Raw genomic sequence first — 144,179 nt, 5'->3', positions numbered from 1 at the left:
AGTTGATAATGCAAGATGAGAGGTGGAATGACGCACTGTAAAACTTATCTCTTTCTCTTGGAACTCTCAACTGAAGTATGAGAAGTAATTGACAAAAATCCCAGACTCCTTTTTTAATGAAAATCTAGGAAAACAGTTTGGTGATAGCCCAAATCTGTGCCGTGTAGCTGTATATGGTTATTTGAATTACAATTTAAATAAATTAAATAAAATTCAAATTTGGTTCATTAATCACACTAGCCACATTTCAAGTGCTCAGTAGCTACATATGGCTGCCATACTGAACAGTGCAAATATAGAACATTTCTATCATCACAGAAAGTTCTATTGGACAGTCTGACCCAAAGCATGTGGTAGCTGTTCAATGCATATATGCACACTGGTGACCTCAGTTACATTTTCAGGTAAAGTGATTCTTGCTTTTTACAGAATTTTACTTACCTGAGTTCACTAGGGATTGGTACTATCAAATGGGCTAATAAATGAGTTGGAAGAGACAGCCCAGTGAAATCTTCCAGTGCGCAGATGAAACTAAGCTCTTCTGGGAGTGAAAATGCCAAATTGAAAAACTATGCCTGAAGGCTTTATGAGGGGGCAGACATGCATCAGATGAGCTTCTCTCTAAGCAAATTTAATGTAATAAAGTTAGGTGGAAATGATTCCATCATTACAGAATAATGGGTTTTGTTTTCCTGGTTAACCACTAACAGAACAATGTTGGCTTCATTATGTAGCATTCTCTAAAATGACAAAATTTTATTGTAACTCAAAATAGTAAAAATAAATTTGGGCAAATAAATGATGAAGAAAATATTTCCATTGTGTGTACAATATTTAATGCTATGGATCTGTGGGGAAAAAACTGCACAGAGGTGACGTTTTAACTTGTTTTAACAGATTAGTCACAATTTTCCAACTAGAAATCAAGGAAAAGGCAATCCTTGTAGAGGGATCAACATAAGCAAAAACACAAAAGCATAAAAGAGTGGAGTGTGTTGTTTGAAAGACAAATAGTTCTTTGTGGTTGCACCAAAAGTGCATGATGTAGTGAGGTGATTTTAGAAATGAGTACTGTAGGGGAGGAAGACATTTCCTCTTCCCAAATGGGGGTTCGTCTGGCCGGAGAACGAATTAAATTCACATGAGACAGAATAGCAAGAGAAAATTAAACAAAGCTTTATGAGGAACCATGGCCTGGGGCCTTTCTTCCCGAAGGAAGAAAGGGCACCGAAGAAGTGGGGTGCACATAGTGGTTATATACCCCCAAACAGGGTGTTTCACATATGGTTGAAATGTCCCTCCCACAATAGTCACAAGACTGCCCTGTCAGCACAGCACTTGATGGACACAGCAGGTAGTGGTCTGCTGTCTCTGAGGGCGTAGCCGGAGGCAAGTCTATTGTCTTGAGCTGGGTGGTCACAGGTGAGTGCAGCAATCAGTTCCTAGCCTAAGGAAAGATGCTTAATCCTTAAAGAAATGCCAATGTTGGGAGGGGGAGGGAAGTCAGTTACAGGAGGTTACCAGACAAGCACAATAAAATGCAGATTTAAGTCCTTGCCTTTGGTATTGATTAAGAGTTTCTAGAGAGAAGGTCATCTCCTTTCTTCTTCCTGGTACAGAGAGGGAGGCACCTTTTACAGATAGAGATTTACCTTACAAATGTAAACTTGTCCTAACAAAGGGCAAGTTCCATTCCTCAGAGCCTCCTTCCCTGTCCCAGGTTATCAAAAGCAATCAGCCTCAAATAATCCTGATGCCAAAGAGGCATATCTTGGGGTGGCCAATTCCAGGTCCCCACAGTACCAAGACTTAGTACAAAAGTCCTGGGTAATATGCTTGTCTTAAAGGTGAAGAAGAATAACCATTAAAAGGAATTATTTAAACAGAATAATTAATAATCTGAGTATTCTTAGAAAGATAGCTCTAGGAGTAATGTAGATCAGTAGTTCTCAATGGGGGTGATTTTACCTCCCAGGGGACAATTGGCAATGTCTAGAGCCAGTTTTGGTTGTCATGATGGGCTGGGAAGTGGCTACTGTCATCTGGTGGGTAAGGAGTAGTGTTGCTTCTAAATATCTTATAATGTTCAGGGCAGCTCCCATCACAAAGAAATATCCAGCCCCATTAGTGTTGATAGTGCCAAGGTTGAGAAATACTGATGTAGATGATGAACTGGAGGGATACTTGAAACAATAAAATCATTCAGGATGCGGATACAGTAGTGCATTTAAGGAATGATAAGAGGAATGAAAGTTACACTAATATGTTTGCTATTCTTAAGTTTGGAAAGACAAGATGATTATGGAATTAATTGAATGTTCTAAATAAAAATAAAAGGAGCCCATTGTCTCTTTTATATGTTTTGTATAACTTATAGAATGATTTACTTGCAAATGTAATATGAACTGAAAATAAAATTTATAAAGGATATATGCCGCCTTGCAAGTAAAATTAATGGAAAAAGACATACTGAGACATTTGGATTTTTTTTAATTATAGGGAAAAATTTCATACTTTTCTAGAGAGAATATAGTTACCTAAAAGTGCAAAGGGAGTTCAGCATCAGGATTCTCCTCTATAGCATTAAATTTCATTAGAATTTGAAGGGAAATGGTATACAAAATTTCATGCCCAAACAAAGTGTCTTTTATGGGCAAAGGCAATGGAAATACATTCAAATTTTACAAGTATGGGGACCTGGAAATGGCCACCCTAAGATATGTCTCTTTGGCATGAGGATTATTTGAAGCTGGTTTCTTGGCAGACAGGAAAGCAACTGAAAAGTAGAATTTACTTACCCTTTGTAAGAGACATTTACATTGTAAAGGAACTCTCCATCTGTAAAGATATCTCCCTCCCTGTACCAGGAAGAAGGGGAGATGACCTTGTCTCTAGAAACTCTTAATCTATCAATGGGGAAGGCAAGGACTTAAACCTGCATTTGTTTATTGTGCTTGTCTGGTAACCTCCTGTAACTGACTTCCCTTCCCCTCCCAACATTGGCATTTCTTTAAGGATTAAGCATCTTTCCTTAGGCTAGGAACTGATTGCTGCACTCACCTGTGACCACCCAGCTCAAGACAATAGACTTTCTTCCTGCTACGCCCACTGAGATAGCAGACCCACTATCTGCTGTGTCCATCAAGTGCTGTGCTGACAGGGCAGTCTTGTGACTATTGTGGGAGGGACATTTCAATCATATGTGAAACACCCTGTTTGGGGGTATATAACCACTATGTGCACCCCACTTCTTCGGTGCCCTTTCTTCCTTCGGGAAGAAAGGCCCCAGGCCATGGTTCCTCATAAAGCTTTGTTTAATTTTCTCTTGCTATTCTGTCTCACGTGAATTTAATTCATTCTCTGGCCAGATGAACCCACATTAGCTAGAGGAAAAGTCTTCCTCCCCTACACAAGGCTCAAAATATATACGAACAACATACCCTTCTTGAAAAGATTACTTTAAAATGATAAACATTGTAAACAATAAAACTTTAAGAACTTAATATACAAAGGATTTGTGGCTCTTTTCCTATTTGGTAAACTCAAGAATTAAATTAGAGTTTTTAATTTTAGCCATGTAAAATGTAAATCCAGTACACAGCTTGATCCTGCTATTCTTACCTCATCTATATGTCTTTGCTTTTTGTGTGTTTTTTTTTTTTTACTATCCAGGGATCAGCACATTCTGCACTTTATGTAGGATCCTTTTTTTGGTTTGATCACTTAGAATGATAATGGTTCCCATTCTGCTGGAGTACTTGCTAAAATGGCTAAGAAATTGACTACTTGGGTCATTGCCTGCTATAATTGCCTTGCAAAGTTTTTTTTTTTATATTTTGTTTCTATATTCTTATCCCTATGAATGAGGAGTCTCATAAAGAAATATGGTATCAATTGTAATTGTACTTAGGTGATGTGCCTCTGTATGTTTAAAAAAATTCCATTAAGTAGTCTTGAGTCCCTGGATTTTATTTAATAATGAAAGTCAAATAAAACAAATTATCTCTATTCAAGTTCTACTTATTTAATAACTCCTTTTCCTTGTCTGGAAGCAGAAAAATTTTATTCTTGTGCAAGACTCGAGAGATTTCATAAAAATAATGGTAATGAATGAAAGTGTTTAAATATGATCTGGAAGGGACAGTGAGGTGTTTAAAATATATTTGAAAATGACTCTGGTGTTTGTTATATATTTTTAAAGCCTGAGATTTCTTATCAATTTGGGAATACTTCATGGGATTTTGGCAAAATTTTTAATGTGTGTGTTCTGGAATTTTTAGTTATTTTACATAAATTATTAAAGTCATTTTGAAATGGTACATAAGAATTCCATATATTAGCTTTGAAAGCAAATAAAACTACATCTCTATGCATTAATTCAAGAAGACAGAACTCACTCTAGGTTTTTCACACAGAGTTAATTTTTTAAAAAATTTTGAGGAAGCTTTATTAATGCTTGCTTGTTGTTGTAATGGCCAAAAGAAATGCTGAGTACTTGCTTTTAAGTTTTCTAGGCTAATATTACCCCAGCCATGCAGTGACAAAGTCACTAGTATATCCTGGTCTGAAGTAGACCAAGAACTTTAAAAAAATTTTGTATTGAAGTACAATATGTGTACAGAAAATTCAATGAATTTTCACCAAGTGAACATCCCTATGTCACCAGCACCCAGATAGAGAAACAGATCATTCCTAGCACCCCAATAGACCCTTTTCTGCTTCCTCCAAAAGTAATCCATTATTGTAACTTCTTACAGCAGAGAATGCTTTCATTTTTTAAAAATTTTATATAAAAGGGATGATACAGTATGTGCCCTTTTATGTCTGACTTCATTTCAATATTATGTTTGTCTCATTCATTCATACTGTTGCATGTAGTGTAGACAGTTATATCAATTCTGTGTAGTGTCCCATTATGTGAACATACTTCAATTTATCCTTCTACTGTTAATGAAGATTTGAGTAATATCCAGGTTTCAGCTATAACAAGCAATATGCTATGAACATTCTATTACATGTCTTTGGGTAAACATTTGTACATTTTTATGATGAATATATACCTAGAAATGGCATTTCTGGGTCACAGAGATTGCATATGTTCACTTTCAGTAGAAACAGCCAAATAGGTTCCCAGAGAGGTTGCACCAGGTTTACCTTTCCACCACTGTGTTTGAGAATTCTGCTTGCTCTATATCCTCCTCAACACTTGGTGTCTTCTTTCTTTGATTTCTGTATTTTCTGGGTGTCTCCTCGAGGGGTTATTGAGTAGTATTTCCTTTGGTTATAATTTGTATTTCCCTGATGGCTTTTCATATGTTTATTGGCCATTTGTGTCTCCTCCAAGAGAGAGGTTTTCAATGCAGAGAATCATTTACAAAAGTTCTAGATGGGCAGGGAAGGCAAAGAGTGGGTTTTACCTCAAATCAGGGAGCTGCTTCTGCCTCTGTCCGGGGGAGCACTCACAGCTGAGCTATGGCACTGCTTCTGGAATGGGACTGCCTCAGCTGCCGCTGGAGGTACTGAGAATGCTGGAGTCTACACTTCTCTAGCAGTGGCCTTTCTGCTGCTTTGAGAGTTGCAAACAGAATGATTTTTGTGTTACTTCTGCTTTCTAAATTCCTACCAGTGCCTCCCATTCATAGAATCAATCAGAAACCTAGGCAAGAGAATCTAGAAGTGTCATTTTCAGGCCTTCAGCACACTACCCTTCCTTCCCAGTGAAGAGAAAAGCTTGGAAGGTCAGGAAGCAAGCTGCATACTAAATGACTCTATCTGGCCCCGTGGCATTTACCTTAGCCCTCTAAATATCAAGGAGCAGGGAGGTTCATAAGGGCTATTGCCGTAGAAATCTGTATGTAAATGTGTATGAACATTTTCAGGCAGCTGGTTAATCAATAGTTTTCATGTATGAAAACAGTTTACATAGTGCTCTAGAAAAGCAGAAAAGAAAGCACTTACCCTCACAATTCTTATAACTTCTTAGTGAGTGAAGAAAAGCACACATGGAGTGTCAGTGAATAACACAGAAAAATGGGAGGCTGAATTATGATAATAGCTATGAGTTTTAAATGATTTATCTGAAAGCAGGAGAGAAGAAATGACAGCTAATGTAGTTGGGCATGCAGTGTGGTTGAGCTTTATCTCAAAGTGTAAATCACGTTTGAAGAGGTAAAGGGAAGAAGAAAAAACTTTCTGGGCAACAGGAGCAATATGAGTGGAATAAAGAACACAGAATTGAGCTATGGCATCTTTACAAAATATTGAGATTCTATCTTACCTTGACTTGAAGTACGCTTTAGAAGAATATACCAGAATCAATAAACTAAAATTTTATAACAAGATTGCTGTCAACTGGGGAATCTGGAAACCACACTGCAGTAGAAATCAGGGAAGTAAGATGTTTAGCTCAGAGAGGAGAAACCTAAGAGGAATGCCTTTGACGTGTTATGGAGAAGAAAGTATAACCTTCTATTTGGTTGTTCGAAAACAAAGAGCTCCTATCAGTGTACTAAAATTAGAGACACTCAGCTGTAAGTTCAATGAAAAAGAATTTTTTAAACAATTGTTATCTAATAATGAAACATACTGCCTCATGTAGATATGATGTCTCCAGCCCTAAGCTTGTCTCACAGGAGTTGAATGACCGAATATACCAGAGAAAGAATTCCTGCAATCGGAGTAAAGAAGATGATCACAAATTCCCTTTAATCTAAAAAAAATAGTTTGGGGTAGGTAGGGTGGTGTTTACCAAGAAAACTGAAAGCCAGTTAGTTTACAGTTTAGTAATTGGTATAAATTAGTTTTTCTTACATGCCTACTTTGTGCCAGATACTATCCAGGGAACTGATGAATAAAATAATTCAGTGTTCTCTGAGTGAGAAGGAACCCTAGTCTTATAAGATGCACCATGACAAAAAATGAGTCTGAGGCAAACTAATGTTAAGAAATTCTGCATCCATTTACCCTCTTAAAAATAAAAATAATTCACAGAATATAAAACACTTCCATGGCTCTGTGATATCCTTCAGTAAACAAATTTGCTTAACTTCGGTCTCATCCAATATTTTCCAAATTTATCTCAAAAAATGATCTTCTTTTAAAGTATCATATCAACATTCTGGAAGTGTTGTCCTCACAGGACTAATTTTTCTGGATACCATTTTAATTGTAATCACAACTACTGCCTATGGGAGTCTATGGTCTAGTGTCTAGTAAGGGAAATAGACAGTTATTACATAACATGAAAGCAGTGCTATAGGGTGGATGCACATTCTATGGAAATGCATAGAAGGGCTCCTAATGCAGTCTCTATGGCAGGGAAGAATTCTTGCAGCAGGTGATACATACCTAGGACCTATCAGATACTCAGGAGTTATTGAGGGAAAGGGGGGGAAAGATTGTTTGAGACCTAGGAAACTCCAAATGTAAGGGCCTACAAAGAAGTGATTTTGATACATTCGTGAAAAGCATGGCAAGTTTTTAAAGAAATGCTTCATAGGGACTTGATATTTAAAATATTAACATAGATTTGTTTTGCATCTCAGATTTTCTTGCAAGGTCGCTATAAAGGTTATTGAAGCACAGAATTATACTACTATAAGTGTGGGAAAGAAGCGTTGCGACCCTCTAGTCAGAAGTCTTTTCTAGGATGGTCTAATATGAAACTATCCTTTGCTTAAATGTTTTTAGTCTCTGAGAACACTCTATCTCATAATGCATTTTCCCCCTTATATTAAGATGAAATCAACCGTCATGTAACTTTCACCTGCTCCAGGTCTGCATTCTTGAGCTGCGTAGAAGGACCTCTGGGCTTTATTACTTTAGAAGTGCAGGAGTCATTTTCTGCTGGTGATGGAATTTAAAATCAGATCTGTTTAACAGAGTTTTCAGTTGCTCTGCCCATTCATTTTAATATTAGACATTTCACCACTTTTAACATGTGAGATATAGCTGTATGTCTTCACGTTTTCTTAGGACCACAATATAAATATTGGGTTTTATATAACCTTTTATTTATCAAGGGAGCATTTTGGGGATTTGGTTTCGGCATCTTTTTGTAAAAATGTTAGATCTTAGGAACATTTTCATAATTCAGCAGGGTCTGCAATGTTAATGGACCTGAGCAGCAGGATACTTGGACCACATACTATAATTACTCCTCAGAGTGCTTGTAATTTGAATTCCAGAGCCTAATGCTGGCTGGAATTCATTTGTTTTTCTTCTCTTATTGAAAGTGATTCACAGCGGCCTTCTGATTTTGGAAAACTATTGCTTTTGCTCAATTCTAAGTTGCTACTCCAAATTTAAATTAAAGTATATTAGTGGAAAAAAGATGATAGGGATTGAAAAAAGTAATGGTGCAGAAATAAATATCTTCTATGAACCAAAGATTCTTTTAAAAGCATTTAAATCACTCAGGGACAAATTAGAGTTTTCTTTCTTCTCCTTCATCTCAGGCTTCCAGTATTTGTCTAAGGAATATATGTTCCTCTCTTGATTGAAATTAAATAGTTGAAAATTACTGAATAACTTCAAATTCCAATTTAAACATGAGATACATGAAATATAACTTGATACTTTGTGTATAAGTTGTGTGTGTGTAATTAGCATCTCAAAATTAACATGTATAAACCTTTTCTTTAAACTAGTTAAAATTACTTTGGATTAGCTTTGAACAGAATTAGAATTTTAGATATGCTGTAGTTCAGTTGAAGCAAATTCCATGATGTTATAACTGAGGAAACTGAGGCCAATAAAAGTTATATGATTAATATTACAGTTAGAAGTGGAAAATCTCTGAGGATTTTTACCTTGTATGGTTGGTGTGCTTTTTTACTTGGTGATAGGCCAATAATGTCAAAATAAATGTAAAAATATTTTGACTGTTCAAATAGTGATAATAGTTTTATTTGAATAAGTATGGGTGTGTTCAAAAAAAAAGGAGAAATCTAAATTTTAAAATGAAACCTAAATATTAAATGATGTAATTCTCATTATTTCTAATTTTAGTGGTTTATTTTTTCCCCATCAGGAAAATCATCTTTTGGGATCTTACCTTAAGAAGAACTTCTAATGGTAAGGACATTTAATTAATGAAAATTTTCTAAAAAACAATAACATGTTTATTGCGTGACATTATTTATATTTCCTAATAGAATGTCCAATATACAAAGAGCAGAGAGAAAGTAGATTGCTCCTTTTCTAAAGGCACTTTTTTCCCCATTAACCTGTTTTATTATTTTATAGTACTTATCACCACCTGATTTTTATTTATTTTTTATATCTGTGTTGCCCATCTTTGCCTCTAGAAGGTACCTTCTGGGAGAGCCAGAATGCTTGCTTGTGGATGAGTGTCTGGCATGTAGCAGATATTTGTTGAATGCATGCATTAATGATCAATAAAATGATCACCTATCATGTGCCAGCCACTGAAATGGATTGCTTCAATGAAACGTTCCCATTTATCCTCGTAGTAAACCTAAGAGTTAGGTAGCAGCTCCATTTTATAGCTAAGGAAACAGTCTCAGAGCAGGAAAATTATTTGCACTAGATTATGTTACTATTAAGAAGATATTGGAACTTGAACTCTTGTTTGGCAATTTCAAATACCAAATACTTTCTTCGTTGAAGCAGTTATCCTGAAATCCAAAAGGTTAAAATGCAATGGGGAAAAAATGAACAGGAAGCTTATGCAAAGGCCAGAAACAACATTTAAACACAAAATTTCCCTTTCAGAAGACACCACTGATCCTGAGCTATCTGAATATGATGCTGGATAATCGATGCCCTAGTTTCAACTTAGCTGTGTATTTGATGCATCTCTAGCAAAAGGAATACAATTTTGGAAATGAAGTATGACCGGGTCATAGTTATTTAGGTACTTATTAATAGTTTTGAATCAATATTTGTCTTATTAATTATATAGTCAGAACATTGGTTTGACAGGACAAAGTTAAAGAAAAATATAAATTTTAATTCCAAAAAGAGCCAGTTAATTTCCAGATTTTTATATTCCAATTAGAGATCATATTTATCTCAGCAATTGTCTCATTATTTTTTAATTCAACTTTTTATTTTGAGATATTATAGAATTGCTCACAGTTGTAAAAGCTAATATAGAGAAACCCCATGTGTTCTTTACCTAGTTTCCCCCAGAGGAACATCTTGCAAAATTATACTGCAAATCACAGGTTATTGACATGGATATGTTTAATATATAATACATTTGCATTGCCACAAGAATCCCTCCTGTTGACCTTTTCCAACCGTACTCACCCTTTGATCCTCCCTAACTTCTAGTAACCACTAATCTCTTCTCCATTTCTAAAATATTGTCATTTCAAGAATGCTATGTAAGTGGAATCATGCAATATCTACCCTGACAGTTTTGGCTTTTTTTCAATCAGCATAATTCCCTGGAGATCCATACACATAGTGTATCAATAGTTCATTTCTCTTTATTGCTGAATAGTATTGTATGGTATGGTTGTACTAGAGTTTATTTAACCATTTACCCATTAAAGGACATTTGGTTGTTTTCAGTCTTTGCATATTATGAAGAAAGCTGCTGTGAATATTTGTGTGTGGGTTTTTTTTGTGAATATAGGCTTTCCTTTCTCTGGGATGTCTCATTATATTTTTTAAGTCTAAACAAACAAAAAGTAATTTTAAAAATTATCATTCACATGGGGCTCCCATATCACAAGAATTAACTAAATCAGGATAAGAGGGAGATGTAGAGTAAGCTAAAAGGAAATTAAATAACCGTTTTTTATTGATGTATGTAACCATCCTTACAGTTACTGTTGTTATTATATGAAAGCTGGTGTTTCTCTGAAATTAATAATCTTGACTTGTTTATTGAAGAAACATGCAGTTTCCTCATCATGTTCTCTTCCTTTGAATTTTTATATGCTGAGCATTAACCTTTGTTTATCTTGCCGCTTGTATACAATGAAGTGAGTGCCAGGTTTATATTCATAGATCAATTTGAAAAGGATTGGAGCTGTAGCATTTCTCTTAAGAACTAAGGTCCCCTTCTAATTTGCTGGGGCACAGCATGCCAAAATGTCAGGGTGTGTTTTATAGCATTTATTAATAATCTACATTTCTCTCATGAGGTATATTTGCTGGTCTGGCAGCTTGTCTCTACTCATCTAACCTTGAACTATAAGAAAACAAACAATATCTTGGCAAATAACAGTATGGGAAGGAGACTATTCTAAGTAATTCAAAAGTATAATTAAATGTGTGTGTTCATATAGATAGATAGATAGGTGTAAAGAGAGAGATATTTGTGTGTGTGCATGTATTTGTGTGTGTATATACATATATATATATACGTATATGTATTTGTGTATGTATGCTACAAACAGCAAAAGACTTCTCTATTTTAGAAAAGAGAGAACTTTTCTAAACTAAAATTGTTTTAAGAGAGAACTAAAATTTTACATGTCTTATTTATATTCTATTAAGGTAAGTTGGGAATAGACCCTCGTATACATATACTAATTGTAAGAGAGAATGGGTATTTCTCTACCAAATTTTTAAAACCACACAAAATTCAGAAATTGCCATACAGATTGCTGTTTTTTCACCCATTAGAATCAAGAAAGACAAAAATACTGATTTATTCATGGATTTAAAAAAAATATTTATTGATCCTTTTCCTCGTGAAGGTTCTAATCTAGGTGGTGGGAAATCAAAGTGAAAAAGTTCTTGCTAATGGAGCTCATATTCTAGTTGGGGGAGGTATTCAATGTGCATGTAAATAAATGAAATTTTCAAATACTTCATTGTGAAAAAATAAAATAGGGTGATGGGATTGAGTGGTTAGACAGAGACTGATGATGCCTATGTCAGCTTGAGTGGTCAAAGAAACTTCCCTGTGGAGGTAGCATATGGGCAGAGACATGAATGTTAAGCAGAAGCCAGCAATGCAGAAACACAGAAGTAGAACATTCCAGGTAGAGGCAATGGCAATGCGAAGACCTTAAGATGGGAAAGAGCTGGGGAACTTTGAAAGATCCATGGATTTAGCTCTCTCAGTCTTAGAAATTAATTATCTGGAGCCTGACTTTTTGAAGCCAGAGTCTTGATGGGCAGTACGGGTCAAATGCCACCCCAACACCTAGATGTCACTTACTAAATGGACAAAGAGAATAATTTTCATGGTTGAAAAGATGTGACATATACTAGAGAATCATGCAGAAATCAGAAACTGGAAGAACAGAACACTGAAGTGATGAATGGACATGTAAACAAAGAAGCAAGGAAAATTTGAGGGAACTTTAAGCATTTCAGTTTGATTGACTAGTTCAAGGAATAGCAATGGGGCTAGGTGGCTGAAGGAGTAAGCAAAGGGAAGAATAGTAGGGGAAGAGGTCTACAGACCCAGATGTGTGTAGGCTTTAAGCTCTTGTTGGTTTTTAAAACTATTTTTGTCAGTAAATCATAATGGCTAAAAAAATATGGATTCTGAAACCAGGACTCATAAGATTGAATCCTAGTACAATCACCTGTCAGCTTAGAAACTTGAGCAAGTTACTATTGTTGTTTGAGCCTCACTTCCTGGTCTCTAAAATGGTACTAATATTTGAAGTTACCTCATATGGATTTTGAAGTACTAAATGAATTAGTTTGAATGAAATGTAGAAATATTGAAGGATTTTATCTATGGAAGTTACAAGACATTGCTTGAATTTTAATGAGATCATTCTGGCTATTATGTTGAGATACAATGAGGAGTGAGAGCAAAGTTTGAAGTAGGAAAACCAGTGAGGAGGCAATTTAAATAATCCAGTTTGGAACAAGTTAGTGGCAGTGGGAAAGATGAAAAGTGGTCAGACTGACTTGTGAATCAGATGAGAGATATGAGATAAAATAAGAAGGCAAGAATGACTACAAGTTTTCTGGTATAAATAACCAAAAAGAGAGACTAGTTTTCACTGAAGTTTGGAAGACCCAAGATGAAGCATGTTTAGTAGGAAAATCAAAATTCTGCTTTGCACTTGTTAATTTTGCAATGCCAATTAAACATCAAAGTGGATATGTTAAGTAAGCAGTTGAATATTTAACTTAGGATTCAAAGTCGTGAGACGGGATGAAGTCACCAAGGGAATTAATGGATCAGAAAAAAAATGAAGAAATCCAGGAACCAAAGATTGGGATACCTCAATCTTGATCAACGAGATAGGAAAATAACCTGAACATTAGATGAAGAAAGTGCTTCCAGGTGGAGGGAATGGTCAACCATGTCACTTACTGCTCTTGTGTTAAGTATGTAAGGCTGGAGAACTTATCATTGGTGGGGGTGAAAGCCCCATGAAAGTAGGAGAAAAATTGAAAACTGAGCAAAAAAATTGAAAATGAAGTTTTGAGAAAATTGTCTCAGTGTTTTTCTGTAAAGGAGAGCAAATAAAAGGAGTGATAGCTATAGGAGAGATGGGAATGGGAACAATCTTGTGGAGAAAGTATAGCTGATGATAAAAATGAGTGATATTCTTGAATAGGTAAGAAACCATTGGATCTGGCTCATATGCAGAGAGCATTAGATGGGAGTGTTGACATATCATCTATTTCATTAAGATCAAAGACAGAATAAAGGGATACAGAAGTTGATAGGAAGGTGGGAGTTTTGGGGAGCTCCTTTCTAGTTGCTTTGATTTGCTGAGTGAAATGAGAGACAAGATTGTTAACTCAGAATGTAATTGAGGGAGAGATGTTGGAGGTTTAAAGAGAAAAGGCATGATATAGTTATCTATGAGGGTAGGAAACTTAATACAAGCACCAAGCAGTATTAAGGAGTCACTTAAAATTCATGTTCAGCTGAGTGGGTACACGTTCAGAGTTGACAGAGAGATGAATTTCATTAGGGTTGTGGTTTTGTCAAGTGTATATAATAAATCAAGAGATGAACAAGAGAGTTAAGGGAGTATGCTAGTGTGTAATTATAATGATTAATCATGGAAGTTAAATTACATAAGTATAAAATGAGGATGAGAGAACGAAAAGTCGAAGGATCAGTAGATTGTATGGGTAGAAAGAATCATTGGAGTTAAGGTACTGAAGGGAGAGAGCAATAAAGAGAGTTAGCAGTGATCAGAAAGTAAATGTTTGAACTTGTGAATATGGAAATGTTACTGTTATATGTACATCCATGAGAGAACTTGGGTGAGGTAGGGTGGAGACAAGATCATTAGAGGAGAAGATTTCAAAGTACTATAAAGTTAGAATGTTGAAAGAATAATCTCCTATAAGTTGTTATCACTTAGATTTAAGACTGGAGAGGTTTTTGAGAGAGTGACTCAGAAACTAAAATCTTCAATAAATGAGGTGAAATAACATGAGGGCCAAGAACTGACTGTAAGAAGGAGTTGTATGTAGTAGTTAGTATCTGATCAGTAATGCTCTGTTCATTTCACAGTAAAGGAAGAGGGAGTAATCTGGAACTGGAGATGAGATATAAAGAGGACACTTAGCCCAACACCAGGCCCCCAGGGGTATGAGGAAAGGGAGAAAACACACAGTGATCTACTGGGAAAGCATTATTCTTAGAGAAGATCTGCGTTCCTTTGAGTGAGATGATGAAGGGAACATTGAGAGTCAAGTGGAGGATACTGGGCATTTGGAAGATAATGCACTATGAATTCCACAGAGCACAGTGGGCAAGTTTTAGGAACTGTGGAAAGCTGGGAGAGGGGGTCTAAACAGGAGATATTCAGAGCCTAAAGAGGTGAAAATGTGGGGAATGAAAGGTGAAGTTGGGGGCTTCTTACGGTGATCTGAAATAAACAAGAACAAAGGGTATAGAGGTGGTGGTCTCATAGAAGGTACAAGTGATGAGAACCTGTGGGTATCTTGGGGGATCCCCTGTACTACTTCTGAAGGTAGTGAGAGGCAGGGAAAGTTCAGTATTGTACCAACAAATCTCTCTCTTTGACCACAGTTGCTGAAGCTTTCTACACCTGATGAAAGGTGGTCTTAATTTGAGTGCAAAAAGTTAGAAGTTTTTAGTGAATTTCTGGTTTATATATTATTCATTTTTAAAGTTAAATAATAAAAATATTACTTGTGTTCTGATCCAGACCAATTCTAATCACTTAGACATCACATTGGGATGGTAGTCCCTATCCCAGAATTTCCCATAAAGTTTCACATGTTAAATAGGAATCTTGTTTAGATAAATCTCAAATTATTTTCCCATATTTGCTTTAAACAATGGGTGGTTATGCTCTGAAGCCATCGCTTTTGTATTTAATTTCTCCATTGACTTGATTAAGCGCAATAGTTGTTCACTCCGAGATTTCGCTCACCAGGAGGTTTCTCACAACTCTCCTCGTTATCCTTTCTCTCCTCTTGGTCGTCTGGCAATAAAATCATAATCCTATCTTTTACAACATCATAGGCTGCTAACAGCATGAACACACTCAGAGGATTCTTGCTCTCATTAAGCTTTTAATTTCTTTATTGACTTTAATTAAATTTTAGAGGCTTTTTGATAACAAGAAAGACACATGTTTGTATATTGGATTAATAGCATTGTATTAGTCAAATTCTAGATGATATTTTGAGAGAAAGCATAAGCTTTTCTCTTATCCTAGAATCACAAATGTGAACTTTTCCATCTCTGAATTTCTCGCTTTTAAAGGGGAGGGACGTTCTGTTATATGAACACCATAAACATTGCACTGCTTCCTTGACAGAGCCTAAGAAGCAGTGACTCTCAAGTGAAGCTTTCTAAACAACATTTCAGCTGATTTGCTTAGTGTAAATTGTATTGAAGAGTGCCTATGCTTTTAAAATGCAATGAGGATATTTACTAATTCAATGAACAAATATTTATTGAGCACCTCCAGCATGCTGTGCACTCTTCCAGGCAATGAACAGTGTTGGTGCTTGAGGGAAGAAATGTACCTGCTCTCACAGAGCCTATATTATAGTAGCTGAGATAAACAATAAACAGGTGAACTCATTTAAATAAATAATACATTTTAAAATAGTTATAGGAATCATGAAAAAAATTAAGCAAGAATACATGATGGAGTGACTGGTGGGATGGGGGTGGAGATAAGAGAAGGTGGTCAGAGAAAGTTTCCCCGCGTAGCTGATAATTAAGACAAAAGAATCATTAATTTATTACATTTAGTCTTTCTCTCTTTAGTTTTGGTAAGCTTTAATTAAATCTGCATATTGAGTTAAAGTAGCATATAGACATTTAAAATTAAAGCAAATGGGAAGAAATAAAGGTTTATTTCAAATGATAAATCATTTCCTTTATTTTTAAAAAACACCCAAAATCAAATCTTTTAAATTATTATTTGAAGTATTTGAAAGAATTAGAGTATTGCCATAAAAGGGGAAATAAAATAGATTGAAAAGCATAGAACTTGAAATTTTCTCCATGGTAGATAATATTCAGTAGCTGCACTACCCAACATGGTGGATGCTAGTCACATATGGCTATTAAACACTTGAAATAAGGCTAGTTCACATTGAGATATGCTGTAAGTGTAAAGTAAACACTATTTCAAAGGCTTAGTGCAAAAAAGGTAAAATATTATTTTTTTATTGATAACTGGTTGAAATGACAATATTTTGTATAGATGAGGTTAAATAATACATATTTTAAAATTAATTTCACCAGTTTCTTTTGACTTTTTTAAATGTGGCTACTACAAAATTTAAAATTCTATATGCAGCTCTTTTTCGTGTTTCATTGTATTTCTGTTGGTCAGTACTGCTGTATAGAATAGCCAAGGTTTGATTAAGCATATTGAACAGAATTTACACCCTAGTCATTTAAATGAATTAAATGCTCATGAAAAATGACATGTTTTCAAATTTAGATGATGAAATCCAAATATAAATTTATTTAAGCCAAGATAATACTGAGGTTATATTATGTTAAAACCAATATCTATTAACATTGGTAATATTAACATAAAATAATCTTTGAAATCTAGTAATTTTTTAATTCTGTTAGGAAAAAGAACCTTCTGATTTGTTGGGAGACTTGAAATGTCATGTAGAATAAGTAAGTACATTGATTAAGTTGAACAGATAATTTTTCATTCTTCATGACCTGCAGGAACCAGCACTAAAATATACCTATCTTTTCCAGGGATCACCTTTGGGTAAAAATAACTGTTAACTTTCATAAATGAAATTATTATAACTGGAAATTGCAGTGATATTTTTAGTCTGATCCAAATGCCTTTGCACACAGACTTTGGTCTAAGTGATTTAACTAGCCACACAAATTGTCAGAAAAATACTCTCCCTGGGTTGAAACAGTCCTGATGAGAAAGGGATATCTTCTGTTGTTGTTTCCAGTTTTTGTTTGCTTGCTTGTTGCTTGTTTTAAACAGCTATTTCAAACACTTGTGAGGCATGTTTTAAAGGCAGAAATACTTAGATGTAAAATATTAAATGGGTGACCGAGATACTAGTTCAATATTATCAGTTTAGTTCAAGTTGAAAAGACAAATCCAGTTTTAATTAAAATCCTGATGGACATCAGCATCATGATGGAGTGAGTTGCTCCCTTTGTCTCTTCCCTCTGAGTTACAACTAAATGGACATCCATTAATCAATAAAGGATTCCCTACACAGTACAACAGGATGTCTGCAAGATCCACTTAGCCAAACATCTGAAGGCTGGTGGACTGGATCCCTGGGAAGCAGTGGAACTGGGTGAATGGACCTATCCCCCTCCCTGGGGGCAGTGATCAAGGTCATGGTTCCTGATACAGTATCTGGCATGACTGTAAGAGGAGGTGGTGGCAGTGGGGCCAGCATGGAAATGTTTTTGGAGTGGTGCCCCTGCATGCAAGAGTGCCCACTGTACTTGAGTGGCCCTGCCTGTGCCAATGCTCTCCACCCAGTGGTGCCAGCTCAGCTCACCCAGAACTGGGCCCTGCCCACCAAGTTCAGTGACTCAACTGAGCTGCCAGCAAGTGCAGAGCAAGCCTGCATATGAAAGAAAGTGCCCCCCTCCACCTAGCCCAGCAGCTCAGTTGGTCCCCTGTCAAGCACAACAGTTCTGCTCAGATGAGAGTGACCCAGCAGTGGAGTACAGAGGCCCCAATTGTGTGTGCATGAGTGACCCACCAAACAGCTGTGACAAGGCCATTCAAATGCAGAGCAGCCCTATTGATACAACTTCCAGCAGATGGGGTAGGATCAGAAAGAAAAGCTCCTGCTCCCCAACAGTGGAGGCAGGTAGAATCTGCAACCTGATACTACTACAAATGTGCTGGCAAAGGATCAATGCATCAAACAGCATGATGAACTACAGTAACACTTCAGAGCAGAAGGAAAATTACAAGTCTCCAGAAACCAATCCTTAATTCACAGTAATTTGCAATCTGAATGACAGAGAATTCAAAATACTTGTCATAAAGAAACTCAATGAGTTACTAGGAAACTCAGAAAGACAGTTCAGTGAGCACAGGTATAAAATTAATGAGCAGAATGAGTACTTCACCAAAGAGATTGAAGCTCCAAAAAAAACCCAAACAAACAGAAACTTTGGATATGAAAAACACAATTACTGAGATAAAAATAATGCAGAAACCATAAAAAATAGAGCTGACATTATGGAGGGCAGAATTAGTGATTTTGAGGATAGAAATATAGAAATGCTTCAGGTGGAGGAAGAGATAGAACTAAGATTTTTTTGAAAATGTAGAAATTCTTTAGAAATATCTGACTTAATTAAGAAAAGCAACATAAGGATTGTAGGTAATACAGGGGGAGAAGAGAGGGAGAAATGAGCAGAGAGCTCGTTCAAAGAAATAATAGCTGAGAACTTCCCAAACCTGAGGAAGGTACTGAATTTACAAATACATGAAGCCAATAGAACTCCTACTTACATCAATGCAAAAAGACCTTCTCCAAGGCATATAATATTAAAACTGGCAAAAGCCAATGACAAAGAATACATAATAAGGAAAGCAAGGCAGAAGAAAATCTACAAAGGAACCTCTATCTGGCTTTTAGTGGATTTACCAGCAGAAAACTTACAGTCTAGAAGAGAAGGGAATGACGTATTCAAAATACTGAAAGACAAAAACTTTCAGCCACCAATCCTCTATCAAGTGAAACTATCCTTCAGAAACAACGGAGAAATAAAAACTTTGCCAGATAAACAAAAGCTAGGGGAGTTCATTGCCACTAGACCTCCCCTACAAGCAATGATCAAGGATGCACTGATACCTGAAATAAAAAGGCAAAGGTCTACAAAACTTTGAGCAAGGAGATAAATAGACAGAATCAGAAAACTGCAGCTCTGTTTCAGAAGAGGATAGCAAATATATAATTATAACTTAAAAGATAAAGGGAAGGAAAGCATCAAAAGTAACTATAAACACTTCAACTCAGTCACAAAATCACAACACAAAACAGAATAACTTGTGACAACAACTCAGAAGGGGAAGAGGAAAGGGATGGAACCTAATGGAGATAAGAGGCTATCAGAAAATGGGCTATCGCATCTATGATCTTTCATACAAACCTCACAGTAACCACTAAAGAAAAAATCAGAGCAGAGCCACATATCATAAATAATGAGAAAACTGAGAAAACTGTCAACCTGAAATGGCAGTCAGAAAGAGAAGGGAAAAGAAACAATGGAAATATGGAACAACTGGAAAACAAGAGACAAAATGGCAGTATTAATCCCTCATATATCAATAATGACTCTAAATGTAAAAGGACTGAATTCTCCAATCAAAAGACAGAGAGTGGATGGATGGATTAAAAAACAAGACCCAATAATATGCTTCCTCCAGGAAACACATTTCAGCTCTAAAGACAAACATAAACTTAGAGTAAAGGGATGGAAGATGATACGCCAAGAAAAAGGCAAGCAAAAGAATGCAAATGTTGCCATACATATATCAGACAAAGCAGACTTCAGGATTAAAAAGACGATGAGAGCCAAAGAGGGGCAGGATGTAATGATAAAAGGGACATTCCACCAGGAGAACGTAATACTTATAAATGTATATGCACCTAACACAGGAGCACTAAGGTATATGCAGCAACTATTAACAGACCTGAAGGAGGAAATTAACAGAAACACAATAATAAAAGGGGACCTCAAAACCCCAGTTACATTAATGGACAGATCATCCAGACAGAAAGTCAACAAGGAAACAGTGGCCTTAAATGAAATACTAGACCAGATGGACTTAATAGATATATAGAGAGCACCCCATCCCAAAACAGCAGAATGCACATTCTTCTCTAGTGCACATGGAACATTCTCAAAGATAGCATATATTTTGTGAAACAAAGCAAGCCTCAGTAAATAAGGAGCTTGAAATTATATCAGGCATCTTTTCTGACTACAAGGCTGTGAAACTAGAAATCAATTATAAGAAAAAGACTGGGAAAGTGACAAATACGTGGAGACTAAACAATGTGCTACTGAACAACCATTTGATCAATGAAGAAATGAAGGAGAAATAAAAAATACCTGAGACAAATGAAAATGTAAACACAACATACCAACTCTTACAGGATGCAGCAATGGCATTACTAAGAGGAAAATTTATAGCAATACAGGCCTACTTCAACAAACAAGAAAAATCTCAAACAAGTAATCTTAAACTACATCTAACAGAACTAGAAAAAGAACAGCAAACAAAGCCCCCAGTCAGCTGAAGCAGGGAAATAACAAAAATTAAAGCAGAAATAAGTGAAATAGGCACTAAGAAAACAATAGAAAGGATCAATGAAACTAAGAACTAGTTCTTGAGAAGATAAACAAAATTGACAACCCTTAGTCAGACTTACTAAGAAAAAAAAAGGGAAGAATCAAATAAATAAAATTAAAAATTAAAGAGAAATTACAACAAATACCACAAAAATACAAATTATTTTAAAAGAATACTATGAAAAAACTATATGCCAAGCAATTGCATAACATAGAAGAAACAGATAAATTCTTAGACTCATACAACCTCCCTAAACTGAATCAAGAAGAAACAGAGAACCTGATAGATCAATCACAAGAAAAGATATTGAAACAGTAAACAAAACCTCTCACAAACCAAAAGTCCAGGACCAGATGGCTTCCCTGGAGAATTCTACCAAACATTTGAAAGAAGATTTGACACCTATCCTTCTCAAACTATTCCAAAACATTGAAGATGGAAGCCTTCCTAACTCATTCTATGAGGCCAACACCACGCTGATACCACAACTAGACAAGGACAACATGAATAAGGAAAATTACAGGCCATTATCACTGGTGAGCATAAATATAAAAATGCTCAACAAAATATTGGCAAACTGAATACAGCCATATGTTAAAATGATCGTTCACCATGATCAAGGGGGATTTATACCAGTGACAGAGGCATTGTTCAGCATCCATAAATCAATCAATGTGACACATCACATTAACAACATGAAGAGTAAAATTCACACGATCATCTCAATAGATGCAGAGAAAACATTTGGCAAGATCCCAAATCCATTTGTGATAAAAATTCTCAATAAAATGTGTATAGGAGGAAAGTACCTCAGTGTAATAGAGGCCACATATGACAATCTCATAGCCAACATCATACTTAGTGGTGTAAATCTGAAAGCCATCTCTCTGAGAATTCGAACAAGACAAGTGTGCCCACTCTTGCCACTCCTATTCAACACAGTACTGGAGGTTTGGGCCAGAGAAATTAGGCAAGAAAAAGAAATAAAAGTGGTCTAAATTGGAAAAGAGGAAGTAAAACTCTCACTGTTTGTGGGGGCCATGATTTTATATATAGAAAACCCTAAAGAATCCACCAGGAAACTATTTGAAACCATTCGAAATTATCAACAACCACAGCAAAATTGCAGGGTACAAAATTAACAAAGAAAAATCAGTTGCATTTCTATACACTAATAATGAACTAGCACAAAGAGAACTCAAGAATACCATCTCTTTTACAATCACACAAAAAGAATAACATATCTAGGAATAAATTTAACCAAGGAGGTGGAAGACCTATACACTGAAAACTATATGACATCATTGAAAGAAATTAAAGAAGACATAAAGAAATGAAAAGATATTCCATACTCATGGATTGGAAGAATGAATGTAATTAAAATATCCATATTACCTATAACCATCTACAGTTCAATGCAATCCCAATCAGAATCCCAATTACATTCTTCACAGAGACAGAACAAAGAATTGTAAAATGTATATAGAACAAAAGATCCTGACTAGCCAAAGCAATCCCGAGAAAAAGGAACAAAGCTGGAGGCATCACATGCCTGACTTTGAAATTATTGTAATCAAGATAACATGGTACTGGCACAAAAACAGACACACAGATCAATGGAACAGGATTAAAAGCCCAGAAATAAAACCACACATCTATGGACAGCTAATCTTCAACAAAGGAGCCAAGAACATTCAAGGAGAAAGGAAAGTCTCTTCAATAAATGGTGCTGGAAAAACTAGACAGCCACATGCAAAAGAATGAAAGTAGAGCATTATCTTACACTATACACAAAAAGTAACTCAGAATGGATTAAAAACCTGAAGGTAAGGCCTGAAACCATAACACTCCTAGAAGAAAATGCAGGCAGTACACTCTTTGGCATCGGTCATGGAAGCATCTTTTAGCATACCATGTCTACTCAGACAAGGGAAAGAAAAGAAAAAATAAACAAAGGGGACCACATCGGACTAAAGAGCTTATGCAAGAAGAAAGAAAGCATGAACAAAACAAAAATACAACCCACCAACTGGGAGAAAATATTTGCAAATCAGATATCTGACAAGAAGTTAATTTCCAAAATAAAGAACTCATTCAACTCAACAAGAAAATAAACAACCCAGTCACAAAATGGGCAGAGGATATGAACAGACATTTTTCCCAAGAGGATATACAGATTGAAAACAGGTACATGAAAAGATGTTCAATATCACTAATTATTAGGGAAATGCAAAACAAAACTGCAATGAGATATGACCTTACACCTGTCAGAATGGCTATAATTAACAAGACAAAAAATAACATGTTGGAGAGGATGGGGAGAAGAAGGAACCCTCATACACTGCTGGTGGGAATGCAAACTGGTGCAGCCACTATGGAAACCAGTATGGAAATTTCTCAAAAAATTAAAAATAGAACTACAATATAATGCCACTATCCCACTACTGGGTATTTATCCAAAAAACATGAAATCAATAATACAAAGAGATTTATACACCCCTCTGTTCATTGCAGCGTTATTCATAGTAGCCAAAACATGAAAGCAACCCAAGTGCCCATCAACTGATGAATGGATAAAGAAGATGTGATATATACATACAACAGAATACAACTCAGCCATTAAAAAAAGACAAAATTGTTCCATTCGCAGCAACATAGATAGACCTTGAGGGAATTATGTTAAGCAAAATAAGCCAGACAGAGAAAAGCAAACACCGTGTGATTTCACTCATATGTGGAAGATAAACACATGGATAAAGAAAACAGATTAGTGGTTACCAGAGGGGAAGGGCATGTGTAGGGGTGGGCAAAAGGTGTAAAGGGGCATGTATGTGTGGTGGATAAAACTAGACTATTGGTGGTGAAAAAAAATAAAATAAAATAAAGCCCTTAATCATATAAAGTTTCTAACGAGTTCTTTTCTTGATAGAGCACTATAATACCCACTCTGGTAAACATTGTTTAGAATTTCCAAATGATAGGGTTCTTCCAGGCTAAATGTGGTTCTCTTTATCAATGAGTAACTGGTTGTTTGAGTATGGGTTCTTGTGATAGAAATCTCTCTTGAAGGATTATCTATTTTCCACTCTATGCTTATGTCAATCTTTTGTTCATGCTGATAAAACTTATTTATAATCTTGCATAGTGATTACTATTACTGCATAACAATTACTGCAGTACTCAGTGTCTTAAAACAGTTTCATTATCCATTGGTTAAGAATTTAGGAAATTCATAGCAGAAATAGATTTTTTTTTGGTTTAGCGATGTCTGGGGCCTCAACTGGACTTAACATTTGAGGGTGAGTGACTGTATCACCTGGAGGAGTGTTCATTTATAAATATGGTGTTTCATTTTAAGCTGTCAGTTTGGACTTTAAGTTGGACGCTTGAATGGTGCATCTACATGAGGTGTCTTCACATGTCTTGGGCTTCCTCACAGCATGAGCTTCTCAGAATGGTTAGATCCTTACGTGGCAATTCAGAGTTCCACAAGTGAGTGATCCAGTGAGAAAGACAGAAGATGCCTTGGTTTTTATGACCTAGCCTCAGAAATCATACAGTGTCACTTCTGCCTCGTTTTATTAGTTGCAAGCAAATCACAAGCCCACTCAGATTCAAGGGAAGGGGGGAACATAGACTGTCATCACACACTGAGGAACAAATCTCTCTCCAGAATGAGTCCTGAAAGAAAATTCTAGAATTGTAAATGTAGATACTAATGGAACAGCTCCTCTTCTGGTAGTCTAATATTGATAACTACGATTTTTATTACTGGATATTGGGAGTGGTAAGGGAAATGTTCTTTGATCCATTAAGAAATTAATAAGTATCTAATTGTGTTGAAACTTGAAAAGAGGATTTGAAATCTAAGCTTTCAGCATCAAATCATTTTTGCTTTCACTCTAACAACTATCATTTTCCTCAAGCTTTATCTTTTTGATTAATTCTGAAAAAGTGCATTAGTATTCCATTTTTTGAATAAATACCTAGATGTAATATTTTTATATATAAAATTAACCCATACTGAACGAGACTGTGATTTTTATGGAATCATTTCTTTTATTATTTAAGATTTTGATATTGATTTAGGATTATTTGCTTCCTTATTTTTAAAAGAGTCACTCTCCTAAATGATGACTGAAATTTTGTGTGCTCATCTGTAGCTTTCATGTAAATATAAGACACATCTCCAGGTTAGTCCCTCAGAATAGTCCAGCGACTACAAGGATATGAGCTCTGCTCTTATGGAATTTCTATTCTTAGTGGAAAGATACATACAGTATATAAATACATCCGTAACAAAAACCACTGGGAAGTCATTATGTTTTACAGTTTCGAAAAATAGACTGAAAATAAAATAAGGTGATGTGATAGGAATGGAGAGGAGCTGTGATTTTGCTTTTAATTAGAGCATCAGGGAAGATCTCAATGGAATTATAATATCTAAACTGGAACCTAAATGACAAGACAGCAGTAGTTTTGTGAAAATTCTGGGGGTGACGGAGACAATGATGGTTAATTTTGTGTGTTACCTTAACTGAGCCAAGGGATGCCCAGGTAGCTGTTAAAACGTTATTTCTGGGTGTGTCTGTGAGAGTTTCTGAAAGAGATTAGCATTTGATTCAGTAGACTGAGCAAAGAAGTCTGCTCTCATCAATGTGGGTGGAACTCATCCAGTCTGTTGAGGGCCGAAATGGAACAAAAAGACAAAGGAAGGGCAAATTCCCTCTCTATCTTGTTTAGCTGGGATGTCCACCTCTTCCTGCCCTTGGACATCGTAGTTCTTGGTTCTTGGGCCCTTGGACTCAGACTGAATTTTACCACTGGCTTTCCTGGTTCTCCAGTTTGCAGAGGGCAGATTGTGGACTTCTAGGTCTTTATAACCACATGAGATGATTCCTATATTGAATCTCCTCTTACATAAGTCTATATATATCCTATTGGTTCTGTTTTTCTGGAGAATCCTGACTAATGCAGAGACCATTTCAAGTAGAGCAGCCTTACTAATCACCACCATTTTTGGTCTTAAAACTCCAACCTCATCGAACATCTTGGTGTTACTAGGACATGAAGTGGTTTCACCATACCCTAGCGCTTGCTCTTTTTGCCTCTCTTGCACTTCCCTTTTTAAGCAAGAAGAAAAACAAACAAAAAATAAATAAACAAAGAAAAATGAAAACTTCTCTTAAAATCCAACTCAATTAGCAACTTGACTTTTTCTCACCTTGCAAAATAGTCACCTTCCCCCTATCTTTTCAGAATGTTTAAAACACTTATCATATTGTATCGTTAGTGTTTCTTTTGTTATTTCCTATTTATTTTTATCACTAAATGTTGAACTTGACTGGGGAAAATCTGCTTTTTTTGTGTGTGTTTCTGTCTACCTCAGTGTTTGGTACATAATAAACTCTAAAAAATGTTTCTTTAATGTAGTTTTGACTCCAAAATCAATTTTCTTATGTTAAAAGATTTCTGTTTGATATTAAACATTTCCAAGAGACTTTAGTTCCTTCAGTTATACTTGACCATGTGTTTTTGTGTCTCTGCTAATCCACTGTAGGTGGCATTATGAAAACACACCTGATAACTCCCCTGGAACAATTTTTAAACTTGAAAGAGGTTTTAATGAATTGACTGTATTTTTCAGTCAGTGATGAAAAATATCCCTTGAATGAGAAGATTGATATTTGTTAAATGGGATTTGCAGCTTTTCTAACACATTCTACCAACTAATCACCTCCTGTTAAGTGTAAATGTGTTTTCAGTGTCCTGCTATACGAAGAACTACTCAATTCATTCTTTGGTAATTATAGGTTAGCTGGTCTATTAAGAACTGTGAAATAAAAATAATAATGATGATAAAGCCATACATTTGCATTCTCATGAAAGAAAAATCTAAAGGAGGAAACATACTGCGCCCCCTTTATTTTCACGAAAATCTTTCATCCTAGTATCTCTCCTGTTTCTTGATCTGCTCCTTTATTGCCCACCTTGGGTTCTCTTCCTATTTAACTATGGTTCTTATCTAAACTTCAAACATTTTTTTGCTTATTTTCTCTCTAAATTCTTACTAGTTAAGAATGCAGACCCTAGAATAGGAGTGATGATAGTAACAGCCGATAACTAGACTAGACTTTGGAGTTTTTAAAGAAATTTCCTCATATATAATATTTGATGCAGCTTTTATTCCTGTGAATCTATTGCCTGAAAAATAATGTTTTTAAACTATCTATCTGGATTTTAATTTTCTATATCATCCACCTCACTGATATGCTAAGGTTGGTTTCCTGACTGCTCTGCAATGATGCTGTATTGATACCTTCATCCTTGTGATCGCATTTTTTATTTGTTCTCATTCCACTCCCCTTACAAAATGCTCCTTATCAGTCTTAAAATTTCAAATTCTACCTCTGTGAAACATTTCCTCAGCCTCATCAATATTTCCATTCTTCTCACTATATTATTAGGGGAGCTGACCAAATAAAGTTATTATATTCTGTGCTTTTAGAGATTTTCAAATATTTATAAGTAATATCAGAAATTCCTCAAAAGTAACCATCATAACCTAAAATTCTTATTGCCTAATATATTGTGCTGTATATAACAGGTATATAAAAAAGCTTTGTGGCAAATTGATTTTCAGGACAAATAGTTTAATTAAGTAATTTGGTAAACCAAAATATAAATGAAGAAGATTTTTCACATATTCTAATAAAATATAAGTATTCGTGTATTAAAATCCAGTGCCATTACCCTGTGGCACTGTAGAATTTCTAAGTTCCAATAGTCCCACTAAAATCTGCTTGAAGTCAATAGGTTTTACACAAAGGTAAAGTTTGAATAAATTAATCTTGGATTAGGAACAATATTCAAAGAACAGATACAGTGCAGAACCGGAAGACTGAAGAGCTACTCAAGAGAGATTGTTAATAACACGATAAAGATGGCAGCATAATTCTTGTTGAGTTGATAACCTTTTTAATTGGATGTTGACACATTCATTCAACTGAATTTGTCAACTTATTGAATTGCTGACCATCAACTTAGAAATTCTTATTTCAGCTAATAGATCTAAACTTAGCTTACTTGCTGTAATAGGATTTATGTTGGATGACACAGTTTTTCTTAGAAAATGGGGAAGGGGAAAATGGATGATGTCCATTCCTTTTATCAATCAACGTTTTCTCTGATCAGTCAATGTATAATCATTGAGTACATCTTAAGTGCAAGATTCTCATAAATGCAGATCTTATGGTATGTAAATAAAAACAAAATCCATGTAACTTTCAGCTAGGGAAAATATTTAATGTAATTAATAGAAAATAAACTTGATACCTAGGTTTTTTGGCTCAGAGTAGGATCTTCATTTTTCCAGGTGGTAAAGATTCTTCCAGTTAAATGGTGTGGCTTACAGGAAGTCACATCATTGAAGCAATTGAAGCAAGGGTTAGAAAAAGTGCTGCCTTGCAATCAGGGAACTGAAAAGGTGAGGGGTGGAGAGATAGTGCCTTATAGAACATTCACCGCGGTGCAATTAGGAAGAAAAATTCTTAGATGATAATAACTGAGATAGAAATTTATTAGAAAGTATTAGAAAAATGTAAAAACTAATGATAAAGAGTCTACTTAGAAAATCAACTTTAACAAACTGTAGATGTAGACAGATATTTATGCAATTAATCATTTAGACCGTATGCATAAAAGTGACATCTCAACAGACTGGCATAAATGATTGTAATACCCATAGTAACAAAACAGCATAAAGTAGGAGATATAGAGAGAAATTTTGGCCCTGATAGGTCATACCACAGAAACAATCCTTAGAAAGACTTGCTTAAGAATTTCCAATGCTTAAGATATTGGGAAGTTACCTCAGAAACCCACTATTTAGCATGATTTTACATATAATTATGCTTAAGTAAATAATATGATAAATTAAAATCTGTTAGGAAATTCTATCATTCCCAGCCACTTGTGTTACTATTATGATAAAATTCATTTTTAAATAATCTATCCAATAATTAAACAAGAAAGTCTGGACAGGGCAAACCTCCTTTCTCTCTATTACTGTTACAGTTCAGGTGAGAAGGTTATCTTAGAAGTATCCCTAACAGAACTTTGCTTCAGTAAGGCTTGTTTCTGTCCCTGTGCACGATATTTACACTTAAAGCTACGGAGAATATACGCTGGTGTTAAAGTATTTCTGCAAAGAGCTATTAGACTAGGGTGGCTCTAATATTTGGTAATCTACATAAGACAACCAAACCCTAAGCAAGCGTCAATGCACTCAAATCTAAGAAAATGAGACCTAAGAACAACCAATCACGAGCAGCCAACTAGGCTTTCCCAAATCAGACAACTGCTTAAGCTATAACTAGTCAAATAATTTCTGTGCTTCCCTTCAGTGTCTTCTCTATAAAAACCTTGCCCCTAGCTCCTGTTCGTGGAACAATTCAAACGACTCTTGGTTTGGCACTGTCCAACTCAATTCGATGTGTGCTCATATAAACTCTTGAAAATTTTAATGTCTCAGTTCACCTCTTAACACTGGAAAACATGGCTAATTATAAGATGAATTTTCCTTGTGGAAATTAAATCCTATTAGAGGGATTTTAAAAAAGCATTCCTTATTATATGCTAAATAATTTAAGCCCATATATTATTAAATGCCAATTTGTACAGTTTTAATTTCTATAGAAAATCTGAAGTGAGAGTGATCATTGCTGAATGTCAGTGAAGACTATTTTAGTTGCAAGGTACAGAAAATTCAGCCCAAAGTGGTTTAAATAAAAGACAAAATCATTATCCCTGGTAGCTGAGACTTCCAGCAATATGTATAAACTTATTAGCTGTTTGATTCAGAGGATCAAACAATGTCCCTCAATCTAGTTGCTCTCTCCAAATCTTTGTTCTCTTTTATATTAGCTCCATTGTCAGACAGACTTCCTCCTTGTGTTTGCAAGGTGGCTGCCACCAGTCCAAGTACTGCAGGGAAAGAAGACAAACTGTATGAGAAATCTCAGTAGAAGCTGCAGAATGTCCAATTGGTTCTTGAGCCAATTACTGAACCAGAGAAATGTGAGGCTGTTATTGACCAGACTTGACTCACATGCCAACCTTGTACCTACAAATGAAATCAGTTTCACGGGACCCACAGATATTGAGAGTAGGTGATAAATATTTCTCAAAATGAGAATCAATAAACAAAACGTACATTAGCCACTACATGGTAGAGCTAGAACAACCTGGGTAACTTTATAAGGGAATCTGGAATAGTTTCACCTTGAAGAATGGATGGATGTGGCACTCTTTACCAAATAAGAAGGATTCAGAATCTTGACTGAGATGGCTGCAAACAGAGTTACTGTCAATGGAGATATCTCTTTTAAAAAATAAAAAGATTATGCTAAATGTATATAAACTAATAAAACTTAGTAACTTTTACTGTCATAATTAATTATACTAAATAATTACAAACTAATTTATTTATTCTAGAATCAATTATTTCCAAGTTCCAGGCAAACAGGAGAGAAAGGTGCAGATTATTTTTCTTCTTAATTATATTTTCCATGTAGGTTCTGTTTTCATTGAAAAGTTAAATTTTAAACAATACATTGCTATTGTGCCCTCAAGGTCTCTTGGGAATTTTCTTTGGTTTCTTGAACTTCAAGTTTACACAAAATAAGTGAATCAAAAGTGAATAGATGGAAAGTCTGCCACCTTGAAAACGTACGCTACACTATAGATGTTGTATCCTGAGTTTTTATTTTCTACAGAGCCTGTTAAAAATCTTTAGTGCTCAATCATTTAATTGATTTGGTTGATTTGTGTGTATTGGATTAAGGCAAAGTTGAAACTATCGCTTGTAGTGTGATTTAGCAAAGAAACATGCTCTGGGATCAAGGAGGAGAGAGTAGGGAAGGGGAGTGAAAGAAGAGATAGCGAAAGGAGAATAGACTGGAACATCCTCATATGCCAGATACGAAAGATTCAAATATTTCTTGATCTGTAGAATGTGTGAAGTGTATTTCTATTAGAATGGAAAAGCCTTGCATTGTGAGCTTTCTGCTTTATAAAGAGGGCAATTGGTTTTCCATTCATGCTTCAGCCTTATCTTTTGTCATCAAAGGTGCTGCTATTTTGGTATCAGATCCTGAAATGTGATGACAACGTATGACCTTCACAGACTCTGAGTGGAATCCAGTGAGTGGTATATATGCTCCACACCTGTGTTTCTCTCAGACACAATTACTTATACTCAGGATAACTTTACATCAGCTGTGTTAATGATGTTGCATCGTCAAATGATAACGTGATCACAGCCTTTGACACTGATTTTCCTAGCTATGGCATCAGTTTTCTTATAAACTTATTACCTTCTTCTTTTCTTCCATTTTATTTTGGCTGTGAGGTTAATTTTCATTAAAGCTGAGTGAAATACTGAAGGGAAAATATAGACTCTGTCAACTTGAACAAGAAAGGGAAAAGAAAAGTGGCAGAAGATTTCACAACAAATGTAAAGGAAGACAAGGCAACTTTGACTATGTGCTTAAATCAAAAGCAAAGGAAATAGATGCTTGGAGATTCAACTATGAGGAAATACTGGAGTTTATCTAGTGTTCTTAAAGGGAAGTTGAATGGATCGCTACTTACTTTGCCTCAGTGTCTATTTTATTTAGCATATTAGGCAACTGGGCAATGAACAATTAGAATTGTCAGTTAATTTTTAAAAATTATGATAACTGTTTACTGGAAAAGATTGAATTGTAGATAATAAGATAAATTAATCCTTTCTGTTTCATTCATATATTTTTCTATATAATCTGCCCAAAATTTAGGAATATATTACTTGAACTTTAAAAAACATAATTCATTATAGATGACTGTCTTATTTAAGTAGATGATTTCTAAAGAACAGCAGTGTGTATGCATGTATGTATGTATGTGTATGTGTTTTATTCTTTCTTTTTAATTCAAGCAATTTTGTGTTGATGTGACTTAGGATTGGGCTGGTCTAGAGTAGTGATTACCCCAGAAGAACTACTACTTTTAATGTTGAGGACAGGATCGTAAAGCCAAACAAATTCGAAAATGTCAGGCAATATATACTCTATTTCAACAACTGGTAAGCAAATGAGTATAGGTCCTTTATCCTGGAATTTAGAAGATTAAATCAAATTTGCCCAATTTTGGTACATATTCAAAAATGTCCTGTTTGTTTTATGCTTCTGGTATTTATACGATAAAGGTCTTTTATGTATTTTGAAACAAACAAAAGACTGTCAGGCATAGAAGTTTCAGAGACCTTAAGAATCTGCAGTGACCAAATATTTAATATAATTTGAATTTTCAATTTTCCTTCTTCTCTCTGAAAATAGACTTGATAAAGTTGGAGGATTACTTAAAGTTCACATCTCAGTAATGTCATTGGCATCATTCAGAGATTTCAATATATAAACGCAGTAATAGGCTAGAGAATACTATGTTGATATCATATTTGGCCTAAATGTGATTTTTTTAAAAGGGTAAATTTTTGGATATTTTTATGATTAAAAATTTGGAAAAGTTGGAAATAAAATCATTAAAGAAAATAATATTGAAAGCATTCATAATCCTGCTCTTCAGAGAAAATACTTTTTATATTTCAATTTATGACTTTTGCATAAATACCAATTTTTTATTTAAATTGAGTTCATATCACGTATGTTTTTGTTTTTACTTTAAAATTTAATTATAGATAATTTCCTATATTACAGAATATTATTCTCAAGATCATTTTAATGAATACACGATATTTTAGACTTTGGATATGCTGTCATTTATTTAAAATTTCCCTGGAATTTGGATATGTTGTTCTTTTTTCCATTTTAGAACAAAATTATAAGTATCTGTGTACACTAATCTTTGCAAATCTGATCATCTTTAATATGTGTGCATGTATATAAAAGCAACTTTAAAAATAACTGGCAATGACTTTTTAGATACAACAACAAAGGCACAATCTATGAAAGAAATAATTGATAAACTGGACTTCATTAAAATTACAACCTTTTGCTCTGTGAAAGGAAAATGTCAAGAGAATGAGAAGACAAGCCACAGACTGGGAGAAAATATTTGCACAAGACATATCTGATAAAAGACTTATCCAAATTATACAAGAAGCCTTAAAATGCAATAATATAAAAACAAACAACCCAATTAAAAAAATGGACCAAAGACTTTAACAGACACTTCCCCAAAGAAGATATACAGATGGCAAATAATCATTTCAAAAGATGCTTGACATCATATGTCATCAGGGAATTACAAATTAACACCACAATTAGATACCATTGCACACCTATTAGAATGGCCAAAATAAAAAACCTGACAACACCAAATGCTGACAAGGTTGTGAAGCAATAAGAACTCTCATTCATTGCTGGTGGGAATGCAAAATGGTAAAAGCTAATTTGGAATACAGTTTGGCATTTTCTTACAAAACTAATCATACTCTTATATGATCCAGCAATCACACTCCTTGGTATTTACCCAGAGAAGTTGAAAACTTATGCTAAAGACTTATGTCCACACAAAAATCTGCATGTGGGTGTTTCTAGCAGCTTTATTCATAATTTCCAAAACATGAAAGCAACCTAGATGTCCCTTGGGGGTGAATGGACAAATAAACTGTGATTCATACAGAGTTTACAATATCATTCAGTACTAAAAACAAAAAGCTATCAAGCCATGAAAAGGCATGGAGCAAACGTAAATGCATGGAGCAAACTTAAATGCGTAGTATTAAGTGAAAGAAGCCAATCTGAAAAGGCTATATATTGTATGAGTGCAACTATAAGACATTCTGGAAAAGGCAAAACTGCAGAAGCAATGAAAAGATCAGTAGTTGCTGTGGGTTAAGGAGGAGAGAGGGATGAATAGGCTGAACACAGAGGATTTTTAGGGCAGTGAAAATACTCTGTATGATACTATAATGATGGATATGTGTCATTAAACATTTGTCCAAATGTATAGAATATACAACATCAAGAGTGGGCTGCAACGTAAACTATGGAATTTGGGCGATTATGATGTGTCAATGTAGATTCATCAGTTACAACAAATGTACCATGAGGGTGGAGAATGTTGATAATGGGGTAGGCTGTGTATGTGTGGGACCATGTTGTAGATGGGAAATCCCTGTACCTTCCCTTCTACTTTACTGTAAATCTAAAACTGCTGTAAAAAAATTGTATTAATTAAAAGAATATGCTAACTGGATAGGCAAAGATAGTGTCACATTTTAATTTGCATTTTACTTCTGATAGTAAATGAGAAAGGAACTTTTTTTTAAAGTATATTATTTATTCTGAGTTTCTTTTTTTCCTGAGGAAGATTCACCCTGAGCTAACATCCATGCCAATCTGCCTCTATTTTATACGTGGGTCGCCACCACAGCATGGCCGCCAATGAGGGGTATAGGTCCACGCCCAAGAACTGAACCCAGGCCGCCAAAGCGGAGTGTGCCAAACTTAACCACTGGGCCACAGCACCTGCCTCTGAAATTTTGTTTTTCAATTGCTTAATTTTATAATTTGCCCCAATTTCTATTATTTTTTTAGTATTTTATTTTTTCAGTACCTATATTCAGTCCTAAGATCCACTGTGAAAGTTTTATGAAGACTACGTGCATTCTATTAATGAAAGAAAATTAAGTGGCATTCATATCCAATTTATGAGCTAAGTCCCCTTAGTTTTCTTGCTAAAGACTTAATTTGCAGAACTTAACCTTGTCCAAACTATATAACATGCAACTGTAGTGGCATTGCTGAAGACAAGTCACTATTAATCATCAAGGAGATAATCTAAGGGAAGCGTCTTCAGTTGAGCTTTCTATTGCCACACATTTTCTAGAATTTCGTATTTGCTATTATATTTTGATAATGGATCAAAAAAGTTTCAACATGAAATTCAGATTACACATACACTTTTTCAGGGTCCAAATAATTTTGACACATCAAAAAAATTCATGTAATTATATTTATAGGCATGCTCAAAATACTATGGATTTGTCCAAATTATCATGGATCTGTTTTAAAAACAAACAAGCCAAAGAACTTGAGATCTTCTAAAGATACTGTATTAGTCAGCAAAGGCTGCCATAACAAAATACTACAGACTGAGTGGCTTAAACCGTGGAAATTTACTCTCTCATAGTTCTGGAGGCTAAAAGTCTAAGATCAAGATGCTGTCAGAGTTTCTGGAGAGAATTCTCCTTCTGGCTTTCAGTGGGCCACCTTCTCACTGTGTCCTCACGTGGTCTTTTTTCTGTGCTTGTGCTGACAGAGACAGAGAGATCACTCTCTTTCTATAAGGACCTTAGACCTATCAGATTAGGGCCCCTCTTTATGACCTCAGTTAGCCTTAATTACCTCCTTAAACGCCCCATCTCCAAATATAGCCACATTGTGGGCTAGAGCTTCAACACAGGAATTTTTGGGAGACACAGTCAAGTTCATAAGTGATAGAGCTTTTGCTAAACTAGTTCATAACATATAAGAGAAAGAAGAGATTCTGAGGCACTGGACTTGTAATAAGTAAAATTTGTAAAATATCAACTAGGAATTGACATCAAAATAAAGAGAAGAGTACAATAAACAAACTTCTCTTTCCATTCATCCACAGTTCACCTCAGTAAGTGGGACCTTCACAAAGCCCTGAGTGACAGTGTATTATGGCATTTTCCCTTGCTGCTCAAGAGCAATGCAATGCAATCTAGGCAAAAATGTACACTTTATTTTAAAAGTTATAATGTATGTAAGCATATATCAGGACTTTTCAGGAATAACAAATCTTTCATTGTGTCAAAGTAAACGCAGAAAATGCCAGTGTTTCTTTATTCTTTTCTGCTTATAATTTCTTACATATTTACAGGTTAGAACAAAATTATTTGAAATGTAGTCTCCAGGAGCTCATCTGCCACTCTCATTCTCAGATTGTGTTGGGTCAGCTCAGAAGTTTTGCTATAAGAAAATGTTCCCCTCTAAGACCATTCTAACAGATGGTTATTTTGATGGTTTTCCAGATTATTCTGTGTTTTAAAGTGAATATATTGCTGACCATCTGAGAAAGTGCCTGCTGAGAAAGTGATTTTTTCCCTTTGTTTTTGTTTTTTTAATTTTCATCCACCTGAAATATCTATTCATCAAAATGACTTTACGGGAAACGATGACATCCCCTAAGGCAATCCCATCACATTATCTGAAGTGTAGCCACACTACAAGCAGGAGCTGATCTGGGGGCCTAATAGAGTTTCTGATTTAGCAAAGCTTGTATAACATATTATATCTCCATTTTCAGAGTAATGTTCTTCTTTCCTTCATCCACAGCTATGTTAGAATGGTAGTCTTGAAAATGAGTATCTCTTTTCTCCATAGACATTATAGTATTTTTTAGGCTAAGAATGTAATTTTTTCTGCTTCCTGCAGTCACAGTAGTTTACTGTGTATGGTTTTGTGGATTGCCTGTGTATTTAAAATCTTCAAATTCATGTTGTTGTTTGATTGAATCATGTTATGAGTGTATATCAGAGACTGCAGTTTAGTTTTAGATATAAGCATTTTCTTTAATTATTTTAAAGGTTCATTTTAATGTATTATTTTGTTCCTTCTTTCAGAATTAATATGAAATTATGACATTAAATGTTATGAAGTTGAGACACATGGTGTTATAAGCAAATGTAATGAGAGAAAGTACAATGATTAGCAAGGTTAGGGAAGGCTTTCTTGGGCAAAAGATTTTCCCCGGCTATCTGAACTGTGAGAAGTAATTAATTAAGCAAGGGTATGGTAAGCAGAGCCAGAATTTGTGGCAAATGGTAGGCCACTATTAAGGCTTTTGAGATTTTCCTAAATAGAGGAAAAGACAATGCACAAATTTGAACAAGGAGTTACTTCATCTGATTTACATATTTAAATAGACACTTTGATTGCTCAGGAATGAACAAAGGGTATCACGAATGGATGCAAGGAGACCATTTAGAAAGCCATTACATTCATCTGGGTGAGAGATAATAGAAATTAGTCCAGAGAATTGGAGATGTTGCTGGAGAAAAATCAGTGGCTTTAAGAAATTTTTAGGAGATAAGGTTGATAAGACATGCTGATTGATAGGATATGGGGAGTGAAGAAGAAGCCGATATTAAAGATGATTCCATTCTGAAGGCAATCATTCATCAAATTTGGGTGGAGAGATTATAAGCGTAATTTTGAATATGTGGAGTTTGAGATGCTCTTAAGACAACTAAGTGTTGGACGTCAAATGAGAAGTTCAATGGAACTAGAGCACAGAGGAGAGAGAAATATTCTCAGTTATATATATATTATACATAATATATATATATGAAATATATACATAATATATATATGTATAATGTGTATGTGAGATTACCTGAAAATATAATACAGACTAAATTTAAAAAAGAGTGTTAAGAAAGTACTTCAATTTACGTAGAAGAGAGATCATACTTGTTTATCATAGTTCCAAAGTAAATTAAGATCGGTAGGTATAAATTACAGAGAGGTTAATTTCACATAAGCCATGGAAAAGATCTTTCAGACCCTCACGACTCCAGGAGTAGGAAATTGGCTTCACAGGTGATAATTCCTCATTGCCTCATATGTGATAGAGCAACGACTAGATAACTAGGATGTTTTAGACTTTTAATGCCCCTTTTTAGACCTGATATTTCTATTATAAAATCAAAAGAAATAAAATATTTTGTTTTTTATTCGTAACTTGTTATAATGAATATGGATTCTTTAATTACTTTAAAAGAATAATAAAGATGATTAAAAGAAAGTTAAAAAGGCAGATGTAAGGAAAAAAGAGAGTTGACAAAAGTCAATAATTTCTAAATCATAATATACCATCCATAGTTACAAAGTTAATATCATGCTTTAAAAATCCATGCTTTAAAAAATCCCAATTTAAAACAGAGGTTTGATGATACCATGAATCTCAAGGTTGGTTATCACACTTAGAGAAATGGAGAAATCATTCCATGTTGCATTTAAACTCTATAGAGCATTTTGCAGTATCATTTAACTAGTTTCAAGTTTTATGTCCATCATAGTAATTATCCTCCCAAAAAGATACGGTAAAAATAGAGCAGTGGGAATAAGTCTGTAGATCAAGTTTTAAAAGGTGCTGTAGGAATCACATAACCCAACAAATTTGGTATATGGCACTTCTCCTATGAATTATTCATGAACAGAGGAGTGCTGAATCGTTTACTGCATTCAGCAGTGGAGTACTTCCAAATGCTGCATGAGGAATCATTGCACATTTGTGACCAGAGAAGTAAACATGTGAGAGCAGTAGTTTTTCTTTTTCTCTTTTCTCTTTTTAATGTCTAAAGAATGCTAGAGATGCAAGATGACAAGTTTCTATTCAACGTCATACTTCATTGGCTGTATTGAATATGTTATTCCTGCAGAATAATACATTATGTTGTATGCAGTAGAAAGATTATATTCTTAATTATTGGATTCTACTCTGAAACACTTTAAAACTTAGTTCTTGTCAATCCATACTTTTAAACAGCTGCTATTAAATTCTTGGCTATTTTCAAAGAGGAAGAATAAGCAAAACCCATGAGAAATTGTGGGACAGGTAGTAGTGTTTCCTATAACATTTTTAATATCTGCTTTTTTGTGTATGGAATATAACATTTGCTGAGAGTACTAATTTCAAACTTTCTTCTAGTGCAGTATTGTCCAGTAGAATTATAATGGGAAACACAAATGTGAATCACATATGTAATTTTTAAATTTTGTAGCCATATTACCTACTTACAGGTGAAATTTTTTAATAATATTTTACTTTAAGAATTGCATAAAAATGTTACTTTAGCATCTAATCAATATAAACATTATTTATGAGATTTAACATTTTTTTTTGTACTGAGACATCAATATTTACTTTGTATTTTAAATCTACAGCACATCTTAATTCAGACTAGTGGCACATTTCAAGGGCTCACGAGCTACAAATGACGAGTGGCTACTATATTGCATGCAGAGTTCCAGGCACTCGAACATGACATATTCATAATTTCTGATTATCCCGATAGATATGTGGAAGTTGAATGATAAAAGTAAGGATCTCAGGTTTGAAATCTAACAACGCGTCAAAACCAAAAGGAAAGGTAGGTGACTAGCTAAGAACATACAGCCCAGCCCCATTATTTATATAAGAAATCAATGAGTAAAATTTTTTGAGAATAAAATACAATGTAATCCTAGATAATAACTAGCAAGGCTCTCAGTCCTGCAAGTAAATCCCAAGTTTGCAATAAGAGTTATTCATATTTGACAGTGAATGAAGTAAACAGAGATCTTAATCACCCATGGAGAGTACAGAGAGGGTCAAAATGGCATTAGGTGAAAATAAAAAGTTTCAAAAATTAACCAAATATATCCTTAGAAGTTACTTAGGATTACACTTTCATTTAATTATCTCTAATTCTCAGCAGAAACTAAAGAAATTTAGTCTACTTTTTGATACCTTATTAAAAACTGATTCAGATGAATTAGATGAGTCAGTTATAATCTTGCCTGTAGATTCTAGAAGAAAAAAACTGCAAAAAATGTTGACTTTACTTATTTTTTAGTTTTATGCACCATTTAAATCACCTAATTTTTTGTAAAGAAAATTCTACATCTCACAGTAAGACTGCCTGAATAATACAAGTTTTACCACCACATCATATTTAAGTATTGGCATGTTTTTGCCATCTCATCTTAGTGGTTCTGGTTGTTCCCACAGTGTCTATGATCAGCAGCAGGAAAAAAAGCAAACTTAAAAATAAGATCTTGCCAAAAGCAGAATTGACATGTTAAGAATTAACATAGACAGATATCGTCATCATGGTGGCATGAGATATATAAATAGATATATGCAGAACGTTCCATCCAAAAGCAGGAGAACACACTTTCTTCTCAAGCGCACATGGTACATTCTCAAATATAGACCATATGTTGGGAAACAGAACAAGTCTCAATAAATTTAAGATGATTGAAATCATATCAGGCATCTTTTCTGACCACAACGGTATGAAACTAGAAATCAACTACAAGAAGAAAGTTGGGAAAGTCAGAAATATGTGGAGACTAAACAACGTGCTACTGAACAACTATTGGATCAATTAAGAAATCAAAGGAGAAATCAAAAAAACACCTGGAGACAAATGAAAATGAGAATACAACATACCCAAATCTATGGGATGCTGCAAAATCAGTACTAAGAGGGAAGTTTATAGTAATACTGGCCTATTTCGAGGAAAAAGAAAAATTTCAATTAAACAATGTGCGAACTTAACCACTGCACCACCAGGCCAGCCCCATTGTGTGGACATTTCTGAATCATGCACATGGGACCACCATGACATTCTTGACATTCTTAAAACTCTCTCCTTCTTTCCATAAGTTGAACTCTCTTACTTATTCCCCTACATGACTACTCATAAATTCACTTGTTGAACAAAGTGATTATTCATTTTTATTTAGCCTGTCCCTTCAGTGCTGGTGTGTTCTCCCTGATTCAACCCTTGGCAATTTATTTCTGCAATTTGATATTCTCTCCTTATGTAATTTCTTGTACTACTTTGCCTTTAATTATAACTTAAATGCTAAAATTTCACAAATATGTAGCTAATCTAATGTCTTCAGCTTTAGAGATGATGATGATGATGATAATGATGATGCCTTTCAGCCAGGTACACATCAGATACCACCAGGTACATACATGTGTTGAGCAAGTTGGATTTATTGCTCATTACAGTGACGGAGAACACATGAGGCAGGCTATGGAGCACCTTAGTAAGAGGATTTTAGAAGAATTTGGTATAGGATTTGGGCTTGTGTTAGGTGATTTTGAGGAGGTCTGAAGGAAATGGGGCTTGGCACTGGGTTGGAAGCTATTAGGAAGCAGGCATAAATCTACAATTGAGTATCTTAATACAAATTATCTAGAAGGAAGGGATGATAGACTGAGACTAACGCTTTAATTGGTAAAGAATAGTGGTCCCTCATATCAGCCTGGAGAGGGGTGCATTTGGTATTTTGGGTTTGTAGGGTGATCTTGTTTTTGTCTGTGCTCAGACACAATTATGAAGTAGTCTTGTTTTTGTTGTTTGTCTTACTTCATCATGATCACAAAGTGACCTTGTCAGATCCTGGTGTTTTCTGTGAGATTGTTCATATGCAACAAGAGAACACTATGCCCTTAGCTCTGTGTGCCAGGTCAGCTCTTATCAACACCATTAGAGTTGGCTAATTCCTGGTTATAAGAGGCTGACTTTCTCTTTCTCAACAATAATGATGGTAGTGATGGCACTAGCGAATAATGCGTTTAGTGCTTATGTTGTGCCAGGTACTGTTTTAGATGATTGTATGTATTAAGTCATTTAATCCTCACAACACCATTAGGTAGGTACTATGATTTTCTCCATTTTACAGATGAGGAAATTAAGATATCGGTAAGGTGAGTAACTTAAGAAAGCAACACGGCTGGTAATTTATAGAGACCAGATATATCACCTCTTTCTTACACACCCTAACATAGCTTCCCAACTGCTCTAATGTCAGGCGACTTTGCCACTTATCTTGCATTACCTTCCTTGTGATGGATTCTCACAGGCACAACTCAACAGTCCCTTGTCTTCTGCCAATGCTGAATCCCTCTTTCTTCCCGCCCCAGGACGTCTCTCTTGCCACTGACACCCACTTAGTATCTCTGCATGAGCAACCTGGAAGGGCAGGAGAGCTAAAGCTTTTGGAGCCAATATTTAACCAGTAGTGCTGAGAGCTGGAGAATATTCTCCCTTTCTTCATCTACGTGGACTGTCCTGAAGTGTGGTAGTTCACATAGCCTCCTAGAAGACTCTCCTGCAATCAAGCAATGAGGTGTGCTTGACTTAAATATTGGTGGTTTGCTCTCCCTACATCCATGACTCACTCAAACTTCTCCACAGTTCTGCTTCCTTGGAATTGTACTCCCTAATCAGCTAGTAGTCTGCAAGCTTTTACACCAGATTTTATTTTTTGGAGGACTCAGGCAATATGGGTCCAAAGAATGAAAACTTCACCTAGATTGTCTCATCTCCTCCCTGCTTATCAAAAAGAACATAGAGGTTGAAAACCTTGGCCTTAGCAGAAGACAAACCTCAGTTGGAGTCTAGATATTGCCACTAATAAGCAATGTGACCTTGTGCAATTTATTTAATCTCTCTTACCCTATCTTAAAAGTGAGGTCAATAGTATAGGATACTATTAGTTATAATAGTTAATAATAGTTAATAATAGGATAATAGTACTTACTTTAAATAGTACTATCTCCTTATCAAGGGTTATGACAATTTTAATAATGTGGTATGACCAGCACACTGACACATAATAACATATAAGTATTATTTTTATCATTAATTTCCCTCAAACTTGCTCCTTCTTCTTTTTTCTGATGTTTGTTAGTGTTAATACCATCTAACCTACCACTCAAACTACACGTCTTAAAGAAATCATTGAGTCTTCCATGTGCTTCAACTCTTTCTTCCTCCAAATTTTCACTACATAATTTCTCAATAAATCAATGTTTATTTTACCTCTCAAATTTTGTCTCACATCCATTTTTTTTTAATTTTTATTTTTTTCGGGTGTACATCATATTTGAATTCTGTATACATTACATCATGTTCACCACCCGAACACTAATTATAGTGCATCCCATCACATGTGAGCCTAATCACCCCTTTTGCCCTCCCTCCCCCTTTCCCCAATAGTAACCACTAGTCCAATCTCCAATGCTATGTGTTTGTGGGGTTTTTTTTTTTGTCGTTTTTATCTTCTACTTATGAGTGAGATCATATGGTATTTGACTTTCTCCCTCTGACTTATTTCACTCAGCATAATACCCTCAAGGTCCATCCATGTTGTCGCAAATGGCCGGATTTCGTCATTTCTTATGGTTGAGTAGTAGTCCATCATGTATAAATACCACATCTTCTTTATCCATTTGTCCCTTGATGGGCACCTAGGTTGCTTCCATGTCTTGGCTATTGTGTATAATGCTGCAATGAACATAGGGGTGCATGTATCTTTATGCCTTTGTGTTTTCAAGTTCTTTGGATAAATACCCAGCAGTGGAATAGCTGGATGATATGGTAGATCTATCCTTAATTTTCTGAGGATACTCCATACTGCTTTCCATAGTGGCTGCACCAGTTTGCACTGCCACCAGCAGTGTACAAGGCTACCCTTCTCTCCACACCCTCTCCAATATTTGTTGTTTCCTGTCTTGTTAATTATAGCCATTCTGACCGGAGTGAGGTGATACCTCATTTTAGTTTTGATTTGCATTTCCCTGATAGCTAATGATGCTGAGCATCTTTTCATATGCCTATTGGCCATCTGTATATCTTCTTTGGAGAAATCTCTGTTCAGATCTTTTGCCCATTTTCTGATTGGATTGTTGGTTTTTTTGTTGTTGAGCTGTATGAGTTCTTTGTATATTTTGGATATTAACCCCTTATCTGATATATGGTTTGCAAATATCTTCTCCCAATTGTTAGGTTGTCTTTTCGTTTTGTTGATGGTTTCCTTTGCTGTGCAGAAGCTTTTTAGTTTGATGTAGTCCCATTTGTTCATTTGTTCTTTTGTTTGCCTTGCCCGGTCAGACATGGGACTTGAAAATATGCTGTTCAGACCAATGTCATAGAGCGTACTGCCTATGTTTTCTTTTAGAAGTCTCATAGTTTTGGGTCTTACATTCAAGTCTTCAATCCATTTTGAGTTGATTTTTGTGCATGGTGTAAGGGAATGGTCTATTTTCATTCTTTTGCATGTGGCTGTCCGGTTTTTCCAACGCCATTTATTGAAGAGACTCTCCTTTCTCCATCGTATGCTCTTGGCTCCCTTGTCGAATATTAGCTGTCCATAAACGTGTGGGTTTACTTCTGGACTCTCAATTTTGTTCCATTGATCTATGTGTCTGTTTTTGTGCCACTACCATGTTGTTTTGGTTACTATGGCTTTGTAGTATAATTTGAAATCAGGGAGTGTGATTCCTCTAGCTTTGTTCTTTTTTCTCAGGAATCCTTTGGCTATTCGGGGTCTTTTGTTGTTCCATATAAATTTTAGGGTTCTTTGTTCTACTTCTGTGAAAAATGTTGTTGGAACTTTGATAGGGATTGCGTTGAATCTATAGATTGCTTTAGGAAGTATGGACATTTTAACGATGTTAATTCTTCCAATCCAAGAGCACAGAATATCTTTCCATTTCTTTGTGTCTTCTTTCATTTCTTTCAACAATGTTTTATAGTTTTCGGTGTACAGCTTGTTCACCTCTTTGGTTAAGTTTATTTCCAGGTATTTTATTCTTTTTGTTGCAATTGTAAATGGGATTGTATTCTTAATTTCTCTTTCTGCTACTTCGTTGTTAGTGTATAGAAACACAACCGATTTTTGTACATTGATTTTGTATCCCGCAACTTGACTGTATTCCTTTATTATTTCTGAAAGTTTTTTAGCGGACTCTTCAGGGTTTTCTAGATATAAAATCATGTCATCTGCAAAGAGTGACAGTTTAACTTCTTCTTTTCCAATGTGGATCCCTTTTATTTCTTTTTCTTGCCTGTTTGCTCTGGCTAGGACTTCCAATACTATGTTAAATAAGAGTGGTGACAGTGGGCATCCTTGTCTGGTTCCTGTTCTTAGAGGGATAGCTTTCAGTTTTTCTCCATTGAGAATGATATTTGCTGTGAGTTTGTCATATATGGCCTTTATTATGTTGAGGTATTTTCCTTCTATACCCATTTTATTTAGAGTTTTTATCATAAATGGATGCTGTATCTTGTCAAATGCTTTCTCTGTATCTATTGAGATGATCATCACATCCATTTTTCATTAACCTTGCTATCTTCATTTTGACAGGCCTAGTCCAGGCCTTTCCAGTATCTCACCATAATTTGGGATAATAGTGTACCAAACCAAATGATCTTCCTTACCCACTCTTCTTAACACATCACAACCTCTCCTTTATTTTTCTTAGTCTTTTAAAGCACAGCCCGATTTCAACACTAGTAATACTGCATTGTAATGGATTCTTTACTTCTCTATGGCTCTTGAGAGTTCGTCAACATTGGCATCATTGACATTTTGGGATGCACAATCATTCCTTGTGAGGGGGCTGTCCTTTACATTGCAGGATATTTAACAGCAACTCTCGCCTCCATCCAGTAGATGGTAGTAGCACCCTCTCCCCAGCTGTGACAAAAAAAAAAATTGTCTCCAGACATTGCCATATGTCCTCTGAGGGGAAAATCATCCTGGTTGAGACCATTGCTCTAGACAGTGAGCCCTCTATAGACAGGGGTTGTGTTTTGTTACAAAAATCCCTACCACCAAGCCTTATGTTGGGAGTATGATAATGTTCAATACATAGTTGAACAAATGAATGAATGAGTTTCCTCTCCAAGGTCTTCTTTTCTAATCTCAGGGCCACCCCTTTTATCTGTGCTTCCATAGCTTTTAGTATTTGACTGTGCATATATATTTTCCCGATTACATGGTATGATATCCTTATATCCTCAGCACCCACAGAATGAATGGAATATGTAGGTTCTCAATAAATACCTAATCAATTATATTTAATTAGTAAGTTAATATCTATAAATCATTCTATGAATATGTTCAGACCATATGTTTTTCTCATTTTTAAGGTACTATATAATAAAAATTGTATTCTTTCACATTATGCAGGATTTCTCCTTTGCGGCACTTATGCCAACTGTAATTAACAACTAATTGTGTACTTAATTGTTTAATATCTGTCTCGATAAGTTATGTGAGAGCAAAGACCATGGCTGCCTCTTTTGTTTTGTCTCCCAAGTGGCTAACACAGAACCTTGTGCAGAGTACATACTCAGTAAATTGTAAATCTTTGTCCAATGAATAAATGAATGAATTAGACAAATTAATGGTGCTGCTCAATGAAACAGAAAGCTTATATACTTGGAGAATTTGGCTCAATATATGTATAAGGGTTGCCTGATTTATATGATGCAGCAGTCTTTGAACCTATATTATATTATGCCATTTTGGAAAGTTTCATCTTTGTCAAATTAGTGAACAAGTAATTTGCCCCTCTAAATTACTTCACAAAATAGAGAACTTGAGGCTGTCATAAGTCGATACAGATGTTTGATATCTCAGACTTGTAATCTCCTGTAGCTCTGCATGTTCATTTTTTTCCCAGTGCTAATGAATTAGCCCACAATCTTAATTGACATACTGACCTTGAAAACTCCAGAAAATGATCTCATCTGCCAGCTTCATTATCTATGACTTTATTATCCAAGGAAATTTGACAATAAAACATGAAACAATCATAATCAATCTACATTCTGATGCTATAAATTATACTTCTATCAAATAAAAGTAACCAGTGTAATCTCTAACACTGGATCTCACAAAAATATTTTGTTCTCATATTCCAAGTATAAAATAAATTGCTTTATTCTGTTATTGTCTGAAACTGCTTACTAACCCATATAAGTATTTCAGGGAATAGAATATTGTTTAAAACCCTAAATTTAGTGTCTTTTCAGAAATGTCCTCACAACAGAGGAAACCAGCATGCTATCTTAAAGAATATTAAAACTAAGAGAAAAAAAATTCTCTTCTTATACACATTGCTGCATATTTTCTTTCTTTACCATGGATTCCCATTGTTCCCAATAGGGATCTCAATTTTAGAATATGCAGTAGACATCTATACTGTAGAAGCTAAAGCTCAAAATTGTTCAGGAGAAGCTGAGAGATGGCCTTTCATTTGACAAGAAATTGGAAGCAAAGAAATCATAGTAAACAGCCTGCAATAAAGGACCTCTAATGGAAGTATGCCGTATTTTTTTATTAACTGACTTAGAATGTTCTGATAGAAATATTATGCCAAAACAAATTTGCAAGTGATTCTAACCATGAACAGTCATATTAGGCACCTGTTGACTATTCTATACTGTGCGTAACTTAATGAAAAAGGCAGTCATTTCTCACAAAAGTGTATGACTAGGATCCTGATAGGGAGTTAAAATTACAAAAGTAATAAATTGTCATTTTAACTTAAAAGCTACCTATATTTATGTAGACGTTTTATTTTAGCTGAGAGCATCTCTATTATATATGCTTTCGTTCATATTTAGCTTCTAGCAAATATACAAGTATTTTCCCAGGACATAATATGAGTTATTATTTTGTTTATTTTCATTGTCAGTTGAATCAAATCCAAATTCCCAACATACTAGTGGTCAGTCGGTCTTCTGTCTGCCTTTCTACCCTCACTCCCTTTTGTCTCTTTGTTCCTGTCTATGCAACTCTGCACAGTATGAAGGCACACGTAGTGCCTAAGCATACAGTCTTTCTAGTTATGCTGCTTCCTCTGCCTGGAATGAAACCCCCACTGTTTGTACCCCTGGAAAACTCTTCTTTGCCTTTCAACTCTCATCTCAAGCCAACACCATCTCCTCTCTGAAGTCATCATTGACTCTTCCACGCAGACTTAGCTGCTTGTTCCTCCTCATACCTAAATCCTTTTTTGACCTTTCCCCTCCCACCATATTCACTCTAGAACAAATTGTTGGAGGTGTTAGCATCGACATCAATGGACCTATGCCAGTTGCCCCTGTACTTATTAGACTGCATTTAGAAAATAGCTCTAATTCTTGGCTATTGTAGAGCATCATTGATGTATTGGAGCATGTTCAGAGAAGATAAGGATCTGAATGCCATGATATTATGAGCTTCTATTTCTACAGTTATAAAATGGGGGTTGGTACTGTTATAAAAGTGAAATGAAATAAAATAACACAGAAAAGTGCTTTGTTAACTTAAAAAAGGAATTTTGATAAAAGTGCTCCATGCCTGTTTACCAGCTTTTCCTCCTTCTATTTACTACCCATAATCTTGAAAGGATAGACTCCCCTGGATGCATTTATTTCCTGTTTATAAATAAACTTGTAATGAAATTATTGGTTTTTATCTTTTATTTTTATGTTTTTATTTTTATTTTATATCCTTGATTGGAATGTAAACTTCTTAATGACAGGAATTTGTGAAATTATTTCCATGTCTGTAATACCAGCACATTAACAGTAAGCACATAGTACACAGGCTTTGAAGGAATGTGAAGAAGAAGTGGAGAAATTGAGTTTCCACCAAGGAAAAACATTATTGTATTCTTTCAAATAGCTGAAGGGCCATCATAGAGAAGACTGGTAACTTCACTCTGTTAAGCTCCAAATAGTAGCACAATGAAAGGTGAGGGACGTAGAGTTCACGTCAGTATTGAGAATGTACTGAAAACTTTAAAAGAGGAAACACAAATTGCTATCCCAATATCCAAATAACCTCTGCTAATTGAAATACATGAAAGTAGTTCATACAAAAGATTATAAAATAGAAATAATTAAAAAGATATAAACTAAAAAATGAAAGCCTAACCTTCTTTCTAGAAACTGCTATTTATAGTATCATTCAAAAAGGTATTATGCACATAAGTGTACGTATATGAACATAGGTACCTCATTAAAAATAGTTTACACTGAAATTATACTTCCTACTTCTGTTCTGAACCCTGTCTCTTTTTCTCTATAATCTCCACTGCCAATCCCTTGTTGGTGGACATTAAATTATTGAGTTTATTTGTTAATATAAACACTATTGTAATGAGCAGTCTTGTACATGGATACTTTGAAGTATCTTGGAGACTTTTTCTAAAGACCTAATGTTAAAAGGAAACCAAAGAAGTAGACTTTCTTTTGAGGTAACGATTCGTTTATCAATGTAACTTTTCAGAGGATTTTCTTTGAGATATTCCCGCATTGGAAGTGAGGCTAGACTAAATGATCCCTAAGAACTCTTCATAATTCTAATATAATAATTAACAAATTTGTTTGTTGCTGTTTACACTAAGCAATGCTTCTCAACCTTAGCTGTATATTACAATCATCTGGAGAGCTTTTAAAAAATAATCATGCTCAGATCTCAGCTCTGATGAATTAAATCAGAATCTCTAGGGATGGGATTTGGGCTTCTTTAAAAGTTCCTTGGTTATTCTAATATGCATTCAATGTGGAGAATTACTGACATAAAGGTCAAGTCATTAACATTATTTATCAATAAGATTGAAAAAAGAATGGCAGCGACAAAGGTACAAGTAGAGAATTGATTTTATTCTCTTCTAGCAAAATGTGGGGAGTATGACAGTCATTTAAAGAGCAGAAAGAAAACTAGAAACTTAAGTAATGCCAGTATGGGACTTTGGTAAATGCTGGTCATTTTCTCGGAGGAGTTACTCCTGTTTTCCCCTTTTCTGTCTGCTTGTGCCTTACACGGAGGAGGAAAGTGTCCATATCTGCCTGCACTCTTTCTCATTGTTATTCATTGGTCCAAGGAAGCCAAGATGGGCATCTCAGTTTATTTAATCAGTGGTTCTCTACAAGAAGGTTAGGAATCATCTCTGTGTATCAGAAACGATATGTAGTAATGTCCATCAGAAGAGATTAGTAGGCTTCTGTCAAGGTAGACGCCGCAGGGTAGAATGAAACCTGAAGCTAGGTTAAGTAATTGGGTTCTTGTTCAATAAAAGTGCTTGTTTGTGCTGTGTAATGAAAGATCTTTGGTGCAATGGATGTCTGAATCCAAATACCCTTCGGATTTTCTGATGGATAAAGCGATAAGGGTGAAAGGGATTTAATTTAGAACTATTGAAAAACTTTAAAAAGATTAGAAAAATTGGTAAATGCACTTTCTTTTTTAAAATCAGGATTCTTTGTTACTTATCAGGATCGGTTATTTTTAAAAATTGACAATAAAGCTTTTTTGTTGATTTTTTTTGCCTTTTATTTATGTTTTCCTGTTTTCCATCATTAACTGACCTTTAAGACTCAGGTTATGAAGAAGATACGGAGAGACTGTTATCTCCCGGGCCATGCACCCTACCCTGAATTTAGGAAGTGATAACACTTTTGGGTCTCACGAAGTGTCACATCACAGTGGTAGGCGAGCACTGGTGAATAGAACAAACCACACAGCTTGCTCCAGTGTTAATTTTTTTTTTTCCATAAAGTCAATACTCACTGGTGTATCTAAGCTTAGGTTAAAAAGAAAAATCGACATTTAAACCAATTGTTTTTAAGGACACACTTTCAAAGCATATCTAATCCAAAAATTCATGTGAGCAATCAGAGCCATGTGGATGTGGAGTAGTGGGCGGAATTTGGTGAAATATATTAATCTCAAAAATAAAACCGTTCATACATTGACTTTTTAAAGGATTGTCCCAGCTAATTTTAATAAGTGATTATTTGAATCTATTTACTTTTTTGGGGATAAAATTCTGTTAGAGAAATGAGAAATAAAAAAGCCCTTTTCTTTTTATTCCACTCATTTTATTTAACACCTGATAAAATAAGAGACTTTCTTTGGAGAAAAAGTAAAGTCATGGATTCACAACTTGAAGGGGTGGTCCACAACTGGGATGGGGGAGAACAAGTCTCTTAACAGGATCTGTTTTTAAACTCCCTGCACTACATAGCACATTCAGAGCATTTTGATCCCTGGTGCAAATCACATACCTCTTGCCCTCTCAGCCTCTTCGTTTCACATCTATGTGTCATACTCTTTAACCCTCCCTCTACTGGGTGATGTTCTTATTCACACTTCATCTACCTTTGTTCTTTCCTCAGTCTTCCCCCTCCTCTCTTCCCTTCTCTCCTCTGGTTATATATAACAGACCGAGACCATTTTGTGAGTCAGAGTTCTAGTAAAATAGATTCTTGTTGAAATTAGCTTCTTGGAGTTGCCTAGTGAGCCACACGAAACAGCAGAGCTGGGAAGTAAGAACACTGGGTTGAAGCAGAAGTTCAACTTAAAAATTTGTGTGCAAGTCTTGGCAGCTCCCAAGCACTGTAGAGATACATTTTCTCTCAGCAGAAGGTCAAAGGCACAACGTAGATGACACACGGCAGTGCTGAAGATGGGAGTGTCTCTTGTTGAAAAACATTGCTCTCAGCCTCCGGATGTCGTGTGAGGGGCTGAATTAGCAATACTTTTAAAAAGAGATGAGTGTCTTGGTGAGTAACCTTCCTTTTGTAAAAAATTCAGGAGTTGGACTTCCCGTTTATCTCTAAATGAGGAAGGAGACCTTCTCCATTTTCCCTGACTCACTCTTGACTTCATTTTGGAACTGACAAGTTTAAACAAGATGAGAATCAGATTGCCTCTGCCTATCTCATTCTTTCGGCTCCAGCCGACAGTGTAATTAATGTTGCTGCGGGAGAAAGAAAAAGCATTCTTGATGAGAACATTTTTCCTGTCTTTCATAGGTACCATTCTCGAGAGGGTGGCCGGTCTTTTTGACATATTACTAGGCCAGGTATCACACACAGATGTCCTTGATGATTTTTTTGTGTGTACGCTAATTTGTAGCTAAGCCAAAACCACTTTTGTCTTTTTATCTTTTATGGTACACAGAAATTGATAATTACCATACTGCAAAAAATTAGCATCCAAGGGAAAGAAAAAAAAATCACACACACGCTTGTGCACATAGTTTCTTCAGCTGGCTTTCCCTATAATGTATGGTTTTGTTTAGCATGTTTGTTCTCTGAATATGTTTCTTTGGGGAAATTAGCTACAACAAAGTGCTAGAGTTATACCAATAGCTATCTTGCATCTGTTATAACTAATTCCCCTCAGTTCAGTGTTTCATTTCTTCTTACCTAGACTATCAAAATAGTCTTTCAACATCATTCCTACAAATTGCAGTAGACTTCCCATCTTCTCTTGCTAGTTAGGTTTTCTGCTCAGAATCCTTCAATTTCTCTTTCTTACTTATCAAATCAATTATGAATGCCTTATCTTGGCACTTAAGGTTGTCCATAGCTAGGCCCAACATGTTTGATTTCCTGCCCTGATATTTAGATGCTTCCATCTCTGGTATCAAATTATATGCATGAGAGTATTCAGGCCTCGTCGATGATATCAGTCAACGTGATTGCTTTCGTGATTCACATAGATTTACTGTAATTCTACTCATTTATCAAGACCCAGTTTAAATGTGATTTCATCTGTATTTTTTCTTCCTCATTTAAACTCTTCCCAGTGTCCCCTAACCACCACTTCCTACCACCATGGGAACACCATCATAATTAATTTCTAATTTTTTCTGACTGCTCCTGTACTATTGGAAATGCACAATACCTTGTGATGTGTTTATTCACAGGCATATCTGTCTAGCTTACAAGAACCACATAATAGAAATAAAGTCTCTCTTTGTACCTAATATACTCACTACTTAAATAACTCTTTCTAGATATATTAAATGGTTTAAGTACTTATTATAGAGAATACATATAAAGATTTTTTCTTATGTTTATCTTTTGAGGAGCCTGAATAGATTATCATGAAAAAATTTTTACTAGGAATGCATTCGATGACTTCTATAGATGAACTTGCATTCTGTCAAGAAAACAAACCAACATCTGTTTTCAAAGGCAGAAAATTTTCTTTTTTCTTGATAGTAATAATGGGAAACACTTTAACCTCCCATCTTTTAGTCAAAAGTGGAACGGTGTTATTTATCATGCATTGATTTGTTGTCTCTGAACCTGCAAAGGTGATTTGGCTATTTACAGTCAGTGTAAGACGTTATATATGTTCAGGGTTGCAGATGAGGACCATTAGAATAAGTCCTCTGGGAATTCTTAGATGTGTGACGGAGACATATTATACAAGTATTTATGGATGCAAAAGAAGGATAATATGGCAAGATATAAGATGGCTCCAAACATGAGCTATCTTCTAGCATAATTGATATCATAACATTATCTATAGAAATCCATGTAGAATCAAATTCCAAAATTCTTATTTTGTGATCATAATTATATTTTGAAGTGATTTCTGTGTATAATATGAATCAATATTTGATCTAGTGGGTCCTAAGTATGCTAGAACTATTTAAGCATTTGCAAGTTGGAAAAACTGAGGAATATGACAGGCATGTAATCACTCTTTTTCACTTTGAGTTTTTGTGAAATATTTTTAATGTTTATTATGAGTTTATTATAAGTAATAATTTTCTTCTGTTATAATTAAAGGAATATGCAATTGATTATTTTTTTAGAGTGTACAGTAAAAGTAATTAACATTGTCTGAGTACATGTACTCTGCGTACAATTCAGAACAACACAGGGTATGCTTGCATAGAACGAGGATTTCCCATGATCCATATCAAATAGCTACAAAATATCTATTGAATGTTACCAAATCTTCAATCAAAAGCTAATTGGTTGTTACTTTTTGCTTTGAAGTATCTTAATTTTAATAGATTTTATTATATTATAAATTCATATAATAAAACAATTAACACTAATTTTGCTAATAAATTATTTATTGAGTTAATGAAAATAATGCACTTAGAAAACTGTGTTCCACAAAGTAAACATTCAGTGAATTTTTCTCATTGCTATTAGCATTATTTATTTCAGGGCCTGACTGGTATGGCATGTAATTTATTTAACAGATCCCTATTAATGGACACTGTTCCTAAAATTCACATTGAATTTTAATTGAGTTTTCTCAGTTAAATTTCTGAATTTAATTGAGCTTTCTGATTCAAGTTGTTTGGTGAGTGAATATAATGTTCTCAATTTTTTAAATGATTTATAATAAAACTTGATATACTATGCATAACTATACTAAAACCAAATTCATTTTTCTTTGATGATTCAGGAATCACTTTAGTGTCTCACTACACTAGGTTAATTATTTTGACCCTTAGTTTCCATGCTGCTATTGGTATATGCAATTGTTAGTAATTATTTTTTATTAAGAAATACTTTTACTATATTTTTTATTTTTATTAAATATCTATTTTATTTATTTAATAATTTTATTAAAGAATATTTGCAGAGAAGGAAAAGACCTTCATAAAGGTAAATAACCTAAATAAAACCTTTACATCCATCTTTTTATTATTTTCCTTTTTGTTCGAGTGAGCTTGTGATCAAAACCAAGAAATTCCCTTTTCTCAAGAGACATATAGTCTAGTGGGAGTAACGCATTAAACTAATAACCACTAAAAATTCCCATCTTATTACATCTCTCTTCACAATCAACTCACTAACTAGTTAGGAAATTAAACTTTTAGAGATTCCTCTGCTGGTTTTCACAGGCCTGATCACTACTGGGTACATAGTTAAAGTTAGTTTCCTCAGCCTGTACTTTGGAGAATGAACCATATTGAACCACATCCTTCTTGAAGTGTAGCCTTCAATAACCAACTAACTCTTCTGCTACTGTACCAGATTTTCTATAGATATTCACTTCCATTCCTGCCCCCTTTATTCTATAAACCACAGAGTTGAAAGCCTAAGAATTATATTTTCCTAAAACCATTGTGAGCATTGATTCCACCAATGAGAATTGCTTACATAAGATTTGGAAGAAGATTACAGAAGACTACTTGTTCTGATAGTAAAACACAAATGTGTGAGTTTCAGTAGACATAAATTTTGCATCAGTCATGGCTTTCCCCAGCGAACCACTTGCCTTGTCATTACAAACAGCAGTGAGTATTTGGGGACAATTCCTGTAGAACCAGTGAAGACCTTCCCTGACCTTCACTCCTACAATGTGTTGAGCTGTCTTATCAGCACTTAATACTCTATATTAAATCATTTTCTTCTTGATATACCTAGAATAGCTTTGTTTTCCTAATTGACCACTGACTGACATGCTTTAATCATAAACGTTCAACAACAACACAAATTTTGCTTTGTGTGTGATCTGGTTGGTTAAAGGCACACCTCTATTTGGGACCCCAAGTGTATCCCTCAAATTTAGAGAACTTAAAAATTTGGAAACCTTCTTTTCCCTCTCCCAAATTTAGTCACTTACTTACTTGGATGAAATGTATTTGTCCTAATCAATCTCCTTTTCATCTAGTTTTTCTTGATATATCACTCACTTCAATACTTCAATTATGAGATTTTCCTGGCTTCAGAACCATTTTTTGGAGCTTCCTTCTAAATGTTACCTTCTGGTTGTCCAAATCAGACCTCTAAGCCATCATTTCTAAGTACCAGAGCCATCCTCATCACCTACATGCAATATTTACCTACTTTACTTTTTGTATTAATATTAGTGTTTTCATGTTTCAATCAGAAACTTCTTTTTGTTCTCTTTTTCCCTGCCTATACCAAATCATGTCAACTATTTATTAAAAACCTGTTACACCTAAATATTTATTTTTTTATTCTCATTGTCATAATGCCAACCATTAGACAAGACAACTTCTGCTAAATAAGTGTGAATTACAATGTTTTTAAGCTTAAATTTTGCTGGAGTACCTGGATCTTACAGATACTGTGGGCTGCTGGTGCATGCAACTATAAAGATGTTAGAGAATTATTTTACTATCAGAAGAGATATAGTAAAGAAGAAAAGAATAGGAGATTCAAATATTTGTCAAAAATCAATTGGCATCCCATAGGTGGTTTTATTTGTTGAGGAATGGCTTCATTAATCAATGAGCACCATGAAGGCATGAACAGTATATTTTTATTCTAAATAGTACCAAGTGCCTGGCATATAGCAGATACTCACTGAATATTTATTGAATGACTGAGTGAACACCATAAACATAGTGTCCCAAAGGAAATAATCACACTCTAAATGATCAGACTATATGTGAACCATTACATTATTTCTGATATATTAACAAACAAATGTATATTTCTATAGCGCATTTTGTATAAGTATCACATCTGTTTACATTGCCTGTCTCTTACAGTAGACTTTGATTTACACTGTTTTATTTATCTCTATATCCCTGATGCTCATAGAATAGTGTACAGCACATAGTTGATGCCCAACTAATCCTTCTTTATGGATGAATATTTCTAGGTAGAATGCCAGGCTAAATATTATGGTATATGAGGAAAGGTTAAGAAACTAAGGGTATTCAGTGTGAAATGGAGAAGAAAATAACATAATACTTTTAAAATATTTAAAATGTTTTAATATGGAGGGGTATTAAACTTGATTTATATTATGCCATAGTCTTGAACCTGGGCCAATAGGTGGAAGTTCTGGGAGCAAACAGTACAGAGGTATGAAGTATTGTTATGCTTCCTGTTGGCAATACATAGACTATTTTATTTAATTTTATAATAACTGTATGTAAGTGATATCATATTCACGTTACAGCTACGTTAATGAAATAACATTAGCTTCCATAGCAAACACGATTATAATAATTTATAACTAAATATATAATTATAAATATATTTATAATTAAGTAAAATTCAAAAACGATGTTCTCAATTGTCAGACAGCCTCCTACCTGGTAATCAAGAGACCCAGGCTCTCCATCTTGTAGTTTTTGCTCTCTCTATAGCCTTAGGGTTCCTTGCATTCAGCCATGAATGGGGAAAAACATGGAAGATTATGTTTGGGTGGTTTTAAGACTTAAAAGCCGTGTACATCACTTTCAGGTTGATTTGAGATCAGTCTCGTGGCCACATGTAACTTCCAGAGAAGCTGAGAAATGCAGTCAGGCTGTGTGCAGAGGAAGAAGAAGAAAAAAGTTTAAGATGCATTTGTATATTCAGTCTCTGCTAGTATGTAATTGTTTAAGCCTCAAGATTTAAGTAGAGTTCTGTCTCATTCCAGAATCACCAAATTCTTACTGCCATAGGATGTTGGCATCATTCAAGTACCAGGAGCTAGTTGCATGTAACAGAACCTGGATGGCTTCCTGCCAGACTTGCGATTAGGGCCATTATCACTACCCACATGCAAATTATCTCCCCTGACTTCACTCCTTGTGTGAATGAAATGCAGAGGTGGCATTTACATTAGGTATGCTCTCAGACAAGATGACCTCTAAGGTTCACATAACTTCAAGGTTAAATGCCCAACTTTGGATTCTGCTTTGCTTAATAGGCAATGAAGGGAGATTGCAAGGAAGGTTGTGGTGTAGGAGGACTCTGAACACATCTCCTCCCATGGACATAACCAATTTACAACTGCTCTCAGAACAATTACTCCTAAGAGAGAACCAGAACTTGGATAAAAAGAACCCCTACAACAAGGGACAGTGCTGACTAAGATGGAAGAGGCAGAAATACCTTTTTGGAGAGGAAAAAAGCCAAATTCTATCCATGACACTTCATGACAAGGAGCAATATTAAGCTATATAGGAGATCTGCCCCACCTTCCAAAGCCTGAGACAACTGTTTGCCACCATGCTTGAGGCTGGCCCCGCCCAGCTGCACTATTGAGAGAGTTGACAATAGTCTTGTAGGCCAGAAGTCTATAGCTGTTGTAAGACCCCGAGCCTAGCAACCAGCCATGCTGAGGGCCTACTCAATTAACAGAAAAATTGCAGCAGGAATGCATTATTAGACCTTGCAGCCAGCTATGCTGTGTCTCCCCCAATCCAATAAAGTGACTCAAGGGACCATAGCAGCTGCATGAAGCTGACCCTTATAATCAGCTGGCCAGGAGGACAGCCTAGCCTCCCAGTGCACCTGAAGTAAGAGGAACCCTGACACAACAGAAGGAGACACGTAGCTCCCACAGGGGATACTCCTGGAACATTTGGAACTGGTGACAAGAAGGAAGCACATTGCTGGGCCTCATAACACATCTCTTACATAAGGCTGCCTCTCCCAGATTGTGAGATGTAGCTGATTTAACTGAAACATAGATAAAGCACAGAGGAACAGGCAAAATGAAGAGACAAGGGAATGTGTTCCAAATAAGGCATGAATCCTCAGAAAAAGAACTAAACAAAACAGAGATAAACAATCTACCTGATAAAGAGTCCAAACTAACAGTCATAAGTAGGCTCACTGATCTTGGGAGAAGAATAAATGAATACAATGAGAACTTCAACAAAGAATTGGAAAACATAAAAAAGAACCAATCAGAACTGAATAATACAATAGTGGAAATAAAAAATTCACTACAGAGAATCAATAGTAGAGTAGATGATACAGAAGAATGGATCAGCAAGCAGGGCAAAACACTAGAGGAAATTACCCAAGACAAACAGAAAAAAGAATTAAAAAGAACAAGGACAATCTAAGGGACCTCTGGGACAATGTTAAGTACACTAACATCCATATTATAGGTGTCCCAGAAGGAGAAAAGAGAGACAAAGGGGTAGAGAATCTATTAGAAGAAATAATAACTGAAAACTTTCCTAACCTTAGGAAGGAAACAAGCATCCAGGTTTAGGAAGCGCAGAAAGCACCATACAAGATGACCCCAAAGAGGCCCACATCAAGACACATTATAATTAAAATGTCAAGAACTAAAAACAAAGAGAATTCTAAAAGCTGCAAGAGAAAGGCAACAAGTTACATACAAAAGAAGCCCCATAGGGCTATCAGCTGATTTCTCAACAGAAACCTTACAGGATAAAAGGGAGTGGCACAATATATTCAAAGTGCTGAAAGGAAACATCCTACAGCCAAAAATACTCTACCCAGCAAGGTTATCATTCAGAAGGGAAGGAGAGAGAAAGCAATTTCCAGAGAATCAAAAACTAAAGGAGTTTATCACCAATAAATCAGCCTTACAAGAAATGCTAAAGAGACTTATTTAAGTGGAAAAGAAAGACCACAAATAGGAATAAGGACATTATCAAAAAAAATAATATAATCACTAGTAAAGGCAAATATACAGTAAAAGTAGCAGATCAACCACCTATGAAGCTAATATGAAAGTTAAAAGACAAAAGTACTAAAATTATTTCCAAGACAAAAGGTTAATGGAAACACACACACAAAAAAGAGGTTAAATATCATCAAAAACATAAAATTTAGGAGGAGGAGAGTAAAAAAGTAGAACTTTTAGCCAGAAGTCCAACTTAAGAGACCATCAACTTAATATAGATTGCTATTTACATAGGTTATTATATATGAACCTCATGGTAATCACAAACCAGAAACCTTTAATGAATACACAAAAATTTAAGAGAAAAAAACCCAAACATAATACTAAAAAATGCCATCAAACCACAAGGGAAGAGAGTAAGAGAAGAAGAAAGGAACAAAGAAGAATTACAGGGATGCAGGGATGGTTCAACATCCACACATCAGTCAACATGATACTCCACATTAACAAAATGAAAAATAAAAGTCACATGATCATCTCAATAGATGCAGAGAAAGCATTTGACAAGATACAGCGTTCATTTATGATGAAACCTCTGAATGAAATGGGTATAGAAGGAAAGTACCTCAACATAATAAAGGCCATATACGACAAAACCACAGCCAATAAAACGCCCAGAAAAAAAACCAAAATGACAATAAGTACATGCTTTTTAATAGCTACTTTAAAGGTCAATGGACTAAATGCTCCAATCAAAAGACTTAAGGTGGCTGATTGGAAAAAAATCATGACTCACATATATGTTGCATAGAAGAGACACACTTCAGACTTAAAGACACTCACAAACTGAAAGTGAAGGGATGGAAAAAGATACTCCATGCAAATGGCAATGAAAAGAAAGCTGGGGTAGCAATACTTATATCAGACAAAACAGACTTTAAAACAAAAACTATAACAAGAGACAAAGAAGGGCACCACATAATGATAAAGGGAACAATCCAACAAGTGGATATAACATTTGTAAGTATCTATGCACTCAACATAGAAGACCCTAAATATATAAAGAAATTATTAACAAACATGAAAGGAGAAATAGACAGTACACAATAATAGCAGGGGATTTTAACACTCCACTCACATGAATAGATAGATCATCCAAACAGAAGATCAATAAGGAAACATTGACCTTAAATCACACATTAGCCCAGGTGGACTTAGTAGATACATACAGAGCATTCAACCCAAAACCCACAAAATGCACATTCTTTTCTAATGCTCATGGAACATTATCCAGGATAAATAACATATTAGGCCAAAAACCACTCAATAAATTTAAGAAGATTGAAATAATATCAAGCATCTTTTCTGACCACAATGACAAGAAACTAGAAATCAACTACAGGAAGAAAACTGTAAATTCCACAAATATGTGGAGATTAAATAAAATGCTACTGAAGAAAGATTGGGTCAATACAGAAATCAAAGGAGAAATAAAAAAAATACCTAGAGACAAATGAAAATGAAAATACAACATGCCAAAATTTATGTGATACAGCAAAAGCCGTTCTAAGAGGGAAGTTAATAGCAATACAGGCCTACCTCAACAGACAAGAAAAATCTCAGATGAACAATTTAAGAGTGCACCTAAAGGAACTAGAAAAAGAAGAACAAAAAAAGCCCCAAATTAGTAAAATGAAGACTAAAAAAAAAATAGAAAAAATCAGTGAAACTAAGAGCTGGTTCTTTGAAAAGATAAACAAAATGACAAACCTTTAGCTAGACTCACAAAGAAAAAAAAAAAGAAAGCTCAAATAAATAAAATGAGCAACAAAAGAGGAGAAATTGCAATGGATATCTCAGAAATACAAAAGATTATAAGAGAATATTACAAAGAGCTATACACCAACAAAATGGATAATCTAGATGAAATGGATAAGTTCTTAGAATCATGCAACCTTCCAAAACTGAATCAAGAAAAAGCAGAGAATTCAAATAGACCAATCATCAGTAAGGAGATCGACATTAATCAAAAACTTCCCCCAAAATAAAAGTCCAGGACCAAACAGCTTCCCTGGTGAATTCTACTAAACATTCAAAGAAGACTGAATATCTATCCTTCTCAAAGGCTTCTAAATAATTGAGGATTAGAGGAAGCTTCCTAACTCATTCTATGAGGCAAAAAGTACCCTGCTACCAAAACTGGACAAGGACAAAACAAAAAAAGAAAATTACAGGCCAACATCACTGATGAAAATTGATGCAAAAGCCCTCAACAAAATACTAGCAAATTGGATAAAACAACACATTAAAAAGATCATACACCATGATCAAGTGGAATTTATTCCAGGAATGCAGGGATGATTCAGCATCCACAAATCAGTCAACATGATACTCCACATTAACAAAATGAAGAATAAAAGTTACATGATCATCTCAATAGAGGCAGAGAAGGCATTTGACAAGATACAGCATTCACTTATGATGAAAACTCTGAATGAAATGAGTATAGAAGGAAAGTACCTCAACATAATAAAGGCCGTACATGGCATACATACATGACCAAAGCCAATTCATACTCAACAGAGAAAAACTGAAAGCTATTCCTTTATGAACAGGAACCAGAGTATGATGCACACTTCTGCCACTCTTATTTTACATAGTATTGGAAGTCCTAGTCAGAGCAATCAGGCAAGAAAAATAAATAAAAGGGATCCACACTGGAAAGGAAGAAGTGAAACTGTCACTATTTGCCGCCGACTTGGTTTATATATGGAAAACCCTAAGGAATCCACCAAAAAACTTTTAGAAATAATGAATGAATACAGTAAAGTTGCAGGAGACAAAATCAATATACAAAAACCAGTTGCTTTTCTATACACTCACAACAAAGTAGCAGAAAGAGAAGTTAAGAATACAATCACATTTACAATTGCAATAAAAAGAATAAAATACCTAGGAATAAATTTAACCAAAGAGGTGAATGACCTGTACACTGAAAACTATAAAACGTTGAAATAAATTGAAGAAGACACAAAGAAATGGAAAGATATTCCATCCTCCTGGATTTGAAGAGTTAACTTCGTTAAAATGTCCATACTTCCTAAAGCAATCTCCTGATTCAATGCAATCCCTATGAAAGTTCCGACAATATTTTTCACAGTAATAGAACAAAGAACCCTAAAATTTATATGAAACAACAAAAGACCCCGAATAGCCAAAGCAATCCTGAGAAAAAAGAACAAAGCTGGGGGTATCACACTCCCTGATTTCAAAATATACTACAAAGCTATAGTTATCAAAACAGCATGGTACTGGCACAGAAACAGACACACAGATCAAGGGAACAGAATGGAGAGCCCGAAAATAAACCTACACATCTATGGACAGCAAATTTTCGACAAGGGAGCCAAGAGCATACAATGGAGAAAGGAGAGTCTCTCCAATAAATGCTGTTGGGAAAACTGTATAGCCACATGCAAGAGAATGAAAATGAACCATTATCTTACACCATGCACAAAAATTAACTCAAAATGGATTAAAGACTTGAATATAAGACCTGAAACCATAAAACTTCTAGAAGCAAACATAGACAGTAAACGCTGACATTGGTCTTAGTAGCATATTTTCAAGTACTATGTCTCTTGTCTGACTGGGCAAGGGAAACAAAAGAAAAAATGAACAAATGAGATTACATAAAACTAAAAAGCTTCTATGCAGTAAAGGAAACCAAAACAAAACAAAAAGACAACCTAACAATTGGGAGAAGACATTTGCAAACCATATACCTGATAAGGGTTAATATCCAAAATATATAAAGAACTTGTACATCTCAGTAACAAAAAAAATCCAATTAAAAATTGGGTATAAGATCTGAACAGACATTTTTCCAAAAGAGAGATGCAGATGGCCAACAGGCACAAGAAAAGATATTCCACATCACCAGTTATTAGGGAAATGCAAATCCAAACTACAATGAGATATCATCTCACGCCCATCAGAATGACTATAATTAACAAGACAAGAAATAACAAGTGTTGGAGAGGATGTGGAGAAATGGGAACTCTCCTACTCTGCTGGTGGAAATGCAAACTGGTGCAGCCACTATGGAAAACAGTATGGAGATTACTCAAAAAACTAACAATAGGACTACTATACCATCCAGCTATTCCACTGCTGGGTATTTATCCAAAGAACATGAAAACATGAATGCTTAAAGGTATATGCACCCCTATATTCATTGCAGCGTTATTCACAATAGCCAAGACTTGGAAACAACCTAAATGCCGATCTATGGATGAATGGGCAAAGAAGATGTGGTATGTGTGTGTGTGTGTACACATATATAAACAATGGAATACTACTCAGATATAAAGAAAGACAAATACTTGCTGTTTGTGACAACATGGATGGAGCTTGAGGGTATTATGCTAAATGAAATAAGACAAAGTCAAACACATATGATGATAAATAGAGGATAAAAACAGCAACAACAATAACAACAAACAAATACATACACACAGAGACTAGATTGGTGGTTACCAGAGGGGAAGGGAGGAGGGAAAGGGGCAAAAGGGGTGAGTGGGCACATGTGTATGGTGGTGGATGGGTCTTTGGGTGGAGAACATAATGTAGTCCACACAGAAATCAAAATATAATGATGTACACCTGAAATTTATATAATGTTATAAACCCATGTTACCTCAATAAAAAAAAAAGGCCATGAAGAAACCATTGAATGTTTTTAATGAAGAGAATGACTAGATGAAATCTATGCTTGAGGAATATTATTCTCTTCTGTTGCAATATACATTCAACTCCGTTAAACAGAGTGCCTGAGATTCAATAGTCTCTTTTGAGAAGAAGAGTAAAATGTTGAATAAACTAAATTAGAGGAGAATTACTTCAAAACTATTTCACTCCATTTAGTGTGTGTTGGCAAATAATCCTTAGAAATTTAAGGACTATCCCGGATTGCTACCATGGGTGATCTGTAAAATATTTATTTTAATTCCACTTGTGTATCTAATTATAAATGGTTGCATCAAAATCTGTGCTATTCTGAAATTTAAAATATCATGATAAAGTGAGTATATTTGATGAGATTATTATTCTTATATTTAATGAATAGAAAAAATGAAATTAATGTTAAATAAATATAACAGTTCTGTCCTTTCTTTGGGATTTTTGTAAAAAAGCCAATAAAGTTATATTGTTACTGATCAATATATTGCACTGAACATATACTCATCTATTTTTTCCAGTTAAGGGAGTTTCTCTATGGTAGTTGATAATATAGTTCTATTTCCACAAGAGTCTTTAGCTTTATAAACTTCCCATGAATAAGGTTTTGATAGATTATTGTATTTTTGATTTATAGTCATTTATGTCTAAGCAATTTTATATATTTATACTGCCAATCTTCACAGGCCAATCTATATAATATTAGTTTTTTGTGTATAGTTTTGTTCTCAAACACTGTATATGATATTATATTGTTGCCCCTTTGAGGCTAGCAATCACATCTTTAATAATTTTATAATCCACTATACAGTAACTAATATGGAATTGTGCATTCACACAGTACACAAAAAGTACTTACTAAATGAATAAAATATAAATAAAATGTAATCATTTGTTAACATATTAAAATTAGTATATTGATGCAATGTGGAAAAAGAACCCTTGTGTTCATGTTGAACAGCCAGCTCAATTTCACTTATGTGCTAGAGAATATTTTCTTAATAAAATTTCTATTTGTGTCATATAGTTGCTAAAAGTAAACAGTAGAGCTGTGGGCAATGAAGAACTGTACTTTTTAAAGAATACAAACCATATAAGAGAAGGATTGCAACATTTGGAAGATGAGAGATGAATTATTGAATAAACTAGAAATGTTCAATTTCTTTTTAATACTATTCTTCAGTGAATTGTTTGTGGTTCTTATCACATGGACTCCAGTATCACAGAAGATAATATTACAGCAAAATATCAGTATCTGTCTCTGTATCACTCCTCTCCTCATGCTATGTTATCCTCTCTCCTTAAATGATCAGTGCCATCATGACCCTACTTATAAAGAATTAAGGTACTTTAGGTCAGAATTCTGTAATAAGTCATTCTTAGTTCTGTTCTGGAAAATTGACTTGTGACCTGTACCCTGTAACAGTGGTAACTAGATCCCAATTTTAAGCCACTTTTGCTTAGATCTCACCACTCTCTATGCCTCCCAACTTCAGAGTCTTGAATCCTGTCTCTATCCATTATTTTCTGTCGAAGACATTGTTACCTGCTTTTAGACTTTCCTGATGCTAATTACTTGTTTTTCTACCTTGTAGAATCTCCAAATGTTGCTTCCTTCAAAACAGCCTTTTTCCATGCTCTGCATGCATATTGGATTAGCCTTTCCTTCTATATTAGAATTCCTTCATGAAGTTTATGTCAACTGCTTACCTAGATTACCAGATCTTCTATTGTGTCATCTCAATCCATATCCGTGGTTATGAGTAATAAAAATTTAATGTCATCCTACTGAATCTGGACTAAAACCATCAAAGGAACAAAAAGAAGAAAATCTATGTCAGCTGTGTAATTTTGTGAAGGATGCATGGCATACACTAAATATAAATGTTTGTTATGCATAATACATACAGGGACAGACTGAAGAAAAATATTGGCAAAAAAGAGTGTGATGAGGGGCCTGCCGGTGGCGCAGTCATAAAGTTTGCATGTTCTGCTTCTGCAGCCTGGGGTTCGCTGGTTCAGATCCTGGGTGCGGAACTACGTACCACTCATCAAGCCATGCTGTGGCAGGTGTCCCACATATAAAGTAGAGGAAGATCAGCATGGATGCTAGCTCAGGGCCAGTCTTCCTCAAAAAGCAAAAAAAAAAGACTGTGGTTAATGGCTTTTATTAGAGATTTGACAGAACCCTATAAATATTCACTGACTTGGTGCTGTAACATCTAGAGGTCAGAAAAAATGGGGATAGATCTGTATCCCCCTCCTTAGAAGTCCTTTAAGTGCTTTAGATCAATGTGCTGGGTGAGTGCCCGAAGAGCATACATGGTCACTGGAAACAGAGAACTGGTTGGAAACATCACCTTGATGTAGTGAAGTTCATTCGTGATCCCCTGAGCAATGTCACCAGAATGAGGGTCCCACACAGTCAAACCATTTATCTGGAGTTGCTGTCAGGTTAAATAGAAAACTAGAAAGAATAACTCAGCAGTTTTGTCAAATCCAGAGCCATACTTTGCTCTTTTGGTCTGCTTATGTACAAGAACCCTATGGACTCTCCACTGGCTCTTGGGTCCTAAGACTGAGAAAGTAGTAATCAAACAGCCCTGCAGCGGATCACATCATCGGAGGAGTCCCTGTGCACAGTGAAGCATCTCTCCTCTTCTGGCAGTAAAACTAGGCTACTTGTTAATGACTAATAAACAGTTTTAAAAAGAAAAGTAATGATAACATTAAGCCTATGAATTTTTCAACAAAAAATGAAGAATATAACATTCATGGGACAGAAACATATTTTTTACAATAAATGTTAACTACAAAAAGCAAAAGAAAGAACTGGCACAAAATAGATGACTTTAGAATTGGATAGTTCAAAAATGAATATTCTATGCAAATATTGGGAGGAAAAAAAGACAGACTCTACTACAGAAAGTCTAATCAGAAAGTCTATGGAGAATGAACTTGAGAATCTCAATTTGCAGAGAGAAGAAAAAGATAAAAATAGTGGGGAAAAAGTTTATTCCCATTTATAAATAATTGGTATTCCTGGAGAAGCGACTGGAATAAAAGGAAGAAAGGCAATATGAAAGATAAAATGAAAGAAAACATTTCTCAGGAGATTGATGTCTGAACTTTAGGCATCATTCAGGCAACCAATAGATGAATGAAATTAAGAACTACAGAATGGGAAAATTGTTGTATAGAACTCTTGTTTATGGATAGTCAAACAACTTAATCATTGAATTAAATATAATTGTTGAAGTACGATACAATAAAAAACATAGAAATAAATATAAATCTTTATAAGTATGGTTAACATACTAGGCTGAAAAGCCAGAAATTATTCCTAAGAGAGAAGATAGGCGATGTTTTTAAGTCACTAGTAAGTTTTCAAAATGTTGTTTATCTATGCACATTGTTTTTCAGAAGCAGAAAAATCTATGTGGGAAGGCAAGATACAGGTGCGAGAGAGGTTAAAATTTGGGTTAGTGACTGACAGAGACAGAACACAGTGCAGGAATTCAGGAAAGGTGAATCATTCAAAGTGATCAGAGAAATCATCAGGAGAGAAATAGGACTTGAGAGTAAGTTTCCAAGTAATTTGGAGTTGAAGAGATCTAGGGGTAAATTCTGCGTCTGTCGTATACTAACTTGAGACCAGAGACTAGATATCTGATTTCCCTGGCCCTTATTTCCTTGTCCATAAGAAGGGGAACAATGAAAGTACATTGTGTCATGGGCTGTGTGCGAGGAATAAGTGACATATTGCACGAAAAGCATCTGACAGTTCTGCACATTATAAACTCTTAATAAAATTGTCATCAATATCTATTGTTTTTGTTATTCTTATTTCCTTGGTCTATATTAAAGGATATTCTGGAAGGGTTTTTAGTGTAAGCTAAGTGTTTTCATTGGATGAAGCATGATATCTTGGGGACTATGAGAAGTATTTATTAGTTATAGGATATAACCATGCTCTGCATTTGAACTTCAGACGTGATTTGTTTGACTTGATGTCTTAAAAATGGCACTAACTTTTTGATTTTCCATACCTCTCTCCTTTCTGTATAGTCTCATACCCAGCTTTATAGAACCATTTAAATTGCCTCTTTTAACTTTAAAAAGCCCAGGACCATTTATTTCTATAGCATACACTTTAATTGTTTTTAAAAATGCAGATATCACTGGTAAGTGAAGCACTTTAACATATCCCTGGTCATTTTAGAAATTTTTTATTGTAAATATTGATTAAAATACAAGACTGAATGCAGATTTTGATGGTAAGGTATGGAGGTGGCAGGTGTGAAGGAAAAGGACCTTGAAGACATTAAGATTCACCAAAGTACCCATCATAGAAAGGGATAGATGTGTAGAAGCACAGGGCCCGGAGCGTTGAGGACAACTTTTGCTTGATGTTACAGTTTCCTTTAAATAGGCTTAGGGATATATCTGAGTCAACTTGACAAGTTGCAAATTTTGGTTTTGTCATTAAATGAATAGGAGAATCTTTTCAAAGCCTTTCTTGTCTTACAAAGAGGTCATTTTGCACCCTTCATCTGAGGTCATTTACCAATGTTCACTGATTCTTGATATAAGGATCAGAACTAGGCATCCATCAGGAATTTTGTGGCCAAAATGGAGTGCTTTCTTCAAATACCTTCTGACATTTCATTACGTTTTTAAAAATTTATGGGTATATTCGTTGGAGTTATGAGAAAGCAACAACATAAATTCTGGAGAGCTAGAGTTCAAACTAAATCTAAGAAACTTCTTGTCCAGTTTTAAACATTATTCAGAAACCACTTCCACAAGTTCCCAGCCATTGAAATCATTATCAATCTTTTCTGTTTAAAGAAATGGAATTTATTTCCCTTCAATTGAATTTTCACAAGGAACTCAACATATAAAATAAATAAAAATTACAGCAATTTTGAGGATAGGGTGGCTGCCTGGAGTTCCTTCTCACCGTTTCCCCTCTGGCCTCAGTCCTCAACCTGCTTGGCAGCTCCAGAAAGCTACTTGAAACACAGTTTGCTAACTGTCAATATAAATTCATCTTAAAATCTTGTAGAGTTTGGGAATTCTGACCCACGAGAGGGACTGTTTTAATATTGGGCTATCTTATTTTTTAAAATTCACTGTTACACACCTTCTATTATTTCCCTGTGATATATATTCTAGTTTGTACTCTGTTACTGACCTACTTTGAGATATTTAATAAATAATTTCACCTCTCTTTGACTTTATGCCTCTGTTTCCAACTCACTTATCAAAACACTATTAATCATTCTACTGTAGAAGGAAAAAGAGCAGTTTATTTCCTTTCCTAAATCGAATATACATACATAATAAAGACGTGGAAATGGAAGCTATTTTTTGGAAGATTCAACCATATCAGAAATAGGGGCAAGAGTTACAGAGAGAAATTGTGTGCACACATACCCATGCATGTGAGAGGGAGAGAGCAGGGTGCGCATATATTACTGCCCCTAACATGAATCATTAGTCTTATATGCCCGATAACACTTGGATATTTAAATACCAAACCAGAGCACTTGTTCAAAATTGGAGTCTTGCTTCAACTATCAGTTTGAGGTTAACATGGTGATTTCAGACTCATGATAACTATTTTATCCTGCTCCTGATACTTACCTGATGCCTGACCCTCATGTTTGTGTGACCTGGCCTGGAGAACGCTTTGAAGCACTATGGGGTCATGATCAGAGAAGAATGTACATTTACAGAAGATTAGCAATTGGTAAGCTAGAAGAGAAAGGATAAGGTGAATAGAAAATGCACTTTGTAAACCATTATAATAATATGGAATGAGGTGATAAGTGCTTGGATTAAGATAATATTAGAACTGAAAATTGTGGTGACATTTCAAAGTAAAATTAATAAATCTTAAATACTAATTGTGATGGGGAACAAAGTAAGAAATAATGTCCAGTTCTTGAGTTTGGTAGATTAAGAAAATGTCTGTAGAGAGGAAATTTGGGAGTAGGTACCAGTGTTAGTTAATTTTACTTGACATGGATTATGAACTCTGAATAAATTAATTGAACTGAGATGATCTGTCAGCTTTTGTAGATGGCAGACTTTTTCTAAGTATTGAAACTTAAAGGTAATAGTTGAAGACTCTGACTCTGTAGCCAATCTCTGAGAAAAAGATTTGATGTAAAAGGGGAAGATGACCAAGAGTGGCTGTTGGAGACTGCTGGAATCCAGTGAATTGGAGAAAATCTAGTAAAAGAAAGAGAGATGGAGGTGGGGGTGGAAGGTAGGGAGCGTGGGAGATGAGGTGTATGCTTAGAAAAGAACAAGAAAGCCTGGGCAGTGTACAATCCCTGAAGCAAAGAAAGGAGAGCTTCAGGAAGACTATGTTCAAACGAAGGTAGACTGAGAAAAAGGCCTCAGAAAAAGCCAAGAGCAAATATAATCAATTTGTATAAAGCTTCTGCTTTGGTCAAACAGTTTGTCTTCTGCTATCAATTATTTAATTACTCATCTCCATGGTTTCATGGAGAATTCCCTTTACACTGTATCATGAGCCTTTCCTTTTAAAATACCTAAACAAAACTATTATCTTTTATAATTGATACCATTCATTAAAGTTATTAATGAACTATTCTGTAATAGGTACGTATATTGTATTATTTTAATTTTAATTTTAATTTTCATATATGTATGTGTATATAACTTCACTTAAGCATCACAAAAATTATTGCATTGCTTTTGTTTTATACACCAGGAAAGAGTTTTGATAGGTTGGAAAGTATAGACTTAAAATTGACATCAATATATACAAAATTATTTCTCTAAGCTCTCTCTCCCCACCTTGGTACCCAATACCTGGCTGAATAGCTTGAAATATATCACAAGTCATAATATCAGATGTGTTGTTTTATCACATAATGGAAATCTCACTGTATCGTAAGTACATTCAAGGTGAGAATGTCACAGAGGGGAACACCGAGTGGACATGTTTAGGCAATGATTTATTTGTACTGAGCTAACTTTTAGGGGTTGTTATCTTTCATGTGTGCAATAGCAATTGATAAGACAGCCTTTAGTGATTTTAAAAGTGTGAGTAACATTGACCCAAATATAGTCTTGCAAGTAAGTTGGGAAGTGTGTGGAGGGAGAGAGGAGGTAAAGTGTGTGAGAAAAGGAAGATGGATTTTCTTTGAAGCTGTTTCAGAATGCTTTAACCTTTGAGGTCTTGCTTGGCTTCGTTGATTGTTGCAGATGGTTATCTCACAGAATCGGGGCAATACCAAGCCCAGGCAGTTATCTGTATATCTCTCAAGTCTACTAGGAGCTTCATCAGTTGACTCCACAACGTCTTTTACTTTATCTAAGGTTAAAATTTTAGAATAAAATTCCAACTTGGGCTTTTCCATATTTTCATCCTGGGACTGGGACATGCTCTATCATTTGATGACAGAAAAGGAGAAAACATATTGTCCAACTCTTACTCCAGATGTTCTTAGAAGAAAATCTAGAATAAGAAATTTAACCAAAAATTTTAAATAAAAACAAACATAAAGGAACTCCGTGTAATGAGAAATACTATTTGGGCAGGTTCTTAGAATAAAGTTCATGATAGAGTTAATGCAATCTAACCAATTATTGAATGCAATGGAATAAAGGATTAACTTGGAAAAAGAAATCTGCCCATACTAAAATTGCTTTTGAGTCACTACACATTTGGAGAGAGTTCCAATATGTGTACGTTATTTCCTTACTTTCATAAACTTGTGTTTATATTTCAAAGATTGAGTAGCTATGGGATGATTTAGAAGCTTTGCAGTTGCAGTCACAAAACTTTTATAAAAAATTTTCCTGAGATTATTAACTATATATTCCTGTGATAATCATAGTTCCTTGCTCTGAAACTTGGGGATTCAACAAGATTAGTAATTGCAAACTATAAAGAGGAGTTGAGGTATATGTACCTTTCTATCTCACCTCTTCCCACTCTCTCTCTCTCATTGTGTTCCGTGAACACTGTCCTTTCTCTCCTCAGCCATAGCAAGCTCTTTCCAATCTCAAGGCATTACACATACTAGTCCCCAACTCCACCTTAAATGGCTGCCTACTTTTTGACATTAGATGAAAGCTCAAATCTTCCCCTCTGTCCCACATGCAACATGTGTGCATGCACACACATACACACACACACAATCTTTTTCTTCATAGTACTTAGGCTTAGATGAAAATATCTTGTCTGTTTTTCTTATTATTTTGTGTCTCCGTCTATTAGAACAAAGTTCGCGCAGAGCAGTAACCTTTCTTGTCCTCTCCTGGTATTCCAATGGGAACTCAATAAGCATTCGTTGAATGAATGTAGTCTTTTACCAAGGCAAAGAACAGAACGGTATGCCTAGATCCCCAGGAAATGTTTTACAGTTATATCTTACTTAACATTTTCCTAATATTTTGTTCACTTTGGCTGACAGATATTGGCCGTTTCTTCATTAGCCAGTGTTAAGATGAGCTGGACATACACAGGTAAATGTCATTCCAGTGAAGACTAGCATGGGACTGAAGATTATTGTAGACATATTGCTAAAGAGGGTAGCAAATTTGTGTTAAAATTACTTACATATGCTCTTTTTTAACCCCTAGGTATTGTGCAATCTGCATATTTATTATTAAATTTAGCTTAATGCATTGTTGCCATTTGCTAAATGTATTTAAATCAGTTCCTATATTTTCATGACTGAAGATAGATGTTGATATACACATGCATAGTGGGGTTGGGAGGCCAAAATACTTATTTGTGAGTCACTGCATATTTAACTATCAATGATTTGTATTTAGAAAGCATTTATATTTAAATATGTTCTATGTTAGACAACTACCAAACGCCTAAGCCCAACTGCATATTTTAAATTTTCCAAGGATAGTTGAAAGTGTAAGACAGTAATTATCTTTTTCTGATGTGTCGGTGCTATTAAAATCGTATCATGATAACTTATCATTTGCATATAAATCTTGTTAAAATTTCAAAGCCCGGTGCTGAAGATATAAAAATAAGTATATTTAATATAATTGACATAAGATTGCTATTTTCCACAATTTTTCTGAAGGTAATAAGAGAGATCCACTTTTGCATGCCTCTTCAAACAGCATTTTGAATTCTATCAACATCACACTCCTTTTATCCCCAGTAGTTGAAGTCCCAAAAGAGTATCTCACCACAAAAATAACATCTGAAATATCAACTCTATGCATATAAATTCAGTTGGAAGGAGAAAACTCTTCATGACTTTAGAGATGTCAATTTTATTACAAACTGTTCCTTCTACACACAGCTATGTGAGCATGTGAGAATATGTGGGTAAATTAGTGTGTATTTCTTTCATTTTCCATTATCACTCAGTGTGTCAAAGAAACAGAAATGCAGGTATACCATAAAATACCGTAAAATCAAGAGTTGCCACAGACTATATACCTGTTTATGTGTGAATTCTTTATACCTTAACTTCTACATTTATGGCAGAGAACTCAGGTTAGCAAATGATATATAGATACTCATTGTCCCAAAGTTAGATTGATCTTTCTCTTTTTTTCCCCTGTTCTTTCTCTTGAAATCTTACAAGCCAATCAAAAATGTCCTACCTCTTTCTCTTCTCTCTCCCACATATTGCACACACATACACGATCTTAAAAACCAAGATTTCTAATTTTTTCTTCCTCTTTTGTCTTTTAATGATCATTAGCATGATCCTCTCAGTCATTAACATTTAAAAGCATGGCTGTGTTCAAATCTATTTTCCCCTCACGTTATATATCCATTTAGTAACAATGATGAATTAAAATCCTTCTATGGCACATATGCATCCAGTTCATTACATTCTCACTATTGGTCCCTGGATTAAGACAATTAACCTGGACTGCTTTGTGCCATTCCCCCTTTCCCCCCTGCCCTGCCAATCTTTCCTATATAACTCACTAGAAAAAAATAGAGCACCACTAAAATTATGATGCTTGTTGCCCTACAAACTCTCCTTGATTCTTCATTCCAGAAAAAAGAAAACCATACTCTATTTTTTAACCACACTTCTAAATCAATCAATCAATGAATCATGCATGTAACAAAAATACAAACTGAAAAATATCTAAAAAGGGGAATAAAAATTCCTCTTCACTACTATCACTTTCTTATAATACTGCTCCCTTCTCAGTTAACATTCAATAATAATTGAGATGGCATGATTCCACACCTAGTTTTAAAGATCACGTGTGTGTGTGTGTATAAAATAGTTTTGAGCATATTAAAAACAGATACTGGTATGATGTATTCACTGTTTTCTTTTTAATGACTGGATGAATTTCAATTTATGTGGCCATTTTTTCATTAAAAGAGTAAACAGAGTGTTTTGAACATAGAAACCTTCTATACACTTGCTAATTGAATTGTTTATATTTTACCAATAGAAGATCAAATATTACTAAAACATTTTACTTTAATTTGTGACATTTTGGATGATTAAAAATAATTAAAACAGTTTTCTCTAGGTGTCTTGTTCACTGATAGAATCATAGAGTCTTAGACTTAATAGACGCTCAATAAATATTTGAGCCATTTAATACGTGTATGATATTTACAGGCATCATTTTAATTGATTTAAAGGACTTGGGGACATAGAATAATATTGAAAACATATTTTGATATATCTTTATTTACAGTTTGGATAAAGTTACCTTCATTGCAATATATGCTAAGTAAGGAAAAATTCTTAGTGGAAATAAAAAAATATTTTTCCTCCTTCTTCCTTTCTTCTCTTGTTACTCTTCTTATCCTATGTTCTGATAGCTGTTACTGAAGTTTAAGGATGTGTATTTTTCACAAGCCCCCTACATAGTTCATATGCACACTTAAATTTAAGGACTACTACACTTTTGTGGTATGCAGTTAACATTACTTAATCTTTTGTGATTTAAAATTATTTTTTTCAGATTTAATTGAAATCTGTCCAGAATTTATAAAGAATTGTTACAACTCAACAAAATTTCCCTGATGAATAATAATGTTGAGTATATTTCAAGTGCTTATTGGATTATTTGTATACCTTTTTTGAGAGAAATGTCTATTCAAATTCTTTGCTCATTTCTAATTGGATTCTTTTAATTGTTGAGTTATAAGAATTATTTATATAATTTGGATACTAATTCTTTATCAGATATGTGATTTGCAACTATTTTCTCCCATTCTGTGAGTTGTCTTTTCACTTTCTTAATGCTGTCCTTTCAAGCAAAAATATGTTTTTTGTCCAATTTTTCTATTTTTTTTTCTAATGTGGATGAATTTTGTCTCCTTTTTTTGACTAATTGTCATGACTGGAACCTCTAGTACAATTTTGAATAGTCTTAATCTTAAGGGGAAAGTATTAATCTATGACCATTAAGTATGATGTTAGCTGTGGATTTTTGTAGATGTCCTTTATCAGGTTGAGAAATTTCATTAGTCCAAATTTGTCGAGTGTTTTTAACATGAAAAGATGTTGGATTTTGTTAAATGCTCTGCGTCTATTGAGACTATCTTGTGATTATTCTATTAATACTGTGTGTTGCATTGATTGATCTTTATATATAGAACAAATCTTGCACTCCTAGGATAAATTGCACTTGGTCATAATGTATAATCCTTTTATATATTCCTGGATTTGGTTTGCTAGTATTTAGTTGAGGATATCAGTATCTGTATTAGTAAGGGATATTGGTCTGTAGTTTTCTTTTATTTCCTTTTTTTTTTTGTGATAGCTGCCTGGTTTTGGTATGAAGTAATATTTGCCTTATAAAATAACTTGAGGATTCTTTCTCTATGTTTTGGAAGAGTTTTCGAAAAATTGGTGTTAATTCTTTAAACATTTAATAGAATTCACAAGTGAAACCATGTGGTTCTGGGCTATCCTTTCAGGGATCTTTAAAAATTACTACTTCAGCCTCTCTCTTTATTACAGGTTTTTTCAGTTATCCTGTTTCCTTTTGAGTCAGTTTTGGTACTTTGTCTCTTTTTCAGGAATTTGATCATTTAACGTAGGTTATGTAATTTGTTGGCATGTAACAAGTACCTTTATAATTTTTTTAAATCTGTAAGTTTGTTGGTAATAGCCCCTATTTTATTTCTGATTTTAATAAATTGTTCTCCTTTTTTTTCTGGTCAATGTAGCTAATGTTTGTCAGTGTTCTTTGTCTTTTCAAAGAATCAACATTTGATTCCATTAATTTTCTCTATTGTTTTTCTATATTTATTTTCATTTATATTTGGTCTGGTCATTATTTTCTTCCTTCTGCTTGCTTTTGGTTTGGGTTGCTCTTATTTTTCTAGCTTCTTAAGGTGGGGAAGTTTAGGTTATTGATCAAGATCTTTATTTTAGTATAGGAGTTTATTATAAGAATCAATATAGGAGTTTAAAGCTATAAATTTCTCCCTAGGCACTGCTTTCACTGCATCCCTGTTTTGATACGTTGTGTTTTTGTTTTCATTCATCTCAAAATATTTTTAAATTTCACTGTGATTTCTTGTTTAACACATTAGTTATTTAGTAATGTGTTCTTTACTTTTCACATATTTGTGAATTTTTCAAATTTCTTTCTGTTACTGATTTCTAATTTCATTCCATCGTACTCAGAGAAAATACTTTTAAATATTTCAATTCTTTAAATTTATTGAAGTTTGTTTTATGGCCTAGCATATAGTCTATTCTGGAAAATGTTTCTTGTGCACTTGAGAAGAATGTACATTCTGTTATGGTTGAGTAGAGTGTTCTTAGTTGTCTGCTCAGTCTATTTGTTTTTATAGTGTTTTCAACTCTTCTATTTCATTCTAATCTTCTGTATAGTTTAATCCATTATTTAAAGTGGGATATTAAAGTATTTATTATTGTTGAATTGTCTATATCTCTCTTCAGTTTTGTCGTTTTTTGCTTCATGTATTCAGGGTTTTGTTTTTAATTGCAGATATGTTTATAATTGTTATACCTTCTTGAAGGATTGACCATTTCACCAATATAAAATGTCTTTATTTGTCTCTAGTAACAATTTTTGTCTTAAAGTCTCTCTCTCTTTTTTTTATTAGTGTAGTCACTTCAGCTCTCTTTCATTATTGTTTGCATGGTGCATCTTTTTGACCATTTTATTTTCTATTTTTTTTATTTAAAATGTGTTTCTTATAGATAGACTATAGTTAGAACTTGTGTGGTTTATTTTAAACTATTCTGCTAATATTTGCCATCTAATTTAAGAGTTTAATTCATTAAATGTGATTATTAATAATTTAGGATCTACTGCTGCCATTTTTCTATGTTTTGTATATATCTTACACATTTTTTGTCCCTCTATTCCTCCATTATTCTCTTCTTCTGTGTTACATAGATATTTCTGGTGTGCCATTTTAATTTCCCTGTCATATCTTCTACTACATATTTTGAGTTATTTTCTTAGTGGTTGGCTTGGGAACTAAAATTAACATCTTAAATTACGACAACCTAGTTCAGATAAATACCAACATAGTTTCAATAATATACAAACGCATTGCTCCCACATAGCTCTATTCCCCTCTTTTGTGTTATTATTGTCATATGAATTGCATCTGTATATACTGTGTATACATCAACACTAGTTTATAGTTATCTACTTATGAAGTTGCCTTAAATCATATACCAGAAGAAAAACATTAAAAACAAAAATTACATTTATATTGCTTTTCCTATTTACATAGGCAGTTATATTTCCTGATGTGCTTTTTTCTTTATGAATATTCATATCACTGCCTGGTGTCCTTCATTTCAGCCTGAAGGACTCTCTTTAGCATTTGTTGTAGTGCAGATGATAAAATCTCTCAGCTTTTGTTTATCTCACTATGTTTTAAATTCTCCTGTATTTTCGAAGGATACTTTTGCCACATGTAGAGTACTTGGTTGATATATTTTGTTGTTGTTGTTGTTCAGCCTTTTGAGTATGTCATCCCACTGTCTTCTGGCCTCAGTGGTCTCGGATGAGAAATCAGCTATTAAAGTTATTGAGGACCCCTTGTACATAATGAATACTTTCTCTCTTACTGTTTTCGAGATTATCTCTTTTTCTTGATTTCAACAGTTTATAACACGTATAGGTGAGCATCTTTATATGTTTGTGCTACTTGGAATTTGTTGAATTTCTTAGATATGGAGATTATTATTTATCGATGTTTTAAAAATTTTCACCATTGTTTCTTCAAATATTCTTTCTGTCCCTTTTTCTCTCTTTTTCCATTTGGGACTTCTGTTATGCATATCTTCGTATACTTAATGATATTCTACACACCCCTTAGGCTTTGTTCATTTTTCTTCATTCTTTTTTCTTTTTGTTTCCCAGACTGGATAATTTCAATTGATCTATTTTTGAGTTCATTGACCCTTTCTTCTGCCTGCTCAAATGTGCTGTTGGAACATTCTAGTGAATGTTTCAGTTCAGTTATTGTGCTTTTCATCTCTTTAATTTCTATTTGTTTCCTTTTTATAATTTCTACTTCTTTATTGATATTCTCTTCTTGGTGAGACATCATTCTTCCGGTTTCCTTTAGTTTTTTTCAGTGGTTTCTTTTAGCATCGTGCACATGTTAGGCAGTCAATTCAAAGTGTTTCTCTAATAAGTCCAATGCCTAAGCCTCCTCAGGGATGATTTCTGTTAGTTAATTTTTACCTTTGAATAGGTCATACATTCTTGTTTCTTCGTACTCCTTTAAATTTTTTATAGAAAACTGGAATATTTGAATACATAATTGTAGTAACTCTAGAAATCAGATTCTCTTATTTCTCTGAGTTTATTGTTACTGCTTTTTGTTTGTTTAGTGCCTTTCCTGAACTAATTCTATAAAGTCTGTGTTTTCTTTTGTGTGAGGGCAGCACAGTTGTCACTCAGTTAGCTTAGTAGTCAGGTAATAAATGGAAAGAGATTTCCTTAAATGCCTGGATGTGGTAAGTCTCCTACTCTTTGTGAAGAATCTCTCTGTGTGTGTTGGAGTGTGCCTTTAGTGCCCAGGCAGACAGTTTAAAACTCAGCCTTATTCTTCAATTCTTACTTGTGCAGGGCCTCAAATACAGCTAGAAATGAGAGTATAGGGCCTTCTCAAGTTATTTCTGGGTGGATACACTGTCTTATTCATGCTTGCATACCCCTTTGCATGCATATGACCTTCTAGATTCACAGGAATTTAGAGCTTTTAAACTTCCCCTATAGACATCTTATTCTCTAGATTTTTCCTTTTAAATGTTTTTGATAAGCATTTTTTTCCTTTTTCTTTTTTCTTGCCCCAACTGTTTTAGTCATCTTGGACATCTGTAATATTAAATAATTGCCACTGATTCTTTTTCACAAACGCCCCTTAGGAAAAGCCTGTTTACACTGGGAGATCTAACTCTCAGTTACACCAAGTAAAGACAAGCATTGTCACTGGAGCTTTCCAGGGAATTTCCAGACAGGTCAAATAGTGATAATTCGTTGAGAATGAGGCATTGGAGGCTCTCCAACCATGTTGTGCCTCCTCCGATGGCTCCTAAGCTATTGGGTTTCAAGTCTACCACAGAGGAGAGAGGGATGGAAATAGGCCAAATTAAAAATCCACAGTGCTCACTGTTCTTGCCAAGATTCAGCTAGGCTTTTAGATTAAACACTCCTTGGTTTTTAAAAGCCTTTGATTAGTTTCAATAGTTCTAAAAAAGTTGATTTTGATGATTTTTCTACTGTTCTCATTGAATTTATGGAGGAAAGGATTTTTTGAGTTCTTTACTCCATCATTCCTGCTGATATCCAGTACAGTATAATGTAATGTCCTCTTAAAGTAAATATTAATAATTTCCACTACAATTAAGCAACTACTGAAAAAAAATTAGTTTATCAAGAATATTGAAATTAATTTTGGGGAAGTAAAGCTGAATCACAAGAATCATTCTAGTTGCCCTTAGATGGAAAAAAATGAAACATTAAAAAACTAATAATCTATCGTCATATCCATTGCCACATAGGTTTCTGATATATGCAAAGAAAGTATAAAATAAGTCGTTAAAGTAATTAAATGTTTTATTTCTATGTTTCCATATCTTCAACAGAATAGACATCTTAGGCTAACTTCAGTTGTGCTGAGTAATTTCAATTAGTAAAAGTGAGAAAATATATTCATATTTTACAATGTATAATTGATGACAATTACACAAACATAATGTAATGCTTTTACCCCTTGGCATAATAGAACAGTATTGTGTAAACATCATTAAACAATAAAGCATCTTCAATAAAATTAAACATAATTTTGTTTATACCAAGACATGGAATATAAAAGCTATATTTTTAAATGAGACGTTTAAAATAGTCTGGGATGAATTTTGAATATACTAGTGCAATTTCCATATGTGTAGGCAAAAGCAGCATGGTATATGTCTCCAAATTGGTTAGTCTCCATTGTGACACAGTATATAATCATGTTAAATAATTTGTTTTAACACTGGATTGATAAAAATGAAAGCATTTCTTATTTAGTACAATAGAAAACATTTTAGAATTAAAATAATTCTAAAGCAGATAAATCCTCTAAACTAGAATGAAGTTCCAAGCCCAGTTTCTTTGGTTTCATTTCTATGTATATTTTAATATTTTTATTTAAATTTTTTCTATATATATGATTAAAACTCTTTGGTTTTAAAGCAGTTTATTTTTGTAATTGTCTCTATCAGCATAATCAGTATGCTATAACACGTTTTTAACTTCAAATTATGCTTAGAATGATTCTTACATCGTTTTCCCTTATTGCCAGATTTATACATATAATATAGTCATGTGCCACATAATAATATTTTGGTCAATAACAGACTGCATATATTATGGTGGTCTCATAAGATTAGTATCATATAGCCGAGGTGTGTAGTAGACTATACCATCTAGGTTTGTGTAAGTACTCTCTGTGATGTTTGCCCAATGATGAAAATGCCTAGCGATGCATTTCTCAGAACATATCCACATGATTAAGTGACGCATGGCTGTATATATTTTTGTTACATAATTATTATTAATTATATATGTAAATCTGTCAATAAGGAAAGACAAAAAGAATGCAGGAATTACTCTAAGTACAATGTTTATATTCTAAGTATAATGTGTATATACACACACACAGAAACTTTACATATCTGTTTACTGCACCAGCATTTGGTGTGTCATTTAGAGCTCTTGCCTTGGTTGCAAGAATAGAAATCAAGTTTACTTTATCTAAAATTATTGAAGGTGTATGTGGAAGCTCAAATGGTTGACAAGAGTTAGGAGTTTAGAGGAAACAGAAATGAACAGAAACAAAGGCAGATCTGGAGAGCCAAAAGGCCAGGAGCTGGAAAAAGAATAATATTCTCATGGAGTAGGGAAGGAAGGAAGGGAGAAAGACTGATGAAAACAAAACGGAGAAAAATATCAGAGATATACAATAAGATTTTCCACAACTGAAGGACCTGACTTTTTAGATTGAAAATACCCACTAAAGTCTCAGCAAGTTAAGTGAAAAAGAAATCATACTAGGCATCTCATTATGAAATTGCAGAATATCAGGGTTTGAGAAAAGATCCTAAGTAGTCTGTGGAAGATTGCTATCAAAATTCTAGGGTACGTAAATAACAGCATGGGTTATTAGGATTAGCCAAGTGACAACAGATGATGAATTAGAACTACTTTTTTGCATGTAAAAAAAAAACCACCTCTAAAACACCTTTAGAGGCAGCTAATTAACAAAATAATGGGGTAAACTAAGAAGAAAAAGGAGGGGAAGGAGGAGGAGGGGGGATGGGAGGTTGGGGACAGAACCCAAAAACCACATAATCAACACAAGAAAGATGCTAAGGCCAGATTTCATCATTTCTTATGGCTGAGTAGTAGTCCATTGTGTATAAATACCACATCTTCTTTATCCATTTGTCTCTTGATGGGCACCTAGGTTGCTTCCAAGTCTTGGCTATTGCGTATAATGCTGCAATGAACATAGGGGTGCATGTATCTTTATGCCTTTGAGTTTCCAAGTTCTTTGGATAAATACCCAGCAGTGGGATAGCTGGATCATATGGTAGATCTATTCTTAATTTTCTGAGGATACTCCATACTGCTTTCCATAGTGGCTACACCAGTTTGCACTCCCACCAGCAGTGTACAAGGGTTCCCTTCGCTCCACATCCTCTCCAACGTTTGTTTTGTTTCCTGTCTTGTTAATTATAGCCGTTCTGACTGGAGTGACAACATAGATGGTCCTTAAGGGTATTATGCTAAGTGAAATTAGTCAGAGGGAGAAAGTCAAATACCGTATGATCTCACTCATACGTAGAAGATAAAAACAAGACAAATAAACACATAGCAATGGAGATTGGATTGGTGATTACCATAGGGGAAGGCGGGGAGGGCAAGAGGGGTGATTAGGCTCACCTGTGAGGGGATGGACTATAATTATTTGTTGGGTGGTGAACATGATGTAATCTACACAGAATTCGAAATATATTGCGATGTACATCTGAAAGCTATATAATGTTATAATCCAATGTTACTGCAATTTAAAAAAATTAAAAATTTGGGGCCAGCCCTGGTGGCCAAGTGGTTAAGTTCACGCACTCCACTTCGGCCGCCCAGGGTTTTGCTGGTTCAGATCCGGCCACACTGAGGCGGCATCCCACATGCCACAACTAGTGGAACCCACAACTAAAATATACAACTGTGTACTGGGGGGATTTGGGGAGAAAAAGCAGAAAAAAAGATAAAAGAAAAGATTGGCAACAGTTGTTAGCTCAGGTGCTGATCTTTAAAAAAAAATCATCATAATAAAAAAATTAAAAAAGAAAAAAAGATGCTAAGGGAATTTTCAATTTGATGTTCAAGGAAAATCCCACAACAGCTATGCAGCAGGCTTTGGGGTACAACCGATCACAACCTGTTTAACTATAGTGAGAGAAATTCTAACCTTTTCTAAGCAAGTTTAGAACTGAATTAAATATGAATATAAAAAAAGGTAAGCAAATGCAAAAATGAGAAATTATTCCCTTCAGAAAATGTAAAGATTCTCAAAGAATGAAATTTAATCATATTTACATTGTCATAAAAATATAAACACTGATTCAATATAATTTAAAAATGTATTACAGCTATGTTGGATGCATGGAAGAATCAGAGGTATGTAGGTATGTATACACACATCTGAGGAGTGTAATAAATCCATATATATATATTCTCTATTAGGAAGTCAATAGATGAGGTCTAAAGTTGTGGATCCAGAAAGAGTGTTAAAGAATTGGAGTTGAAAGCACTTGCCTCTACGTAGCAAGATGAGAAAAAGAGGGATGGGTGAAATGGTGAGCCGTTTTTAAGTGTAAGCTTGGATGCACTTTCTGACTTTTTAAGCTGTGTGCAGGTGTCATTTTGATAAAAATAAAAACTATTTTTGAACGATATTTTAAAAAATGCTTAACATCAATATTATAGAGCCCATGTTAAAAGATAAAAAAATTAAAAACCACAATTTTTTCACTTATTAGAATTAATAAAAAATGTCATATTGGATACTTATAAGGCCATGGAATTGTAAATTCTCAGTCTTGCATTACCAAATAGATAGGAAAGCTTAAATTTATTTTTTCTTACTACAGTTTTACTTTTGAGATATACAAAAACTTCAGCAAAGCAAGTACATAATTAATGAATTAAACAATTCTTAAACATACAGTTCTGAAAACATTAAAGACTTGTGTAGGAACCTAGAAGATAGTGGCTGAAATTAAGGGAATATAAAAAACTACTGGAGAAAAATTAAGAATTTAGAAATTGAGAAACACATTTCAACTGCTGAATTTTGATGGGGCAATCAAGTAAATTCTAAGTTCCAAGTATTAAATATAATACCTTCACTTTTGGAGGGATGGTCTAATATAATGCATATGTGAGAACTTTGAAAAGCCTACTAATCCGGCTGCTATTATGTGTCCGTGTGTAGTTGCCAATCTCAGTGAACAAATATATTACTTCTGACGTAGTTTCCTATTCAATTCTGCAATCTCTATAATATGAATTTCACCCAAATCCTCAGACTGCAGGCCTACCCAAAGCCAAACATATTTACAGGACTTACCTGAAGGGATTTAAATATGGAAAATCAAATACAGGTTATTCACGTGGTTTTAGAAAACCATTTGTATATTAAACTATTACTGTGAAATTACTGTTGTCTATTAGCAGCGTTTAGAAAATTTTGTGTTGGAATAGAACATATGATTTCCTTTTAACTCTACATTGAAAATCTTTGAATCTAGTTTAGAAACCCATTTCCCAAAGTAAGTTTTAATAGAATTTTAAAAGGATTCAAGTTGTCTCTCCTGGCCATGGGTTGTTTTTCTTTTTCTTTTTTAACTCTTACATACATCTTTTTAAAAAAACAATAATTCATTAAACAGCTGTTTGGTAGAAAAACTTGCTCTGTATCAAGCAATGCCCCAAGAATAGACTCTGATAAACATCTGGCACCAAGGTACCACCCTAAAAAATTTACTTTGTCATACTGTCTCTATGCAAGAAATGTTAAAGTTCTCACGATAAAATTTTAACGTGGAAATTATACTACTTTATTAGAGGGAGCCTTGAAGAGCTGACGTTTTCTCTACGTCCCTTAGACTTGCTTTGGCAACGCTTCCACCAATCCATTTCAGAGCTGTTGTCACAGTTTGTGCCATAGTCACTTGTTCAGTTACCTTTGTATGTCTCACTGGAATCACTTACCTTGTGGAAGTTTTGTTTTCTGAAATCAGCTGCTCAAAAAGGGACAAAACACTTTTAGATATTCAATAAAGAATTTCAAAGTTGTGGAGCATGAAATAATGTCCATGAGAAGAGACTCAATCTATAAAATTGGGTGTATTTATGTGGTGAATGTCTCAGAATAACACGGTAAATGGAAAAAGCAAGGTGCAAGATGTGCATAAGACTATAAAAATATAACAATAATAAATATATTAGCATGTGTGTAAAACATAAAATAAATAGAAAGATACACAGCAAATTTATGATTTGTGGTTAGCAGAAAAGGTTAGTTTTAATGAAATTGTGATTAAGAGTGAATTGGAACTATAACTTTTCTGTAAAGTATTATCTCTTATTAAGTATAAAAAAGTATGTATAGCCAAATAGCAATATTGACTAATTATTGTCTCTACTACTTTGTGTTTTTAATATTTTTCAAAATAAAAATTAGAGCCCATGTTAAATATTTACTCTCTACCTTGAAAAAATCAAATAAATTATTTTTAGTATCTAAAACTTTAATCTTAAATTATTTAGAAATCCTATGAGTAGAGGAAATAGATGTTTTAAACCTAAGAAATTACAATGGTAACTGTTCTGATGTGAGTAACTCTTTTAACAACCAGTAATGCCACCTAAGATATCACTTGGAAAATAGTGTGTTACATTTAGTTTCCTTTTGAATTTTCCTTTAGTTAAAGAAAGACAAATAGTTTAGAGAATATTTTCTGACAGGAAGGCCCTGGAGAGAAAATTGCTATGTGTAGCACACATTTAAATAATATGACTTTCCATAAAGTTTTGGGTATCTATTTATTCTTTGAATAGATAAAATAAATGCTGTAAGAACCTGTGAGCACCTGTATCAAAGAGCGATTGCTCAGTGTGGAGAAAAGTGCCAGAACTCAACTTTTCCAGCTAATAAGTCTGCCAGTGACTAACAGAATGAGGAAAGATATGTAGGAACAAATGCGGTTATTATATATATTGAGGATTTTGAATTTGTTGAGAGAGATCATGATATTTGAAACCAGACACATAGAAAATAACAATTTAAGGACTGTGATAATACAACCTATTACTAAGTTAGGCTGGAAAAACATTAGTTAGAAAAAACAGAAAATTCTTATCCCCAAATTATATTTTCAAACTATATACTTTGTAATAGTAGCTCAGAGTCAAGGACTTTCTCCTCCAGTAAAGGTGGATTAGCTAGTTCATACCAACCCTGTCACTGAAGACACTACAATCCCAGAAGAAATTTTAGAAAACAATCTTGTTAAAAAGGCCGAACACACACACACACGTGCGTATATGTATGTATGTATTTACCTATAACTTCGCCAAGATCTTGGAAATTTCCTGGAGGCATTTACCAATCCATATGAGGTGGCTGAGAAGCTGAGCTCTGCTTTTGGAAAACTTAGAGTTCGGTGGTCCAAAGTGAGAAATCAGAATCAGTTTGTATTGCAATTGCAAAGTGCTGTACTCTGAAAGCAAGCATGTCCTCAAAATTGCCTGGTCTTTGAAAGAACTGCTTCCCAGCTTCATGCTATTTTGGTAATTTGGAAAATCTCAAACTGTTAACAAAGATTAATAGAATTCCTGATTTCTAATTGTCCTAAATAGCTGGCAAAAGCATGCAGACAAATAAAACCAAGCAAAGGACTGATCTTTGACTAAAGGTAGCATCGTTCTTGACCATAAAATATTTCTACAAATGACTTTACAAATGTAATGTTCAGCACACCATCAGAGATAACAAGGAGAGAGAAGACTCAAGACATCATGGGAGGAAGCAAGGCTCTTGGTATTGTTTTGATTATTCCTAAAAGAGAGAATAAGAGGTTATAACTTCCAAACTATCAGAGGGAAATATTGGGTGATGCATTATTTTCTCCTTTTTTTAAGCAATGCAAAAGAAGGCAAAAGATGAAAGGCTAAAGAAACAGAACAGGTAGGACAAATAGGAAGCACACAAAATGTATATAAAATTCTTCCGACAGAGAAAGACCAATACTGTATGATATCACTTATATGTGGACTCTAAAAGAGCTGAACTCATAGAAACAGAGTAGAATGGTATTTACCAGGGCATGGGAGGTGGGGGAGATGAGGAGATGTTGGTCAAAGAGTACAAACTTCTAGTTATAAGATGAATAAGCTCTGGGGATGTAGTGTGTAGCATGGTGATTATAGTTAATAATACTGTGTTATGTGCTTGGAAGTTGCCAAGAGAGTAGATCTTAAATGTTCTCATCACACGAAGAAATGGTAATAATGTGACATGATGGAGATGTTAAGGTGGTAATCATCTTGCAATATATAAGTGTATCAAATCATCATGCTGCACACCTTAAATTTACACAATGTTATATGTCAATTATATCTCAATAAAACTGAAAAAATAAAAGTGTTAGCCTTAAAAAGAAAAAACCTAAATGTCCATAATTATGTTACATTTAAATGGAATAAATGTTTCAGTTTAAAACAAAGTCAAACTGGAGAAATAACAAAATCCATTTTTTGCTTTTTAAATTTGCTCATGAAAAACACATCTATAATTAAAAAGAATATAGAAAGTTTGAAAATAAGAGAATGGAAATGGCTTATAATTGCAAACAGTAAACAAAAGAAAGCTGATGTTCATATTTATATAAGGAAACATAGGCTTTTAGGCAATAATCACTATAGAGATAAAGAGGATTATCTCTATATATCAAAAGGATAAAAGGCTAATGCTTGAGGAAGACGTAGCAGTTCTAAATTTGTACGTAGCTATAAGATGGCCTCAAAGTATATGAAGTGAAAATGGACAGAACAGAGAAAACAGGAAAATCCATAATCATAGTAGAAGATGGTAACACATGTGTTCAGTGTGTGAGTAGAAAAAGAAGACAAAACTTGAATAAGTATATACCATAATTGAGTAGCCAATTAACAAAATTGATCTAATCAACTTTTAGTATACTTCCCCCAACTACTGCAGAATATATGTTATTTCAAGCACACATAAAATATTTATAAACATTAACCACATTATGAACTAGACATGTCTCAAAAATTGCAAGGGACTGAAATTATATAGCGCGTATTCTCTCACCACAGCCCAATTATGCTAGAAATTAAAAAAGAGAGAGAAAGAGAAAATTCCCATGTATTTGGAGTTAAAAAATGTCCTATTAAATAACCACGGAAGAAAGAGTAGCACGGAATTGGAAATTAGAAAATATTTTAAACTGAATAATAATGAAACACTTCCTATGAGAAATTGTGGTACACAGTTAAAACTTTGCTTAGGGAAAATTAATAGTCTTATACATATATTTTTTTTAAAAGAAAGAGACTGCATATCACTAATCGATGTAACCATTTTATGAGGCTAGAATACAAGCAATACAAAGCCAAACAAAAATAAAAGGAAAGACGTAATAAAGGTAACATTAGAAATTAGTAGAATTAATAAAACTATAGTAATAGTAGAAATTTGTAAAAGTATGTATGTATATTTTTATATATCACATATATGTATGCAATAAAAAATGCTCAACTGTTTTTAATAGACTTTGTTGGTGTGCGTGAACAAAATAAAAGAGAGAAGACAAAATTAACTGTTATCAGGAATGAAAAAATAAACATCACTATGGATCCTCTAGAGTAGATATCAAAAATATAAACAAAGTTATAAAAAAACTATGCCAAAAATGAGAATTTGAATGAAATGGACAATTTATAAAAATATACACCAAAATTGTCACAAAAAGAAATAGAAACCTGAATATTACTAAACTTACTAAAGAAATTGAATCAGTAGTTAAAATTTTCCATGATGAAAACCCCAAGCCCAGTTGCTGTCACTAGCAGTTTCTAACAAATAGGTAACTAGGCATGAAATTTAAAAAATACTAGTAATTCACAAACTCATCCAAAGAATTAAAACAAAATAAGGGAATACTCTCTCCTCCATTTTTTTCAGGTTATCAAAACTTTGACACTAAAACCCAGCAAGTAAGGATAGGAAAGGACTACTGTTAAATAATTTTAGCCATAGTCATGAATGCAAAACTATTAAGGGAAATAGAGCCATATCTATACAAACAAATCAAAAGTATGCTCATTTGGGGCTTATTTCAGAAATTCACTGTTCATTTAACATTTGAAAAATCAATAAATATAATTTGCCACATTACAGAATTAGAAAACCTCACATTATCTCAATAGATAAAGAGGAAATGGATTAAATTCAGAATCTATTCACAATAAAAGAAAAAAAACTCAGCAAAGGAAGAAGAGAACTTCCTTAATCTTTATAAAATTAAGGTGGATACCTACAAAAACTTCAGAGAAGACACTTTACTTAATAAACTCTAAAAAACATTCATATCTTTCCCTTCAAGAACAGGCTTAAGAGAGGATTCCCAGGGGCCAGCCTAGTTGTGCAACGGTTAGGTTTGCACGTTGCCCCTCAATGGCCCAGGGTTCACCATTTCGGATCCCCGGTGGGGACCTACGCACCGTTTGTCAAGCCATGCTGTGGCAGGTGTTCCACATATAAAGAAGAGGAAGATGACATGAACGTTAGCTCAGGGCCAGTCTTCCTCAGCAAAAAGAGGATTGGCCACAGATGTTAGCTCAAGGCTAATCTTCCTAAAAAAAAAAAAAAAAAAAAAAGATGGATTCCCGTATCATCAAAATTATTTAATTTTGTTCTGGAAGTCCTAGAGAGTGCAATCAGGCAAGAAAAAGACATAAAATGTAAAAGGATTAAGGAGGATATACCAACTTTCATTTAAGCAGGTGATATGATTGTGTACTAGGAAACTGGAAAATCTACAAGCATATTGTTAGAATTAATAAAAGAGTTTAGCAATCTTCCTCACTGAAGATTATATGTTCTATACATAGAATACCTGATTATAATGAAAATTGATGAATAACAGCTCTATGCGTCATTGAAATGAATCTTAGAAACAGTTTTTATAGAGTTCAAAACAAAGATAAACAATCATGTTTTAAGCATGCATACCCAGCTAGTAAAACGATATAAGAGGACGTAAGAATATAAAATTAAAGGCAGAATAGAAAGGCACCATGACTGGGAAGAGATGGAATAGGGAGGGCAAGGCGCTTCTAGACCACAGGCATCTTTGCTGTGACAATCACGTGCCTAATTTTTTTATAATAATGTGTTAAGCTAATCATTCGTATTTTATAATCTTTCTTTTATGTATGTTATTTTATAAAATAAAAAGTTTTAAAAATAGCTTGCACTCTGGGAAAGGTTGGAAAGGTAGGAATATGGAAGTGGACAGAAATGAAAATTCAGCCCCATTTCACAATCAAAAAGTGCTTGATAAAGTAGCTGTGTAAAAGATATTTTACCGAAAGTTACAGTCTCTAGTTTAAAAAAAAAATTATGTGCTTTCCTTCTGTAAGCACCAAATACAAAAGGCATAAGGAATATTCAAAGCTTGTCACCTTGTTTTGAGATTTTATGACTCATAGTTAAAAGATTTTTTGAGCAAACATTTTTGTACTTTATGGAAACAGAGCTGAAGTTAAATTTGTGTCATCTGGAGGAGAAAAGAAACTTAAGCATGATTTAGACTTAATTATATATATTTCATGATTTCTATAATTAGTTTTAAGAAACTGTATTGTCTTTCAAAGAGTGTTTACTACTAAAATGTGTTTTGGTTTTAAAAATGAATAAATTTAAAATAGATAATTGTATGTAATATTCTAGAAGAATATTTCTATTAAATTTTTTGTGAATTTAGAAAACAATGGCATCAGTGACACTTACTGATACTGTACTTTACAGCTTACAATATGTTTTCATCTCCCAAACCATCATAAAAAATATATAGTGAAACATTAATGAAATTACACTTTTGCTGGAAATTAGTAGGTACAGTTTTACTTTTGGCTGAGTTTATGCTATGACTATACAGTAGCTACGCATGAGTCATTTGTCTGTTTTTAAAGAAGGATCAATATCCAATTCTCAGATGAAAGCGTCTTTTTTTGAAGATGGGGTAGAGGATGTCAAACCTAGTTAACTTGATCTATTATAAGATTATCAAAAATATAATGGATGACAGCATTAAACTATTTTATGATTACCACTCACAGGTGGCTAAAGTTTCATAAAAGCATCATTTACGGTGTAGCACAGTCTTTAGTTGTTTGAGGAGCAGTGAACAAATCTACTGGAATTTATGATATTGCCGTCACCCAATAAATGAGATAGGAAGTTTTCTAAAATGTAAAGATCCACACAAAATATTATTTTCTCCTTTTAGAAGTCATTTGGTAATAATTCTTTTGAATCTATGTGTTAGCTACCATAGGAAAAGCATCAGAGAAAAGAGATTTCTATAGTAAATGTCCTGAGAATTAAAACGAAGATTTTATTCATGACACCTAATATTTTAACATGTTTAAGAATCGTGTTCATGGCTTTTTTGTTTATTCCTATCACTATCCACAGCTGCCTTGTCTTGAAAATTAGGCTGTCATAGCACACAGAATGTTCCAGTGCTTGACACTTGTAAAAAATAGCTACGTTTCAGATTAAGAAGGACTATTTTATAATTTCAGTTTGATGTACAAAGGTCATTTTGGAATTCTAAATTAGGAGCAAAATATTTAACATACAAAATGTATTATTGGCAATGCTCTGCAATGAGAAATTGCCAGACCACCACGGACACCATTTAATTTTTTCCTAGGAATCAAGCAAATCTACTGTTTTATTCACATATAACTAATATGTATCTGCTAGATCTGATACAATTCTATAACACAACTTTTGATTTCTAAATCATAGTTCGTAGAAGTTGCATATTTCATTAATTGCATTATATTTCATTAAGAAAAAAAATACTTGCAAATAAAACTGATTAAGAAAAAATTGGATTTTTATTATGGCCATCACATTATATGAACTTCTATGAGGAAAAAGCTTATAATTTAAATGAAGAATGAAATTATCTTTTCCAAGCTAACTATATATCTTAGGGATATGATATTAATGAAAATTCATTTATTCTAGATTGCTGTATAATTACATGCTTTCTAGGAATTTTAAAATTAATCAAATGTATGTTTTCATGATACATTAATCCAGGTGATTGTCATTCATTCCCTAAATAGTCACTGAGTATATTTCATGGTGCTTTTCTAGGCGTTGGAGATAACGTTGTGAAGAAGTCAGACAAGTTGCTTCTTCTCGTTATATTCTGAAGAAGAGAGAATAAAAATAAATAAAATAATTAAGATCATTTCAGATAGTGACAAGCTCTATGGTAAAATAAAATCATGGGCAACGACAAGGCCTGCAGGTGTGCTTATTGAGATATTGTGGTTAATTAAGTCATTTTTGAGATGTGACAGTTACATGAGCTGAATCTTGTACTAGAAGAAGTTGGCTATACCAAGGTCTAGAGAAAGAGCTTTCCAGGCAGAGTGAATGGTGAGGGCAAAAGCCATAATGTAGGACTAAGCCTGGCAATTCTGAGGGCAAATTATAAAGCCAGTGTTGTTGAATCCTAAAGAGCAATGGGGAGAATGAGAGGATACAAACTCAATGAGTGCATAAGGATCAGTTTGCAAAGGGCCCCTTTATGACATGGCAACAAGTTTGAATTGTGTCTCTCCATATAATGGGAAAGGCATAGTATGATCTGAGTGACATTGCAAATGCATTTGATTTTGTATGGAGAATGAATCACAGATACCAGTTATGGGTTATTATTCTGGTTTAGGCAAAACGTGTTTGCAGTAGCTACAAATACTGCAATTGTTTAAAGTTATCTTTGCCAGAGGCTATTTATCTGGAAAAAAATCTCAGGAGAGAAATTGATTTGAATCTTTTTTTTTTTTCAGTTCCAAGTGGTTTGAATGATATGTTTAATCTACGTCCTATACAGCCTTTTGACAGTAGTTTTCAGCTTGACATAATAAAGGAAAAAATAAAGCAATAACATTCATGTGCATTTTGCCAACATTTTTATGAGAAATAGTAGTTTATAAAGGAAACTAGGTTAAGCTAAAGGGTTCTATATTTGACTCTCTCTTTTTTTTTTTTGTGAGGAAGATTAGCCCTGAGCTAAAATCTGCTGCCAATCCTCCTCTTTTTTCTGAGGAAGACTGGCCCTGAGCTAACGTCTGTTCCCATCTTCCTCTATTTTATATGTGGGACGCATACCACAGCATGGCTTGATAAGTGGTGCATAGGTCCTCACCCAGGATCCAAGCCAGCAAATCCTGGGCCGCTGAAGTGGAATGTGCGAACTTAATTGCTGTGCCAGAGGCTGGCCCCTATTTTTGACTTTTTAAAGAAAGAATAACAGCCTTTTTAAAGGGAAAAAAAGTCTTTCAAACCTATTATTTGTTTTATTCAAATTATGAGCTATTGCTCCTTCTCTTTGCTATGGTAAATCACTAATTTTCCTAACCCCTAGCGGATGCATCTTCAACTCAATAACTGATTAGGTAGAGCCCCTCAGACTTGTTTGAGGAAACATTGTTGCAAAGAATATTAATAGGCATGCTCCAAAAAGAGGGTCCCATTCCCACTTAAATCAGTTGAGAGTTTAATGTGGTAACCTACATCACCATATATTTTAAAAAGAAACAATGCAAGCAGAACTTCTCACACAGATTTGCATACAGGACAGTTTTTGTTTTCCAACAGTCTGTGACCCAACCCTATCCAGCAGAACACCATTTGAAAAGGCAATCAATTCAGATAATTAGTAGAGGCATAGTTCTCTTTATGAACACTGGGCCTTTATTATCCTTAGGTATACACAGGTATCATTTGGCCCTTATAAACCTGGCTAGGATAAATAAATCACCATATATATATGTATCAGTGTCAGTTTTCTACACATGGCTTTATATGAGCTATTTATAGTTGCTTCAAGAACATACTTCCTGTTTTTGCTCAGTAGGATACACAAACTACAGATTTTTACTATTCTATGGTGAGCATGCTATCAGCATGCTTCTATTAGTTCTTCTCAATCTAAATTGTGAAAACTGGTATGCTAAATAAATAATTGCAACGCCCCTATATGGCCCTTCCCTGCATGTGGTTAGCATAATGACTATTTCACAGCTTCCTTGATTATCTGGTTACTGTGTGGGTTTTCCCTGTGGGCTATTGGGAGTGACTAATATTGATTCGGAGTTGTTTAGGTTCAGTCTTGCTTCACAATAGAAGGTTGGTTAAGGATATCTTTTTGTTCTTAGGGAGACCATGATTCTTTCTAATAACAATTTCTTTACTGTGCTAGTTTGCCTTCTTATTACATAATTACTTATACCATGATTTTTACAATTTTCATATTATTCTGGAAGATAAAATGTAAAAAATATGTTACCTACAATGCATAGCTAGCTCCATTTGTCATTCATCATGAAATGCAATCTTTTTTATTAATTAGAAATAAATAGTCCAAATGAATTATCAGTGGATAATCAACCAATAGATTAGCAATTTTTAATTGAGGATTATTTGAGATTGGTATTATTCTTAGGGTTGATTCATTGAAGGAAAGAAAATGTGTGTTACAGCCAAGCAAACATATTGGGATATTATGGGAAGTGCAAATGTTTGATAATATACTGAACACAATTATCATGATTTTTAAAACTAGGATTTTTTAGTCACTAAATATAGAAAAGCAGATAAACAAAAAGGAATACTTGTTCTGGACATTAACTTAGAACTTTCTCATTGAAGCATTTTCATAAACATTTGTTTTCAACTTTCCAACAATAAAAAAGCTTGATGGAAATATTGTTGTACTTTTATTTTGGCTTTGGCCTTTATTTACATTTTAATACTCTTAAAAACTTTAGCTAAAATATATTATGTTCTGTTTGTCCTGCTTTGTTTTTGCATATTCAGATTTTTAGCTTAGTGCTAAAACTCTTCTAATGTTATCAAGCAGAGGAAAACACTCATAAGAAAAAGTAAAATAATCTTAAAAACATAGTTTAACGAACCTCTTATTATGATGAGATGGTCTCTCCATATGTTCTGCCTAGCCTTATTACTCAATCACTGGTACTGAATGCCCCTTCTTCTCCGTGCTATGGCTTGTCTCTTTATATTAGTATTCAGTGTCTCTCTTCCAGAGTTCACCGTTCAATATTATGACATATTAATCACAGACATTAGGGATGGAAATGATCTATTACTGTAGGTCACCTAATACCCTCCAGAGGACAATCCTTCTTGCTGTATTATCCAATGCTTTTCATGGGTTATTTTAAATGACTCAAGAAATGAAGATTTCCCCTTTTCCATATTATGCAACCGGTTTCCGCATGGAATTCACCCTGCTTTGATACTCTAACCAGTTGCTAACAAGCAAACCATTTCTTGACACATGTAAAATTGCACAGATTGTAATACCTAGGGCACGTTGTGCTCTTTAACACTGTTATTAACATGTTAACAGGTGGAAACTTATTATCATCTGACTGCTTGGAGTGTGAAATGTCTTATACTCATTTCATTTTCAATTCTTTGTGGTTTATGGTTACACTTGATTAAAGGTGGTACTGTGAACATTTCAAGTTGTTTTAATTCAAGATAAAAATGCTGAGGACTACATTCAGAAATATATTAGATATTGATTCTCACGTGGCCTTAGCACTTGTCTACCCTGAATTCAAGTATAAAAATTTTGAAACAGTATGGGAAAAGTGGATTAACTTATAACCAAACTGTAGTCAAAATTAGTAAAACAGATGCTGTGGAAGAGCGACAGAGCCGTAACAGCGAAATGCTAGCAGGCAACTTAATATACAGATATGTCTTCAAATACAGAAATTGAGGAGGTTGATGATGGATACTGTTCTTTTTAGGTTATAGCTTATATTCGTTTACTCTGATATTTGCAAGCTAAGTGCATATCGAAGAAGAGTGGTGACGTTAGGGATGCTGGTGTAAAAGAAACATCTGTGTCTTAGATGTGCCTGGTCTACATTTTTAAAAATACCTTTTCCTGATTTCTATTTGTTTTCTGATTTGTTCCCATAACCCAAAATGGGAATGTGTCAATCAAATACCAAACAAAAACAGTACTTGGAAATAAATATAGTAATTCTATCCTAAGTAACATATAAAGGAAGCTTGTCCTTATGCCTTAAAACACTCCTTATCTTGAATATAAATAGAAAGTTGATACAGTATGTAAGCATTTGAAGCATGAATTCATGATGGTGTTATCAATTAATCCATATCTCCTTTGTTATGGCGAATAAATTATTGTTTCATAATGGGTCCAGCTTGATTTAATCTAATTTACTTGTCCTCAGGCCTAAAGATGGAGCCTAGCCAAGAGATTACTAATAGAATATGCAGAAAGAAGCAGGGTAGAACTCACTCCCCAGAAATTCTAGTCCTCTGGAAGCTTCATCTTTTGCTACAGTGAATGTGACCACATGTCCTCATGTTGTTTTGTCCTGCTCTCAAATTTTCACTCGCAAGATTATGCACTGTCTCAAGATTTCTCAAGAGAAGTATGTCTGACTGAACCCAAGGCATACATCTCTTGTTTCAGTGTGCTGGCAAGGAGAATCCAATTTTGTTGATTTTTGTATTGATAGGATTTAAACTACCTCCCACCAAGCCTGTACACAACTGGAAATTTTCTAAAGAGGTGTGATTATAGAAAGTGGGAAGAGGTGAGGAAGAGGTGAGAAGAGGAAGATATTAGAAAGCCAAGGTGAAAATCACTTCAAACACCTATGTGTGTCAGGAATTATACTAGCCACTAAATAAAATTAAAAGGAATAAGATACTGGGCCAGCCGCAGTGGCCTAGTGGTTAAGTTTGGCATGCTCTGCTTTGTCAGCCTGGGTTTGGTTCCCCCTATGCCTCTCTGTTAGCAGCCATGCTGTGCTGGTGGCCTGCATACTAAAATTTGAGGAAGATTGGTACAGATGTTAGCTCAGGGTGAATCTTTCTCTGAAAAAATGAACGAACAAAAGAATAAGATGCCATCTTTTCCCATATGGGTATTTAATAATCTACTGTCAAAATGTATTATAAAGGATTAATATATGTTTGAAATATAGTCACAATCTGAAAACATTTAATAATTTCTTTCCTCTGGATAACCATTATTAATTATTCATTGTTTGGAAAAAATGTGAAAAGCAAGACATTTACCTTGAAAGTTTTATTCTTAATGATTGGTCATGGGATATAATCTCCTCCTCTCTACTGTATGAAGAATAATAACAGTATGTAGCTCATGAGGCTACTTTAAAGATTAAATGAGGTAATAAATTTGTGGTGCATAGAATACATCTGGCACTTAATATTAAGAGTTCATGTTAATGAACTTAGTAAGAGTTCATGTTAATAAGTATACATGTTTCCTCTTATTCTTTAGAAGCAAAGCATTTTAGAGTGTTGTTGTTACTGTCACTACTACTATTATAATAATTATAATACTATTATTTTAATTGTCTTAGATGTAATACATAGTTGTGTGAAGTTGCCCAGTCTGAGTTTCAGATTAAATTTGATAATCACTGGTAATATTTTGTAAACATTTATTAAATATCTATTCACATATAGTTATATACAGCACACTTGCAATATACCTACACAGACCCTGTTTTCTGTTATCAAATTCAGTCTACAGTAATATCCATACATAGTAAATACTCATACCTAAGTTTATAGTCTTTGTTCACTGGCTTATTTTCTGCAGTTGCCTCCCCTTGCAAAATATAAGGACAGTAAAGGCAGTCATCTATTTCATCTTTACCAGTGCCTGGCACATATTAAGTACCTAATAAACTGTCCTTTGAAACTGTATGGATTCACCAGCCACACAGGTTGTGTTCTCCCAGCTCTTCTGAAGCACCTTTAATTCAGCGTACAAATTTGTGCATTTGGCATGTTCTTTTTTCTCCCCCATCACCACACACACACACAGACACAGACACACACACACACACACACACACACACACTCGCCAGGGCTTTAAAATCAGCACTTATATAAGACAGAGATGTTCTTAGTAGATCATTATCTTTACTTACCTTTATGTATCTCATGCGTATACTGCTTTAGAGTACGACCTAAATATATACAATCCCTAATTTTAACTAATCCTAACAAATATTTCCTAATTTTATTCATTCTTTACTAGTAATGACTCCTAGATCCTTTATCTTTCTGCTTTCTTTGCCGTGAACTTAGTTTAAGACCTGAAACCCCTTCATTTTATACACTGGTTTCTATAGTAGCTTCTTTAACTCCAATTTCTATCATCTCTAAGTTATGGTCAACTGTATCCTGTAGAAATCACTTATGAATCCTGTAGAAATCACTTATGAATCCTGTAGAAATCACTTATGAATCTATATTGTCTTACCAAGGTCAGTGTCCTACATGAAATCCTCTATTCATTTTCTTTCTTTTCCTTAAACTCATTAACAAAAATTGGTAGGAAAACATTACAGGTTGTAAAACAGCATGAGGAAGAGCAGGGTACAAAAATGAGAATGCTATTGTGAGAGGCACAGAGGAGAATGCTCACCTGATTACAACATGGGGGGACATACCATATTAAGTTAGATAATAGTTAATCTTAGATATGCAAGACTTGGTCTTTGATTCAATGAAAGATTTAATGTGGTGGAAATAGAAGCAGCAGTAGCAGTAGTAGTGTCAATGACATTTATTAAAAGCTCACTTTTTGACAGGCACTTTCCTAGCACTTTGTAACCATTATCTCATCTTTTCTCTTTATAACCCTTTAAGGAATCCACATCACAAATGCATAACGTGGTTAAAACTTGCCTTGTGTTTGTAATAATTTGCGAAAGAGAAAACTGAGATTTAGAGAAGTTAAATTAAATGTCTAAGGTTAAACAGTTCACAGGTAGCAGAACTTGTGTTTGAACTTGGGTCTGTCTGATGCTGAAGCTTGAGTGCTTCACCACTCTGTACATCTCTGGTGTGATACACACATAGAAGATATTTGGTAAATAACTGAATGATAGATAAATAAATAAAATAGACGTCTATTATAAAAAAATTAAGTTCTGAGAAGAGAGAAAGCAGAAATTGAATGACACAAAGGAATGATGTGTCTGTTCTTTAGCCTTATAAAATATGAAGTAAAGTCATTTGCAAGAAGTTAAAGAAAACCCACCGGGATCTTGGAAGTGTCTTCCTATTTAACGGTAGAGAACTAATCTATGGATGAGAGTGTTGGAGAAATGTCAGGGGGTTGTGATAAGATCTGGCCTGCTCTGGCATATTTTACAGTGATGGAGTTAAAATTATCTAACAACTTGACTGGGAAGTGATTTGGAGGAGGACTATGATTTGAATGGAATTTTGCCCACTTATTCAATTTACTTGTGATAAACATTTTTCTATCCAAAGACACAAAATACTCTTATAGTCTTCCTCACTCAGAGTACTCTGTCAGAAACCAAAATATATTTTATCTATCTTGTCAAAATAAATAGAGTAAAGATTAGTTATAAAAAGTAAAATTAGGTGAAAAGTTCTTTAAGATAATATCCTCAATAAATATTTCAATTTTAGCATTGTATAAATGTTAATTTATACATAAATATGAGCCCTTTAAGTAGGTGATAATGACAAATTGAAGAGTGTTGTGTAGTTTAGACTGGTGAATGATATTATTAGAAACCTAATCTTTATACTTAGCAGGAAATACTTTAATAATGATTATAGACCAAGAAATAAAGCTGTCCACATTCATTTCTAATGCTGTTATTAAACAGCCAGTGACCATTCACACAGGACAGAAAGGAACTGACTTGTCATATGAAAAGCAGTATAGTTTAATTAAAAATGGCTTGAATATTTTCTGGAAGAAATAAGTTCAATAAGTGAATGGCTTTTAAAGTGGGATTTGAAAGAGAAAATAAGCCAGCCCATAAATTGAACTAGCTTATCTCAATCTTAAAATCTTAGTATATTTAATTCTCCATAATCAAAGGTGATTATAGAAAGCTAAGTCAAACAACACCTAAAATAACAATTAATATCTCATATTTAAATATATTTTTGGAAAATAAAGTTTTGTTGTTTATCGTGATAAAATAAGCTTTATTGGAAGGGCAAAGGGCTGATGAAAATTGCTGAGTTCTCATAGGCAAACATGTATTTGTCCTCTTCCATTTTCCTTTCTTTTTTTGTTGCCTTTTATGGGAAGTTTTATGAGAATTGACGAGTTTATGTATTATTGAAAGATACTTGTATTTCCTAATAGACTATAAGAAGGCTTTACTAGCTAAACTTCTTCCATGATAATCTTACCATTAAGTTCAATTTCTATATCATGAATATATAAGGTTCTCATACACAGAGCACATATATGTTCCTCACTTGTTTTTTTTTTTGACATAGGTTTTTTTATGTTATGGGTACTAATAAGTAATTCTTCCACTGATTAATATTGTAATATCAGACATATAAAATGTACATTTATTAATTGCCTCTGGTCAGAAGTGAGTTGAAAAGGATTAATTCTTGTATCATTTCTCTACATTGGCCTAAATATTTACACTCAGATTTTATTTGTAGGTTAACTAGTTGGAAGACCTTAGAAATGTGAGGAGAATAAACACGCAGATGGTTTTATTAAATGGACAATATATGATAATAAGTACCTTGAAACCATAACAATAATAATAGCTATGACTTATTTAGTTCTTACTAATGTTAAACACTGTGCTAAACATCTTTCAAATTGAGTTATTTCATTCATTAAACAATTACTTGTTGAATGCCTACCATTGCTAGATAATGTTCTAGGTGCTTGCAATATTGCAGTGAAAAAAAAGGGCAAAGTTCTTGCCTTTGTGGAATGAATATTCTGCACGGGCTCAGTACCTACTGGAAAGTAGGTAATATTTTATCTCAATTTTTCAGCTGAGAACTCTAAGTTTTCCACAGAAAGTAAGCCACCTGCCCAAATCACATTGCAAAGCCAGAATTCAACTCATGTTTGTTTGACTTCCAGTTCCAAGCACTTATGCACTGTACTATCCTGAAAATAAATTGGCTGAGTAGATTAAGTCACCGCATCAATACTAAACTTGAGATGTTATCTAAAATGTTATCAAAATATTTCATGTATTAATATTTTGCCTTTTGAATTATGCTTTAAATTTGTCATCTCTAGTTACTCAATTCTTTTTTGAGTTTCAGGTACCTCTGCCTATAAATGATATGGGCATCCCTATGTGTGGTGCCTTGAATGATCAAATATGTTGAGCATCAAGAGAATCATACACTACACAGGAGCCTGGATTACAGATGGATCCATTTAAAAGAACTGCTTTAAAAGTGTAAATTTTTGTTTTCTAAACAAAGTAAATCAAACTTATTCTAAGTGATTATTAGGTTATTATTATTCAGAGGGTTATTAAAATTAAATAAACACAATAGTTTAAAGTTCTAACTCATATAATGATAAATATCAAGTGATAAATATCAAATTTATCAAATATCAAGTCCCTTTTTAGAAGAGGAAAGACAGACATTACATTTAAATAGGTGAACAGTATGAAAGGATTATCTATCTATCTGTCTCTCTCTCTCTACCTATCTATGTATCTACTAAAGAAATTTGTTCCTTCAGCCTCAGAGAGCAAGAACTGAGTCAATTTTAGAGTAAACAATGGGTTCCATTTCTGTGTTCTTCATGCTCTGCTGATCACAACCCCAAGAATGTGGCTAGTACCTAAAGGGAAGTATCTTTTGGATGTCTTACTTTTGTTGTATGGGCTTCAGATAGTAATCAACTGCATTCTTTAATATAGAATTAGTTAATGCATTATATTGGTGAGGGAGAGGGTCCTGAGGCCTGTTTGTGTCCTAGGTCTGAGCAATTTGAAAAGTTGAGTGTATGAATAATCACCCAGACAGCTTGTTAGAAGGGGAATTCTGGGTTTCATGCTATTTGTAGGCACAGGATGGGCTTTCCCAGGAATTTTCATTTTCAGTAAGAACTTTAGGCAATTCTGAGAGAGATTGTTCCTGGTCCCTCATTGGGTTATTAGTGGCTTTACCGAGTAAACAAAAAGGACAGGCTTTTGCACGCAAAAAATATTTTTAAATAATTTAAAAAAAGTATAATGTGACTTTTCCTTCTCAAAAATTGTTCCTAGCATTTGTGACAGTTACTTACCTTTAATCTGCTTACATTGATAGAATTCATAAACTTCAAATGTCCTCACAGACCTACGCTGTCATTGAAATATTCTTATACTTGGAAGTAAACAGGTGTCATAAATCCTTTCTCAATAGATCAAAGTATACATACACATACATTAATAAAATTAAATCAGATATTTAGAGCCAATAAGTTATCTATGAGATTAAGAGAGAAACGCTTGGTGAGTTTTCTTTTAAATTATTTTCTAATGCTGTCTTCCTTTTACAAAGTGTTTTTATTTTTGAGTGTGTGTTACAGTGATTTTTATAAGAAATAAATATCTGGTCTTAGTCTCTTTCTAGCACCCAAAGTTCCTAAAACTCTTGGAATTTCCTAACTGATAAGAGCAATAAAGGTGAAAGGAATGTCTTTTGTTATTCATAACACGCCCCTTTCGAATATATTTGAGTTTGTGTTAATGAGGTGACTTTTGGAAAGCCCCTAAGGAGGGGCTGCTTGCCAGGTGAACCAATCATGATTAAAGGGTTGGAACTTTCATCCCCAGCCCTGACTTCAGGGGAGGGGAAAAGGGCCGGAGATTGAATTCAGTCACCAAAAGCCAGTGATTTAATCTATCATGCTTGTGTACTGAAGCCTCCATAACTTAAAAAGACAGGATTCAATGAGCTTTCAGGTTAGTGAACCAGAATGGATCCACGTGCTGGGAGGGTAGCACACTCCAAACTCCACAGGGACATAAGCTCCAGTGTTCAGGACCCTTTCAGACCTTGCCCTATGTATCTCTTAATCTGACTGTGCATTCATATCCCTTAATATCCTTTGTAATAAACCAGTAATCTCTCTAGTAAACTGGTTTCCTGAGTTTTGTGAGCTGCTCTAGAAAATTAGTTGAACCCGGGGTGGGGGGGGCGGTGGGAGGGTTGGGGAGTCACGGGGAAGCTCTGATTTATAGCCAGCTGGTCAGTCAGAAGCACAGGAAACAACCTGGACTTGTGATTGGCATCTGAAGTGAGGGCAGTCTTGTAGAACTGAGCCCTTAAACTAACCTGCGGAAGCTGACACTATCACCAGGTAGATAGTATCAGGTTGAGCTAAATTTGTAGGACATCCACTCAGGGTCCACTGAGAATAAGAGAATTGCTCGGTGGTGTTGGAAAACACACAGTAGACAGTGGAAATACTATATTCACTGAAAAATTTTTTTAACAATTTTTTCTTTCATGGCCTATGTCCTTTGTGTAGATTTCATATTTTGACTCCCAAACCATTTCTCTGTCTCGTTCTACACTCATTTTTCCTCCCTCTTTTCTGCTACTCTACATAGTACCTACTACTTTACAAAATCACTTGATTTTTTAAAACATATCCCCAGTTTAGATTTTCCACATTATGTTCCCATCTATTTTGGTCTCAAACACGAGTATAAAATTAAATCCCTCAAATATTATAATACAAATCATTTGAGGATAACTTAGTATTAAAAAAGGAAAATGCATAAATATATTTTATGCAAATGTGTTTAAAGTGAGCTGTTTTTACATTTTTTACTTCTTATAATTCAAATTTTTCATAAAGAATAAATATTTTTATAATGTAATTTTCATTTTTTATTATAGTAAGCACGTATATTTTTAAATTTAAAAATTTAATAAAAGAATATGAAAAAATGAGAGTTCATAAGAATCTTACTTATATTTCTATTTTTGATATTTGGATGTTTTGGCTGAGAAAAGAGTAGTTTGATTCAAATGAGGATAATAGTCTCAACTGAAGAATTTTCTTTTTCCACACCAACATTCTTTGCAGTTTTTGTAACACCTACATTTTCTTATTGCCTGCCTTATGGTTCTGTTTGGAGCCATGCCAGTGTCATAAACTAAAAGACAAAAAACAGTGCAGTGGAGCTTCTAGTAATGGTGGAGTAGATAATTCAGATCAAGCTTTCCTGCTGAAGACAACTAGAAAAATTAGACTGGAGAAATGTTACAGAAAGCAACAGATTTAATAGGTAAAATATCAAGGGGAAGATTCGTGGCCAGAAAGTTTTCCCCTATGGGCGTTTTTTCCAGTTCCTGAATGGGTTGGTAAGAGGTTGAAGAGTTCTTTGGGTAGCTTCTTGGGGCTAAGAGGAGAGGGATAGGTGTTCAGGGTGGCACCATAGGGGTAAAGAAAAACCAAAAGGAGAACCCAGCAGGTATTGCAGCTCAGTTTTTTATTCTCTCAATATCTAGAATTGGATTGAGGTAATCTCAGATTGCTAGTGCCCCTAGGCACCTGACAGAAGCAAATATTAATACTCTCTCGAGTAAGATTTATCATATGAAAAGTCAAATTATTTCTATAAACATTTTTTAAAAATATGGAGCCCCATGAAAATAACCAAGAACAGGAGTAAAGAGCACAACATGAGGAAAAATAATACAAACAGCAGAAGATAGAAACACACCCAACTAAGTTTCAAATGGTAAAGTTATCAAGCACACATTTTGAAATAATGATCTCACTATGTCAAGAAAATTGAAGCAAAGATTGAGTATTTGCAGAAGAGTGGAAATTTTAAAGTACCGAATGGGAATATTAGAGTTAAATAAATTCAAATGAAAAAATCATTTGATGGGTTTAACACATGTTAGACACAGTTGAAAAGAGAATTAATCAAATGAAGAATAGCTTAGAAGTAAATTTCCAGAATAAAATTCTGGAAAGACAATGAATGAGAACTATAGAATAATGGTATGAGACATAGATGATACAAGAAGGTGTAACTCTGTATTTGGAATCTGAGGAAAATTAGATAGGAAATGGGCAGAAGCAATATCAGAAGAGAAGATGGCTGAGAAATTAACAAAACTGAAAAAAGGCATCAAACCACAGAATCAAGAGTACTACAAACTCCAATCACAATGAAAATAAATTGAAACTCACTTTTGTAATTAACAACTGCTGAGGTAAAAATATAAAGATCCAGAGTTAAAAGCAACCGGAAGTTAAAGACATGCTATGTTACAAAGAAGAATAAGATTAATTATTTGGTTTTCAATAGAAATGATGGAAACCAGAATAGAATGGAATGACTTCTTTAAGTGATGAAAGAATATAAATATTAACCTATAATTTGATACTCAGCAAAACTAAAATTCAAAAATATAGGCAAAATAAAGATGTTTTCAAAAAAACAAGAAGCGAGAGAATTACAATAGATGCAATACTGAAAGGGTACTTCAGCAGAAGGAAACTTACCCTCTGTGAGGGCAAGAAATTACAAGAAGGAAACAATACAAGGAAGGGTAAATATGTGAGAAAACCTAGTAGAATATTGACTTCATTAAATGTTAATAATGATGTTTTACAGGGTTTAGCAGAGCTTACAATATGTAAGGGATTTGGTAAACTGAGATAAAAAATAAAAAATTGTTCATAAATTTAGAAAAAATGAGGGAAAAACTGAATATTAAAAACATTCAAGCAAAAAAATTCAAGATAGAAAGAAAATAAGAAAACAGAACAAATGACATAAATAGAGAAGATTGAAAAAGATGGTGTATGCAAAGCCACATATATCAATACATATATTAAATATAAGTGGATTAATATTTCAATTAGAAAACAAAGATTTTCAGATTGGATAAAATAACAAAATGATGTCTAGAGTAACATATCAAATATCAAGACATATTATTTGAAATGGTGAATTGTATACTATGTAAATTATTTCTCAATAAAGTTGTTAAAAAATAAAGACATGTCAAAAGAAAAAGTAGGTCATACAAAGACTAACTTTAATAAAACTTATATAGAGATATATTAATTGCAGGAATATGGTAATTCAAGCTAAAAAGAATAACTAAAGTTAAGGGTAGGCATGCCAAAAAATTTTAATTCACCAGTGATCTATAACATGTCTAAAATTGTATTTTGTATAAATATTTTAATATTGGCTAAAATATTAAAATCAAATATTCACAGCACAATAGGAGAAAAAGTAAGTCCACAAACATAGTGGGAAATTTTATCATATTCCTTCAGTAACTGATAGAAAAAGCAGATAAAAAATCTGTTAAGATATTTGTAAAGCGTAATTAGCAAACTTGATGTAATGGATATAATGTACAGAACATTACACCCAATAACTGCAGAAAATACATTCTTTTCAAGCAAACACAAACAGTTATGAAATTTGTATAAATACTGAGTTGTTAAGCAAGTAACCATTAAGGCCAAATGGCAGAAATCATAAAGAGAAAATACTTTCAGCATAAATAAAGTATTTTATATTGAAATAAGTTATAAAATTAAATAGCAAGCCACAGTATTAGCAATTAAGGAAAATACTTTTAAATAACTCAAAAGTCAAAGAGAAAATCATAGTATAAAATAGAACAGATTTTAACCTGAATGATAATAAATATAGCATATCAAAACTTGTGAAAGGCAGAAAAATCTTTGCTTACAGAGAATTTTGGATTTAATTGCATATATTTGAAAGGAAGAAAGACTGAAAATCAATGAATCATGTGTCCTTATTAAGAAGTTAATTATTAAAACAGCAATTTAAACTAAAAAAAGTAGGAGAATTAAAATAAGATAAAAGTAGAATTGATAAGGTAGAAAGAATGAAGAAAAACCAAAAGGTCAATAAAATTGACAAACCCTAAGTATGTTATAGACAGAGACAGACAGAGAAAGAGAGAAAGCCCAAATGGCTAACTTCAAGATTAAAAATTGGACAACTTCAACAGTCCCTAGAGATTTAACCATTTAAGATTCTCACAAAGGCAAAACTATGGAAGCAGTAAAACAATCAGTGGTTGCCAGGGATTGAGAGTGGAAGGATGAATAATTGTGGAGGATTTATAGAGATTTTTAAAGGATATTTTAGTGTAAATATTCTGTATGATATTATAATGCTGGATACAGTCATTATATACTTGTCCAAACCCATAGAATCTAGAACGTCAAAAGTGAACCCTAATGTAAACTATGGACTTTGGGTGATTATGATGTGTTATAACAAAGGTACCACTCTGGTGGGGATATTGATAATTGGGGAGACGGTGCATGTGTGGGAGCAGAAGGTATGTGAGAAATCTCTGTATCTTCTCAATTTTACTGTGATCTTTAAACTTCTTTAAAAATTAAAGTTTCAATTTAAAAAAATCCATAGATACATTAAAAAGACAAGAGAATATGATGAACAGTTTTAAAAACCATGATATGACAATATGATAAACACAGGAGAAGTAGAACTTTGAATAATCCTATGAATATTAACTAAATTTAATCCCTAATTAAAAGCCTTTCTACGAACAACATTTTTCAATTTTAAGGAAAATATCACAAAGCTATACAAAACAAAAATCTAGGTCACATGCATTCATTGGTGAACACTTTCAAATATTTAAGCAATGAATAATTCAGTCTTGAATAAAAACTTCTGAAAAGTAGAAAATAAGAAAAGAACAGCACATGCTTCCAATTCATGTAATGAAGATGGAACACTTCAAGAAAATACATTTTTATGCCTGTCTTAAACATGAATAAGAGTTCAAATCTTAATTAAAATATTAGCAAACTTAATTCAGCAATATATAAAAACCAGGTTTGTTTTATTCCAAAAATGTGAGGTTCGTTTAACACTGGAAAATCAATTAATGTAACATATTAACAGGAAAAAGAAAAATCATATCATCTCAAAAATGTTGCAAAGAGGGTTTGATAACATTTAATATATATTCATGATTTAAAAAATCTTGGAAAACCAAGAATAAAAGGAATCTCCAGGGTCTGGTTCAGTGGTGTAGAGGTTAAGTTCATGTGTTCCACTTGGGCAGCCCGGAGTTCACAAGTTCAGATCCCAGGCACAGACCTAGTACTGTTTGTCAAGCCACCTTGTGGCAGCATCCCACATAAAATAGAGGAAGATTGGCACAGATGTTAGCTCAGGGCCAGTCTTCCTCACACACAGACACAAAAGGAATCTCCTCAGTCTAAAAAATGCATATACCCAAAAAAGTCCCATAGCAAAAATAGTACTTAATATTGAAATTTTTAAAATGATCCATTTAAAATGAAGAAATAGCTGATATCACCAATCAACATTTTACTGGAGACCTTAACAGATCAGTAAACCAAGAAAAAGAAACAAAAGGAATGTAATTGAAAAGGAATCCTCATTACTCTTAGATGATAACATATAGATAGAAACAAATCAATACAAACAAAGTACTAAAATCAATAGAGTATTTTAGCAAGCTTTCTGGATGCAAGTTAAAATACAAAACCCAATTTCATTTCTTTATAGCTATAACAAACAAAGTGAAATTCTAAAACAAGTTCGTTTAGAATAGCATAAAAATATCAAGTAATAAATCTAGTAGATAAAGTGCAATACATCTCTATAGGAAACCACACAATTTTATTGAGACAAATTAAATTAAATGTAAGTATCTTGATGTGTGTATCATGTTTATGGAGTGAAAGATTCACTATTGTAAAGATTCTAATTCTCCCTAAACTTACCTTTAGATTCACTGCAATCTCAATAAAAATCCCAAAGGAGTTTTTATGGAACATGATGAGCCTATACTGAAATTTGTATGAAAATGCAAAATGCTAATAATCATCATCACACTCTGCCTTGAAGAAGAGCAAAGGGGGAGAACTTGCTCTGTCAGATATCAGGACTAACATCACTTTGCAGTAAAGGAAACGTGTTATTTGTGCAAGAATAGATAAATAATCAGTGGAACATGAAACACAGCATAAAGTAGATCTGTTCATATATGAACATTTAATTCAAATGTAAGTGGTAATATAGTACAATAGGAAATAGTACCTTTAACAAATGTTGGTGGAACAGTTGATGATTCATATGAAAAATAGTGCAACTTGACTACTACCTCACATCATTTATTAAAAATGAATTTCAGGAAGTTATAAGTTTAGGTGGGAAATACAACATTTCCAGAAGATAATATAGAAGAATATCTTTACAATGGACTGGGGCAATGTTTCTTAAATAGGATACCTAAAGCATTAATCATAAAGGAAAATACTGGTAAATTGGCAACATTAAATTCAAGTACTTATTTTCAAAAGATGCCATTAAGAGAATGAAAAGGCAATTCACAGAGTGGGAGAATTTATTTACAATGCATAAGTGAGTGAAGGACTGGTGTTCATACTATGTAAAGAGCTTCTACTAATTAATAAGAAAAAGACAAAAGAACCCATGAGAAAAACAGGCAAGAGGCTTGAATAAAATATTCAAATATCAAATAAAAGTCTGAAGAAGTTCTCAACCTCATTGGTGTTCAGGAAAATGTAAATTAAAACCTGATGTGACACCACTATGTACCCACTGAGATAGTTAAAATTTAAAAAGTGGACAACTCCAAGTGTTGACAAAGGTGTAGAGCACTGAGAGCTCTCTTACGATGCGGAAAGCAGAACAACTTTAGGAATTCGTTTAGCCCTCCTAAATGTGAATGTCTGCATACTCCATATCCCAGCAATTATACCCCTAGATACGTAGCAAAGAAGAGTATGTGCATGAGATATGTACAAAAATTTTCATAGCAGCATTATGTAGGATATTTGGATAAGTGTAATTGTCATATGTGCAAATAAATAGAATACTATACATCAATGAAAATTGAGTACCTATTGCTACACTGACCAATATGGCTGAATCTTACGAATATAACATTGGGTGAATGACATCAGACAAAAGACTATGTACTGTGTGATAATATTTATACATATTTCAAAAAATAAGCTGAACTGGTTTTATGTTTTAGCTTCCTTGCTACAAAATATAAAGGAAATATAAAGTGATTATCATGAAATTCAGTTACATTTTACAAGTTGGGAGTAGGTAGTTATTGGGAGGTAACATAGGGGTTGGATTTCCAAGTTTCTAGGTCTAATGCTCTATTTCTTAATCTAGATGGTGATTACACAGGTATTTGTGATAGATTGTGCTGTATACTTTTGTATATGAGATATTTTACAATACAAAGGGTTAAAGAAAACAATTTAGATTCAGCAACTTCTTTCAGAAACACCTAATAGATTGCTGGGGTGGGGATGAGTTGGGAAAATGGTACGTACTAAGAAACCAGAGCTCTGGGCAAGGTTACTTCCATGAGTGGCAACATAGTGCACTGAGGCAAATTACTAGAATCAAGACATGTCAATCAGGTGTGCAATTCTGCAGAAATAAACATTCACAGCAGCAGCTCTCTCAGCACTGCTGCTCTGGACAGAACTAACTAAAAAAGCCCAAAACAAGAGAAACTAAATTTGTGAAGGCAGTTTCTAGCTTTACATTCTGTCGGGAGATGTCCTTGCGCAGTTGCGTTTGAATATCTCCCACCTGGTCTCTCCAGGTGACCATCTCTAATGTGTCTGCAAGCAGAGCTTTCAGAAATGGGATTAATTGACTTTCGTGACCAATATTTGTCTGATCACTGAGACTGTGCAATGGTGATTAAATTACCTTCTAATCTAATTGAGAAAGTTTCACTGCTTGTTAGCAATGCTTACAATAAAAGCAGTGTTGCCAAAAGAAATAGATAGATATTTGAAGGTCAAATAAAATCATCTGTTCCCCACAATAGTTAAAAATCTTAAAATTGTGGTTTTAGCACATCTTTCAAATCTCGGGGAGGATTATATTTAAATTTTATATAACAAGCATATTTGAAATATTTGGCCATTAAGTTCAATAAACATATTAGAAAGCATGTTGGACGTTAACGGTAAAATATCTAATGAGATCAGCTCCACATCATCAGCCTTTTACATGTTACGTCACCCTTAAATTCAGGCCTCGTTTTTCTATCACCGAGGCGCTCCTGTTGCTTTAAAATGGTTTTCTCTATTTTATATTTTATGTTTATAAAATCCCCAAATGATCTCCTGCATAAAAATAACAATTATTTAGTTTCTGCTCAACATTTGCTCTCCCTTTTCTCAAATTCTTATTAATGTTGCCTTTAATTTTGGAAATTCTCCTTTCTATTTTCTTCCACTTTTTGTTTCTTTATGCCATTCTTACAGTAATGAAACCACAATTTGTGTAATAACTTAATCACCTTTAATATGATTTTTATTATTATATTCAAGCACTTTTCTGATTTTATTAATTTTTTTTTTTCCATTTTACTACTTATGAACACCTAAGTTTTGTCTTAGGCTTTCTGCCTATTGACTTTATTGTTGCTGAGTCTCAATCACTTTGTGATTTTAATTACCATTTATTACTAATAGCTACCAAATCAATGTTTACACCCCAGATAGCTGTAGTACGCACTAGATTCATATTAACACTCTACTCTAACAAAACATTCCAGAACTTGGTAACTGGTAGGGCAGCCCTTTCACTTATTTATCCCAACGTTTGTTGACCACGTCTATTGTTAGAGAAGTTTCTAAGTGATTTTAGCAGTGAGGTTAGGATACAGAAATTATTTCGGGTGGGAAGAAATAATTTCAACTAAGTTAAATAGTCTGAGAAATTGAGGGATTCCAAACTCATGAGTAACTGTCCAACATCAGGGATCAGAAAAAAGGGATAATATCTTTTATAAAGTCAAATTTATTTGAATTTGTTCACATTTTATTAAATTTTATCTTAGTTTTATTTCACCTGAAACAGGCTCATTGCCTTCCCTGTATGAGTCACTATTCTATTTATTAAAACCCCCGGTACAATAAACCTTAAAGGCTGAGATTCCTTTACCAATATCATTATGATTATGATTGTTATGAAAAAATTATATTACATACTCAATGCCTTAAACCTGAAAAAAGATACAAACAAAAAGATGTCCTTTTTGTGCTATGAAAATTGTGTGTATTTGTACCTCCTTGAAAACTTCTTAAAGTATATATTCTTAAGCTATAGAATGTTAAGTACAGAATGGAAAAAAAGTTCTGAAAGTGGAGGTGAAAAGTCTTAGAGTCTGCTTATATGAAAATTATTTAAATGTAAATTGAAACTAACAAGTGCAAAATATGTTTTCATACTCAAATGCAGACAGAAATGTTGGTATATTTTATTGGTTTCAGAAATTCTTAATCTTCAAGACCTGCTAAACATTTATAACATACTTACTAATAGTATAAAAACCTTAGCCTTCAGGGGCCGGCCTGATGGCACAGCGGTTAAGTTTGCCCGTTCCACTTCTCAGCGGCCAGGGGTTTGCTGGTTCGAATCTTGGGTGCGGACATGGCACCGCTTGGCATGCCATGCTGTGGTAGGTGTCCCACATATAAAGTAGAGGAAGATGGGCACGGATGTTAGCTCAGGGCCAGGCTTCCTCAGCAAAAAAGAGGAGGACTGGCAGTAGTTAGCTCAGAGCTAATCTTCCTCAAAACAACAACAACAACAACAAACAAAAACCTTAGCCTTCAGTATGACACCCTCATAGCGTAAATGGGGTTCTCAAATTTGAGCAAGCATCAGAATCTCCTGAAGGGTTTGTTAAACTTTGATAGTTGGGCCCCACCCCAGAGTTTCTGATACAGTAGTAGGTCTGGGCTCAGGACTGAGAATTTGCATTTTTAGCAAGTTCCTGGTTGATGTTTCTTGGAAGCCCACATATTGGGAAGCATGGACATATAATAATACTTTCTTTCACACCTGTTGTAAAACACTCTACAAGTTTAATTTGCTACATTTATAGATATACGAAGAAATTGAAAAGTATAGCTTGATTTAGGATTGTATAATGCCATCCTTTTCACAAAATTCTTATTTAAACCTTGACCAAACCTTTTCTGCGTTTAAGATAAAATCATTTACACAAAGCTTTGGGGAGCAATTTTATTATATTACTTCCGAGATCAACATGCTCATTGAAATATCACAAACTTTCTAGTCTCCTCACTGGAAACAACACTATGCGAAGGACAACTTATTCGGAGAACTATTTCAGAAAGAACTCCAGCATCATGAGTGATTATTATGCACAGCAGGTGTAAATGAATTATTTATCAAATATGTTTTCATTATTTCTCAGTGAAAACATTGAAGATCTTTCCAAGCACTCAGTTTCAACAATCATTTGTACACAGAGCAGGTCTTTACTTAGACAAATATTTATGGATATGCTTTCATATGAAAAATGAAAGAGCTATTACAAACACAAACACTGTACCATATTTTGAAAGCATAAAGTGAAGAATTAGTAAATAATTATCCCATTTGATAAACAATTTTCTTCGTTTCTCACTTTACTTCATTTTATATTTTAACATTTGGCACTTTTTTAAGGGTTTATTATATACCCCTCTCTCAGAAGAAAAAAAATAATCTAAAATCCATAAGCTGTTTATGCAACTTGACATCACAGATATTGCAATGATGAGCTCAAAATTTTCAAGTAAGTGTCCATGAATACATATGCTCAGGGAAACAAGAATTTTAAGCATCTATATAAAGGTTTTACATACATGTATGTTAATGGTATGGGATCTATTAGTGAAATAGATTACTAGATCCTCGCTAGGATCAGCGAGGATATGTTCGTGTGAATATGCACACACACACACACACATACTCATACAACACAAACACAGACTCTGCTGGCACAGGGTACCTATTTCTCCTTCAAAAGAACCATAATTTTCATCACAAAATGGACTTGAACTGTGTAGAGTTCAACTTTTAAAATCTAAAGAGTCAAATTACAGCATAAGATTGTGTACTCAGTGTCAGAACTATTGACTTACTTGAAAGGATATATTAAAACAAAATGTAAAAAAAATTAAAAAGTGGTTTTACAAAGTTGTTTAATTTGTTGGATCAAATCAGGTTATAGAGTAACTTCAATAGTTTCATGTCGGGAACTTGAGGGCTGTGAGACACAATTGATCATGTATGTTATCATTCTTCAAATGGAGATAATTATCTTTGAAAATGAATTTGTATGAATCCAGTTGCCTAGCTGTCCACCTATGCTGGATCCATGCCATTTCCCTCCATGAAAACAACTGGTCATTTCAGTAGAAAAATCAATGCAACTGTTTATTTGATATCTTGTAGGGTATATTTACTCTGCAAGTGATTCTTTCACAGTTCAAATAGTTTATTGATATCATGATATCTTAACTTTTATGAAATATCCCAAACTCTCCAAGACCAAACAAAGACTGACATGGAAGGAAATTTGTTATTACAAAGATGAAGACAATTATTTACGTGCCATTCCAAACAAAATGTTATATATTATTTTTGAAGAAAAATAATTAGCAATATAAAATAAAATTAGCACAGTATCAAATCTAAATACTTCCTAATAAAACCAAATTTCACGTGATGTTTTATACTTATTGGAAGAGCCGTCTGGTGGCCCAGTTGTGGGCTAACCATGTTTTATCAGGTTTTCAGTACACATAATTATAGTTGAAGAAATCTGTTTTGATATGTCCAAATCTTTATGATAGTAAATTAAGTTTATAACTACTGTTTCCCAAGTAAAAGAAGTCATTTTTGGAAATCTGTTTCATTTAAATGAAATATTTAATTGTTGACAACAAAGCCCTGGACTTGAAATTGCATTTTCTTTCTATGTATTGAAATTTTATAGATGACTAAAGAAGACCAAACAAAACAAGAATTGCACATCATCTTGTCAAACTTGTGGTCACTTGCTACCTTTCTTTAACCACTAATGCTTACCATAATTACAGAAAATGAATCGAAATGCATTATTGTGAACAGAACCCCAAGGCCTTTACTAAACACTGGATTTCATGTTAGAGTCACTTCAGGTATGAAAATATATATATAACTCTTACACAATAGTTTCCTAAATTTAGGAATATTTTATTATTATAAGTCACAAATAACAAGAAATCAAGCTCTAGTCATCCTATTATATTTTATGTTGGGCTATATGATTTAAAGAATTTTAAAACATTGAAAAATTACAGTGAAAATAAATGGATTAGAGCTTTCAAAAATGGATGTCCCTGGAATAAGAAGAAATGGATGATGCATCCTAGGAAAGAAAGGGAAAGGTTCACTTAATCAGAGCTTTCAGATTATTAAGGGACATTGTACGATCTCTAGTGTATGCCTCTTTACTGCAGATTTAAATTTAAATTCTAACCTGTGGTTTGAAGTTAGAAAATAAGAGGTTTTTTCAAAGTAAGAGGAATTACATTCTATCACGTATTACTAACAAACGTTGATGGATTTCTTTGAAGATGGAGAACTCCACCTATTTTTAACTAAAGATGGGGAAATAGAACCCTTTTTCCAACACGCAATCTTGTGTGCAAATATGATGACATAGAGAACTTGGATTATAAAGTCAGGTAGGCATCGTATAAATCTCAGGCTACCACTCGTGAACTGCTTGATTGGTTATTTCACCTAGCTGAACCAATTTTCTCTTCTGTAAAGTGGGAATAAGATAATCTTTGTTATAGCAGTAGAACACTTTTTTTTAAAAACTCAAATTTCCTAGCATAGTGATTAACACTGGAGTACTGAATAATTGTTCTTTTTATTTCTTCCTTCATGGTCTTCCTGCAATCTAACACTGACATCTGTATGACATATATTTTTATTTTCAGTCTTTTCCAGGCTGTTTGCTTTTTGTCTGTTTATTGTGGGTATTAGTTGAGTTATCTTTGCGTATTTCCAATGCCTTTTGGATATTATCAGCTCCATCTTTTTTATTTCATATTGTATAAACCTTCTTGAGTGAAAAAGGAAACAAAACATTAATAAGAACATGAGTTACATGAAAAGTAGTGGCATTTTCTAACTGTCCATTTTATATACACAGGCTTTGAAGGAGCAGCCTAACAAATTTAACTCTAAGAAAGAAAAAGAGGTTCGACCATTTTCTCACACGTAAATTAGTTGTCCTGAGGTCAAAATACAGCACTAGAGAACTTCTTACTTTTCAATTCAGTATACTGCATGATGCTTTAAAGTGTAAAACTTAGCTGACAATATTAGTCACGTTAATTGACCCCTTCTGTGATTTCAAGTTCTAAAATAAAGTTAAAAACAAAGAGTCTGAAGAAATCTGACAGTGATCATACATATAAGAAATTATTGGGGCCAGCTCCGTGGCCGAGTGGCTAAGTTCACGCGCTCCGCTGCAGCGGCCCAGGGTTCGGATCCTGGCCGCCGACATGGCACCGCTCTTCAGGCTACGTTGAGGCGGCGTCCAACATCCCACAACTGGAAGGACGTGCAACTAAGATATACAACTGTGTACAGGGGGGGTTTGGGGAGATAAAGCAGAAAAAAAAAAAAAAGATTAGCAGCAGTTGTTAGCCCAGGTGCCAATCTTTGAAAAAAAGACAAAAAGGAAAAAAAGAAATTATTTACTAATTCTGCATCATTCAGCCATCCACCAGACAAGTAAGGGATTTGAACAAGAGAATAATCTTTCTTATAAAAGTTAATTTGAACATTGATGTAAGTAATTACCTTTCTGGAATTATTAAATTGTTAAAAAAAATTCTTCACTGGCAATCTATTAGTGGTTGTTTGTGTTGAATTCAGAGGGGTGAATAATTTAGTGTAAATGAAGAAGATATTATGTAAAGCCAGAACATATTTTCCTCCTTTTTCGTAAGAACCACCAACTATGAAACTATGTAGGTTTTTTTAATCTTTAATTACAAGTAAAGAAATGGATAATTAATTAATGTGTGTCATATTAGGAAGGAGAAAGGGAACATGTTGGCAGGTTAAGTATAAGAAGTGTGTTTTTTCATTTCAGCGTGGTAGACTTTAATCTAAATAAGTACATAAAGGAATCAATTCCAAGGAGATTCTTCTGGAGTTCATACATTAGAGGAAAATGCTGGCCTTTTTTATCAGTTGGTATTCTGGTAATTAAGTAATAAGACTATGTCCTGCTGTTTATATAGCAACTCAAAAATGGTGTCTATTTAATTGTCAGATTGTTCCTTGTCAAGTGTATATGGTATGGCTGAGAAGACTGGAGAATCTAAATTCATTGCTCTGTCATTTGATTGCTGCCACCTGAGAGAAGACAATTAAAGTAAATTGGGGACATTTTCCAGAGCTCTAAAAACTGACAAGATGTGCTGTTAAGCCATCCAAATGGAACCTGACACTTGATCTGCAATTTTGCTGAAGAGGGGGGAGTGTAAATCACCAATATGAAAGGAAAATCTCGATGGCTGAAGACTATAGAGGTTTTTGTTGTCTCTTGAGACTAAGAGATGAAGAGGGGACCATAGGTTAGCTATTCAACTTTGCAAAAATGTTTCAAATCCTTAAATTGTTTGTTCTTTCTAAAATGATAAAACCAAAATAACAAAAAGAAAACCCCAGAACGAACAGAAGGGGAAATGCAGAAGAGTTTTGAAGTGGTAAACAGGAAATATGGAACTTTCAATAACCTGAATACTAAAGAGAATTTTCACACTCTCTCTTTCCTGAGGAATGTGCAGAAAACTTTGTATTTGATAAATAGGAATCTATATTAAAATATTTGAAAATTCTTTAGAAATCACATTCCGTCCACAGAATTGTTGCCTCCTCTGACACTAATGCGTGCTTTGTGCATGCACATAAAGGAATTTTTTTCCTAGTTATTTTCATTGCGATGTGAGGCAAGACATTTACATGGATCCTGATGTAGGTTTTGACAGTAAGAAAATTTCAGGCTGACATCAACTGAATACTGAAAAAGGAAAGAGAAAATTCCCAGCTTTTGCCTGATTCTTCAAGATCCAGTTATTAAAAAGATATTCATTTAACATCTATAATTTGCTAAATCTATACGAATAAACAAAATTATGAGAAATGACCACTTTGGTCTTACATCAGAAAATGAACTAAACAGTTCCTCACAAACTCTGAACTGCCGTCATTTTGACCAGAGTAATATGAAGAAGACTGCATAAAATCTAAAATGGAATTGGATTGGGGCCAGATTATTGCCTTTAACTGAGTCAAAAATATGAATTTGATTTAAGTTTTGGACAAAACAAAAAAATCATAAATATACTGTAAGGTCCTATCTTGTGGTAATATTACAGTCTACAGAACATAAACGTATTTATTAATGTAAACATTTCCTGCTGTGTGTACGTCATGGTTTCAAAACTATGGTTTCTGATATGGTTGTTTCTGCCTGGCAGGTATCACTTTATAACCTTGAACATCACAGTAGACTAGAGGTCAGAGAAGCTAATGGACTCTCTCTCTCCCTCCTCCCAGTTGCTCTCAACTTAGTATCACTCCTTTCCTTCCAAAAACAAAAGAAAACAAAGACAAAAACCCTGAATCTTTTGACTTAAAGTAAATGCGAATATCTAAAGGTTTCCCCTGCACCCCCTAGGAAAATCTCTAAGGGAACATACAGAAGTATCCAGAGCATGTTTTCAAAAAGAAGCAGAGAGAAACCCCAAAGTCTATATTTAAAGCAAAAAATTAGCTTATTGGGAGCTCACTCTCTCTCTCTCTCCCTTCCCTTTCCATAGATAGATAGATAAATAGATAGATAGATGAAATACAAATATCTATATCTATATATACACATATATTCATTTAAAAGACTGTAATTCAATGCACAGTAGGAAAAATCTGAGAATGAGAATAATCAAACTCGAAAAAACTCAGATAAATAATTGTTTTTAGTGATCAGTATTAAATATTCAAAGTGACCAGGAATCCAAAATACAAACAAAAAAAATGCAAGCAGAAGTTGTCCTGGGGCCGGCCCCATGGCCGAGTGGCACGCTTTGCTTCAGCAGCCCAGGGTTTCACCAGTTTGGATCCTGGGTGTGGATCTAGCACCCCGCATCAGGCCATGCTGAGGCGGCATCCCACATGCCACAACTAGAAGGACCTACAACTAGAATACACAACTATGTACTGGGCGCCTTTGGGGAGAAGAAGAAAAAAAAGTTGTTCTATTTAAGCAAACGGTGATAACATTGAAGAAAAAAGTAGGATTAAAAGAATCAAGATATTAAGACAAACCTATGAAAATGAGAAGATGTAGAAAGACACATAAGCATGCATGTATGCTTAAATATATATTTACGAATATTTAGTTATTTATGTACATATATGTGTATGTATTTTATCTGAGAATATTTCTTTGTGTATTTTATTTTACATAATTCTATATTTGTATTAAAATCTCAAAGGTTTTAGTGATTTTAATTATTCTACACTTTATATATATATGCTTGTGTATTTTATTTATGTATAAACTGGTGATAAAGGAAACATTGGCAATTTCAGACCATTTTTCCATCTCTGAAATATAAATATGTATATATATATTTTTAAAAGTGAATGCCACTGCGGGGCTGGCCCCGTGGCCGAGTGGTTAAGTTCGCGCGGTCCGCTGCAGGCGGCCCAGTGTTTCGTTGGTTTGAATCCTGGGCGCGGACATGGCACCGCTCATCAAACCATGCTGAGGCAGCATCCCACATACCACAACTAGAAGGACCCACAACGAAGAATATACAACTATGTACCGGGGGGGCTTTGGGGAGAAAAAGGAAAAAATAAAATCTTTAAAAAAAAAAAAGTGAATGCCACTGAAATAGTGTTAAAAATCTAAAAAAGAAAAGATTAATCAGGATCGTGGATTTCCAGATGACCAAGATTCTATGTTGGCAGCACAGTATGGTGGTCATTTCTCTATAAAATCACAAATAGTTTTGTGTGTGTATGTTTATTTCTTGTTAAGTATATATATTTTTAGTGATTTTTTTAGAGTGGTTTTAGGCTCACAGCAAAATTAAGAAGGTACAGATTTTTCCCTCATGCCCTCACACACGCATAGCCTCATCCTTTATTAACATCCCCCAGCAGAGTGGTACATTTGTTACAATGGATGAACCTACATCCACACATCATAATCACCCAAAGTCGGTAGTTTATCTTATAGTCACTCTTGATCTTGTGCATGCTATTGGTTTGGACAAATGTATAATGACATGTGTCTATCATTATGATATGCTAGAGTATTTTCACTACCTTAAAAATTGGTGCTCTTCCTATTCATCCCTCTTCCTCTCCTCTCAACCCCTGACCATCATTTCTACTGCCTCCATAATTTTGCCTTTTCCAGACTGTCATGTAGTTGGAATCATATAGTATGTAGCCTTTCCATATTGGCTTCTCTCAATAATATGCACTTGTTTCCTCTATGTTTTTCCATGGCTCAATGGCTCATTTCTTTTTAGCGCTGAATAATATTCCATGGTCTGGATGTGCCACAATTTAGTTATCCATTCATCGACTAAGGGATATCTTGGTTGCTTCCAAATTTTGGCAATTGTGAATAAAGCTGCTAGAAACATCGATGTGTAGGTTTCTGTGTGGGCGTAAGTCTCTGACATAAGTTTTCAGCTCCCTTGGGGAAATCACCAAGGAGCATGATTGCTGTATTGTGTGGTAAGAGTATGTTTAGTTTTTAAGAGGCTACTAAACTGTCTTCCGAAGTGGCTGTACCATTTTGCATTCCAGCCAATACTGAATGAGAGTTCTTACTGCTCCACATCCCCATCAGCATTTGCTGTTTCAGATTTTGTCCATTCTAGTAGGTCTGTAGTGATATCTCGTTGTTTTAACTTGTAATTCCCTGGTGACATATGATGTGGAGCATCCCTTGGTGTGCTTATTTGTCGTCTGTATATCTTCTTAGTGAGGTGTCTGTTAAGACCTTTGGCCCATTTTTAATCAGTTTTCTTTTTCATAGTTGAGTTTTAAGGGTTTTTTATGTATTTTGGATAACAGCCTTCTATCAGATGTGTCTTTTCCAAGTATTTTCTCCCAATCTGTAGCTTGTCTTCTCATTCTTTGACATTATCTCTCACAGAGTAGAAGTTTTTAAATTTTAATGAAGTCCAATTTACAAATTATTTCTTTCATAAATCATGCCTTCATGTTGTATCTAAAAAGTTGTCGCCATACCCCAGGTCATCTAGGTTTTCTCCTAAGTTATTTTCTAGGAGTTTTGTAGTTTTGCATTTTACATTTAGATCTGTGATCCATTTTGAGTTAATTTTTACGCACATTTGCTCTTCATTACGTTTTCTACCTTCCTTCACCTTAGCTTCCTTCTGTGACCAATAATTTTCTGCTTGAACAGCTCTGTCCAGAATATCCTTTAGTACAAGCCTGATGGTGGTGAATTCTCCCAGGTTTTCTTTTTCATTTTTTAATTTCTTTTACTTTTTCTTGTCTGAAAATATCTTTATTTCACCTTCATTCTCTATAGATATTTTTGCCAGAAGCAGAATTCTAGATAAGCAGAATTTTGTTTTGTTTTTCAGAATTTTGAGGATTAACATTCCGTTGTTTTCTGGCTTTTGTTCCACTTTTTTCTGTTTTTTTTTTTTTTTCATTGATAAGTCAGTTTCAGTCTTGATTTCAGTGCTTTGAAGGTACCCTGTCATTTGCCCTGGGATAATTTTAATACTTTGATCCATTTTGAGTTAATATTTGTGAAGGGTATAAGCTCTGTGTCTAGATTCATTTTTTTGCACGTGGATGTCCAGTTGATCTAGCACCATGTGTTAATTAGGTATGTTTCTCTCGAAAAGCATAGGCAAAAAATTTAGGTGAAGCCTGTCTGTCAAATATTCACAGAAATCTATTTTAATAATATTCATCCCTTTCCAAACACAAATTTGTATAAGAACTTTTACAAAAGAGAACTGAGTAAAATTTTGAACATAAGTAAATTAATATTTGTCCAGGGGTAAATAACAAAGCCATTAAAAGTTGGCTTAAAGAAATAGGGAATTTGTTTACTTACGTAACTGAAAGGTGTGTGAGTTGTACTGGTTTCAGATAAGAGTAAATTCAGCATCTCAATGTATGTTACCAGGCTCTTTCCATAGTTTGTTTGTTTTTTCTTCTGTAACCATTCAGTTTTCAGCGAAGCTCTCTCTGCAGTACAGTAAGATGCCTGACTTACAGTCTCAAAACTCTTCCTTGACAATTTGAAGTGGAATTTTGGGACTAAATTTCATTAGCCCAATTGGAGTCATTTGCTTTGTTTAGAGGTGTGCAAGGCAGTGATTGGCAGGGCTCAGCTCACATGCTTGATCTTGGGGTTGATTCAGCCTTACCTACATGATGTGGGCCTGTAATGGGAAGAATGGTGCCCTGAGGGAACCTTGTAATAATGTTACAAATATCTAGAAATGAATCTAGGAGGAAAGGATAAACAATGATGTCAACTGTATGATTTTGAATGCTTATGTGCAGAATGAGCATGTGGGCATGTTCAGCAAGAAATGAAAGAATGAAAAATTAGCAATATCGCCATTGTTATTTTTGTCAGGCGACGCGGCTCTCATCTTACTAAAATGAGTTTAAAATTCATAGATTTGTTTGTGCTATCCTAAGTAAACCTGTCTGAGGAAAGCCGAGATTCATTAGTAGCTTTGGGAATATCCAGCCTTTGGTTGTGACTGGTATTGTGCTTTGCTCTCCTCATTTAAAGGTTTTATACAAGCTTATTCTCAGCCCAATTCTTTTCAGACTATTTTTTTAAAAAAAGGCTCCTTCCTTTTTCTCCTGTAATCTGATTTTGATGCCACCTTGAGCTGGTCCAAGAATTTGTCTTTACTAAATTAGTATCAATTTTACAACAGAATGTTCTTCTTAGAAGAAGAAACCCTTTGGTTTAACATATAGCAATCAGTGTTCTAAGAGAGAACACTTTCACTAAAATGTTGCTAAATGTGCTTAAGAAGCGAAGATAATGCTGTAGCTGACTGAAACTTTAAGTGTGCTGTTGCCATGTTGATCACGGCTTCTCTATTCCATGTGATTGCACAGCTTTTGGATGGCCACATACACATGGATGGTGATGTTCCTGTGTACCCAACCCACTCCCGTTGCCATACCCAAGATTATTCCGGTTTATGCAGCGTTCTGAGTGTCCAGAATGGCATTACAATGCTTTACCTATTAAACAATTAAATGGAACGTTGAACTCATTGCCACTCACAAAATAAAAGATTTATTCACAAAATTTGGTACATTAACTATTATTAGTAACAAATTACTTAATGCACATTTCACAACCCTGTAATCATAACCACAGTTATCCCGCATGACTGTTGCTTGTCCAATATTAGTTTAATAGAGTTGTTATCCATGACATATCTCTTTGCTGAAATTTCTGATAGATTGTAAGTAACTAAAGGGAAACTAAGGTGGTTTTATGAAAAAATTCTCTGGGCTAACATGTCACTCATGGAATAATAACCTGGAGTGGATGACAGTTCTCACACCAGCTGCTTGACATCTGAACAGCTGCCAATGCCCTAGGAAATGTCACACCATCAGATATAGGCTCTGAGTGTGTGAGTAGCAAAAATGTATCTGGTAGAGGCCAGCACCCCAGGCCATGACTAACACCCCAGGCCCCATCATCCCGTAAGCTTGAAGCCGGGGTTGAGCTGTCAGTTTAATAAATGAATAGCCTCTTTGTTTTGATCAGCATTGTCAAGGCTTATTTCAAAGAGGGACTCTGATTCCTCTCTCAGTCTAGCCCAGCCAAAGTCAATTGGTACAATTTCAAGGTGAATTTATTCATTCTTTATAAAGTTCTGTGCGCGAATATATCAAGACAGTTGAATAAATTGAAATAAATAGACTTGGAGTTACATATTCTCCCAGTAATTGAAATAGTTTCCCCCAATATATTTATAGTAATAATTCTACCTTTATGAAACCTAGTCTAGCTACAGAAAGGAAAGCACAGAATTACCATTTTGATAACATATTTGGAAAATGCAATTGGGGCTAATATGTTGATAAGGGCACCTGAAAGTTGTCCTTGCCTTTAAACATTCCATGTTAAACTTTGAGTAAAGTACCAGCTTTACCACTTGATAAGGATGCCTGATTAGCCTACCTTGATGTGCAAATATTTACCTTGAATTTGGTCATTTCTAAATAGAAATGCCCAAACACTAGCTCATTCTGTCTGTTTTACAGTACTTTGAATTTGAGTTACACAAATACTCAACTAAATATATACACTGAAGTAAAAAATAGCAGTGGTGTTGCTGTCCATCTGAAATGAGCCAATCTAGTTAATTTGATGTATACAATTAATTTAACATGGGTTACCTCAGATACCATCATTCCAATTTTAACAATATACAATACGTCTTACTTGCAACTTCAAGGTTCACTTTTTTGTTGTTTTTTTCTTTATTTTACAAACAGGCAGATGCTGGATCATAGTCAGAAAGGGTTACTCTAACAGAAAAGTCTCCTGATTATAGTAGAAAAACCTCCCCAATTTTATCTGCATGTGATAGAGACAGAATTAATCTCGCACACTTACAGCATGCTGTTCTTAAAAGGATTTTCAAAGTATAAAATATCTTATCTGGAAAGTTTGGTTCCCCTTAAAACCATCAGTAAGCCTTGGGAAACGCTGCAGTCTGAGGTTTTGGAAGGAAAATGCTTTGACTTGATAATGAAGGACACCTGGGAGTGATTGACGTTTGCTAACAGAAAAGTCAAATAATTGAGGTATAATGGGACGAAGGGGTTTAGGGAACAACTTAGTCCAATGCTAATCCTTTGAAAACTTGAAGCGATGTCTATGATTTTTTTTCCCCTCTGACAAGCAATCTATAAAAGTGATCAAACTGATCAACTGAGAGTGCCATTTCCCTTCCTTTATCTCTTTTTATCTCATTCTTTTAAAGCAAATTGAAGCTCTCTCTTCTCTCCATCAGTGTGCGTATAAGCTCTGATATGTGACCCATGGGCAAATCAGCATTTCTTAGCCACTGTCTGGAACATTATTATTTCATAAAACATAAACAATAAATGTGTGAGTTACAGTTAGGCTGAAGAGATGTACAGCTTGAATCATACAAATTTCAAAAGAATGTTTTTACCTCTGGGTCATTTTTTTAAAAAAACATAGCCAAGTTGATATTGATTAGAAGTCTTCTTTCACGACTCTTCAGGATAACCCAAGTGAATGAGCTAAAGATCTGAGCTCTGATTTTAGTAGGTAGTATCTACACACTCGTAACACATGATCAGTGCAGCACCTTTGTTGATAGTGAACAGATGTGATATCTATTTCAGGGTTTGAGCTCACCTTAAATAGAAGGGAGCCTGTGGGGCCTGGAAGGAAACCATGCTGCTTTGGATGGAGAGGCTCTCTTGTTGGTTTAAATTACTTGTTGATCATCAATAGTTTAACAGGAGAAATGCTGTTCAGGAAGAAATGGCTGTTAAACTCTAAGAACTAATTGAGAAAATGGAAATGGCAGTCTTCTTCCATTTTTTAGTCTGAGTTAAACAACGAACAAAATGACCCCTCTGAACAAAAAAATGACCCCTCACATAAACAATTAGAATGGTGTTACCTCAGGAAACCATGTCTGAAAAGATAAAGTTTCTCACTGCCCACACTTCTTGCCTTGTTTTAACATGAGAATAAACAGCTATTCTTTTCAAGGAAATTTTTAGAGGATTTTCATATAAGGATTCTATTCCTTTCCTTGCCAGACAAAGGACTTTGAATAATTCGTGTCCTGAGGCTGATGGTCATCCAGTTTCTCTGTAATGTTGGTGGAAGCATCTGCTCTCTCCAGTATTTGGAGCTCCACGAAGAGCCTCTAGAAAAGCAATCAGCAAACTTTTTCTGTCAAGGGCCAGATAGTAGATATTTTAGACTTTGTGGTCTCTGTTGCAACTACTCAGCTCTGCTGCTAGTGTGACAGCAGGCATAGACAATAAGTAAATGAATGAATGTTATTGTGTTCCAATAAAACTTTATTTACAGAAACAGGTGGTGGATCAGGTTTGCCTCTGGCTTGTAGTCGGCTGACTCCTACTCCAGAATAAGAAACATCTTTTAATGAGAATCTGTTGTTCTAATTTACATCAATACATTAATACAAGCTATTATCACCCCTTGCAGTTGAGATAATTCCTGATGAATATTTGTACTAGCCTGTTAAGCTGTTCAACACCCCCTATTAATCTGATCAATCTACTCTTACAATTGCACGACAAAATAGCAGTCATATACTGGACCTTAATGCTTAGGTTGCATGTCACAATATAATTAAGGTTCTCTAATTTTTATAGTGGACTTACTATGGGTTAGACAGTAGAGATTACAATGCTTTCTATCACGGAGCAAAACAAAATCAAACCATCAAATAAACAAATTATTTACATTTGCGATGAGAGTTTTATAGGATGAAAACTAGGGTGCTGAGATTGAGAATAATGGTGCTGGGGATTCTACTGTATACTGAGTGGTTTAGGGATCTCTTACATGTTTCTCTCTACCAGTTAGGAATAAACATATGGGAAAGTGGGGCCCTGCTTGGACATGAGTTCAGTGGCAAGAAGGGACTAATAAATTAGGATATTTAAAAAAATAACTAATTTTCTGAATGGGTGACCAAATTCAAAAGGCACAAAAAAATCTAGTAAAAGCAAATTTTCTTCCCCCATGACCCCAACTACAATTTTCCTTCCTAGCTGTAATAGTACTACCAGTTTTTTCATTCATTACATGAATGAATTTTGGTTCTAGAAAATGACTTGAAAAAGAGATATACCAATTTTCTGCCTTTATTATACATGCATACATCAGCATATACAAGCACACTAGTACATTTAGAACTTTAATGATGGATGTTTCATATATTTCTGATGGTTTGCTATTATACACAGCTACAGTGAAAGTACTAGTACTTACAACTTTATGTGAGCTATCTGTGCTAGGAGGCGATACTCCGTGGGTCTCTCAATTTTCTACATGTCTTGTAAGCAGAGGCACTGGCTGCTGTTTTATTGTGGACTAGCTTATCAAGGTATCTTGTGTGTCAAACAGCCATGGAAGATAGAGATGGTGTCTCCCTCTGGAAGGAAAGCAGGTTTAGTTATTAGTCAGCATAAAAAGATTCAAATTCCTAAGCTCAGAGTTCCTCAGTTGTGATGCAAATTCATTACATATGCAGCATCCACCTGGGCCCCTCCATATTGCCTTTGTGTGACTTGAAGGGACAAGGAGAACCGATGAAAACATGAAGTTCCGGCTGCTTGCTATCCCCTGAGTAACACAGTTCTTCATTTCTGGCTCAGGACTCTCTAGTCTTCTGCCACTATCCATAAAACTGACAGGCTAATTGTTATCTCCAAAGTGTAGAGGAATCTCAAATTTTTCATAGTTTATGATATTCTATAGGATAAATTTCTAGAATTGGAATTGTGAGGCCAGAGATTAAATGGATTATAAATACATTTTAATAATTATGTTAACATCAACATATACGAGACTGCCTGTTTGTCTTTCTTCATTCTCAATAACAAATTGTTATTCAACTTTTGATACTTGCCAGTTTGCTATGTGAAAATGATATCTCAGTGTGTGTTTAATTTGTACTTCACAATGAGTGAGTCAAATATAAACTCAAGTACTTAAGAGCTGTTTGTATATACTTTTCTATGGAATAGTCTATTTTCATCATCCCAATTTTTCTTTCTTTTTACTGATTATTTAGAGCTCTTAAGCATTAAGAAATCAGGCTTTCATCTATCAAACACGTTATACACATTTTCTTCCAATTTTCAATTCTTTTTTTCACTTTAAAATTTTTCTTATGAATGAGAATTTTTAAAATTTTAAGTAGACAAATTTATCAATATCCTCTTTAGGGCTCCTTGATTTGTGTAATATTAGGCTTTTCCTACTCAAAGATTATGTAAAAATTAAATTTTGCTGTTCTTTGTACTTTTCTGATTTTTATTTCGTACATTTAGATCTTTGCTCCATCTGCAGAGTATTTTCAAGCAAAGATTATGATATTTTTGAAACAACCAATACCATGCTAGAAATCTTAATTGAGATTTGGAACAAAAAAAGAATTTCCTCGAGAATAACTTAATCACACACTTGAGATAAACTATTAGCTGAATTTACTAAACCGTTAAATTAAACATTTCAACTAATTACCAACATACTATTCAATTGTAAGATTTGCTTTGGCCACAAGCCTTCTTCACAGAGGGAGGGAATCAGGACATGCTGTATAGTGAGGTCATTTTTCAGGACTGGTCTTTTGATCATCTTTTCCTCTCTCCCTCCCTCCTTTCCTTTCTTCCTTATTTCTTTTCTTCCATCTTTCCTTCTTTTTTCATAAATCAGACAAATCTCCCTCAAAAAACAATTATTACTGCTTATGACAGTGCTGTGCATATTTTATGAACTTCCGTGTTTTTCAGTCTCTGAGATTTCTTCTTCTGTGTCTTCTCCTCTTTAGTGTTTCACTGCATTCGCCTGTACTTTGTTTCTTTTCTTTCTTGTGTTCTCTGCAGATGTCCACTCTATGCGTAGCCTTTTACTGCTGCTGTTTTTCAGAAAACCTGGATCCCCTTCTGCTTTCTGGGCTCTTTTTCCTTTCCTGGTTCATTCCCTAAATAACTATTTCTCTAAAATTTTCTGGGCTATTTCCTCAGGAAAAAAGACTGCAGATAATCTTAAACTTTACCCTCTGCCCCCTTGCTTTATGGGGTGGTTTTGTTGTTTCTTTCCTTTCCTTTTTTTTAAAAAAAAATATTTGTAATTCGACTTCCTTTTCCATGTACAGTTGCATTTATTTCATACAATGGAAAAGACTGAAATTTTGGGCTAAAAGGGAACTACTCCTATATCTTTTGTTAATTATTTTCTTTCTCTTACTCATCTCTATACCAAACAGTCTAATAAAGTAATTTATATATGTTTACTTGGATTATAGTTCCTTTTATTTTTCCTTTTTCAGGAAGCAATGTAACCTTAACTATAGGAAGTATTATCTTTGGCACTGTTTTATCATTCGGCTCACTAATTTCTGGGCTGTGTCTCTATAATAATGCTTTTTGTAATAAATCTTTAACTTATACTGTTCAAATGTACAGCCTTTATTTCAGGTCAGATGTGCATTTTCTATTTCCTTACCACCCCACTCCTCCTCTACCCCGTCCATCCTGCCCAGGCCAGAGAAGCCCTTGCCCCTTATCACCATTGATTCTGATGAGAACTAATCAAATTTGAGATTTCATAGATTTCATTTTGTTAAAAGTTATCTCTGTATTTCCTTTCAGTTGTTTAATTCCATGCAAATCTATAGGGATATTGTGGAAAACAAAATAAATAAGCAGTGAGAATATATGCTAAGTGTAGGTCTGTCAAGTGAGTGACTTTTGGCTCAATGGAATTGCATTATTTGCATCAGAAAAACAAGGGAGTTTCACCAGATCTGTAGTTTTTTGACTATGCTGTCTAGAACCTCAGTGTTCATCATTAGCGCCCCTGACCAAGTATGTGGGCTGTATATTTCTCCTTCTCTTCTTCCTCCTCTTCCTCTTTTTCTTCTTCGCCTTCTTAGATAGTGAGTTTGAGTGAGATTGCATTAACACTAATAATTTCAATTTTATGCATTTGTTTAACTCTCTCCAGCTCATTCTAAATCTGCACAGGAAGTTTTGGGACCCTGAGGTTTGGTCTTGGTTCCACGAGTTCTTATTCCTTCTGCTCCCACTAGGCACTGCTATTTGATCATCAGGTCATTGCAGCGTCAACTCAGTGCAGACTTCTACTGCTACTCTACGAGGTATGAGGGTCTCTTTTGATCTCAGCAATATATCATCATACTGCCTTCCTAGGAATACAAAGCTTGACACTGTTCATCAGCTCCACCTCTCCTTTCTTAGGTCATAGCATCCTACCTGGGTTTGGTGCCTCTAATCTTGTTTAATACCTCCCCATCATCTATCTTCTAGCAAGCAGTCACAGTACTTTCTTTTTCAAATGCAAACTCTACTATGACACTTCTCTGCTTAAAAATATTCAGAGACTTCCCTCACAGTTAGAAAAATATCTAAAGTCCTCACTTTGTCCTCCAGGGGCTTACATGATGTGGCCCTAACTACCTTTCTACCATCATATCCTACCATTCTTCTCGCTCACTGTACTCCAGTCGGCACTGGCCTTCTTCCTTTCCTGAACATTCCAAATAGGATTCCATATCAGGAACTTTGCATTTGCTCTTCCTTCTGTTTGAAATGTTCTTACACTACAAATAGTTTCATGTTTGTTTCCTATTATCCCCGACTAGAACGTAAACTCCATGAGGACCATGACTTCTTGTCGTTTCCTCACTAGAATAGTGCCTGGTATATGAAGGTTGAGGAAATATTCACTGAAATGAACAGGGTTTCTCAACATTGGCAGTACTGACATTTTGGGCCAGATAATTCTTTTGGCAGGTGGTGGTGTCCTGAGCATTGTAGGATGTTTAACAGCATCCCTAGATGCCAGGAGACCCCCAATTCATGACATCCAAAAGTATCTCCAGATATTGTCAAATATCCACTGTGGAGCAAAATCACTCCTCAGGTGAGAATGACTGAAGAAGAATAAATTGGGTATTATACACTTATCCAGGTACTGCTGATTCTCCGTTGCTGCTCCAAAGCTATGATAATGTTTCTACTCTTTCTGATATATTCCTTCTTTTGGTATTCTTTTTCTGATCAATACTATCCAACGACAATGATATTATGAAATTGTTCAGACCCAAGAAAAAGTACTGGTTTGATATTTTCATAGCAGAAGTTTAAAAAAGGAAACCTTCTCATTTCTGTCTCCAAATCTGAACCATTTACTTAAGATAATCCATGATGACTATTACTTTTCTCCAAAATTTTTAGATATTTCACCACTTTCCACCATTATAAGACTTTGAACTTTCAGAATTTGCCATGAAAAACTTCTCATTTGGGTATTAATAGCTTAGTATACCTAAAAATGATCCTTCTCTAATCTCTATCCCTACCACCCCCACCCCACGTTTGAAGTTCCAGCACCTTCCTTTCCACAGAAGAACTAATTTCTCTCAAAGCCAACTTCCACTTGCCTATTTACTCTGCCTCGTATCTGAGGCGATTCTTCACTGTGTCCTTTGCTCAAGTGGCAGGAGGTACTTTATGTGCCTAGAATTAGCTTTTGGCTGATTGGGGTGATTCTGCTGAGTCAGCTTTGGTCCTAAAAAAATGTTTACTGACATCTGATCTAAATTGCTGAATTTATTGGCATTAAAGATATTAATAATATTCGTGTATTCCTTTAATATCTGTACAATTTGTAGTGATGCCATTCCTCTTATTGCCGATATTGCTAATTAGTGCCATCTCTCTTTTTTCCTTGTGACTCTGGCTAGAGGTTTACCAATTTTATTGATCTCCTTAAAGAACCAGCTTTTGTTTTCACTGATTTTCCTACATGTTTTTTTCATTTCTATTTTATTGTTTTCTGCTTTAATCTTTATTTATTTCTTTGGGGTGGTCATTTTTCTTCTTTTTTTAGTTTCTTTCGTTCAAAGGCAAGATCATTTGAGATCTTTATTCTTTTCTACTACAGGCGGTTGGTCCTTTCCGTTTTCCTCTAAGAATTGTTTTTAGCCACATTCTACATATTTTAATATGCTGTGTTTTTATTTTCATTCAATTCAAATTATTTTCTAATTTCCTTTTTGATTTATTTTTTGACTTACGGGTTATATACAAGAGTATTACTTAGTTTTGACTTATTTAGGAATTTTCCAGATAGCTTTTTATTATTGATTTCTTATTAAATTCTATAGTGATCAGTGAACATACTTTGTCTAACTCAAATTTCTAGAGATTTATTACCTACTACTGAAGCAATACTCTTTTGATACTCTGCTCAATGCCTTTTTAATGACAAAGTTCTCTACTCTGGCTGGAAAGCACAGTTATGCTTCGCAACCTGTGTGATTTCCACAGTTCTCTATGTAATTCCCGTACTCTGCCTTGTGAACTCTAGCTTCCTTGGTCTCCCTGAACTCTCAACTCCATCTCTTCAACATAGGAAGCCTTCCATATTTCACCTGCATTACCCCTCCCTGTGTCATGGCCTGAGAACTCAAAGTAGTAAGCCAGTGCAATAGTAGGGCCCAGTTCTTTTGCTTCTTGGTCCTCAGAGATTACTGTTCTCTCTTGCCTGCTGTCCAGTATCTTGAAAATAATCTTAAAATATATTTTACCCAGTTTTTTTGGTTTGTTCCTTGATTGGAGAGTAACTCCAATCCCTGTTACTCTATCTTGACCAAGAGACCTCAAAACAGTTTTAAATTTACAAACATGGATAAATGTGCCAGCTTTAACCATGTACGCTATTCTGACTCCGAAGTCATCAATACTAGTCCTCATTGTCTTTTCAAAGAATCAAGTATCTCCTTTGAATGAATCAAATTTCTCATTTATTTGCTTCTAAACTTTTCTATCCATTTTTATGAATCCTATTTTTTCTTTAGGGTTTAAATCATCCCTTATATCTTTGACGAAAACTTCCCTGATTTGCTCTATCAATAAGCATGCACTGAAATGATATGCTAATTTTCTGTGAAATTGTAGTAGATATCTATGGGAGTGTCTGTTTCATCACCTTTCTTCTCAAAAGTCATCTCCCTACTTGCAAGAGTATGGCTCTCTTTTTACAAGGTCCCCTCTCACTGTCCGTGTCTGATTGAACCAAAAGTACTTGACCAAAAAGCAGCAAAATTAATTACATCTTAGGAATTTAGAATCGGCATTCACTGGTAGTCAAGCATTATCATTAGGGGCTGACTATAGTCTAGAAAGCAGGAAAAAAAAGTGAGAATATTAGTATGGAGAAAGAAAGATATGTATGAGAGAGAAAAGAGGGAAGTGAGAGAATATAATGGAATAGAACAGAAGACCAGAAAAGGAGAAAGAGGGAAGTGGGAGGAAAAAAAGAGTCTAAAGAGAGAATTAAATAGTTACACAAAGAGGATCAGAGTTGAGAGTTTTGAAGAATGCTTTGGTCTTGGTTCTTTTTGAAGAATGCCTTCCCTGGCTTCCTTGAAACATCCTGCAACCCTCATAAAATGGTTTACTCTCTTGCTTAAGGTGAATCCTATTACCTATATTCAAAGATTTCTACCTAATATAGGGATTTAAATTAATTACTAAAACATAGTCACTTGATTCAGGAAAGCTATTATCTAAAGGTAAGCAAATGCTTAGTGTCAAGATACAGACTGTATATAAGCAATTGAAATTAAAAGGAGACGAGGATCATTGAAAATTTGTATCTGAGAAAGGCTATGATCCTTGAAATTTAAGAAAGATTTCCCTAAGTGGAGAGGATAAAGAAGGTCATTCCAGGAATGGGAAATATCATAAACAAAGGCATGGAGTTAAAGCACAACAAAGAGATGAAGAATTAATGTTTAACTGGAATGTACTTATATGGATGTGAGAGATAAACTTGTGTACTTTATGAGGCACAAAGGAAGTCTTTAGAATTTGGCATTAGACCTGATGGCAATGGGCATTGTTTTGGGTGATATATTTCTCCCCCACTGCCTTGTTTTTAAACAGACAACGACATGATAAAGTATGCTTCTAGGAAGATTAGTCTGGTAAGAAAATACTGGATTGATTAAATAGCCTAGAGCCCAGAAGGAAGAGAATGGATTAGGAGGCTGCATCAATTAAGAGACATTTAGCTTTAGGTCACAGAGAAACCTAATGTCAGAGTCTTAAGAAAAGTGAGAGACAGAGAGACAGAGAGAGAATGAACAGAATTTATCAGATCACATAACTAAAAAATCCATGAATAGAGCTGAATTCAGAAAATTACAGCTTTTGAGGCTCAAATGATGTTATTAGGGAAAAGTTTTGTCTAACATTTGTCTTACCTTGTGTTGGCCTAACTCTACAGCTCTACATTGTCACATCTGTCAGTTCCAGACTTTCCTCTTTGGGTGGAAAGATACCTAAAAGAACTCCAGCATCAATTTCTCTAAGATTCATATCTACCAGGAAAGAATGGACACCTTTCTAGACTCATCCTCAAATTCCTGGGCTTCATTCTGATTAGCCAGCATAGACCATGGGCTCATCCCAGAACCTCCACTCTGGTGAGGAGGATACAGTGCTTTGTTTGGTCATATCTGGGTCATATAGGCACCCACATGACATAGCAAGATGGAACGTTTATCTTTGGTTTGTTGCTCAATGCTAGCTAGTTTATCCCAAGGCCACTTTGCATATATTATTTCATGTTTCATGATGAGGGAAGCAGTACGATTTGTAAGATAGAAATAGTCATTTACTGAGTTTTCAGTCACAAAAATATATTTAAAAGACATGATTTTAGGTTTAAGATTTTTAGTATAGTTTTGTTTTGTTAAGTAATCCAGAATACAGTGCATATGACAAATTTCTTTTGACTATAAACTTTTACAACATACATAACCCCTTGAAATCAGGAGTTTGTAAGGGAAATACTGATACTACCTTAACTCTGCTAAAGTGAACTGTGCTGCTGTGATAAGAGGAAAATGTATATTTGCCTTTGGAAGACTCATCATCTTTCCAAATCATGATTAGTTGGTGGCAGGACAATATAACACTGAGTCGTATGCAAAGATAGCCTGGATTTGAAATATGAATCTTTTGCCAGTGCAAGAGATGAAGATGACAGTTGTAATCTCTTCAGATTCATAATTTACTAAGTTGTAGGCAAGTTAGCAGTGATTGATCATCCCTGGGCAGGGTGTTAGTAATTTTAAAATCATTTTATTGCATTACGCAAATGTGAAGTTTAAAAGTTTTAGGCTATCCTTATCTCTACCTTAAGCAACTCTTAGAGACAGGCTTACCTCTAAAAACTAAATGTATACAAGGACATGCTTATTGCCATATGTATCTCTACCATAGTTTATCATTTGTATATTGCATATTCCACAGTGGATTGTTTATGGTATGAAAAGCATTCCATTGTCGTGAGGACATAAAACACTTATTACAGAAAGAAGTATGGCAGAAAACTATGGGTTTTGCTACCAAATAGTCAAATAAATTTGTTACTGCCTCTGTAGTCAACAAAGGACATTGAGATGAAATTATTCTGGGTATAGTAGCAGGGGCAGAAATTCTGAACTTGCTCCCTATAATAACTGAGAATCTATTTTGGTCTATCATAGCAAGGGATGTTTTCCATTCAAAATCATCAAGGAAAGGGATGAAGACAGCTGAACAACGTAGATGAAAGGATTCTCAGTGATGGTTTTGTATAGGCTTCTGCTTTAATGTCACCTAGGGAAAGCTTTGTCAAACTGGTGTGGTTTAGGACATGGCAGAGGGAGTGTCTTTGGAAACATCAAAGGACTTTTGCTTTTCCCTCAGATACCTCTGTTTCTTACCATATCTCTGTCTGGTAACTGCCATTGTTAGGTGTGATTGTGTGATGAATCAGAGTTTAACAGTCTTAGCTCAACCTATATCACTTTGAAAGCTTACATGAAGGATGTATTACTGTTAGAAGACAAACTGAGACGCATTAAATTTTTTAAGAGTTTACTTGAGCAAAGATCTGTTTGAATAGGGCAGTGCCAAGCTGGAAGTGGCTAAGGGTAGTCCATGGACAGCAGCTCTGAAAGAGACTTGTAGAGAAAAGGTGGAAGCAAAGGAGGGAAATTACTGGTTGGCTATAGCTTAAAGCCTAGTTCGCTGTCTGTGATTGGTTGCCGTTAGGTTTTAATTTTATAACCTTGAGACATTTACAGGCTTAGATTTTGGTTTGCTTGCATAGGCCACTACAGCATTAGAGCCATCTCAGCCTAATGGTCTCCTTGTTTAATTAATTTAATACGACTCACTGGGGAGACTCCCTCCCCAACCCTCCACTCTTCTACGATCACAGTCCTTAGGTGTCTGGAGGAATGTAAAATATCAGAGGTAAAGATCAATTTGCTGTAGCAATTTAGGAAGTGTGGTTATCCTCGTGACATTAATTCATCCATGGAAATTAAGTCAATATCCAAGATCATGTCTGACTTAACAACAGGGAGATTTTTCACAAAGATATGTGTGATTCAAAAATGCAATATTTGTGTTCCTTCTTGGCTTAACACATCCTGGAAGAGAAAGTAAGAGACATTACCACCCAAGATAAGTTAAAGCAAAAGTTTTATAAGGGACACTTAACAAAGCGAGAGTCAGCAAGAAGTGCTTGTGGCCCCTCAGTCTCTCATTATCTGCAAAGAGGCTCTTGAATGCTCTGCTGGGCAGGCAGTGAAGGTTAAGTTCCAGAGAAGGAAAATTGACCTGCTATTGTTTACTCTTCCATTAGGCAAGCATAAGAAATGCTTGTCAGTGAGGGGGCAAATAGGTTATTTTTGGTGTCAGACAGACAGATTAAATGCCAATTAATTGCGTGAGATCCCTGGGAAAATTTGCACTCTTTCTTCTGGAAAGAAAGCTACAAGTATTCTGGGTATGGAGGTAAGAAAAAATTCTGGTCCTGGCAAAATGATCGTTCAGGCAACCCAGATTGGTACTTAAAGGCATTTCAGGAAAATCCTTTTCATCACAGTACTGCAATAAATTCATAACTTTCTCCCCACTATCATCCTCTTAACACAAGTTGTCACTCAACTTGTGTTGTCCCTCAACTAGTGTCTGTTTGACACTAGTGCTGTAGTGGCCTATGTATGGGTAGGAGAAAGTGGAACTTCATACACAGTAATCTTATCTCGTCTATTAATATTCTATGTAGATCATGCCACACACTTTGGTACCAGCACATGCAACTTCAAAAATCCTAAGTTCTACTTTTGGTTTGTATCTGAAGGCTGGAAAAGCAAGGAGTCTTCACTGTTAACATACTACTGTTTCAAAGGGTTGTAGTAACTGAGACCTAGTACTGGAGGCTTTTTGTTTTTTACACAAAGATATTCTAAATCACATGGGAAAAAAGGTGCACAGGAAAGGAAGGTGTTTATGCAAATATGCCCATTTGCAGCCGTTCTGGCTTTCAGCCTCAGTCAGAATGGAAAGCTGTGAAAGACTGGAACTTGTTTGTAGACTCTGTTTCCTTTCTCCCTCACTACTTCTGCTCTGGTCCCACTGACCTCCTTGGTATTCCTCAGACACCAAGCACAGGTGTGCCTCAGACCCTTGTTTCTTCCTCTTCCTTCTCCTTGGCTGAAATGCTTTACAGCATTCTTCCTCCCTTATTCACTCAAATCTCTGCTCAAAGTTCATCTTATCAGTGAGGCTGTCCTACGCTTAGAATGTAGATGGACAGAAAAAAGATGATATCAAGCTTCTAGGCTAGAAAACCAAAAGGGTAGTAATAAAAGTTACCAGGGATACTACAGACAAGAAGATGAATAAGTTTCGAGGGAAATGGCTAGAACTGGGACAAATTGAGTTTTAGGATGGTCCTCTGAGCAACAGGAAATCTAGGCGTACAGCGTAAGAGGTCAGCATGGGAGATACAGATTGGGATTTGTCACAGTAAAGAGGCAAGTTAAAACCATTTAGACACCAGTATAGAGTGAAAGAGCTGTGAGAGCCCAAAACAAATCTTCAGAAAAGCAAACTTCTAATGGGTGTAACTTGAAAGAAAGTGAACAACAGAAGAGAAAAGGAAGCCAACACACAGAGAAAGAACATTGAGATCCTGGAGACAAAATTAATGAGTATAGCTAGGAAAAATATCAGGGAGGAAAGATTCAAGAAGAAAGTGATAGTCAACTGTGTCAAATAATGGCTAAAAGCTGGTCCTTAGATTTGCAAATTTTTAAGTCAATGAGAGAGAGTTAATTTGTTAGAAAAGTAGTTGACAATGGAGGTGGTGGGATGACGAAGTTGGAAAAAGTTGGCGTAGCTGGAACAGTCTTAGGTGGAACAAAGATACAGGTAAGGTTGGGTATTATACATTTGGAGTGAACCCATACAGACAAGAAATATAATTTTCTGTTGCAACATTCAAATGAGAAAAAAAAAGTGCAGGGGTTTATAAGAATGGAAATTGATGCAAAACACTGAAAGGGTAGGAAGGCAATAGAGTCAATGATTTATGCAAAATGGTTCTCTAAAGAATAAAAGAATTCTGAAAATTTTAGTTCTGTTTTGTACTTACAGTTAAGTTTGCGAGGTTGAGGACCACATAAACAACATACTATTTATTGAGACTACAGTGTTGAGTACGGTGTTGGGTGCATGTAAAGCATTCGGTATACATAATGTTCTAACTGTTCTGTGGGTGATATTCATTGGAACAAATGTGATTTTGTGGCTAAGGCTGTCTTTTTCCACTGTTTTAGGTATCTACCTAAATAGCTCAGGGTAATTAGATTATTTTATTGTATTGCTAGAATCTAGGTGGAATAGAGTCTGTGTAGTGAATAATTTTTTAAAAAATATCTGTCTCCTAATATTCAAATGTTCAATATAATCTTGTGAATAATATAATAGTTACTATGTAAAAAGCACTTATCAAGTTCTTAGTATGTGCTAGGCACTTTTAAAATTTTATTTGCATTATTTCATTTGATACATTGAAAACAACCATACGTATCCCAAGCTTAGACATGAGAAAACTGAGGCATAGATAAAATAACTTTTCTAAGGTCAATCAGCTAGCAAATGGCTGAGCAGGGATGATGTATCACATTTCATCTATCAGATTTGTCACCCCACACACAAACACCCCACTCCACACCCTGCTGCTTTGGATTGTTATAATGAATACACCTTTAGTTTGGTGAGAAACTCTTTCATTATCCAGTTCTGCAAGTTATTGGATAAATTTTGTTTGCATTCCCACCAGTTTGTTTCTAAGTTCGTCTCTTTCTTCTAGCACCTTCTCAGATGTAATCAGCCTTGAAGTCTCCTCTCAACTCTACAAATTCACTCAATACATTTTCTTCCAATTATCTCGGGTGACAGTTTTAGTAAATATTTTGCCACTACATGATAGGTGTCCCTGTTTTTCCATCCTTCTACAATAGTTTCCTTATCAATCTCCTAACCTCTTAAGTAAGTACTAGTCACTTTATACCTGTTTTCAAAACCAATGCCATATATTTTAGGGTTTTGTGTGTGTGCAGATTTTTGTATCATTCAAACATTGCCTCAGTGCTCTTTAACCACCTGGCACATCATTCAGTGACATAGTTACTCACACATGTTTGAGATGGCTGTGGGTTGACTGATCTAGGCTGCAGTTACCTGGATTTGGCTCTAGCTACAGATTGGGCCCAAGTTTCTCATCTTTGGATGAACAAGCTAGCTGGGACATCTTCTTCAAGCAATGATAGAAGAACAACAAGCAGACATACTCAATCATAGAGGCACACTCCAGGCCTCTATCGTAGCATGTCTACTAGTATCCCATTGGCCAAAGAAATTCATGTGGCCGTGACAAGAGTTAGTGGACAGGTAGACATGTTTCACCCGTCATGGAACCATGCCAAGGGTATGGATGCATAGCATTGCTATAGGAGGCAGAAGAATTATGGCCAATATTTAATTTTCCATAATGAGAATTTACCAATAGTCTCAAGATTTATGAAGTAGATATGACAGCTAATAACTCATGATTCTGACTGTGGTTTTATAACATAAATTAATTCTATAACTCTTGAACATTCATTTTAGAGACTATGAACTATGGAATATAAATTAGTAAAATTTATGTCTCACTTGGTGAATTGAACTTAGAGCATACAGATATAACAGTGATCATTTTTAACGAAATAAATATTTTGATTTTGTGCTTTCACAAAATTTCAGGGATCTAAAGCAGTGTATAGAACACAGTATGCACTTAACTTGAATCTTTAAATGTCATGTATAACTTGTTTTCAATTAATAAAAACATCAAATAAACCTCATCTAGGGATTTTTCATTATTTTCTTTTCAGTGTGAAAATTGTATATTTGCATAGTAAGTTAAATGCAAACCATATGAAATTTACATTTCTCCACTCCAAGTTCTACTCCCTTGTTATCGTCACCTTCTACACGCTACTGCTTGTTGTACTTTAGCACATTGGAGTTTTAAGCATTGAAAAGACTTATGCACAAAACAGAGGTATTGTTTTTAGCCAATCTTCCTAAACAAACTCTCTGACTTTCAGCGATACAGAGTTGACGTGAAATAAAGTGTCCAGTCATCAGAAGACTCACCAAATCTTTCAACCCCCACTGCCTTCCTCTCTGCCTGAGTGGTTGCAGTATTGGCCTTCTACTGCTGGAGGCTATAATTGGTAACACTCATATTAAGACAGAACTGTTAGATTTTTAAATCCTATGCCTCTAATTAATAACTATTCTACATTAAAACTAACATGATCATTCCCCTGAAAAGGTAAAAGCTGATCTTAGTGTGCTGTGTCTAGCTAATCCTTTGGTGTACTCCCTGCTTTTGTAGGATCACACTGTGACTCCCTGGCTTTAGGCTCAAAATAAACTCAAATCTGTTCTTGTTCTCATTGAGGCATTTTCTAATTCAAATATCTCCTGACTTCTGGTTTGCATTCTCTCAGCTATTTGCCCTAAAATTCTGGTTAATAATCTTATGAAGTGTTTTTCTTCCCAGTTTTAGTAAGGCCCTGGAGGAATTCAGTGATTTTCTGTGTCCTTTTATCAATGTTTTCTTTGCCTTTTCACAAAGCACAGTAGAGCTGGAAAAGATAACTCCAGGAAGTCTAGGGAAGGTTGCTGGCCTTCCCGGCTATCAGTTCCTTGAGTTCACAACCCAGCTCTGGGGATGGTGAGTCTGTGGTTGCTGTTGGTCAATAGGGACCACATTTTCAAAGGAGAACTGAGTGTAAGGAAACACTAAGGACAAACTAGTACCTGCTGGCACTTCTGTATCTCTCTCTACTTCTCACCAGCAAGGACTTTTAGAGCATCATGTCTGCTGCTTCATTTCTGCTTTGCAAGTCTCTTGCAACTTTACTTTCATACATCTCAGTCTTGGAATCACACAGGGAAGGAGATTCCGGGAAATGTAGTTTCCAGTGTAACCAAGTTAGCAATAGAACAGCCCTTCACCATTACAATAGACAGAAGTTTAGGATAAATGCTCCAAGACATGAGCAAAATAGAAGAGAAGAAGATAATACTTCTGCCAATAGTTACAAAAAAAAAAAAAGGCAGCGTGATGGGAAATATTGGTTAGCATGATGTATTACGTATTCGTAGGAAGAGATCTTATAATGAGATGGTACACATTCTTCTAGAATAAAGGTGATGAACATGAAAAAATGAGGGGAAAAAGTGGTGTAGTTTTCTCCATCTCCTTTAGAATGTTATTTAGATATGAGGATATTCAATTATTATATTATTGTTATATTATGTAACATAGGATGTTATATGGTTTTGTGATACTTAGCTTATCTAAAATGTTTCTAACAACTTTATTTTATTTTTACATTTGCTTTTGGTTTTACCTTTTACTTTTCTGATCTGATCAGGCTCTGATTCTTGTGACTTTTGTTTGAGATCTCTTAGGGGGCTTTTCCCAAGTCTTTGAGAGTGGCCCAGGGACTTGTTCAGCTGGGTATCCTTAGTACATGGCTTATTGGCTGGCACATAAGGGATGTTTAATACATATTTTATTAATGAAAGAATAAATGAACAAATGTCAGTATATATTTTTCCAACCCTAAATTCTTATACACAATATGTCTCTATAATACATAATATGTAATTCTATGAATACTGATTGATTATATTGACTAATGACTGAATGTGTAGATCAACATCTAAGATGTAGGTAGAACCTAATTTTATTTCAAACAGATTCACTAATTAGGAATAATTTAGGCTATTAACAACATGGATAGCAATGCCATGATAATCTACTCAACCACTACCTTTTATATAACTGCACTGAATTTTTTCTGGGATGACGTAGAAATTGATCGACTGTACAAGAAAATTGGAGCAATGTAATTCAAATATTAAACTAAGTAAATATCTAAGGGAAAAAAATCACATTTGAAGCTTTGGGGAAAAAACCTTCTTCACAATATTTAATGAAACTTACAGAGTTACTTTCAATAAAACTTGCTTCTTAAATTAATTTTGATCTCCAGATATGACTGATTTAGTACAATAGAATATTTAAAAGGCTCTTGTTGCAAGTGAAATTCCAGATTTGCAATGTCTAAGTATCTCAGTTTCATAAGTGGAAGAAGGAAATGCTATATTTACATGCAACAAATATGTTTTCATAAAATCAGGTAAATAATTCCCATAGGTCCTGCCTGAAAATTCCAAACAAATTAGAATGACATATACTAACTATAATAAACATGGAAACAATTTCAATGGCATAACATTTCCTAAAATTATCGTATACAAGAAGGTTTAGGAAGTTACAAAAAGGGGCCAGCCCAGTGGCATAGTGGTTGGGATGGGTGCACCCCACTTTGGCAGCCCAGGTTCATGGGCCCAGATCCCGGGCATGGACCTACAGCACTCATCAAGCCTTGCTGTGGTGGCATCTCACACACAAAATAGAGAAGGATGGGCATAGATGTTAGCTCAGGGCCACTCTGCCTCAAGCAAAAAGAGGAAGATTGGCAACAGGTGTTAGCTCAGGCCCAATCTTCCTTACCAAAAAAAAAAAAAAAAAAGAATTACAAAGAAAAATATAGGAAATAAACTTCAATCCATTTCAGCTAACAGAAAAATCATGTAAATTAAAATTTTAAAGCTAGTCAAGGAAAAACAATTAAATAGATGGATGCAGTGAAGCGGGGCTATTAAATTTTCTACGTCCATAGGGGTGTTAGGCATGACATATTATGATAAAGATTGGATTAGAAGTCAAAGAAATTTTTATTTTGAAAATGAGAAAAATAACTTACATTGTGTAATTGCTTGTTCCAGTTTTTGGCCTCCTGCCTTCTTCCTGCCATGCTCTAGTAAACTGTATTTTAGAAAAGGGCATAGTATTATAGCATTTCACAATATAACAAGATTACATGTTTGTAGAATGCTACCCATGGCATACTTCTCAATTGTTGCTTATAATGAGTTACATTCTTCTTTGAAATCTTTAGTGTATGTTTTCCTATTAATGAAACCACAAACTAAAATCTCATGGATAAATATATATGATTGACATTTCCTTTGTGCAAGTAGATGATGTAATGTTAAAACCAGGGTGAAAGGCTAATAATAAAAAAATGTATTACAAGGTACTTGGGTAATGTTTGAGAAATTTCGTGTTAAATTGTAGTTCAAATAATGTTAGTTTGATAATGTCTAATCATTTCTTTTAGATGTAAATCTGGTGTATGAAAATCAAAGTGTGATCAACTATAACAAACTTAGTAATAAAGTGAGTTTGAGAAAATTATCCTGGGATTAAACCATATTAAGTTAAATTGAAAATGTAGGAATGATGTTGGGAATATTGATTTGCTCTCATTCATTTAGTAAACATGTGAGAAACCATGCTGAGTGTAAGGGAAGATTATGAAAGTCTTAGTAAATTCTTCCTGTGCTTGAGAAAATAATCAAGTGATCCTAACTCAGTGACTTTACATTTTTTGAAACTAAAGGCATACATTTTCAAAACTAATTTAAAGTGATCATTAAAGCTTTTCAAGTAACGTGAACTATCCCTTTTGTTTGGGGGGGGGGTCATGGTTTAGGTTTAAATGCTCTATATATGTAATGTTTAATTTTATGTGTCATGGTAATTAGATATTTGGTCAAACATTATTCTAGATGTTTCTGTGAAAATATTGTTTAGATGAAATTAACATTTAAATCAATAGACTTAGAGTAAAGCAGATGATTCTCCAGAATGTGGGTGGACCTGATCCATTCAGTTGAAAGCCTTAGTTCCAAAAAAAAAGCTGATCTTTCCAAAAGAAGAAGCAGATTGCCATTGGACACAATATCAACTCTTCCCTGGGATTCTAGCCTGCCAGCCTATCCTGCAGATTTTAGACTTGCTAAGCCTCCACAAGCTCATATGCCAATTCCTAAAGATCTCTTTCTCTCTCCCTGTATATCCTGTTGATTTTGTTTCTCTGGAGAGCCCTGACTAATACAGCGTGCTGTGGAGATACCACAGTTGTATTCTTTAAATTTTGCTTCACTTTTCATCAAAGGCACCATAAAAGTCAGAGGCAGGTGTGTGTTATTTTTAGTACGATTAGTTGTATTTCCTTGGGAAAAAAATGGGTTAGGAGTTTATATATGAGTGATTCGTAAAAATTTTTCTAAGTTTCATTATGGATTATGTTTCTTGTTTATATGAATAAATAGTGGTATTTGATAAAGTTATACTACATAGAAACAAGCAGTAATTATCTATGACAACTGTATACGTCTCATGATTTCAGATGATTTATCTTATTTCTAAATCACAGTAGTGCTAAAAGGTAAAGGTTTAAATAAAACTTTTACTGTATATAGAAAAAATAATTTTTTATAAGCATAAATGTCCTTTTTATTTTCTTTAAATCTTTCAAACACTACTTAGTTTTAGGAAAAAAATATAACTCATTTATTCTTATACTCTGTCCAGTTTAAAAATGGGTTGCTAATTTGTCCTACTTAAAAGGAAATAACAAACATTCTTCTTCAGCACACAGTTCCACCAAGTCAGGCAGATCAAAGAAGTTTTTCTGTGTTTGAAGCACTTCATTGAAGAGAAAGTCCCAGAAACCACATGTTCCATCTGTTCCTACTTGCCCTTTCACCAAAACTTCCCTTGAATTAAAGGGATGAAAAACAACTGCTTTTGATCACACATCAGAAAAGGACATCCTAAGTAATTAATAATTTCTGTCTGAAACAAAATATTGCCATTTGCATATGTAACCCATGGTGACTATTGAATATTCTCTTTTATTAAATTGGGTATCCATAATCTACTTGATGAATTGCCCTGTATACTTTACAGATTTGCTACCGTAAGAAGAACAAAAAAATTAGAAACTTGAAAATCTTCCCAAAAGAGAAATAATCTTTTGAATCAAGACAAATTATTGAGGGCCTACTATGTAATTAACACAAAATGCAAAGTTAAATCTTCAAATATTCTCATGTCCAAATTTTATGCCTTCAGTGTATTCTGTGTACAATATAAAAATTTCTT

This window comes from Equus quagga, chromosome 7 (assembly GCF_021613505.1).
Source record: "Equus quagga isolate Etosha38 chromosome 7, UCLA_HA_Equagga_1.0, whole genome shotgun sequence".
Classification (NCBI taxonomy): Eukaryota; Metazoa; Chordata; class Mammalia; order Perissodactyla; family Equidae; genus Equus; species Equus quagga.
Note: the sequence above shows the minus strand (reverse complement) of the source record.